The sequence below is a fragment of the Hyla sarda genome, chromosome 12, assembly GCF_029499605.1.
Source record: "Hyla sarda isolate aHylSar1 chromosome 12, aHylSar1.hap1, whole genome shotgun sequence".
Lineage (NCBI taxonomy): Eukaryota > Metazoa > Chordata > Amphibia > Anura > Hylidae > Hyla > Hyla sarda.
In genome coordinates, this window is record NC_079200.1 from 5,780,546 (window position 1) to 5,924,724 (window position 144,179).

The 144,179-nt window shown below is 43.7% G+C and overlaps 1 protein-coding gene across 2 annotated transcripts; it reads left to right on the forward strand.

The window, feature by feature from the left end:
- Positions 1-32,321: 32,321 nt before the first annotated feature.
- LOC130296727 (agouti-signaling protein-like) lies at positions 32,322-96,391 on the forward strand. 2 transcript variants are annotated; one of them, XM_056548590.1, is made up of 4 exons: positions 32,322-32,388; positions 91,247-91,393; positions 91,473-91,534; positions 95,453-96,391. In XM_056548590.1, exons 1-4 carry the CDS (start codon positions 32,346-32,348, stop codon positions 95,621-95,623), a joined length of 423 nt encoding a protein of 140 aa, XP_056404565.1. In that variant the 5' UTR covers positions 32,322-32,345; the 3' UTR covers positions 95,624-96,391. The 2 variants fall into 2 exon arrangements, with proteins under 2 accessions (XP_056404565.1, XP_056404567.1); XM_056548592.1 differs by lacking the exon at positions 32,322-32,388 and adding an exon at positions 43,768-43,807.
- The last annotated feature ends 47,788 nt before the right edge of the window (positions 96,392-144,179 follow it).

Here is a 144,179-nt window from a genome sequence, read left to right on the forward strand (position 1 = left end):
AACATTTTCATGCCATATCCAACTTTTCTGCCGATATATTGATGACCTCCCTTTTTTTGTGGAAGGGACCAAAAGAATCCATCGAAGGTTTCCTAGAAGAATTAAACAACAACCAATGGGGCATAAAATTCACCCCTGAAATGAGTGAACAGCAAATAAACTTCCTCGATCTTAACATCTCACACAATAAGGAAAATTACATTACATCCCGCTACTGCAAGCAGGTGGATGTAAGTAGCTTCCTGGACTATCACAGTGCCCACCATAAAGTGGCTTAGAAATGTCCCGTACGGGCAATACAGTGGTCCCTCAACATACGATGGTAATCCCTTCCAAATGGACCATCGTTTGTTGAAACCATCGCATGTTGAGGGATCCGTGCAATGTAAAGTATAGGACAGTGGTCTCCAACCTGTGGACCTCCAGATGTTGCAAAACTACAAAACCCAGCATGCCCGGACAGCCAACGGCTGTCCGGGCATGCTGGGTGTTGTAGTTTTGCAATATCTGGAGGTCCGCAGGTTGAAGACCACTGGTATTGGAGGTTATACTCACGTGTCCCCGCCGCTCCGGACCGTCACCGCTCGTCACCGCTTCTCTGGATGTCGCCGTCCATCGCTGGCACCATGCCCGACACTCCGAGAAGGTCTCTGCTGCCTGGGAACGTCGCTCTCCATCGCCGCCATCACGTCGCTACGCACACTGCTCCTATTGGATGACGGGACGGCGTGCGCAGCGACGTGATGACGACGATGGAGAGCGCCAACGATGCAGGGGATCCTGAAGAGGATGCGCAGGAGCCCCGAGGACAGGTAAGTGATCGTCAGCGGACCACACGGGGCACCGTAAACGGCTATCCGGGGGCAGCTGAAGCAGTCTGCGCTGCAGGATAGCCGTTTATGCGATGGCCCCGACATACAAAAGCATCGTATGTTGAAATGATCGTAGGTCGGGGGGTCACTGTACAAGGAGGAATTGTACGGACAACTAAACTTTTAAGAAACAAGCCAAGATACCGTCCGTCCGGTTCAAAGAGAAGAATTACCCTGAGCCCATTATAAGGGACATATAAAAAAGTAGAATGCAAAAGCCAGAAGGAATGTCTAAAATCGGACAGAATTGCCAGTGCGGTGACAGACACCAATGAGAGGCAAAAACTCCATTTTATTACCACCTATTGCAATTCCGCTACAGAGATTAAAAAGATTTGGGGCAAACATTGGCGCCTATTACATAATGATGATCTACAGGGCACCACAAGTTACGTTCAGACGAGCACCAACATCGAAGAATATCCTCACCCCGAGCGTCATCAAACCCAAGAACATCCTCACCCGCTCCACATCACGTCCCGGATCCTTCAGATGCAATCATACAATGTGTATGTGTTGTAAAGAGATCAGGAACGGAACCAGGGAATTCAGCTCTAACATCACCGGTGAGAAGTACAATCTAAGACATAGACTCACAGGCCAATCCTGTCATTTACCTACTAGATCGCATCTGCGGACTACAATACATGGGACGTACCATCCAGCCATTAAGGAACCATCTCAACAAACACAAACAGAATACCGTATATACTCGAGTATAAGCCGAGTTTTTCAGCACGATTTTTCGTGCTGAAAACGCCCCCCTCGGCTTATACTCGAGTGAACTCTCCGCCTGTCAATCCCTTCTCAGTGGTCTTCAACCTGCGGACTTCCAGATGTTGCATGCTGGGAGTTGTAGTTTTGAAACATCTGGAGGTCCGCAGGTTGAAGACCACTGCGGCCTTCGTTATCATCCAGACCCCCCCCTTTTAGTTTTCTACTCACCTCCCCTCGGTGGGAAGTTGGGGTGAGCTGGTCCGGGCCATCTATGCTGCAGGGACCGTCCGGTGGGGAGGGTTAGTCGTTCCGGGCTGTCTATCTTCACCAGGGCGGGGGGGGGGCCCTCTTCTCCCCTCTGGGCCAGCCCCGGACTAGTGACGTTGCCTTGACGACGACGCACAGGGACGTCCTTGCGCATGAACATCCCTGTGCGTCGTTGTCAAGGCAACGTCACTAGTCTGGGGCCGGCCCGGAACGGAGAAGATGGACAGCCCAGAACGACTAACCCTCCCCACCGGACGGTCCCTGCAGCATAGATGGCCCAGACCAGCTCACCCTTCCTTCCCACCGAGGGGAGGTGAGTAGAAAACTAAAGGGGGGTCTGGATGATGATGAAGGCCGCAGTGGTCTTCAACCTGCGGACCTCCAGATGTTTCAAAACTACAACTCCCAGCATGCCCGGACAGCCGATGGCTGTCCGGGCATGCTGGGAGTTGTAGTTTTGCAACATCTGGAGGTCCGCAGGTTGAAGACCACTGATGAAGGGATTGACAGGCGGTGATGATGAAGGGGGATGATGACAGGGTGATGATGACGGGGGTGTTAATGACGGGGATCTGGATGATGACATGGGGGATGATGACATGAGGGATGATGACATAGGAGGATGATGACAGGGGGGGATGATGACAGGGGGGATGATGTATTTCCCACCCTAGGCTTATAGTCGAGTCAATAACTTTTCCTGGGTTTTTGAGGGGAAATTAGGGGCCTCGGCTTATATTCGAGTCGGCTTATACTCGAGTATATACGGTAGTAAAAATAAATTAATGCAATAAACCATTAATTTCTGTGGATTGCTGCATTTCATCTTTCCTGGGAGCCGTCTGGGATATCCTTCTTTCTGGATCCTATCCACATCTCTAGATCACAGGAGGTATCACTCCTGACCCCCGATGCGATCGTCCTGTCTCCTACAGAGATGAAGCGACTTTCTCCTGCGCTCGCATCTCTGCACTATACTCCGGCCAGTGATATGAATAGAACATCACTGATTCATATTTCCCTCTGAGGGCTGTGATTGGCTGCAACCATCCGGCCAATCCCCACTCTGTTCTATTCACATGACTGGCCGTAGTACAGAGCAGAGATGCGAGCGCTGTATAGAGCCGCTCTGCATCTCTGCAATAGATAGGACGATGGCATCAGGAGTCAGGAGCGTCAGGTGTCTATTAGTACAGGTACTACTACTCCCATCATGGAACAGTCTGTTCCATGCTGGGAGTAGTAGTACTACCTAAAAAATTTAAAAAAATTGAGGAAAAAAAGTGGGAAAAAAAGTGAAAAACACACATACACACGCTTTATTAAATATTAATAAAAATGTCATTATAAAAAATAAAAATTTCGTTAAATACATATTTTCCCACCCCGACTGCATCCTATTTTTTTTTTTTTGGTACCCAACAAATTTTGAACAAAAACACCAAAGGGGCAAAAAATGCAATTTCCACTCAAATGCAAAAACACCAGGAAAACGCTAGAAAAAAGTCAGACGCAGGAAATTGCACTGGCGTTTTTTCTCGTGTTTTTTTTTTCTGTGAAAAAAGCGCAGGAAAAAAAAAAAACAAGTGGAATCCTAGCCTTATTGTACTTTTGATTGACTTTTTTATTTTTTCATATACAGAATTTTTTTCAGTTACTCATCGTAAATTTCAAAAAATGTTCAATAAAATGTAATGCAAAAAATGAAAACATTTATTAGATCTGTGTTAAAAAATGTATATACTCATCTTATTTTTTATTATTTTTTTTACAGGGACCACCTACAGTCCTAGGGTTCTACCGAATAAGTGTGCGTCTGGGCTGCGGCTGGGGATCCCCGCGATCTCTGGGTCAGCAGCGGCCGTGTCTGGAACACGTAAAGTTTGGAGCTTCCATGTTTGGGACGTCACGCCCCCTCCATTCATGTCTATGGGAGGGGGCGTGGCGGCTGTAGTCACCAGTCATCCTGCACGGTGTGGAGTTCCCCGGCGGCGGGACCCCTGTAATCAGACATCTCATGACATGGTCGGAGTACTCCTTTAAGTGCCGGTACAATAGTGCAGCACAGCCGGCTCCATCACTCAGGAGGATCATTCCAAGAGGGCGACACATTTTGTAAGTCTCTTTTTTTTTGCTTTCACCAACTATGTAAAACAAACAGAGCGAGTGAGAACCATCTGCTCTTCGTTACCCGGCTGAAGTTTTATTAATTGAAACTGAAAATGTTAAGGCGGCTGAGGTTAGTATAACAAGCGCGAGATCATTCTGCTGGCGAGGGGACGTATCGTGCGCATATCTACTGCTGCTACAGATCCAGCGTTGCGATACGGCGCCCGGCGTCCAGATGTTTCTTATTACACCGTATTTGTTACACTGGGCGCTTTCTGTTCTTTTAAACCCCGTTAAGAACGAGGCTAATTGTGCGCTGTTACAACAAGGCTCCTCCAGCTACAACTACAACTCCCAGCATGCTCAATTATCAGGCTTGGTAATGTCTGGATGAGCCAGAAGAAACATTGTCTGTAAAGATACCCTGGTGTTCTGCTCTGAACCCCTATATATCTATCTATCTCATATCTATCTATCTATCTATCTATCTATCTATCTATCTATCTATGTATCTCATATCTATCTATCTCATATCTATCTATGTATCTATCTATCTATCTCATATCTATCTATCTATCTCATATCTATCTATCTATCTATCTATCTATCTCATATCTATCTATCTATCTCATATCTATCTATCTATCTATCTATCTCATATCTATCTATCTATCTCATATCTATCTATCTATCTCATATCTATCTATCTCATATCTATCTATCTAGCTATCTATCTCATATCTATCTATCTATCTCATATCTATCTATCTATCTCATATCTATCTATCTCATATCTATCTATCTATCTATCTATCTATCTATCTATCTATCTCATATCTATCTATCTATCTATCTATCTCATATCTATCTATCTATCTCATATCTATCTATCTATCTCATATCTATCTATCTATCTATCTCATATCTATCTATCTCATATCTATCTATCTATCTATTTATCTATCTCATATCTATCTATCTATCTATCTCATATCTATCTATCTATCTATCTATCTATCTATCTATCTCATATCTATCTATCTATCTATCTCATATCTATCTATCTATCTCATATCTATCTATCTAGCTATCTATCCATCTATCTATCTCATATCTATCTATCTATCTCATATCTATCTATCTCATATCTATCTATCTCATATCTATCTATCTATCTCTCATATCTATCTCTCATATCTATCTCCATCTATCTCATATCTATCTATCTATCTATCCATCTATCTATCTATCTCATATCTATCTATCTATCTCATATCTATCTATCTATCTCATATCTATCTATCTATCTATCTATCTCATATCTATCTCTCTCAAATTACAGATTAGACATTCTTATAATATGTCAACAAAAGTTAAATTTTATTTCCATCATTTACTTTTTCAAAATAACAGAAAACTAAAAAATGGCGTCTGCAAAAGTTTGGGCACCCTGCAGAATTTATAGCATGCACTGCCCCCTTTGCAAAGCTGAGACCTGCCAGTGTCATGGATTGTTCTCAATCATCATCTGGGAAGACCAGGTGATGTCAATCTCAAAGGTTATAAATGCCCAGACTCATCTGACCTTGCCCCAACAATCAGCACCATGGGTTCTTCTAAGCAGTTGTCTAGAAATCTGAAACTGAAAATAGTTGACGCTCACAAAGCTGGAGAAGGCTATAAGAAGATAGCAAAACGTTTTCAGATGTCATTATCCTCTGTTCGGAATGTAATTAAGAAATGGCAGTCATCAGGAACAGTGGAAGTTAATGCAAGATCTGGAAGACCAAGAAAATATCAGACAGAACAGCTCGCAGGATTGTGAGAAAAACAATTCAAAACCCACGTTTGACTGCACAATCCCTCCAGAAAGATCTGGCAGACACTGGAGTTGTGGTACACTATTCCACTATAAAGAGATACTTGTACAAATATGGTCTTCATGGAAGAGTCATCAGAAGAAAACCTCTTCTACATCCTCACCACAAAAATCAGCGTTTGAACTTTGCAAAGGAACATATAGACAAGCCTGATGCATTTTGGAAACAAGTTCTGTGGACTGATGAGGTTAAAATTGAACTTTTTGGCCGGAATGAGCAAAGGTACGTTTGGAGAAGAAGGGGAACAGAATTTAATGAAAAGAACCTCTGTCCAACTGTTAAGCATGGGGGTGGATCAATCATGCTTTGGGGTTGTATTGCAGCCAGTGGCACAAGGAACATCTCACGTGTAGAAGGAAAAATGGATTCAATAAAATTTCAGAACATTTTGGATGCTAACTTGATGCCATCTGTGAAAAAGATGAAGTTAAAGAGAGGATGGCTTCTACAAATGGATGATGACCCTAAACACCCCCTCGAAATCCACAGGGGATTACATCAAGAGGCGTAAACTGAAGGTTTTGCCATGGCCTTCACAATCTCCTAACTTCAACATAATTGAAAATCTATGGTTAGACCTTAAAAGAGCAATGCGTGACAGACAGCCCAGAAGTCTCAAAGAACTGGAAGACTTTTGTAAGGAAGAATGGGCAAAGATACCTCAAACAAGAATTGAAAGACTCTTCGTTGGCTACAAAAAGTGTTTACAAGCTGTGATACTTGCCAAAGGGGGCAGTACAAGATATTAACTCTGCAGGGTGCACAAACTTTTGCAGACGCCATTTTTTTGTTTTCTGTTATTTTGAAAGTGTAAATGATGGAAATAAAATGTAACTTTTGTTGACATATTATAAGAATGTCTAATCTGTAATTTGATGCCTTTTGGTGATTTTTCCATCTTTCTTTATGCACATTAATAAACATTTTTACCTGGGGTGCCCAAACTTTTAATCCCCACTGTATAAGGAGAACTAAAAAAAGTTATAGGGGTCAGAATAGGACAAAATACCCCCTCCCCGCATGTGTGTATCCTGTGATGTCAAGCATATATAATTAACCCCTTAAGGACGCAGCCCTTTTTCACAATTCTGACCACCGTCACTTTACAAATTAATAACGCGAAAAAGCTTTTACCGAATATTCTGATTCTGAGATTGTTTTTTCGTGACATATTCTACTTTATTTTGGTGGTAAATTTTCGGCGTTATTTGCATCCTTTTTTGGTGAAAAATTCCAAAATTTCATGAAAATTTAGCATTTTTCTAACTTTGAAGCTCTCTACTTGTAAGGAAAATGGATATTCCAAATACATTTTATTTTTCTTCACAAATACAATATGTTTGTTTACTTTATGTTGGCATCATAAAATGGACATATTTTTGCTTTTTGAAAAAATTAGAGGGCTTCAAAGTAGTTAGCAATAATCAAAAATTTCATGAAAATTGCTAAATCTGAAGGGACAGATGTTACAGAACTACAACTCCCAGCATGCCTGGGCAGTCCAGGCATGCTGAGAGTTGTAGTTTGGCAACATCTGGAGGGCTACCGTTTGGGCACCACTGTAACAGTGGTCTCCAAACTGTGACCCTCCAGATGTTGCAAAACTACAACTCCCAGCATGCCCAGGCAGCCTTTGGCTGTCTGGGCATGCTGGGAGTTGCAGTTTGGCCTTCCTAGTGGTTGCCACAGTAAAGATCACTTTACTTTCACTTTAAATCCCCCCCCCCACCGTCGCTTCCCTACCTGAGCCAGGATCCAGCAGTCTCCAGCGAAGATCGGGGGGTCCCCAGGCATCTTCTTTGCAGGTATCCAGCCTCCATCTTCTGTCCATGTTCCCCTCGACATCCAGGGGTTGGCAGAACGGGGGGTTGCCATGGCAACCCACTGTCCTGCTCTGCCATTGGTCAGAATCAATTCTGACCACTGGCAGGGGATAGGAGGAGATCGCAGCACTGCGACCTCACTCCTAGCCCTCAGGATGATCGGGGCTGTCTCTGACTGATCCGATCATGCCTATTTTCCAGGTGATCGGGTCACCAGAGACCTGATCAGCCCGGAATAGCAGAAAATCGCATGTCTGAATTGACATGCGTTTTTTTGCGATCGCAGACATGGGGTGGGGTCCCAGGATCCCCCTGGGCGATGTGCCGGGGTGCCTGCTGAATGATTTCAGCAGGCATCCCGGTCCGGTCCCCAATCGGCTAGTGTAAGGGACCGGAATTCCCACGGGCGTATGCATACGCCGCGCGTCCTTAAGGACTCGGGATGCAGGGCGTATGCATACGCCCGGCGTCCTGAACAGGTTAATTATACAAATTAGCATGGCCGGTATTTTAATTTTTTTCACAAAAGGTGGCAACTCTACATATGAGAATAGGAGAAAGGATGAAGAACACAGAGTGTTGGAGCCATTTTAGCATAGGAAGAGGAAGTAGGGACACAGATGTGACATCAGGGTAGCCCAGAATACTTTGCGACTAGCAAGATCACATGACCTCAGCTCTCAGCCAATTAGGAGACAGTATAGGGGTGGGTCAGAGGCACCAGATAAGAATATGCCAGCAGATGCCATGCAGTTGCCATTTTAGGGAGAGGGGGAGAGAAGACCTCTGTGAGGGACAGTGTGTGTGTGATCAGAGGCCACAAAAGCAGAGCTGCACTAAAGAGCATTATGGCAGCTGCATTGTGGGGGAGCGTAGGCTATTTTCTTATCAGGTCAGACTCAGGGTAAGAAGATCTGTCAGGGTCAGTTCAGTTAGTGTGTTATCAGAGCCACATGCAGAACCGCTCCTTCACTACAGAACCGCTCCTTCACTACAGAACCGCTCCTTCATTATAGAACCGCTCCTTCACTACAGAACCGCTCCTTCACTACAGAACCGCTCCTTCATTATAGAACCGCTCCTTCACTACAGAACCGCTCCTTCACTACAGAACCGCTATTTCACTACAGAACCGCTCCTTCACTACAGAACCGCTCCTTCACTATAGAACCGCTCCTTCACTACAGAACCGCTCCTTCACTATAGAACCGCTCTTTCGCTACAGAACCGCTCCTTTGCTACAGAACCGCTCCTTCACTACAGAACCGCTCCTTCACTACAGAACCGCTCCTTCACTACAGAACCGCTCCTTCACTACAGAACCGCTCCTTCACTATAGAACCGCTCCTTCACTATAAAACCGCTCCTTCACTACAGAACCGCTATTTCACTACAGAACCGCTCCTTCACTACAGAACCGCTCCTTCACTACAGAACCGCTCCTTCACTACAGAACCGCTCCTTCACTACAGAACCGCTCCTTCACTACAGAACCGCTCCTTCACTATAGAACCGCTCCTTCACTACAGAACCGCTCCTTCACTATAGAACCGCTCCTTCACTACAGAACCGCTCCTTCACTATAAAACCGCTCCTTCACTACAGAACCGCTCCTTCACTACAGAACCGCTCCTTCACTACAGAACCGCTCCTTCACTATAAAACCGCTCCTTCACTACAGAACCGCTCCTTCACTATAGAACCGCTCCTTCACTACAGAACCGCTCCTTCACTATAAAACCGCTCCTTCACTACAGAACCGCTCCTTCACTATAGAACCGCTCCTTCACTACAGAACCGCTCCTTCACTACAGAACCGCTATTTCACTACAGAACCGCTCCTTCACTACAGAACCGCTCCTTCACTACAGAACCGCTCCTTCACTATAGAACCGCTCTTTCGCTACAGAACCGCTCCTTTGCTACAGAACCGCTCCTTCACTACAGAACCGCTCCTTCACTACAGAACCGCTCCTTCACTACAGAACCGCTCCTTCATTATAGAACCGCTCCTTCACTACAGAACCGCTCCTTCACTACAGAACCGCTCCTTCACTACAGAACCGCTCCTTCACTATAGAACCGCTCTTTCGCTACAGAACCGCTTCTTCGCTACAGAACCGCTCCTTCACTACAGAACCGCTCCTTCACTACAGAACCGCTCCTTCACTACAGAACCGCTCCTTCACTACAGAACCGCTCCTTCACTACAGAACCGCTCCTTCACTATAGAACCGCTCTTTCGCTACAGAACCGCTTCTTCGCTACAGAACCGCTCCTTCACTACAGAACCGCTCCTTCACTACAGAACCGCTCCTTCACTACAGAACCGCTCCTTCACTACAGAACCGCTCCTTCACTATAGAACCGCTCCTTCACTACAGAACCGCTCCTGCACTATAGAACCGCTCCTTCACTACAGAACTGCTCCTTCAGTATAGAACCGCTCCTTCACTACAGAACCGCTCCTTCACTATAAAACCGCTCCTTCACTACAGAACCGCTCCTTCAGTATAGAACCGCTCCTTCACTATAGAACCGCTCCTTCACTACAGAACCGCTCCTTCACTACAGAACCGCTCCTTCACTACAGAACCGCTCCTTCACTACAGAACCGCTCCTTCACTACAGAACCGCTCCTTCACTACAGAACCGCTCCTTCACTACAGAACCGCTCCTTCACTACAGAACCGCTCCTTCACTATAGAACCGCTCCTTCACTACAGAACCGCTCCTTCACTATAGAACCGCTCCTTCACTACAGAACCGCTCCTTCACTATAAAACCGCTCCTTCACTACAGAACCGCTCCTTCACTACAGAACCGCTCCTTCACTACAGAACCGCTCCTTCACTATAAAACCGCTCCTTCACTACAGAACCGCTCCTTCACTATAGAACCGCTCCTTCACTACAGAACCGCTCCTTCACTATAAAACCGCTCCTTCACTACAGAACCGCTCCTTCACTATAGAACCGCTCCTTCACTACAGAACCGCTCCTTCACTACAGAACCGCTATTTCACTACAGAACCGCTCCTTCACTACAGAACCGCTCCTTCACTACAGAACCGCTCCTTCACTATAGAACCGCTCTTTCGCTACAGAACCGCTCCTTTGCTACAGAACCGCTCCTTCACTACAGAACCGCTCCTTCACTACAGAACCGCTCCTTCACTACAGAACCGCTCCTTCATTATAGAACCGCTCCTTCACTACAGAACCGCTCCTTCACTACAGAACCGCTCCTTCACTACAGAACCGCTCCTTCACTATAGAACCGCTCTTTCGCTACAGAACCGCTTCTTCGCTACAGAACCGCTCCTTCACTACAGAACCGCTCCTTCACTACAGAACCGCTCCTTCACTACAGAACCGCTCCTTCACTACAGAACCGCTCCTTCACTACAGAACCGCTCCTTCACTATAGAACCGCTCTTTCGCTACAGAACCGCTTCTTCGCTACAGAACCGCTCCTTCACTACAGAACCGCTCCTTCACTACAGAACCGCTCCTTCACTACAGAACCGCTCCTTCACTACAGAACCGCTCCTTCACTATAGAACCGCTCCTTCACTACAGAACCGCTCCTGCACTATAGAACCGCTCCTTCACTACAGAACTGCTCCTTCAGTATAGAACCGCTCCTTCACTACAGAACCGCTCCTTCACTATAAAACCGCTCCTTCACTACAGAACCGCTCCTTCAGTATAGAACCGCTCCTTCACTATAGAACCGCTCCTTCACTACAGAACCGCTCCTTCACTACAGAACCGCTCCTTCACTACAGAACCGCTCCTTCACTACAGAACCGCTCCTTCACTATAGAACCGCTCCTTCACTACAGAACCGCTCCTTCACTACAGAACCGCTCCTTCACTATAGAACCGCTCCTTCACTATAAAACCGCTCCTTCACTACAGAACCGCTCCTTCACTATAGAACCGCTCCTTCACTACAGAACCGCTCCTTCACTACAGAACCGCTCCTTCACTACAGAACCGCTCCTTCACTACAGAACCGCTCCTTCACTACAGAACCGCTCCTTCACTATAGAACCGCTCCTTCACTACAGAACCGCTCCTTCACTACAGAACCGCTCCTTCAGTATAGAACCGCTCCTTCACTATAAAACCGCTCCTTCACTACAGAACCGCTCCTTCAGTATAGAACCGCTCCTTCACTATAGAACCGCTCCTTCACTACAGAACCGCTCCTTCACTACAGAACCGCTCCTTCACTATAGAACCGCTCCTTCACTACAGAACCGCTCCTTCACTACAGAACCGCTCCTTCACTATAGAACCGCTCCTTCACTATAAAACCGCTCCTTCACTATAGAACCGCTCCTTCACTATAAAACCGCTCCTTCACTACAGAACCGCTCCTTCACTACAGAACCGCTCCTTCACTACAGAACCGCTCCTTCACTACAGAACCGCTCCTTCACTACAGAACCGCTCCTTCACTACAGAACCGCTCCTTCACTACAGAACCGCTCCTTCACTACAGAACCGCTCCTTCAGTATAGAACCGCTCCTTCACTATAAAACCGCTCCTTCACTACAGAACCGCTCCTTCAGTATAGAACCGCTCCTTCACTATAGAACCGCTCCTTCACTACAGAACCGCTCCTTCACTATAGAACCGCTCCTTCACTATAGAACCGCTCCTTCACTACAGAACCGCTCCTTCACTACAGAACCGCTCCTTCACTACAGAACCGCTCCTTCACTACAGAACCGCTCCTGCACTACAGAACCGCTCCTTCACTACAGAACCGCTCCTTCACTACAGAACCGCTCCTTCACTACAGAAACGCTCCTTCACTATAAAACCGCTCCTTCACTATAGAACCGCTCCTTCACTACAGAACCGCTCCTTCACTACAGAACCGCTCCTTCAGTATAGAACCGCTCCTTCACTACAGAACCGCTCCTTCACTATAGAACCGCTCCTTCACTACAGAACCGCTCCTTCACTACAGAACCGCTCCTTCACTACAGAACCGCTCCTTCACTACAGAACCGCTCCTTCACTACAGAACCGCTCCTTCACTACAGAACCGCTCCTTCACTACAGTACCGCTCCTTCGCTACAGAACCGCTCCTTCACTACAGAACCGCTCCTTCACTACAGAACCGCTCCTTCACTACAGAACCGCTCCTTCACTACAGAACCGCTCCTTCACTACAGAACCGCTCCTTCACTACAGAACCGCTCCTTCACTACAGAACCGCTCCTTCACTACAGAACCGCTCCTTCACTACAGAACCGCTCCTTCACGCCCCCTCCCATAGACTTGCAGAGCGGGGGCGGGGCATGATGTCACATGGGGCGGAGTCGTGACGTCATAATACTCCGGCCCCGAGGTCAGCACCCGGCTGTTTGTGAGCTGGCAGCGCGGCGTGCAGCTCAAAGAGGTGGGTGCCGAATGCAAGATTGCTGGGGTCCCCAGCGGCGGGACCCCCGCAGTCAGACATCTTGTTACTGGGCATTCTCTGTGACCTTTACAGAGGTCAATCTACAAGAAGGGGAGGCTGATCTGCGAGCAGCAGCTATTGTGTGCACCTCTGTCATCTTTATACTGGTGGAGGAGACTGTGACACACTGTAACAAAACCTCCTCCTCATGTAATCTCCTTACTACTGGGGTGACACACTGTAACAACCCTCCTACTCATGCAATCTCCTTACTACTGGGGTGACACACTGTAACAAACGTCCTCCTCATGTAATCTTCTTACTACTGGGGTGACACACTGTAACAAACCCCCTCCTCATGTAATCTCCATACTACTGGGGTGACACACAGTAACAACCCTCCTCCTCATGTAATTTCCTTACTACTGGGGTGACACACTGTAACAAACCTCCTCCTCATGTAATCTCCTTACTACTGGGGTGACACACTGTAACAAACCCCCTCCTCATGTAATCTCCTTACTACTGGGGTGACACACTGTAACAAACCTCCTCCTCATGTAATCTCCTTACTACTGGGGTGACACACTGTAACAAACCTCCTCCTCATGTAATCTCCTTACTACTGGGGTGACACACTGTAACAAACCTCCTCCTCATGTAATCTCCTTACTACTGGGGTGACACACTGTAACAAACCTCCTCCTCATGTAATCTCCTTACTACTGGGGTGACACACTGTAACAAACCCCCTCCTCATGTAATCTCCTCACTACTGGGGTGACACACTGTAACAAACCTCCTCCTAACGTAATCTCATTACTACTGGGGTGACACACTGTAACAAACCTCCTCCTCATGTAATCTCCTTACTACTGGGGTGACACACTGTAACAAACCTCCTCCTCATGTAATTTCCTTACTACTGGGGTGACACACTGTAACAAACCTCCTCCTCATGTAATATCCTTACTGCTTGGGTGACACACTGTAACAAACCTCCTCCTCATGTTATCTCCTTACTATTGGGGTGACACACTGTAACAATCCCCCTCCTCCTCATGTAATCTCCTTACTACTGGGGTGACACACTGTAACAATCCTCCTCCTCATGTAATCACTTTACTACTGGGGTGACACACTGTAACAAACCTCCTCCTAACGTAATCTCATTACTACTGGGGTGACACACTGTAACAAACCCCCTCCTCATGTAATCTCCATACTACTGGGGTGACACACTGTAACAAACCTCCTCCTCATGTAATCTCCTTACTACTGGGGTGACACACAGTAACAACCCTCCTCCTCATGTAATTTCCTTACTACTGGGGTGACACACTGTAACAAACCTCCTCCTCATGTAATCTCCTTACTACTGGGGTGACACACTGTAACAAACCCCCTCCTCATGTAATCTCCTCACTACTGGGGTGACACACTGTAACAAACCTCCTCCTCATGTAATCTCCTTACTACTGGGGTGACACACTGTAACAAACCTCCTCCTCATGTAATCTCCTTACTACTGGGGTGACACACTGTAACAAACCTCCTCCTCATGTAATCTCCTTACTACTGGGGTGACACACTGTAACAAACCTCCTCCTCATGTAATCTCCTTACTACTGGGGTGACACACTGTAACAAACCCCCTCCTCATGTAATCTCCTCACTACTGGGGTGACACACTGTAACAAACCTCCTCCTAACGTAATCTCATTACTACTGGGGTGACACACTGTAACAAACCTCCTCCTCATGTAATCTCCTTACTACTGGGGTGACACACTATAACAAAGCTCCTCCTCATGTAATTTCCTTACTACTGGGGTGACACACTGTAACAAACCTCCTCCTCATGTAATATCCTTACTACTTGGGTGACACACTGTAACAAACCTCCTCCTCATGTTATCTCCTTACTATTGGGGTGACACACTGTAACAATCCCCCTCCTCCTCATGTAATCTCCTTACTACTGGGGTGACACACTGTAACAATCCTCCTCCTCATGTAATCACTTTACTACTGGGGTGACACACTGTAACAAACCTCCTCCTAACGTAATCTCATTACTACTGGGGTGACACACTGTAACAAACCTCCTCCTCATGTTATCTCCTTACTATTGGGGTGACACACTGTAACAATCCTCCTCCTCATGTAATCACTTTACTACTGGGGTGACACACTGTAACAAACCTCCTCCTCATGTAATCTCCTTACTACTGGGGTGACACACTGTAACAAACCTCCTCCTCATGTAATCTCCTTACCACTGGGGTGACACACTGTAACAAACCTCCTCCTCATGTAATCTCCTTACTACTGGGGTGACACACTGTAACACACCTCCTCCTCATGTAATCTCCTTACTACTGGGGTGACACACTGTAACAAACCTCCTCCTCATGTAATCTCCTTACTACTGGGGTGACACACTGTAACAAATCTCCTCCTCATGTAATCTCCTTACTACTGGGGTGACACACTGTAACACACCTCCTCCTCATGTAATCTCCTTACTACTGGGGTGACACACTGTAATAAACCTCCTCCTCATGTAATCTCTTTACTACTGGGGTGACACACTGTAACAAACCTCCTCCTCATGTAATCTCATTTCTAATGCTGCTTTCCATCTTACACAACAATTCCACAGAAAAGTCTGCTGAATCCCATTTAAATCAATAGACGACAAATAATGACAGAATTTCCAGCGATAATTCCTCGGTGTGAACATAAGTTGTTCAGTGACGGAGTCTCATCTTATCCCATGCCTGTCACATCAGCTAAAACAGGTAAGCACAAGACATTCACAAGAACCTCTTTATTATTTTCTAATAATAGCCTATGCTGCACTATACAAGCAAAATAAATACATTCCGGAGTGTTTCTTCAAGAATAGACAGGTGTCCCCGCCGCCCCAGACATTACGGTTTAAGCTGCAGTCTCTTTTACACTGAATATACAATGTGGATCTAGACACAAGGTGAGCGAGACGTCGATATATTTCCTCCAGATGTGGGGGAGATAAATCCTTTGTCTCAGCAGGAGCCGATCCCTCAGCTGTAAACACGGCGCGGCGGGCTCCGCCAGACGGGAACCTTTCCGGATGTGGCGGTAGAAATCAGCGTCTCAGCGTGCGGGATACAATGTTTGGGCTAAAAGTAACAAGTTATCACCATGAGCCGTATACTCTGCATGAGCCGTATACTCTGTATACAGCAGTGGTCTTCAACCTGCGGACCTCCAGATGTTGCAAAACTACAACTTCCAGCATGCCCGGACAGCCGTTGGCTGTCCGGTGCATGCTGGAAGTTGTAGTTTTGCAACATCTGGAGGTCCGCAGGTTGAAGACCACTGGTATACAGAGTCCGGGGCGAGGCTGGCCCCCGGCGGGCGGCATACGGATCGGGCGCACGTTATATTTTATTGGGTTCTGTGCTGCACACGGTAGAATATATACGGTATCTACTATGTAACCGTTATAAAAGAATGCGGAGTGCCTCCTTATATCTGCAAATATGGCCTCAGTGAAGGAGCTGGGGGAGGGGAGTGCGTCTGCGTATACTCGTATGCTCGCTCCAGGCTATACCAAGACTATCTGACTGACCGGTGGTTCCCAGCAGCAGGGGCCCCTGCATCAGCATAAAACCATAACTAGCTGAGCAAGACAAAAACAATTTGCCCCGAACTTACATCTACGCCCTGGAGCCTTAAGTGACTTTGAAGCGAGCATAGGAGGAGCACTCACCTTAAAGTGGTGAGTGTCGGCTTTAAAGTGGTGAGTGTCGGCTACTACTAGTAACCAGACAACTCACCGCTAATAACCTTAACCTACAGGGGACAACTACCTACAGGGGACAACTACCTACAGGGGACAGCTACCTACAGGGGACGGCTACCTACAGGGGACAACTACCTACAGGGGACAACTACCTACAGGGGACAACTACCTACAGGGGACAACTACCTACAGGGGACGGCTACCTACAGGGGACAACTACCTACAGGGGACAATTACCTACAGGGGACAACTACCTACAAGGGACAGCTACCTACAGGGGACAACTACCTACAAGGGACAACTACCTACAGGGGACAACTACCTACAGGGGACAGCTACCTACAGGGGACGGCTACCTACAGGGGACAGCTACCTACAGGGGACGGCTACCTACAGGGGACAGCTACCTACAGGGGACGGCTACCTACAGGGGACAGCTACCTACAGGGGACGGCTACCTACAGGGGACAGCTACCTACAGGGGATGGCTACCTACAGGGGACAGCTACCTACAGGGGACGGCTACCTACAGGGGACAGCTACCTACAGGGGACGGCTACCTACAGGGGACAGCTACCTACAGGGGACGGCTACCTACAGGGGACAGCTACCTACAGGGGACAGCTACCTACAGGGGACGGCTACCTACAGGGAACAGCTACCTACAGGGGACGGCTACCTACAGGGGACAGCTACCTACAGGGGACGGCTACCTACAGGGGACGGCTACCTACAGGGGACAGCTACCTACAGGGGACGGCTACCTACAGGGGACGGCTACCAGGGACAGCTACCTACAGGGGACAGCTACCTACAGGGGACGGCTACCTACAGGGGACGGCTACCTACCACAGACCTCTGCCTACAGGGAACAACTATATCCAGGAAAAAGCTACCTACAGGGGACAGCTACCTACAGGGGACAGCTACCTACAGGGGACGGCTACCTACAGGGGACAGCTACCTGCAGGGGACGGCTACCTACAGGGGACAGCTACCTACAGGGGATGGCTACCTACAGGGGACAGCTACCTACCACAGACCTCTGCCTACATGGAACAACTATATCCAGGAAACACCTACCTACAGGGGACAGCTACCTACCACAGACCTCTACCTACAGGGGACAGCTACCTACCACAGACCTCTACCTACAGGGAACAACTATATCCAGGAAACAGCTACCTACAGGGGACAGCTACCTACAGGGGACAGCTACATACAGGGGACGGCTACCTACAGGGGACAGCTACCTACAGGGGACAGCTACCTACAGGGGACGGCTACCTACAGGGGACAGCTACCTACAGGGGACAGCTACCTACAGGGGACGGCTACCTACAGGGGACAGCTACCTACCAGAGACCTCTACCTACAGGGAACAACTATATCCAGGAAACAGCTACCTACAGGGGACAGCTACCTACCACAGACCTCTACCTACAGGGGACAGCTACCTACCACAGACCTCTACCTACAGGGGACAGCTACCTACAGGGGACAGCAACCTACCACAGACCTCTACCTACAGGGGACAGCTACCTACAGGGAACAGCTACCTACCACAGACCTCTACCTACAGGGGACAGTAACCTACCACAGACCTCTACCTACAGGGGACAGCTACCTACAGGGGACAGCTACCTACCACAGATCTCTACCTACAGGGGACAGCTACCTACAGGGGACAGCTACCTACCACAGACCTCTACCTACAGGGGACAGCTACCTACAGGGGACAGCTACCTACAGGGGACAGCTACCTACCACAGACCTCTACCTACAGGGGACAGCTACCTATAGGGGACAGCTACCTACCACAGACCTCTACCTACAGGCAACAAATATATTCAGGAAATAGCTATCTACGGGAGACCTCTACATACAGGAGACCCCTACCTACAAGGGACAGCTACCTACAGGGGACAGCTACCTACAGGGGACGGCTACCTACAGGGGACGGCTACCTACAGGGGACGGCTACCTACAGGGGACAGCTACCTACAGGGGACGGCTATCTACAGGGGACGGCTACCTACAGGGGACAGCTACCTACAGGGGACAGCTACCTACAGGGGACGGCTACCTACAGGGGACAGCTACCTACCACAGACCTCTACCTACAGGGAACAACTATATCCAGGAAACAGCTACCTACAGGGGACAGCTACCTACCACAGACCTCTACCTACAGGGGACAGCTACCTACCACAGACCTCTACCTACAGGGGACAGCTACCTACCACAGACCTCTACCTACAGGGGACAGGTACCTACAGGGGACAGCTACCTACCACAGACCTCTACTTACAGGGGACAGCAACCTACCACAGACATCTACCTACAGGGGACAGCTACCTACAGGGGACAGCTACCTACAGGGCACAGCTACCTACCACAGACCTCTACCTACAGGGGACAGCTACCTACAGGGGACAGCTACCTACCACAGACCTCTACCTACAGGGGACAGCTACCTACAGGGGACAGCTACCTACCACAGACCTCTACCTACAGGGGACAGCTACCTACCACAGACCTCTACCTACAGGGGACAGCTACCTATAGGGGACAGCTACCTACCACAGACCTCTACCTACAGGGAACAAATATATCCAGGAAACAGCTATCTACGGGAGACCTCTACATACAGGAGACCCCTACCTACAAGGGACAGCTACATACAGGTGACAGCTACCTACAAGGGACAGCTACATACAGGAGACAGCTACATACAGGAGACAGCTACCTACAGGAGATAGCTATCTACAGGAGATAGCTACCTACAGGGGACGGCTACATACAGGAGACCCCTACCTACAAGGGACAGCTACATACAGGAGACAGCTACCTACAGGAGATAGCTACCTACAGGGGACAGCTACATACAGGTGACAGCTACCTACAAGGGACAGCTACATACAGGAGACAGCTACATACAGGAGACAGCTACCTACAGGAGACAGCTACCTACAGGAGATAGCTACCTACAAGGGACAGCTACATACAGGGGACGGCTACCTACAAGGGACAGCTACATACAGGAGACAGCTACCTACAGGAGACAGCTACCTACAGGAGATAGCTACCTACAAGGGACAGCTACATACAGGTGACAGCTACCTACAAGGGACAGCTACATACAGGAGACAGCTACATACAGGAGACAGCTACCTACAGGAGATAGCTACCTACAGGGGACAGCTACCTACAGGGGACAGCAGCCTACAGGAGATCTTTACCTACAAGGGACAGCTACTTACATGAAACAGCAATGTAGATAGCACAGCTTCCTACAGGAGGCAACTACCTCCAGGGGGAAATGACCTATAGGGGGACATAGCTACTTGGGGCAACTACAATTACTGGAGTGACCTAACTACCTCATGGGGGGGGGGGGGGGGGGGGCTACTGTGAATCACCAATGTAACTGCACTGTAATCACTTATATGGTCTGTCAAAGTAATAATAGCAATTATGGTGTGGTAATATTATTTAGACATTATGTAGGGGCCTCACTGGATATAACTGCACTGTAATCACTTATATGGTCTGTCATGGTAATAATAGCAATTATGGTGTGGTAATATTATTTACACATTATGTAGGGGCCTCACTGGATATAACTGCACTGTAATCACTTACATATGGTCTTTACATATGGTCTGTCATGGTAATAATAGCAATTATGGTGTGGTAATATTATTTACACATTATGTAGGGGTCTCACTGGATATAACTGCACTGTAATCACTTATATGGTCTGTCATGGTAATGGTAGCGGTTGTTGTCAGTCTGTTACCTAAGTATAGGAAGTGCTCTAAAACTCAGGTGACAGGCTGACAACATCATTGCTGTAAATAAGGCATTTGTACAGTTTAAAGGGGAATTCCAACGCCAGGCAAAAAAAAAATGCAAATACTGCAGAAGCCTATAGCATTGCTTACCTGCCCTAGTCCTGAAACCACCAAAATCCATTTGTTTTGTTGCTTTGTCATCCCATTTCAGATGATCAGTGTACTTCCTGGTGGACCAGTGGCTCAGTACAACAATTCCCAGAATGCAGTGATTTCCCCAGCTCTTCATCACAGCCCTCCCACCCTACCTACTCCCCTCTTACAGCACACCTTCCAGTTCCCTGAGCTTCTGCAGAAGATCTAATTTAACAGCAGACTATTGCACAATAGTTGCACCATCTGCTGCAGCATCTGTTGTATTCATTCCATGTCTCCTACTCTGCCTGTGGCATTGCTTAGGCATTCTTTCCTAAATGTCCCAATAAGATATATTATGGATATGACAGGGAGATGGGTGTAGGCTGGATAATCTGATCAGAGGTGATGACCTTACTCAGGGGGTGGGGCTAGTGCTCAGAGACAAGGTCCAGCCACGCCTCCTGAGACAGTAGAGAATAATGCGTTGTCTTGGGAGAGGGGGGCGTGGGATAGCCGGGAAGCTGCTAAGACAACACCAGACTACAAATGAGAGGACTACACAACTTCCTGTCAGGAGATGGGGAGGAGCTAGTTAGCTGCTGAGACAACACCAGACTACAAATGAGAGGACTACACAACTTCCTGTCAGGAGAGAGAGGGAGGAGCTGGGAGATGCTGACACAACACCAAACTAACAATTAGAGGACTACACAACTTTCAGGAGATAGAGAGGAGCCTCTCTCCTGATCTTGTTTGTGAGCTCAGCGTTCTGTCACCCTCCTCCCATTAAGATTTCAAAGGTTTCACCTTTTGCCAAGTATGTTGTGAAATCTATGTAACCGAGTGTAAGGCCAGGCTTTAATCTATGTCATCAAGTCTAAAGCCAGGATTTAATCTATGTCATCAAGTCTAAGGTCAGGCTTTAATCTAGGCCACCGAGTCTAAAGCCAGGCTTTAATCTAAGTCATCAAGTCTAAGGTCAGGCTTTAATCTATGTCATCAAGTCTAAAGCCAGGATTTAATCTATGTCATCAAGTCTAAGGTCAGGCTTTAATCTATGTCATCAAGTCTAAAGCCAGGATTTAATCTATGTCATCAAGTCTAAGGTCAGGCTTTAATCTAGGTCACCGAGTCTAAGGCCAGGCTATAATCTATGTCACCAAGTCTAAGGCCAGGCTTTAATCTATGTCACCAAGTCTAAGGCCAGGCTTTAATCTAGGTCACCGAGTCTAAGGCCAGGATTCAATCTATGTCAACAAATCTAAGGTCAGGCTGTAATCTAGGTCACCGAGTCTAAGGCCAGGCTTTAATCTATGTCACCAAGTCTAAGGCCAGGATTTAATCTAGGTCACCGAGTCTAAAGCCAGGCTTTAATCTAGGTCACCGAGTCTAAGGCCAGGCTTTAATCTATGTCACCAAGTCTAAGGCCAGGCTTTAATCTATGTCATCAAGTCTAAGGTCAGGCTTTAATCTATGTCATCAAGTCTAAGGCCAGGATTTAATCTATGTCATCAAGTCTAGGGCCAGGATTTAATCTATGTCACCAAGTCTAAGGCCAGAATTTAATCTATGTCACCGAGTCTAAGGCCAGGCTTTAATCTATGTCACCAAGTCTAAGGTCAGGCTTTAATCTAGGTCACCGAGTCTAAGGCCAGGCTTTAATCTATGTCACCAAGTCTAAGGTCAGGCTTTAATCTAGGTCACCGAGTCTAAGGCCAGGCTATAATCTATGTCACCAAGTCTAAGGCCAGGCTTTAATCTATGTCACCAAGTCTAAGGCCAGGCTTTAATCTAGGTCACCGAGTCTAAGGCCAGGATTTAATCTATGTCAACAAATCTAAGGTCAGGCTTTAATCTATGTCACCGAGTCTAAGGCCAGGCTTTAATATATGTCACCAAGTTTAAGGCCAGGATTTAATCTAGGTCACCGAGTCTAAGGCCAAGCTTTAATCTAGGTCACCGAGTCTAAGGCCAGGCTTTAATCTATGTCACCAAGTCTAAGGCCAGGCTTTAATCTATGTCATCAAGTCTAAGGTCAGGCTTTAATCTATGTCATCAAGTCTGAGGCCAGGATTTAATCTATGTCATCAAGTCTAAGGCCAGAATTTAATCTATGTCACCAAGTCTAAGGCCAGGATTTAATCCATGTCACCGAGTCTAAGGCCAGGCTTTAATCTAGGTCACCGAGTCTAAGGCCAGGCTTTAATCTATGTCACCAAGTCTAAGGCCAGGATTTAATCTGTGTCACCAAGTCTAAGGCCAGGATTTAATCTATGTCACCAAATCTAAGGTAAGGCTTTAATCTATGTCACCGATTCTAAGGCCAGGATTTAATCTATGTCATCAAGTCTAAGGCCAGGCTTTAATCTATGTCACTGAGTCTAAGGCCAGGCTTTAATCTAGGTCACCGAGTCTAAGGCCAGGATTTAATCTATGTCACTGAGTCTAAAGCCAGGATTTAATCTATGTCACCAAGTCTAAGGCCAGGATTTAATCTATGTTACCAATTCTAAGGCCAGGATTTAATCTATGTCACCAAATCTAAGGTAAGGCTTTAATCAATGTCACCGAGTCTAAGGCCAGGATTTAATCTATGTCATCAAGTCTAAGGCCAGGCTTTAATCTATGTAACTGAGTCTAAGGCCAGGCTGTAATCTAGGTCACCGAGTCTAAGGCCAGGATTTAATCTATGTCACTGAGTCTAAGGCCAGGATTTAATCTATGTCACTGAGTCTAAGGCCAGGATTTAATCTATGTCACCAAGTCTAAGGCCAGGCTTTAATCTAGGTCACCGAGTCTAAGGCCAGGATTTAATCTATGTCATAGAGTCCTTGGCATCAACGAGAATGTTCTCCATGTTGATACATATAGTGCGGTGTCTTTATGAAGCTACAGTTGGGTTTTATCTTGTTTGCCATTGATTATTTACATTTTTGGATAACACAGATGTTGTGGAGGTGAAGTCTCCCCCAATTGTCTGTGGATCAGATATAAAGTGGATTTTCCAATGATTGATAACAGTCACAATAGGTGATACCAGTATATGGATAAGATGGGGTCAGGCCATCCGCAATAGGCAACACCAGTATATAGATAAGATGGGATCAGACCATTCACGATAGGTGCAACCAGTATACAGATAAGATGGGGTCAGGCCATCCACAATAGGCAACACCAGTATATAGATAAAATGGGATCAGACCATTCACGATAGGTGTCATCAGTATATAGATACAATGGGGTAAGGCTATCCACAATATGCAACACCAGTATAAAGATAAGATGGGATCAGACCATTCACAATAGGTGACACCAGTATATAGGTAAAATGTGATCAGATTGTTCACAATATATAACATTTGTATACAAATAAGATGGGATCAGATCATTCACAATAGGTGACACCAGTATATAGGTAAAATGGGATCAGATTGTTCACAATATATAACATTAGTATACAAATAAGATGGGATCAGATTATTCACAATGTTGAGAGTGCAATCTCTTTCCATTCCATGTTACTGCACACATGACGCGTCCACAGAGGATACACCCGTGATAGGGTGTAGAGCGGCCTATGACAATATTTGACAATGTTAAGTACTGAAGGATACAGATAACCTAACAGCAATATCCAAGCAATATGGTAAAAACATGAATAAGTGAAGAAAGGGCAAAGGTTAACCTAACCAAACAGAACTCTCTCAGCAACTATAGGGTTACATGAGCACAAGACACATCTGGCTTCACTTTCTATAAAGACAATACAATAACCCCCCCCACCCGCATGAGCTGAATAAAGATTTCAGATCCAAAACGTATGGATCCCTTCATAAAGACTCCTGCATCCAACACAGGGAAAGAAAGATAGTGCCCCCCCCCCCCACCTACATAGCACAGCAACTGAAAGAAATTACAGGTAAGATGAGACCAGGCCACTCACAAAAGGAGACACCTGCATATAGATTAGATGGTATCAGGCCATTCACAATACGTGACACCCAGATATAGGTAATATGGGATCAGACCATTCATAACAGATTACACCAGTATATGGATAAGATGGGATTAGGTCATACACAATAGATGATGTCAGTATATAGATAAGATGGCATCAGGTCATTCACAATAGGTAAGACCAGCATATAGATAAGATGGCATCAGGTCATTCACAATAGGTAACACCAGTATATAGATAAAATTGTATCAGGTCATTCATACTAGTCAACACCTGTATATAAATAAGATGGGATTAGGACATTCATAACAGATGACACATGTATATAGATAAGATGGGATCAGGACATTCTCAATAGGTGACACCAGTACATACATAAGATGGGATCAGATCATTCACGATAGGTGACACCAGTATATAGATAAGATGGGATCAGACCATTCACAATAGGTGACACCAGTATATACATAAGATGGGATCAAAAACAGGTCCACTACGGTTTAGGCAGGAGGTTGGCGTTTCTCGCAGGACTGGAATGTCAACTGTGATGACTGCTAAACAAAAGGCTAAACCTGTGCAGGGGAAATGTTGCTGAGTTGCCCATAAGCGATCTGATTGGTTGTTATGGGCAACTCAGCACTTTTCCTTTCGACAGTTTTTGATAAATCTCTCCCTATTGGATTTATTCAAATAAATTACCTCCAAAGACCCACTCCACTGTGATGCTGGACCCTCTCCGCTGTGATGCTGGACCCTCTCCGCTGTGATGCTGGACCCTATACGCTGTGATGCTGGACCCTATACGCTGTGATGCTGGACCCTGTCCGCTGTGATGGTGGACCCTCTCGGCTGTGATGCTGGACCCTCTCTGCTGTGATGCTGGACCCTCTCCGCTGTGATGGTGGAGCCTCTGCTCTGTGATGCTGGACCCTATCCGCTGTGATGGTGGACCCTCTCCGCTGTGATGGTGGACCCTCTCCGCTGTGATGGTGGACCCTCTCGGCTGTGATGGTAGACCCTCTCGGCTGTGATGGTGGACCCTCTCGGCTCTGATGGTAGACCATCTCCGCTGTGATGGTGGACCCTCTCCGCTGTGATGGTGGACCCTCTCGGCTGTGATGGTGGACCCTCTCGGCTGTGATGGTGGACCCTCTCGGTGTGATGGTGGACCCTCTCCGGTGTGATGGTGGACCCTCTCCGCTGTGATGGTGGACCCTCTCTGCTGTGATGGTGGACCCTCTCGGCTGTGATGGTAGACCCTCTCGGCTGTGATGGTGGACCCTCCCCGCTTTGATGGTGGACCCTCTCCGCTGTGATGGTGGACCCTCTCCGCTGTGATGGTGGACCCTCTCTGCTGTGATGCTGGACCCTCTCCTCTGTGATGGTGGACCCTCTCTGCTGTGATGGTAGACCCTCTCTGCTGTGATGGTGGACCCTCTCCGCTGTGATGGTGGACCCTCTCTGCTGTGATGGTAGACCCTCTCTGCTGTGATGGTGGACCCTCTCCGCTATGATGGTGGACCCTCTCCGCTGTGATGGTGGACCCTCTCAGCTGTGATGGTGGACCCTCTCCGGTGTGATGGTGGACCCTCTCCGCTGTGATGGTAGGTCCTCTCCGCTGTGATGGTGGACCCTCTCCGGTGTGCTGGTGGACCCTCTCCGGTGTGATGGTGGGCCCTCTCCACTGTGATGGTGGGCCCTCTCCGGTGTGATGGTAGACCCTCTCCGCTGTGATGGTGGACCCTCTCCCGTGTGATGGTGGGTCTTCTCTGCTGTGATGGTGGGCCCTCTCCGCTGTGATGGTAGACCCTCTCTGGTGTGATGGTGGGCCCTCTCCACTGTGATGGTGAGCCCTCTCCGGTGTGATGGTAGACCCTCTCCGCTGTGATGGTGGACCATCTCCCGTGTGATGGTGGGTCTTCTCTGCTGTGATGGTGGGCCCTCTCCGCTGTGATGGTAGACCCTCTCCACTGTGATGGTGGGCCCTCTCCTCTGTGATGGTGGACCCTCTCCGGTGTGATGGTAGACCCTCTCAGTTGTGATGGTGGACCCTCTCTGGTGTGATGGTAGACCCTCTCTGCTGTGATGGTGGACCCTCTCCGGTGTGATGGTGGACCCGCTCCGCTGTGATGGTGGGCCCTCTCCGCTGTGATGGTGGGTCCTCTCTGCTGTGATGGTGGGTCCTCTCCGCTGTGATGGTGGGTCCTCTCTGCTGTGATGGTGGACCCTCTCCGGTGTGATGGTGGACCCTCTCCGGTGTGATGGTGGACCCTCTCCGGTGTGATGGTGGACCCTCTCCGGTGTGATGGTGGGTCTTCTCTGCTGTGATGGTAGACCCTCTCCGCTGTGATGGTGGGCCCTCTCCTCTGTGATGGTGGCCCCTCTCCGGTGTGATGGTGGACTCTCTCCGGTGTGATGGTGGACCCTCTCCGGTGTGATGGTGGACCCTCTCCGGTGTGATGGTGGACCCTCTCCGGTGTGATGGTGGGTCTTCTCTGCTGTGATGGTGGACCCTCTCCGGTGTGATGGTGGGCCCTCTCCTCTGTGATGGTGGCCCCTCTCCGCTTTGATGGTGGACCCTCTCCGGTGTGATGGTGGGTCCTCTCCGGTGTGATGGTGGGTCCTCTCTGCTGTGATGGTGGGCCCTCTCCTCTGTGATGGTGGCCCCTCTCCGCTGTGATGGTGGACCCTCTCCGCTGTGATGGTGGGTCCTCTCTGCTGTGATGGTGGACCCTCTCCGATGTGATGGTGGACCCTCTCCGGTGTGATGGTGGGTCTTCTCTGCTATGATGGTAGACCCTCTCCGATCTGATGGTGGGTCCTCTCCGGTGTGATGGTGGGTCCTCTCCGGTGTGATGGTGGGCCCTCTCCTCTGTGATGGTGGCCCCTCTCCGCTGTGATGGTAGACCCTCTCCTCTGGGATGGTGGCCCCTCTCCGATGTGATGGTGGACCCTCTCCGGTGTGATGGTGGACCCTCTCCGGTGTGATGGTGGGTCTTCTCTGCTATGATGGTAGACCCTCTCCGCTGTGATGGTGGGTCCTCTCCGGTGTGATGGTGGGTCCTCTCTGCTGTGATGGTGGGCCCTCTCCTCTGTGATGGTGGCCCCTCTCCGCTGTGATGGTGGACCCTCTCCGCTGTGATGGTGGGTCCTCTCTGCTGTGATGGTGGACCCTCTCCGATGTGATGGTGGACCCTCTCCGGTGTGATGGTGGACCCTCTCCGGTGTGATGGTGGGTCTTCTCTGCTATGATGGTAGACCCTCTCCGATGTGATGGTGGGTCCTGGCCGGTGTGATGGTGGGTCCTCTCCGGTGTGATGGTGGGCCCTCTCCTCTGTGATGGTGGCCCCTCTCCGCTGTGATGGTAGACCCTCTCCTCTGGGATGGTGGCCCCTCTCCGATGTGATGGTGGACCCTCTCCGGTGTGATGATGGACCCTCTCCGGTGTGATGGTGGGTCTTCTCTGCTATGATGGTAGACCCTCTCCGCTGTGATGGTGGGTCCTCTCCGGTGTGATGGTGGGCCCTCTCCTCTGTGATGGTGGCCCCTCTCCGCTGTGATGGTAGACCCTCTCCTCTGGGATGGTGGCCCCTCTCCGCTGTGATGGTGGACCCTCTCCTCTGGGATGGTGGGGTTCTCAATGTTCTAAGAATATCTATTACACATGGCAGACATGTGACCTTTCCTTTTTTATAGGACACGGAGACACATATCTGCTTATGTTTATAGATCCCAGAGGGAATGTTTCATCCTCCTGCCGGGGCCTCATTGGAGTCATGTGGGTCTATAACTCTAATCATCTAAAATCTTCTGAATTCCGCAGGGTTCCTCCATGGTTATTTACATGTAACACCAGACCGGCTTTAGTTTAGAGAAATCAGTGATAACTCCCTCCACAAGCAGACACTACATGATTAATATGTTATTTTCTATTCTTCCCCCCTCAAGTGAAGTGTTCTTAAAGAAGCACTCCGGGTTTTGTTTTTATACTTTTGCCCATATCATGCACACGCTCTATGACTAGTCGTACAGCGCCATTTGTTTTATTCCAGCACCGCTGCATCCATGTGTTTCATTATTGTAACTGGGCCATGTGACCACTAGTCTGACAAAAAAAAAAGTTAATGTGCTAAATGTGAATCACAGGATGTTCGCTCTGGGTTCTGACTTCGTGTGAACTACAGAATGACATCATCACCTACCAGATCCCTCCTACTAGCTCCCAGACTCCTCCCATCTCCATCTGCTGTCTCTATGGGATCAGTAGATATAATAGTTATACTTGTCCCCTCCAGCTCTATCTGTATACTGCTGCTATCTCTATGGGATCAGTATATATAATAGTCATACTTGTCCCCTCCAGCTCTATCTGTATACTGCTGCTATCTCTATGGGATCAGTATATATAATAGTCATACTTGTCCCCTCCAGCTCTATCTGTATACTGCTGCTATCTCTATGGGATCAGTAGATATAATAGTTATACTTGTCCCCTCCAGCTCTATCTGTATACTGCTGCTATCTCTATGGGATCAGTATATATAATAGTCATACTTGTCCCCTCCAGCTCTATCTGTATACTGCTGCTATCTCTATGGGATCAGTATATATAATAGTCATACTTGTCCCCTCCAGCTCTATCTGTATACTGCTGCTATTTCTATGGGATCAGGATATATAGTAATTATAATCCTCCCCTCCAGCTCTATGTCTATGGGATCAGGATTCATAGTATTTATACACCTTCCCTACAGCTCTATCTGTATACTGCTGTTATATCTAAGGGATCAGCATATGTAGTAGTTATACACCTCCCCTCCACCTCTATCTGTATACTGCTGCTGCTGAGGGTTAGGCTGCACTACAGAACCACATAATTGTGAATTTGCAAACCAAATGGAGCCTATCCCATACACTTCACGTCAGCAAAAAGAGGTAAGCACAAGGCATACACAAGAACCTCTCCCTAATAATAGCCATTTTTGCATTATATATAAGCAAATAAAATTTTCTCGAAGCGCTTCTTTAAGCTAAATATGTTAAACTAAGCGTCATAAAATTTATCAAAGGGGCCATTCCTGGGAACCCATTAAAGGGGTACTCCGGTGAAAACCTTTTTTATTTTAAATCAACTGGCTCCGGAAAGTTAAACAGATTTGTAAATTACTTCTATTGAAAAATCTTAATCCTTCCTGTACTTATTAGCTGCTGAATACTACAGAGGAAATTCTTTTCTTTTTGGAATGCTCTCTGATGACATCACGAGCACAGTTCTCTCTGCTGACGTTATTATAATAATAACGCTTTATTTGTTGTTGTCCTTAGTGGGATTTGAACCCAAGTCCCCAGCACTGCAAGGCAGCAGTGCTAACCACTGAGCCACCATGCTGCCCTTAGCATACATCTGCTATGCACGGTTGCTAACATGGACAGAGATGTCAGCAGAGAGCACTGTGCTCGTGATGTCATCAGTGTTCAAAAAGAAAGGAATTTCCTCTGTAGCTGGAAGTACTGGAAGGATTAAGATTTTTTAATAGAAGTAATTTACAAATATGTTTAACTTTCTGGCACCAGTTGATTTAAAAGACAAAAGGTTTTCACCGGAGTACCCCTTTAAGTTTTCATCTTGCCATGTTGCATCAAGACTTCTCAGGGCCTAAAGTAGTAAAGTAGGACCATAGTCAAGATAGGAAGTTTGGATATGAGGACGGGATATGAGGACAGGATATGAGGACGGGATCTGAGGATGGGATATGAGGACGAGATATGAGGATGGGATATGAGGACGAGATATGAGGTCAGGATATGAGGATGAGATATGAGTACAGGATATGAGGATGGGATATAAGGACGGGATATGAGGATGAGATATGAGGATGGGATATGAGGACGGGATATGAGGACGGGATATAAGGACAGGATATGAGGATGAGATATGAGGTCGGGATATGAGGTCAGAATATGAGGACGGGATATGAAATTGGAATATCAAATCGGGATATGAGGACAGGATATGAGGACAGGATATGAGGACAGGATATGAAATCGGGATATGAGAACCAGATATGAGGACGGAATATGAGGACGGGATATGAGGACAGGATATGAGGACAGGATATGAGGACAGGATATGAGGATGGGATATGAGGACAGGATATGAGGACAGGATATGAAATTGGGATATGAAATCGGGATATGAGGATGGGATATGAGGACTGGATATGAGGACGGGATATGAGGACGGGATATGAAATCGGGATATGAGGACGGGATATGAGGACGGGATATGAGGACGGGATATGAGGACGAGATATGAGTACGGGATATGAGGACGGGATATGAAATCGGGATATGAGGACGGGATATGAGGACGAGATATGAGGTCAGGATAACAGGATGGGATATGAGGATGAGATATGAGGACAGGATATGAAATCGGGATATGAGGACAGGATATGAGGTCAGGATATAAGGACGGGATATGAGGACGAGATATGAGGACAGGATATGAGGATGGGATATGAGGTCAGGATATAAGGACGGGATATGAGGACGAGATATGAGGACTGGATATGAGGACGGGATATGAGGTCGGGATATGAGGTCGGGATATGAGGACGGGATATGAGGACGGGATATGAAATCGGGATATGAGGACAGGATATGAGGATGGGATATGAGGACTGGATATGAGGACGGGATATGAAATCGGGATATGAGGACAGGATATGAGGACGGGATATGAGGACGGGATATGAGGACGAGATATGAGGACGGGATATGAGGACGGGATATGAAATTGAGATATGAGGACGGGATATAAGGGCGGGATATGAGGATGAGATATGAGGTCAGGATAACAGGATGGGATATGAGGATGAGATATGAGGACAGGATATGAAATCGGGATATGAGGACAGGATATGAGGTCAGGATATAAGGACGGGATATGAGGACGAGATATGAGGACAGGATATGAGGATCGGATATGAGGTCAGGATATAAGGACGGGATATGAGGACGAGATATGAGGACAGGATATGAGGACAGGATATGAGGTCAGGATATAAGGACGGGATATGAGGACGAGATATGAGGACTGGATATGAGGACGGGATATGAGGTCGGGATATGAGGACGGGATATGAGGACGAGATATGAGGACGGGATATGAGGACGGGATATGAGGATGTGAGCATCATTGTTGCTTTTTCTCTCCCTCACTCGGTGTATATTATTTTTTATCAGGATAATTATGGATCCATTGCCTCGCTTCGGTAATGGGATCCATGTAGACGATTCTCCGGAAGATTCCCTGACGTTCCCCACCTCCAGCCTACAGGCGCATTGTTGTAACATAATCCCTCTCCTTCAGAAAAAAAAAATCAAAGCATTTCGGTTCTAAGCAGCGAAGGGACGGGAGCCGGAGAATTCATCATTTCCCATTATTTTTACGTGCCGGATTTAGCCGCCGCCTGAACGGGAATTATTTCGTTTTTTTTTCTTCTTGTTCAAAATTGAGTTCAGATTTTTATTTTTTTTTCTCCTCTTTGATTTACTCGATTTTCATGAGCGAGAAAGCGGATCTGGTCCTTGTCTTGACGTTACCAGGTAGGTCGCTTTTTCTGGAAGTTTCTATGTCGATAGTAAATTAACCTTTTCACAACCTCACACAATGTGCTTAACCTGAACTTATCCCCTGTCATTTGGGGTAAAAATGATTATTATGTATCTGGAAAACATGAGGTAACTAGTGTGAGAAAGAGATACAGGAGCGTGGATTTGGCGCAGCTGAATGTTATTAAAGGGAATTATGGTCGGCTGGGACTTTACGCATGGACTTAGTCAGTTTCAAAGGCAGCGAAATGTCAGGACTCACTAAGCAGCTGCACATGGCGGACAAAGTGTTATAGCTAGAGGGGTAAAAATATGGGCTAAGGGCAAAGGGCCATTGGCGTATTCAAACATATGGTGCTATAATGTAACCTTATGGGTCATGTTCTCTTTGCACGTGTGCGGGGGGAGGGGGGGGTTGATTATTTATTTTTACATTTTAAAATAAACTTGCTATTCATTTAGAGTAATATAGAAATAGGCCATCAGAGCCGGACACACAAGCAAGGACAGAAGTGAAATGGGTAACACAACGAGATCCCTGATGAATCATATATGAGGAAACACGTAGGATCTGTAATCCATCATGTGAATGGGTCCCAATAAGACGACACCGTTCAAAAGCTACAGAACAACAGAGATAAGTGAATAGTAGTGCACTAATCTACTTATGTCACAAAAGCACTTTAATATTTACTGCTCCAGGAATTGCTGCAACTAGGACTGCGCAATAGACTTCATGTGCAATTTCTGCTGCTCCAAAAATAATTGTAATAAGGACTGTGCAATAGACTTTATGACCATTTAAAGGGGTACTCCGGCCCTAATACATCTTATTCCTTATCCAAAGGATAGGGGATAAAATGTCTCACCGCGGGGGGCCCGTCGCTGGGGCCCCCCGCAATCTTGCATTCAGCACCCACCTCGGGGAGCTGCACGCCGCGCTGCCAGCTCAGAATCTGCTGTGTGACGACCACATCACGCCCCACCCCCGCTATGCAAGTCTATGGGAGGGGGCGTGACGGGCATCACGCCCCCTCCCATAGACTTGCCTAGCAGGGGTGGGGGGCGAAGTCACAATACTCCGGCCCCGTGGTCATCACACCCCCTTCCATAGACTTGTATAGCGGGGGTGGAGTGGGGCGTGAAGTCATACAGGGCGGAGTCGTGATGTCACGATATTCCAGCCCCGTGGTCATCACACCCCCTCCCATAGACTTGCATAGTGGGGGCGGGGCGTGATGTCACACACGGGGGGGGGGGGGGGAGTCGTGATGTCACGGTGCTCCGGTCCCGTGGTCATGGCGCGGCCGTCATAACCCCTCCCATAGACTTGCATAGCGGGGGCGGGATGTGACGTCACACAGGGGCGGAGTCATGGTGTCGCGATACTCCGGCCCTGTGGTCGTCACACGGCATACTCTGAGCTGGCAGCGCTGCGTGCAGTTCCCTGAGGTGGGTGCTGAATGCAAGATTGCGGGGGTCCCCGAAGTCAGACATCTTATCCCCTATACTTTGGATAGGGGATAAGATGTCTTAGGGCCGGAGTACCCCTTTAAGTGATACGCTATCCGGCACTTTCTGGACTAGCGCTGACAGCCTAGAGACTTTGCACGTTACACTAATTTGGGTAATCCAGGCGCCTCTTTCACTTGAGCTGAAGTAACTCGTGCAGTGTGAATTAGGAGTGAACCGGCAGAGGAGATAAGAGACTAATTCCGACATAATACTCCACTCCATGTATCCAAACTGAGACGCTTATGTGAATCCGCAACCAGTACACACGGCGCACAATACGAGAACACAAACCAGGCAGCTATTAGTGGCCAACGATAACTGATTCTGTCCCATTGCTATAAATTTATCTTTTACGTTGTTTACTGCGCGATGGAACAACGTCCTTCGTATGACTACAGTTCAAATAGTTTTAAAAAGAAATAAAAAAAAAACAAAAACATTTTGCAGTTTCTTTTGTTCTTTTATTAAGTCTTTATTGGTTGTTTTTTGTTTTTCATTTTATTGTTTTGCTTTTTTAAAGCCAGAAAGATTTATTATAATTTTTTTTTCAGACAAAATAAAATAGTTTCTTGCGTCGTAAGGTATAAAACTATATTGTTTTCATATGGGGGTTTTAGCCTGAGCTTATTAACTTTGACTAGATGGTATTTTGTTTTTTTAAGAAGAGCCAAGAAAATAAAAAGCAAATGTTGAACGCCTGACGTATTGTCATTTCTGCAACCTTGTGTGTTAAGTTTACTGGCCGACATTTGTCATTGTCTTTAGACTCTTTTTTGGGTCTAGAAAAGGCGCAAAAAAGGCGCAAAGCCACTGAAAAGTCTCTAAAACGACACCAGCCCAGACTTAGCTTTTTGGTGTATGTGAAGAGAGAAATGTCAGAAAATGTGACCTGTACAAAATTATCAAATGCTCTGCGACCATTTAATAAATTTGGTGCTTCTACACATTACAGCGCACAAAAAAGGTGCAGAAAAATGCTTCACTTACACCTACAATGATAAATGCCGAGCATTGTCTGCATTAGTATAATAGGACATAAAAAATATTTTACAGCTTTGCTAATCATAATAAAAATTATTATAATAATGAAAATAATATATTTTTTTATAAATAATAATAATAACTAATAGTAAATAATACTAATAAAAATTATAATAATAGTAAATAATACTAATAAAAATTATAATAATAGTAAATAATTATAAAGAATATTAAATAATAATAACTAATAGTAAATAATAATAGTGATAAATAAAATAACATCAATAATAATAGTAAATAATAATAACTGATAATATTTATTAATGATAATACAATGAAAAAGAATATAATAATAAATAATAGTAAATAATAATCACAATAATAATTATGCAATCGCTTCATTGACTGCAACTGACAATTCTCAGCAGCCGTGCTCTCCCAGTCAATGACGGCGAGCGGTGATCCCACCGATGCCCATCATTAACCCCTTAAGGACTGAGCCCTTTTTCACCTTAAGGACGCAGCCCGTTTTTGCTATTTCTGACCACTATCACTTTAAACATTAATAACTCTGATGCTTTTACCGATTATTCTGATTCCGAGATTGTTTTTTCGTGACATATTCTACTTTAACACAGTGGTAAATTTTCGTCATTACTTGTATCATTTCTTGGTGAAAAATCCCCAAATTTCATGAAAATTTAGAAAATGTAGCATTGATTCACATATACAATATTTCTACTTTATGTTTCCATTATAAAGTTGAGATGATTTTACTTTTGGAGACATCAGAGGCTTCAAAGTTCAGCAGCAATTTTCAAATTTTTCACAAAATTTTCTAAATTGGAATTTTTCAGGGACCAGTTCAGTTTTGAAGTGGATTTGAGGGGTCTTCATATTAGAAATACCCCATAAATAACTCCATTATAATACTGCACCCCTTAAAGTATTCAAAATGACATTCAGAAAGCGTGTTAACCCTTTAGGTGTTTCATAGGAATAGCAGCAAAATGAAGGAGAAAATTCAAAATCTTCATTTTTTACACTCTCATGTTCTTGTAGACCCAGTTTTTGAAATTTTAAAAAGGAGAAAAAGCCCCCCAAAATTTGTAACTCAATTTCTCTCGAGTAAGGAAATAGTGGGTGCACTACAAGGCTCAGAAGGGAAGGAGCGACAACGAGATTTTGGAAAGTATTTTTTCTGAAATGGTTTTTGGGGGGCATGTCACATTTAGGAAGCCCCTATGGAGCCAGAACAGCAAACAAACACCAACATGGCATACTATTTTGGAAACTACACCCCTCAAGGAACATAACAAGGGGTCCAGTGAGCCTTTACACCCCACAGGTGTTTGACGACTTTTCGTTTAAGTCGAATGTGTAAATGCATTTTTTTTTCACTAACATGCTGGTTTTTCCCCAAATTTTACATTTTTGCAAGGGGTTATAGGAGAAAATGCCCCCCAAAATTTGTAACCCCATCTCTTCTGAGTATGGAAATACCCCATGTGTGGATGTCAAGTGCTCTGCTGGTGCACTACAATGCTCAGAAGAGAAGAGGTCACATTTGGCTTTTGGAAAGCAAATTTTGCTGAAATGGTTTTTGGGGGGCATGTGGCATTTAAGAAGCCCCTATGGTTTTGGAAACTACACTCATCAAGGAACGTAACAAGGGGTACAATGAGCCTTAAGACCTCACAGGTGTTTGACAAATTTCCGCTAAAATTGGACAGGAAAATGAAAAATTTGATTTTTTTCACTAAAATGCTGATGTTACCCCAAATTTTTCATTTTCACAAGGGGTAATTGGAAAAAAAGCCTCCCATTTACTTGCATTGAGGGGGCGTGATGTGATATCACGAGGGGCGTGGCCATGACGTCATGACCCCTAAAGCCCACACCCAGTGTTCAGGACAAAATGTTCTGAATGCTGGGGCAGGGGAGTGTCCCTTTAAGTCCTGGTATCACATGAAGGTTACTGTGACACGTACCACCTACCTAACCATTGTACAGACCATGTCCTCCCCTTCATGGCAGTGGGACCACTTAATGGCAGCCGGACACCTAATGGAAATGGCCTCTAGGAGCAGGATAAGGCCCCCCCAGTCACACTGCAGACATTGTTCAGGGATAATGAACATGACCAAGAGATCAAGATGGTGACTCGGCCTCCAGATTCCCCGGATCTCATCTGATCCAACCTCTGTGGGATGTTCTGGAGAAACAAGTCTGATCCTAGAGCAATTTTGGTGGCATCAAGAGAAGGGCGGACTGACACCACTCAGGGCCCCCGAACCAAATAAAGCAAGGGCGCCCAGCAAGACTCTGAAGTACACTGAAGACAAGCGGGGTTCTGTACACTGAGGACAAGCATGGCTCTGTACACTGAGGACAAGCGGGGCTCTGTACACTGAGGACAAGCGGGGCTCTGTACACTGAGGACAAGCATGGTTCTGTACACTGAGGACAAGCGGGGCTCTGTACACTGAGGACAAGCGGGGCTCTGTACACTGAGGACAAGCGGGGCTCTGTACACTAAGGACAAGCAGGGGCTCTGTACACTGAGGACAAGCAGGGCTCAGTACACTGAGGACAAGCGGGGCTCTGTAAACTGAGGACAAGCAGAGACTCTGTGCACTGAGGACAAGCAGGGCTCTGTACACTGAGGACAAGCATGGCTCTGTACACTGAGGACAAGCATGGCTCTGTACACTGAGGACAAGCGGGGCTCTGTACACTGAGGACAAGCATGGTTCTGTACACTGAGGACAAGCGGGGCTCTGTACACTGAGGACAAGCGGGGCTCTGTACACTGAGGACAAGCAGGGCTCAGTACACTGAGGACAAGCGGGGCTCTGTAAACTGAGGACAAGCAGAGACTCTGTGCACTGAGGACAAGCAGGGCTCTGTACACTGAGGACAAGCGGGGCTCTGTACACTGAAGACAAGCAGGGCTCTGTACACTGAGGACAAGTGGGGCTCTGTACACTGAAGACAAGCAGGGCTCTGTACACTGAGGACAAGCAGGGCTCTGTACACTGAGGACAAGCAGGGCTCTGTACACTGAGGACAAGCAGGGCTCTGTAAACTGAGGACAAGCAGGGACTCTGTGCACTGAGGAAAAGCAGGGCTCTGTACACTGAGGACAAGCCGGGCTCTGTACACTGAGGACAAGCAGGGCTCTGTACACTGAGGACAAGCAGGGCTCTGTACACTGAGGACAAGCAGAGGCTCTGTACACTGAGGATAAGCAGGGCTCTGTACACTGAGGACAAGCAGGGCTCTGTACACTGAGGACAAGCATGGCTCTGAACACTGAGGACAAGCAGGGCTCTGTGCAGTGAGGACAAGCAAGGCTGTGTACACTGAGGACAAGCAGGGCTCTGTAAACTGAGGACAAATGGGGCTCTGTACACTGAAGACAAGCGGGGCTCTGTACACTGAGGACAAGCGGGGCTCTGTACACTGAGGACAAGCGGGGCTCTGTACACTGAGGACAAGAGGGGCTCTGTAAACTGAGGACAAGTGGGGCTCTGTACACTGAGGACAAGCGGGGCTCTGTACACTGAGGACAAGTGGGGCTCTGTACACTGAGGAGAAGCAGGGTTCTGTACACTGAAGACAAGCGGGGCTCTGTATACTGACCTAAGCGCCTCTCCCAGGCAGCCACTGCGGTTCTCTTAAAGGGCCATCGCTACAGTGGCTGTCTGGGAGCGGAATAACAGTAACAGCTCCTGGCCTGGCTCTGAAAACGAAGCCACACAAACCTAGCGGCCATGGCGGGCCCTTTCCCAGCCGGGCCTTCGGACAACAATCGAATGGACCCGCCGGTAAGTCCGCCCCTGATCAAGGGAGACAACACGATAATATAGAAGATGTTTTTTGTATTATGGGTCCACTGGGTTGTATTTGCTGTATACATCTTTATGCTATAAATTGTCTAGCTCACAAAAATAATAAAAGACAATGTTCTCGGTCCAAAATACCAAAATATATTGAAAGTAAAGCAAACCATGTTTTCCATACAATAGAGAATGTAACAAGATTGTTAAGGTTGGTGGGCTCTAACATCTGATGAAGATCCCAGCGTGTTTCTCCTTCTTTCATCTCCATATTGTCTTTGGTCTTTCCTGTTTTATGTTTCTCTCCAAACTTGTTGGACATCTTTTCGTATGTACTTTTGGCTCAGTCAACAGCATCCACGGCATCCTGGTTATGTTGCCAATATGTTGTTGTCATGACGCAGGCTTTGTTCAGCTTTCAATAAAACTTTTATTGACCATAAAATTTCACTCTACTACAGCTGACTGCTGCTCGCGGCTGTACCGAAAAGATAGGAGAACGTGTGCAGAAGAGCGTGGAAATCCTTTAAAGCATTACTGTCATTACTCAAAACTTTTTGACATGTCAGGCAGAATTTTTTTTTATATGTATGTATATTATATATGTATATATATATATATATATATATTTACCTGTTAAAGGGGTACTCCGCTGCTCAGCGTTTGGAACAAACTGTTCCAAATGCTGGAGCTGGCACCTCGTTACGTCATAGCGCTACCACCTCATGACATCACGCCCCGCCCCCCTCAATGCAAGTCTATGGGAGAGGGTGTGACGGCTGTTATGCCCCCTCCCATAGACTTGCATTGAGGGGGCGGGGCTATTACATCACAGGCTCCCGGCGCCGGCTCCAGCATTCGGAACAGTTTGTTCCAAACGTTGAGCAGCCGAGTACCCCTTTAACCCCTTAACGACTCAACCCATTTGGGCCTTAAGGACTCAGACAATTTTATTTTTACATTTTCGTTTTTTCCTCCTCGCCTTAAAAATCATAACTCTTTTATATTTTGATCCACGGACTAGTATGAGGTCTTTTTATTTTTTGCGCGACCAGTTGTCCTTTGTAATGACATAACTCATTATATCATAAAATGTATGGCGCAACCAACAAAATACTATTTGTGTGGGGAAATTTATAAGAAAACCGCAATTTTGATAATTTTGGAAGCTTTCGTTTTCACGCTGTACACTTTACGGTAAAATAGGAAGGTTTTCTTTATTCTGTGGGTCAATACGATTAAAATGATCCCCATGTTACATACTTTTCTATTACTGTACCGCTTAAAAAAAATCGCTAACTTTTTAACCAAATTAGTAAGTTTAAAATCCCTCTAATTTGCTGACCTATAACTTTTTCATTTTTCCGTTTAAGCGGCGGGATGAGCGCTAATTTTTTGCGCCGTGATCTGTACATTTTTTTCTACCACATTTGCATATATAAAACTTTTTTAATGCATTTTTTATCAATTTTGGGGGGGAATAAAATGTTATAAAAAAAGCAGCAATTTTGGACTTTTTTTTTCCATTCACGCCGTTCACCGTATGCGATAATTAACATTATATTTTAATATTTCAGATATTTACGCACGCGTCGATACCGTATATGTTTATTAAAAAAATATTTTACACTTTTTGGGGGTAAAATGGGGAAAAAGGGACAATTTTAATTTTTATTGGGGGATGGGATTTTTAACAGTTTTTTTTTTACTTAAAATTTTTTACTGTTTTTTACTTTTTTATTTTATTTTACACTTTAATAGTCCCCATAGGGGACTATTTATAGCAATCATTTGATTGCTAATACTGTTCAGTGCTATGTATAGGGATACCGGGAGACGGACGGAGGCAGGTCAGGGGACCTCCGTCCGCCATTACAGATGATCGGATCGCCGCGGCAGCGCTGTGGGCGATCCGATCATGCATTTTTCTGTCTTGCAGATGCTGTGATCTGTAGTGATCACGGCATCTGAGGGGTTAATGGCAAACATCTGCGCGATTGCAGAAGTCGGCCATCACCGGTGGGTCCCTGGCTGCTATCAGCAGCGGAGATCTGATGCGCATGACCTGAGCATCGCTCCGATGCTCGCGGTCATGTAAAGGACGTAAATGTACGTCCTGGTGCGTTAAGTACCACCACACCAGGACGTACATTTACGTCCTGCGTCGTTAAGGGGTTAAGGATATCCGGCACAAATGTCCAGGCTGTATCAGTGGATAGCCAATCACACTGTATAATGCTATTCAATAGACATAGCATTATACAGTGAATGTAATCTAATGGACTTAAAAAGTGTAAAAGGAAAAATATATATTTTTTAATTATGTAAAATCTGCCCCCTCCAAATACATAAAAATAATAAACATATGTGGAATCGCCACATGTCTTATTGCATAAACTCTTAAAATATAGTGTTTATTATCTTGCAGGGTAAACAACATAAATGTAAAAAAGCTAACAAAAAAATGCCATGTATGATATGGTCACTGTGTGTGTCTGGGCGTATTCATTATGCAGCCATCTATATGGCTGTATAATGTATACAGTAAAAAAGAGAGTTATACTTACCATCTTGTTGCTGGTCTGGGCCTCTTTTTGTGTAACCCCGCCTTTAATTCCCGATGATGTCACAAGGGACAGAGCTACACAAGAGGAGGCCCAGACCAGCGACGAGATGGAAAGTATCACCCTCTTGATTATAAACATTATACAGCCTCCAAGGAATTAACTAGTGGTGCTAAGCAGTGCTAATTAACTCATTCCATACTGGGCTGAGCTGTACTTGTGGCTGTCAGCTGCGTGTACAATTGAGCCCTGACATTGTCAGGTTTGCTGGAGCCGAACCTGGCAATGTTCAAAAGTTCTGTGAGCTGCGAACTCCCTGAAGTTCATATTTAACCTGTTTTGTTTTTTTTCTCGGGGGGGGGGGGGGGGGGGGGGGGGGGGCTCCGGTCACTCAACGCTAGTCCTTAATTACACTACCTCAGAGGAAGCGTAGACTGAGCTTTTTAAACAGCCGGAGTCACTGTTAAAAATCTAGTGCAATGTTGAACTGCCTAGTCTAAGTGGAAGAAAACAAAAAACTTTTCTGAATCTGTCCCCCATTTTCTGCAAGAAGGGACCATATGGCACCTTCAAGCGGATGTCCATCCCTATTAACCTGCACAATCCCTTTCTGGTGCCATTCCGATCATGCCTGGTCACACACACACAGTTGTATTTGCCATAAGGTACCCGAAACTTTTGCCATTTTAGAAGCTGCAATCAACTTTGACTACGGCATCTAAAGGGTTAATGCAGGACATCGCCCTGATCATTAGCTTGATAGAATCCGGGATCAACCGCTATGATGCACACTCAGCTTCTGAGGACGATTCATAGGCCGAGAGCTGGAGCATTTAGGCCCTGCATCTTTTAGGATTAAAAAAAAACATCTTTAAAAATGTAGAGTACGTATCTACCCAATATACGACATCACACAAAGAAATATATTCAATCATAACCTTGGAAAATAGCAGGATTCATAGCAGCCATTATTATTACTATACCCAGAGATACAATACAAAATACGATTTTTTTCCATTATTTTATTTTTTATTTATTCTCTTATCTATTATTATTTAATCTTAATTTATTTTCTTTTAACTTTTATTATTTAATGTTAACTTAATGTTTAATCTTTTATATTTCATCTTAACTTTTTTCCTTAATTTTTTTTATTATTTAATCTTCATTTATTCTTTCATCTTTTTTTTATTATTTTCATCTTTATTTATTTATTTATTTTTATTATTTCATCTATACTTTTTATTTTTTTAATTATTTTATCTTTATTTATTCTTTGATCTTTTATTAGTTCATCTTTATTCTTTCATCTTTTTATTTTTTCATCTTTATTTATTTATGTTTATTATCACATTTATACTTTTTGATTTTTTATTACTTTATTTTTATTTATTCTTAGATCTTTTATGATTTAATCTTTGTTTATTCTTTCATTTCTACATATTCTTACATCTTTTTATTTCACCTTTATTTATTTATTTTATTATTTCACTATTTATTTATTTATTTTATTATTTAATTTATCATTTTACTTTTTCCTTTATTTTTTGGAAAAAGCAGCACTTGGAAAATAGCAGTCTTCATAGCAGCCATTATGGCTTGTACCCAGAGATACAATGAAAAATACAATTTATTATTTTATTTTTTATTTATTCTGTAATCTATTATTATTTAATCTTAATATATTTTCTTTTAACTTTTATCATTTAATTTTAATGTATTGTTTAATCTTTTATTATTTCATCTTCACTTTTTCCTTAATATTTTTTAGTATTTAATCTTTATTTATTCTTTAATCTCTTTATTATTTTCATCTTTATTTATTTTTATTATTTCATCTATACTTTTAATTTTTTGATTATTTTATCTTCATTTATTCTTTAATCTTTTATTAGTTCATCTTTATTTATTCTTTCATCTTTTTATTATTTTCATCTTTATTTTTATTATTTCATCTATACTTTTACATTTTTGATTATTTTATCTTTATTTATTCTTTAATCTTTTATTAGTTCATCTTTATTTATTCTTTCATCTTTTTATTATGTCATCTTTATTTTAAATGTTTTTCTTTTATTCTTAAATTTTTATTTATTCTTTACTCTTTCATTAATCTTGATAATATTTTTTATCAAAAAAATGAATAAAATACCAAACAAACATTCCTAGCCGCTGCCCCTTTAAAGTTCATAGTACTTTTTTTTTTTCCATCCATGCACGTTTTTTTTTTTTTTTTTTTGTTTTTTTTTTTCATTATTAGACTGATTGTTTAGGAATAAATCATAAGAATTACTACTACTACTACATCTAGACTTTTTCTTGGCACTATAACTCTGCGTGACATAATTTATTGTGAAACCCTAGGATTGGACAGGCCCCTTCCTAATTTTTCTCGCCTCCCATGGAGCAAATGTAATAAAAGCGTCCTCCCAACGTCTGGGGTAGTTAGCACTTAAGTCCTTGGAGAAAGTACAAGCCTAAAAATGACACCGACTGGGACTTTGTGCACAGGTAAAAGGGTTGTGCATGCTCTGTACTTAATAATTAAATCATTAATTAAATAATAATTAAATATTATGTAATCTGGTAATTTTTTGCTGTTTTACACACACACATATATATATCTATATATATATATTCTTTTATATGTACATCTATCTTTCTATATATATATATTAAAATTTTTATATATGTATATTATGCTAGAGGGCGTAAAAATATGTAAATCATCCCCCCCTCCCCCCCCCCCCAAAAAATGCGCAAAGTAAGAACTTTATGTGGTGTTTGCTATTGTATATGCTGTTGTACTTTATACTCTGGTTTTGTTTGTTATTACAGCTATATGCATAGAATTTTTTATGCAATCTAGGTCTCCAAACTGTGGCCCCCTGGCTGTTAGAAAACTACAACTCCCAGCATGCCCGGACAGCCAACGGCTGTCCGGGCATGCTGGGAGTTGTAGTTTTATAACAGCCTGAGGTCCGCAGTTTGGAGACCACCACAATTATACTATAATGTTTTGTCAACTTGGTTTATATGCTTATATAGCGCTGCTTAATTTTATTGCTTTTGTATACAATTTTTAATACGATATAACAATAAATATGGATGCTTTAGATTTTTTTTTGTATAAACTTCCTGCTTTGTGCAAAATTATTATAATTTTTTATTATTTTTGAGCATATATGACTTACATATTATCAACAGAATGTTTTGGGATTTTATATAATAATAATAATAATAATAATAATGATGATGATAATAATGATGATAATAATAATAATAATTGTTATTAATTATAATATTGTTATTATTTAAATCATTATAATTTATTCTTACTATTGTTATTATTAATATATTTATTATTATTATTCATTACTATAATCATTCTTAATATTATCATTATTATTTCATTATTTATGAATTATTTGTGGGGGGGGGGGGGGTTTCAGAGTGTTTCCAAAAATTCCAAAAACTCCACAAGCTTCCTTATGAATTTTGCTAAAAAAAATAATTTTTATATATATGTATATATATATATATATATATATATATATATATATATATATATATATATATATATATGAAAAAAAAAAACCTTTCTAACCTTTAGGTTGAGTGTGTATAATAAACTGTTGGGGGGGGGGGGGGGGTACTGATGCGTGTAATTTTGCGCAATTTATTTAAAAAAAAGTGTTAGTTACTAAATGTATTAAATAGTTCGAAAACATGTGCCAATGAGATAACATGCCCCCTTGAGGCAAAGAAATCTACATAAAGCAATAATTTGCATATATTTGCATATTTGTAAGGTTCTGCTTGACACATCTACCTTCTTATTTTTAATGTACATGTCCTATGGCCGCCGCTGTCAGATGGGATTCTCTGATCATTAGATTTAGTGCTCAGTAGTAAGGCTCAAATCCCCCATAATCTGAGACCCTTCACCCTCAATAGTGATATTTATCTATCTAACGACTCTTTGCATGAAATTTAACCCGAAATGTAATCCAGTCTCAAGTGCATCGTAAAAACCAAAGACCAAACTATTTCTAGATTATTATTATTATTATTTTTTTTTTTTTACAAAAAGACCAGGGTCAGATGTACCTACAGATAATAAAAAAAAAACGTGTGTGTGTATATATATATATATATATATATTTAAATACATTTATAAAAACAACTAAATAAAAAAATAAAAAAAAATATATATATATAATATTAAATATATGAAGTAAAAATAATATAATAATATAACAAAAAATGTAATCCATTTTTAAGAAAGAATATATATATATATATTATAAACGTCATCACTTTTTAACTACAAGGGCCTCATGAATTTGCTCTGTCTACACACTCTCTCCTATATTAAAAAAAAAAAAAAAAAATAACTACCGTATATATATATATATATATATATATATGAAATAAATAAATACATATTAAATATATAAAGAAAAAAATTATATAACAAAAAATGTAATACATTTATACAAAAGAATATACATACATATATATATATATATATATATATATATATATATATATACATATAATATAAACATCATCACTTTTTAACTACCTGGGCCTCATGAATTTGTACATTTTGAAAATGATAAATATATCTCAAATAAATAAATAAATAGATAATAAATATAAATGATTGTTCTTGAGTTTAGCTGGCGCCAGCTACACAGGAATCCTCACACAGGACGCCACAATATTTTTACTGTGGACCTGAGGAAGGCGTGAGAACACGCCGAAACGCGTTGTCCAGTTGTATCTTTTAAAAGGACAAAATAAAAAGAATCCTGTGTACCTATTGGCATATCGACTATAATTTTCAGTAGCGCTTGGGAGACAGAGCCCCCGTATTTTCTGCACTTCCTTTTCCTATATTCATTGTCTGCGTAAATCTATTTCACCTCCATTTTCCTGGGAGAGGTGAACGTTATTTATAAATGGCAAAGCAGCCAAGATGTAGAGGAGTTTCTGAGCGCGCTCTGTGAGATTGCGCAAAAAATTTGATAACTGACCAATGAAAAAAGTTGCTGTTGGTTCACCACCGACCACTGCGCAAAAAACGCTATCCGCACCGCACTGCATTGTTTTCTTAGAAGAGTCTAGGGCTATGTTCACACAGCGTAAACTTTGGCCGTATATTTTATTTTACACATTGCAGTTTTACGCGGCCGCAGTTTTACCACTTATGATGAAAATGTGCATAAAAAGAAGGTAAAACCAAGGATAAAGTCACCCTCCAGATTTTTAAAACTTTAACTCCTAGCATGCCTGAACAGACGTTAGTAGAAAAAAATACTATAGATCGATGGTCTCCAAACTGGGGACCTCCATATGTTTCAAAACTACAGCTCCCAGCATGCCTAGACAGTCTTTAAAAAAAAAAAAAAAAACATACCATAGATCAGTGATCTCTAAACTGTGGACCTCTAGATGTCGGAAAACTACAACTCTCAGCATGCCTATACAGTAGTTCGAAAAAAAGATCCTATAGATCAGTGGTCTCTAAACTGTGGACCTCCAGATATTGCAAAACTACTGCACCCAGCATGTTGGCTTGTCTGCCTCCTTCAGTGTAATCTACACTGTCCCTGAAAGGTAAATCAAGGCTTCACTCATCTCACCCTTAAAGCAGTGGTCTTCAAACCGCAGTCCTCCAGCTTTTGCAAAACTACAAATCCCAGCATGTCCGGACAGCCGTTGGCCTGTTGGCCTCCTCCAGAGGATCCACACTGTCCCTGAAAGGTAAATCAAGGCTTTCCTCTGATCTCATACTTTAGTGCAGAGGTCTAGAAACTGCTATCTTCCGGCTGTTGCAAAACTACAACTCCCATCAGGCCCAGACAGCCGTTGGCTGTCTGGGCATGCTGGGAGTTGTAGTTTTGCAACCTCTGGACCTCAACAGTTTGGAGGCCACTGCTATAGTTGATAGTGGAGGCCGTAGTTCTGTTCGTAAAGGGGAAGGGTGAAATAGGAATATTCACAGTATGCTGCTCACCCGCAGTAAACGCAAGGTTTATCCGGAACAGCACGGACTCATTCCCTAGATGGAAGCTCTGAAGAAAGAACAAGAACAGGTCTCAGGTGGAACACCCAGTAATTGAAGACAGATTCATCATTAGATGTAATGATCAAAACGTGAGATAAAAAAATAAAAAACAGTTGTTAAGGAACATGATCTAAGGCTACAGAACACCCGGAGAATCTGTCGGGCTGCTGGAAATATTCGCAGAGAGTTAGAGGATACGGCTCACGTGATGCTATACATCATCTAAAAGCAAAAAACATAAACTTAAAACATAAATAAATAAGAAAAAGGCAAGATACAAACTCGAAAATGGCATTCCAGAATGTAAGATAATATGACTACGATTCAGAACAGAGCTAAACAAAACTTTTAAAAAAAATGTAATTCGGGTGGGCCTGCCGAACTTTCCAAAAAAGTTTGGGCGCAACCGTATTGGTGACGGTTTCTCAAAAGATTATGAGATTTTGAAAACATATATAAAGTCATCAAAAATTCTCTCTCTTAAAGGGATACTCTGCTGAGCTCCGGAGTACCCCTTTAAGAGTTGCAACAAGATTGGTTTCCCAAAATTAGTGATGAAGAAATAGCTTTTTGTAGGAAAAGCTGAAAAAGTTATCCCTTTTTGAGGATCATGGGTTGCGTATATGTTGGCCTGGCTGGTAGTAGCAAGGGTGATGGACTACTGGAAGTTGGGGTCAGGGGACAGCAGGAGGTGGTTAACTGGTGGGAGTTTTAGTAGCCAGCTGACAGCAGGCAGTGGTTGACTTGTGGGAGTTGTAGTAGCCAGCTGACAGCAGGCAGTGGTTGACTGGTGGGAGTTGTAGTAGCCAGCTGACAGCAGGAGTGGTGGTTGTAGTGATGTCCAATCAGTAGCATCTGCCACAGGAAGCTTAAATTCCTCACTGATTCGTGCCTGATTCATATAGACGAACATGAGTTTTTCCACGCTACTGGCTAACAATCTTGTTCGCTTAGGGGTGATGCAGCCTGCCACGCTGAACACTCTCTCTTATGCTTCACTGGAGGGTGAACAAGACAGAACAATCATGGCAAACTGGGCAAGTTCTGGCCAACGGTTTAATCTGGTGACCCAGAAGTCCATAGGGTCTAGGCTTATGGTATTTGTCAGAGAATGGGCACTGCTGAGGTAGGCCTCAAACTGTCTGTACACGTGGTGGTGTACATCTATTTTTTGATGATTCCCCTTACTGTCACCAACATTCTTACTGGCAAAGAACATGGCAGGGGTGCTGGTTCATTACTTCCATCCAACAATTCCTTTACCAGACATTTTGTTTTATTGAAAAAGATTGGAAGGTTATTTTTGTGTTTTTGGGGTAGAAATACTATATGTACGATTAAACCCAGAAAATACACATAACTTGTTCTTACATGGCAAATACTGTGTCCTTAGATGCATTTTATCTCAACACTTTTAAATGCGTAGTTATGTTAAACCCAGGTAAAAATGCTTAAAGGGGTACTCCCATGGAAAACTTTTTTTTTAAATAAACTGGTGCCAGAAAGTTAAACAGATTTGTAAATTACTTCTATTAAAAAATCCTAATCCTTCCAGTACTTTTTAGTATACTGTATACTACAGAGGAAATCCTTTACTTTTTAGATTTCTCTGATGTCATGACCACAGTGCTCTCTGCTGACCTCTGCTTTCCATTTTAGGAACTGTCCAGAACAGGAGAAAATCCACATAGCAAACATATGCTGCTCTGGACAGTTCCTAAAATGGACAGCAGAGGTCAGCAGAGAGCACTGTGGTCACAACATCAGAGAAATCTAAAAAGTATAGCATTTCCTCTGTAGTATATAGCCCCTAAAAAGTACTGGAAGGATTAAGATTTTTTAAGAGAAGTAATTTACAAATCTGTTTAACTTTCTGGCACCAGTTGATTTAAAAAAAAATAAGTTTTCTAGGGGAGTACCCCTTTAATGCTCAAATTAACCCAGAAAATACATGTAACTTGACTTAAAATGCATATTACACGTTCAACATGTTTTTAATGCATATTTATGTTAAAATACTGGTCAGTATTTTAACTGCTTTGCTCAGCTTGCTAGATATTGTAATGTGAAAGCTTTTATGGGCTCCTTCACTAATGGCTGGGATTTGTTGTATGCCTTCACAGCACTGTAGGTGACAGGAGGGCACTGTCTGAGGTCAGTCCGAGGATTAATACTTTGCTCAGCTTGTTTTTGAATTCTATAGGATTTGTGAATGCTTTGGGTAACTGAAAAATCCAAAAGTGAATGGTCAAGCCCAATTATATTAGTCCAGAAGCCAAATGGAAACTGGTGCTTCAACATTGACTTTCGACAGTGAGGTTATAACCCCTTTAGGACCAAGCCCATTATGACCTTAACCTCTTCAGGACATAGGGCGTATGGATACGCCCTGCATCCCAAGTCCTTAAGGACCGCTAGCCGGTTGGGGACCGGAGCCGGATGCCTGCTGAAATCGTTCAGCAGGCATCCCGGCATATCGCCCAGGGGGGTCATTATGCCCCCCCATGTCGGCGATCGCCGCAGATCGCTGGACAATTCAGTCCAGCGATCTGTGGCGATTCCGGGTCAATCGGGTCTCCAGTGACCCGATGACCCGGAATTACTGGCTGTTCGGGGCCGTCTCTGACGGCCCCGAACAGCCAGAGCCTGCAGGGGTGAGGTGGCACTGGATTACCGGCCGACCAATCAGGGCGCCTGCTGCGGGTGTCACTCCCGCACCCGCTCCGCCCCTCTTCCGGAGGACGTGAGCGGGTGCGGGACGTGCACCCCGGTTGCTGGGGACCCCGATCCCCGGCGCCCCTGTTGGGATCGGGGCCCCAGGAGCAGCTGCAGCGGCGGGACTGACCTGCAGCGTCTGGATCGTTGGAGGTGAGTGACAGCCTCCTGCTGTTGCTTAGCAACAGCTCCCAGCATGCAAAAAGGGCATGCTGGGAGCTGTAGTTATGCAACAGCAGGAGGCAGACCACCACAACTCCCAGCATTCCCTTATGGGCATGCTGGGACTTATGGTTTTGCAACAGCTGGAGGCACATTCTTTCTATGGAAAAGTGTATCTGTGTATAAGTGTATAAGTGGTGCATCTGCTGGTTGCATAACTACAACTCCCAGCATGCCCGTTGGCTGTCGGTGACTGCTGAGAGTTGTAGTTTTGCAACAGCTGAAGGCACACTGGTTGTGAAACTCAGAGTTTTTTTTTACCTAACTCAGTGTTTCACGACCGGTGTGCCTCCAGCTGTTGCAAACTACAACTCTCAGCAGTCACCGTACACCATGTACCGTACATGCTGGGAGTTGTAGTTTTGCAACAGCTGGAGGCACACTGGTTGTGAAACACTGAGTTAGGTCACAAACTCAGTGATACATAACCAGTGTGCCTACAGTTGTTGCAAAACTGCAACTCTCAGCAGTCACCGACAGCCAACGGGCATGCTGGGAGTTGTAGTTATGCAACAGCTGGATGTTCCCCACCCCCAATGTGAATGTACAGGGCACACTCACATGGGCGGAGGATTACAGTAAGTATCTGGCTGCAAATTTGAGCTGCCGCAAACTTTCTGCTGCAGCTCAAATTGCCAGCGAGAAACTACTGTGAACCCCCGCCCGTGTGACTGTACCCTAAAAACACTCACTACACTACCACAAAAAATAAAATAAAAAGTAAAAAACACTACGTATACACACACCCCTACACAGCCCCCCTCCCCTCCCCAATAAAAATGAAAAACGTCTGGTACGCCACTGTTTCCAGAACGGAGCCTCCAGCTGTTGCAAAACAACTCCCAGTATTGTTGGACAGCCGTTGACTGTCCAGGCATGCTGGGAGTTTTGCAACAGCTGGAGGCACCCTGTTTGGGAATCACTGGCGTAGAATACCCCTATGTCCACCCCTATGCAATCCCTAATTTAGGCCTCAAATGCGCATGGCGCTCTCACTTTGGAGCCCTGTCGTATTTCAAGGCAACAGTTTAGGGTCACATATGGGGTATCGCCGTACTCGGGAGAAATTGTGTTACAAATTTTGGCTGGTATTTTCTGCTTTTACCCTTTTTAAAAATGTAACATTTTTGGGAAAACAAGCATTTTAGGTTAAAAAAAAATTAGTTTTTACATATGCAAAAGTCGTGAAACACCTGTGGGGTATAAAGGTTCACTTAACCCCTTGTTACGTTCCCCGAGGGGTCTAGTTTCCAAAATGGTATGCCATGTGTTTTTTTTTTGCTGTCCTGGCACCATAGGGGCTTCCTAAATGCGGCATGCCCCCAGAGAAAAATTTGCGTTCAAAAAGCCAAATGTGACTCCTTCTCTTCCGAGACCTGTAGTGCGCCAGCAGAGCACTTTTCACCCCCATATGGGGTGTTTTCTGAATCGGGAGAAATTGGGCTTCAAATTTTTAGGGGTGTTTTCTGCTATTACCCTTTTTAAAAATAAAAATGTTTTGGGAAAACAAGCATTTTAGGTAAAAAAATTTTTTTTTTTTTTTACATTTGCAAAAGTCGTGAAACACCTGTGGGGTATTAAGGTTCACTTTATCCCATGTTACATTCCCCGAGGGGTCTAGTTTCCAAAATGGTATGCCATGTGTTTTTTTTTTGCTGTTCTGGCACCATAAGGGCTTCCTAAAGGTAACATGCCCCCCAAAAACCATTTCAGAAAAACGTACTCTCCAAAATCCCCTTGTCGCTCCTTCCCTTCTGAGCCCTCTACTGCGCCCGCCGAACACTTTACATAGACATATGAGGTATGTCCTTACTCGAGAGAAATTGGGCTACAAATACAAGTAAAAATTTTGTCCTTTTACCCCTTGTAAAAATTCAAAAATTGGGTCTACAAGAACATGTGAGTGTAAAAAATGAAGATTGTGAATTTTCTCCTTCACTTTGCTGCTATTCGTGTGAAACACCTAAAGGGTTAAAACGCTGACTGAATGTCATTTTGAATACTTTGGGGGGTGTAGTTTTTATAATGGGGTAATTTATGGGGTATTTCTAATATGAAGACCCTTCAAATCCACTTCAAACCTGAACTGGTCCCTGAAAAATACTGAGTTTGAAAATTTTGTGAAAAATCAGAAAATTGCTGCTGAACTTTGAAGCCCTCTGGTGTCTTCAAAAAGTAAAAACTCATCAATTTTATGATGCAAACATAAAGTAGACATATTGTATATGTTAACCAAAAAAAATGTATTCGTAATATCCATTTTCCTTACAAGCAGAGAGCTTCAAAGTTAGAAAAATGCAAAATTTTCAAATTTTTCATCAAATTTACGGATTTTTCACCAAGAAAGGATGCAAGTATCGACAAAAATTTACCACTATGTTAAAGTAGAATATGTCAGGAAAAAACAATCTTGGAATCAGAATGATAACTAAAAGCATCAGAGTTATTAATGTTTAAAGTGACAGTGGTCAGATGTGCAAAAAACGCTCCGGTCCTTAAGGCCAAAATGGGCTCCGTCCTGAAGGGGTTAAGGACCAGAGCATTTTTTTGCACATGTGACCACTCTCACTTTACTTATGAATTTGATTCCGAGATTTTTTTTCGTGACATATTCTACTTTTACATAGTGGTAAATTTTTGTCGATACTTGCATCATTTCTTGGTGAAAAATTCCAAAATTTAATGAAAAATTAGAAAATTTGGCATTTTTCTAACTTTAAAACACTTTGCTTGTAAGGGAAATAGACATCCAAATAAATTATAAATTGATTCACATATACAATATGTCTGCTTTTATATTTGCATCATAAAGTTAACATGTTTTTGCTTTTTGAAGACATCAGAGGCTTCAAAGTTCAGCAGCAATTTTCCAATGTTTCACTAAATTTTCAAAATCTGAATTTTTCAGGGACCAGTTCAGTTTGAAGTGGATTTGAGGGGCCTTCATATTAGAAACACCCCATAAATGACCCCATTATAAAAACTGCACCCCCCCAAAGTATTCAAAATGACATTCAGAAAGTTTGTTAACCCTTTAGGTGTTTCACAGGAATAGCAGTAAAGTGAAGGTGAAAATTCAAAATCTTAATTTTTTGTATGTTCTTGTAGACCCATATTTTTTTTACAAGGGGTAAAAGGAGAAAACGCCCCCCAAAATGTGTAACCCAATTTCTCTCAAGTAAGGAAATACCTCATATGTGGACGTAAAGTGATCTGCGGGTGCAGTAGAGGGCTCAGAAGGGAAGGAGCTATAATGGGATTTTCGAGAGTGAATTTTGCTGAAATTGTTTTTGGGGGGCATGTCACATTTAGGAAGCCCCTATGGTGCCAGAACAGCAGAAAAAAAAAAGAAAAAAACCTCACCTGGCATACTTTTTTGGAAACTACACCCCTTAAGGCACATAACAAGGGGTACAATGAGCCCCACAGGTTTTTGACAACTTTTTGTTAAAGTTGGATGTGAAAATGATTTATTTTTTTCATTAAAATGCTGGTTTTCCCAAAATTTTACATTTTTATAAGGGGTAATAGGAGAAAATGCCCCACAAGATTTGCAACCCCATTTCTTTCTTCATGTGTGGATGTAAAGTGCTCTGCAGAAGAGAAGGAGCCACGTTTGGCTTTTGGAAAGCAAATTTTGCTGAAATGGTTTTTGGGGGGCATGTCGCATTTAGGAAGCCCCTATGGTGCCACAACAGCAAAAAAAAAACAAAAAAAAAAACACTTGGCATACTATTTGGGAAACAACACCCCTCAAACAACATAACAAGGGATACAGTGAGCCTTCGCTAAAGTTGGACATGAAAATGAAAAATTTAATTTTTTTCACTAAAATGCATTTTTTTTTCTCACAAGAGGTAATAGGAGAAAAAGCCCCCGAATATGTGTAACACATAAGGGAATACCCCATATGTGGATTTAAAGGCATGCATCACAGGCTTCTCGTCTGGAGTTTAGCTCTGGGTTTTGGGAGTGACTGAAGGTTCTGGACATAAAGTCGCTCCCATACTTCAGTTCTGGGGTGTTGCAGTCCTGAACCTGATCTCACAGAGAGGAGATGCTTAGAAGCAGATCACCTTGTCTGGGGTATTAGATACTGATACACTGCACCAAAAATGACTTTGGTCCTGTACCGGCCAAGGTTTGGGTGAGAAGCTCAGAAGTTAATTTTTTTTTTGTACAGAGAACCTGATGTAAAAGTTGTTTAACCCCTTAAGGACTCAGCCCATTTTGGCCTTAAGGACTCAGACAATTAAATTTTTACGTTTTCATTTTTTCCTCCTCGCCTTCTAAAAATCATAACTCTTTTATATTTTCATCCACAGACTAGTATGAGGGCTTGTTTTTTGCGCGACCAGTTGTCCTTTGTAATGACATAACTCATTATATCCTAAAATGTATGACGCAACCAAAAAACACTATTTTTGTGGGGAAATTAAAACAAAAAACGCAATTTTGCTAATTTTGGAAGGTTTTGTTTTCACGCCGTACAATTTATGGTAAAAGTGACATGTGTTCTTTATTCTGAGGGTCAATACGATTAAAATGATACCCATTATTATATACTTTTATATTATTGTTGTGCTTAAAAAAAATCACAAACTTTTTAACCAAATTAGTACGTTTATAATCCCTTTATTTTGATGACCTCTAACTTTTTTATTTTTCCGTATAAGTGGCGGTATGGGGGCTAATTTTTTGCGCCATGATCTGTACTTTTTTTTGATACCACATTTGCATATAAAAAACTTTTAATACATTTTTTATAATTTTTTTTAAATAAAATGTATTAAAAAAGTAGGAATTTTGGACTTTTTTAATTTTTTTTCGTTCACGCCGTTCACCGTACGGGATCATTAACATTTTATTTTAATAGTTCGGACATTTACGCACGCGGCGATACCAAATATGTCTATAAAAAATGTTTTTTACGCTTTTTGGGGGTAAAATAGGAAAAAACGGACGTTTTACTTTTTTATTGGGGGAGGGGATTTTTCACTTTTTTTTTACTTTTACTTTTACATTTTTTTACATTTTTTTTTACACTTGAATAGTCCCCATAGGGGACTATTCATAGCAATACCATGATTGCTAATACTGATCTGTTCTATGTATAGGACATAGAACAGATCAGTATTATCGGTCATCTCCTGCTCTGGTCTGCTCGATCACAGACCAGAGCAGGAGACGCCGGGAGCCGCACGGAGGAAGGAGAGGGGACCTCCGTGCGGCGTTATGAATGATCGGATCCCCGCAGCAGCGCTGCGGGCGATCCGATCGTTCATTTAAATCGCGAACCGCCGCAGATGCCGGGATCTGTATTGATCCCGGCACCTGAGGGGTTAATGGCGGACGCCCGCGAGATCGCGGGCGTCGGCCATTGCCGGCGGGTCCCTGGCTGCGATTAGCAGCCGGGATCAGCCGCGCATGACACGGGCATCGCTCCGATGCCCGCGGTTATGCTTAGGACGTAAATGTACGTCCTGGTGCGTTAAGTACCACCTCACCAGGACGTACATTTACGTCCTGCGTCCTTAAGGGTTAAAGGGATTATCCAGGAAAAAACTTTTTTTTTTTTATATTTCAACTGGTTTGTAAATAACTTCTATTAAAAAATCTTAATCCTTTCAGTACAACTGTTGAAGTTGAGTTGTTCTTTTCTGTCTAAGTCCTGGGTTCTCAACCTGGGGTACGCGTACCCCTAGGGGTACGCCAGGGGCTGTCAGGGAGTACGCGAAAACGCTGACAAATACCGGCCATGCATTGTATAAGTGAGCTGCGTGGTTGCCGGGGAGAAGTGTCGCCTCCCCTGACGTTGCGCAGAGTTGCCGAACAGCGTAGGAGGACGTCACACGTGAAGGAGCAGGCAACGGGACCGCAGGACGCCAAGTAAACAACTGTATGGGACGAAGGGGGGACTGTATGGGACGGATGGGGACTGTATGGGACGGAGGGGGACTGTATGGGACGGAGGGGGGACTGTATGGGACGGAGGGGGGACTGTATGGGACGGAGGGGGACTGTATGGGACGGATGGGGACTGTATGGGACGAAGGGGGGACTGTATGGGACGGATGGGGACTGTATGGGACGGAGGGGGGACTGTATGGGACGGAGGGGGACTGTATGGGACGGAGGGGGGACTGTATGGGATGGAGGGGGACTGTATGGGACGGAGGGGGGACTGTATGGGATGGAGGGGGACTGTATGGGACGGAGGGGGGACTGTATGGGATGGAGGGGGACTGTATGGGACGGAGGGGGGACTGTATGGGACGGAGGGGGACTGTATGGACGGAGGGGGGACTGTATGGGATGGAGGGGGACTGTATGGGACGGAGGGGGGACTGTATGGGATGGAGGGGGACTGTATGGGACGGAGGGGGGACTGTATGGGATGGAGGGGGACTATATGGGACGGAGGGGGGACTGTATGGGATGGAGGGGGACTGTATGGGACGGAGGGGGGACTGTATGGGATGGAGGGGGACTGTATGGGATGGAGGGGGGACTGTATGGGACGGAGCACAAGGCATTAAGATGGAGGGGGAGAGGGATAATGGCGGAGGGGGGATGGGGAGTAATAAAGCACAAGGCATTAAAATTTAATGCCTTGTGCTTTATTACTAACACCCTCCCACCCCCGCCATTATCCCTCTCCCCCTCCTTCTTTGCTCTGCACAGATGCGGAGAGCTCCCGCTGAGCGGTACAGCACCCAAACCAACCGTGTGACACCCAGCGAGTTCCTTGCACCTGTCCTTTTCTGATGAATGGGGCTCATGCACAGAACTTGCTGTGCGTCACGCAGTTGCCTTGACCCTTGTACACTCAGCATGTGCCACATTTCTCAGCATCGTTTTGTGCAGTATGGCGGGAGGGAAGCTCTGGACTTACTTGTTTAGCTTAGGTTCACACTATGGAATTTCTAAATGGAATTCCACTTTGAATTTCCGCTTGGAAATTCCACTGCAGCAGGTTCCCATTGCTTTCAAAGATAAACTTCGGGGAATACATTGTGATCTGTGGAGACCGGCAATGTCCGCCCTCTGAAGTCCGATTGGCCGGGACTTTTAAACATCCTGCCGGCAGGAAGGCACAGAGAATAGTTAGTGTGGGGGATGGGATATGAGGAAGGAATATGAGGTTGGTATATGGGGACAGGATTTGGAGCCAGGATATGAGGTCAGGATATGAGGATGCAATATAGGGACAGGATATGAGGACAGGATAAGAGGTCAGGATATGAGGACGGGATATGAGGACGGGATATGAGGACAGGATATGAGGTCAGGATATGAGGACGGGATATGAGGATGGGATATGAGGTTGGTATATGGGGACAGGATATGAGGACGGGATATGAGGACGGGATATGAGGATGGGATATGAGGATGGGATATGAGGTTGGTATATGGGGACAGGATTTGGAGCCAGGATATGAGGTCAGGATGTGAGGATGGGATATAGGGACAGGATATGAGGACAGGATAAGAGGTCGGGATATGAGGACGGGATATGAGGATGGGATATGAGGACGTGATATGAGGACGTGATATGAGGTCGGGATATGAGGATGGGATATGAGGACAGGATATGAGGATGGGATATGAGGACAGGATATGAGGACAGGATAAGAGGTCGGGATATGAGGACGGGATATGAGGATGGGATATGAGGATGGGATATGAGGATGGGATATGAGGACAGGATAAGAGGTCGGGATATGAGGACGGGATATGAGGATGGGATATGAGGATGAGATATGAGGACGGGATATGAGGAGGAGATATGAGGACGGGATATGAGGACAGGATATGAGGACAGGATAAGAGGTCGTGATATGAGGACGGGATATGAGGACGGGATATGAGGATGAGATATGAGGATGGGATATGAGGATGAGATATGAGGATGGGATATGAGGATGAGATATGAGGATGGGATATAAGGATGAGGTATGAGGATGGGATATGAGGATGAGATATGAGGACGGGATATGAGGTCGGGATATGAGGATGAGATATGAGGATGGGATATGAGGATGGGATATGAGGACGGGATATGAGGTCGGGATATGAGGATGAGATATGAGGATGGGATATGAGGATGGGATATAAGGTCGGGATATGAGGACAGGATATGAGGTCGGGATATGAGGATGGGATATGAGGACGGGATATGAGGATGGGATATGAGGACGGGATATGAGGATGGGATATAAGGACGGGATATGAGGACAGGATATGAGGTCGGGATATGAGGATGGGATATGAGGTCGGGAAATGAGGATGGGATATGAGGTCGGGATATGAGGACGGGATATGAGGTCGGGATATGAGGACGAGATATGAGGACAGGATATAAGAATGGGATATAAGGAAGAGAATGAGAGTGTTATTGATTATTTTCCTCTCCAACAAGGTTTAGGCTATATTCACACCGCAGAATTTTCTGCACATTATGTTCGATGGGATTCCACTGTCCCATGGCATTCTGCAAAAAGTCCAGTCTTACAATTTAGCGAAATTGCGGACAGAATCCTATTAAACTCAACGGGGCTTGAATTTTGGCAGAATTCTGTGTTTAGAGAACATAAAATTCTGCGGCAATTCTGTTAAGCAAGCTGCGCTCAAGGGAATTTGTGCGGATTCGCGGAACTTCTGCTGTGTGAACGTAGTCTTAGGTAGGAAAACCTGGCAACACCTGGTCCTCTGCTATTATCCTAAAAAACAAGAGGATGGAGCCCAATCAAATGTTCCCTTTTACTCTATAGTTCCCTTACACACTGGGCTCAGCTCCTATAGACAGTTGAAACCAGAAGTTTACATACACTACATATAAGACACATATGCATGTTTTTCTCACATGAAATCAGAATAAACCTTACCCGTTTTAGGATTACCAAAATTATTTATATTTGCCAAATGCCAGAATAATGAGAGAGAGAGAGAATATATTAAGGCATTTTTATTACTTTCTGCAAAGTCAAAAGTTTACATACACTAGGATTACTATGCCTTTAAAGGGGTACTCCGGCGCTTAGACATCTTATCCTCTATCCAAAGGATAGGGGATAAGATGCCTGATCGCGGGGGTCCCGCCGCTGGGGACCCCCCTGATCTTGCATGCCGCACCCCAATTAAAATCAGTCCCTGGAGCGTGTTCGCTCCAGGTCTCATTACTGTCATTCACGGGGCCGGATCGTTGTGACGTCAAGGCTCCGCCCCGTGTGACATCACGCTCCGCCCCCCTCAATGCAAGCCTATGGGAGGGGGCGTGACAGCCATCACGCCCCCTCCCATAGGCTTGCATTGAGGGGGCAGAGCGTGACGTCACACGGGGCAGAGCCTTGACGTCACAACGCTTTGGCCCCGTGATCAACAGTAATCAGACACGGAGCGAACAATTTGGGACAGCCTGTATGATGATGTCATGGGAAAGTCTAAAGAAATCAGCCAAGATATCAGGAAGAGAATTGTGGACTTGCACAAGTCTGGATCATCCTTGAGTGCAATTTCGAGATACCTACAGGATCCTCGTTCATCTGTACAAACAATTATACACAAATAGAAAGAAGATGGGACTGTCCGGCCATCATAACGCTCAGGAAGGAGAAGGGTTCTGTGTCTCAGAGATGATGGTGCTTTGGTCTGACATGTGCATATCAACCCAAGAACAAAAGCAAAAGACCTTGTGAAGATGCTGGCGGAAGCTGGTAAGGTTGTGTCATTATCCACAATGAAACGAGTCCTGTATCAACATGGGCTGAAAGGCCACTCTGCCAGAAAGAAGCCTTTACTCTAAAAGAAACATAGAAATGCACAAAGAAACAAAGACCTACATTATAGAGACATGTCCTGTGGTCTGACGGAACTAAAATTTAACTGTTTGGCCATAATGACCATTGTTACGTCTGGACGAAAAAGGGAGAAGCTTGGAAGCCTAAGAACACCATGTCAAGTGTGACACACGGGGGCAGCATCATGTCGTGGGGTTGTTTTGCTGCAATAGGGTCTGGTGTACTTCACAAAATAGATGGCATCATGAGAAAAGAAGAATATGCAATACTGAAGCAACATCTCAAGTCATCAGCCAAGAAGTTAAAGCTTAACGGGTCTTCCGAATGGTCAATGACCCGAAGCATATTGCCAAACTGGTTACAAAGTGGTTTAAAGGGGTACTCCGCTGCTCAGCGTTTGGAACAAACTGTTCTGAACGTTGGAGCCGGCGCAGGAAGCTCGTAATGTCATAGCCCTGCCCCCTCATGATGCCCCACCCCCTCAATGCAAGTCTATGGGAGGAGGCGTGATGGCCATCACGCCCCCTCTCATAGACTTGGATTGAGGGGGCGGGACGTGAGTTCATGAGGGGGCGGGGCTATGATGTCACAAGCTCCCGACACCGGCTCCAGCGTTCGGAACATATTGTTCCAAACGCTGAGCAGCGGAGTACCCCTTTAAGGATAACATAGTTAATGTTTTGGAGCAGCCATCACAAAGCCTTGAGCTCAATCCTATTGAAAATTAATGGGCAAAGCTGAAAAGGCAGGTGCGAGAAGGCGACCTACAAACATGGCTCAGTTACACCAGTTCTGTCAGGAGGAATGGGCCAAAATTCCTACCAACTATTGTGAGAAGCTTGTGGAAGGATATCCAAAACGATTGACCCAAGGTGAACCCCTTAACGACCACGGACGTAAATGTATGTCCTGGTGCAGCGGTACTTCGCGCACCAGTATGTACATTTACGTCTTGTGTATGACCGCGAGCATCGGAGCTCGCATCATACACGGTCATACACAAGACACTAGCAGCAGTCGGGGACCCGCCGGTAATGGCCGACATCCGCGATCGCGCGGATGTCCGCCATTAACCCCTCAGATGCCGTGGGCATGTTAAAATAGATGATCAGATCGCCCGCAGCGCTGCCGCGGGGATCCGATCATCTGTAATGGTGGACGGAGGCCCCCCTACCTGCCTCCGTCCGTCTACCAACATCTCCTGCTCTTGTCTGAGATCGAGCAGACCAGAGCAGAAGATCACCGATAACACTGATCAGTGCTGTGTCCTATACATAGCACTGAACAGTATTAGTAATCAAATGATTGCTATAAATAGTCCCCTATGGGGACATAAAAAGTGTTTAAAAAAAAGTGTGAAAAATGCCCTCCCCCAATAAAAATGAAAATTGTCAGTTTTTCCCATTTTACCCCCAAAAAGCGTAATTTTTTTAATAAACATAATTGGTATCACCGCATGCGTACATTTCTGAACTATAAAAATATATTGTTAATGATCCTGTACGGTGAACGGCGTAAACGTAGAAAATAAAAAAAAGTCCAAAAATGCAGCTTTTTAGTCACATTTTATTAAAAAAAAATTTATAAAAAATTATCTAAAAGTTTCATAAATGCAAATGGGGTATCAATAAAAAGTACAGATGACGGCGCAAAAAAATGAGCCCTCATACCGCCAAATATATACGGAAAAATGAAAAAGTTATAGGCGGTCAAAATAGGGCGATTTTAGATTACTGATTTTGTACAAAAAGTTTTAGATTTTTTTTTAGCGGTACAAAAATATAAAAGTATCTAGCCATGGGTATCATTTTAATCGTATTGACTCCCAGAATAAAGAACACGTCATTTTTACCGTAAAGTGTATAGTGTGAAAACAAAACCCTCCAAAATGTGCAAAATTGTGGCTTTCATTTAAATTTCCTCCCTAAAAAATTTTTTTTTTGTTCGCCGTACATTTTATGGTAAAATGAGAGGTTTCATTACAAAGTACAATTGGTCACGCAAAAAACAAGCCCTTATATGGGTCTGTAGATGGAAATAGAAAAGAGTTATGGATTTTAGAAGGCGAGGAGGAAAAAACGAAAACGCTAAAATAAAAATTGGCCTGGTCCTTAAAGGTTAAAATGGGCTTGGTCCTTAAGGGGTTAAGGGCAATGATACCAAATACTAATGAAATGTATGTAAACTTTTGACTGCAAATATTAATAATTATTCTGGCATTTGGCAAATTTAAATAATTTTGGTAATCTTAATTGACTTAAAACAGGTAAGGTTTATTCTGCTTTCATGTCAAACCCATATGTGTCTTTATATTTATATTTATATATATATATATATATATATATATATATATTGTATGTAAACTTCTGGTTTCCACTGGATGTTTGACTCGTTTTTAACCCTCTGTTTTAGAGACCTCTTTCTGTTTCACTGACTTCCTTACGTCTAAGAGAACGTATCCTGTTCCCAATTATTTCTGTAAGGCAAATCGGACAGAGAAGATTCAATCCACATGTCCTCCCATCCCGTACAGGGGGCGCGATCCACCCCCTCCTGTGCCTATAAATTTCACAGCGCACATGTAAGTTCTAACAAAATCCATAAAAACAAGATCTTAATGTAAAGGCAAAAATTACCTGAAGTCCAAACTGAGAAATTTGAGATATTTTAACAGGGGGATATGAAACACAGGATCAATGGGATTAGAGGGGTTCCCCTTTAAAGATGAAAAAAACAAAAACAAATCTGATTTCTTCCAAAAACAGCACCACCCCAGTCCTCAGGTTGTGTGAGGTATTGCCGCTCAGTTTCATTGACGTGAATGCAGCCAAGTTGTAATACCACACACAGCCTAAGGGCAGGGGTGGCGCTGTTCTTTGGAAGAATTCAGCTCTGTTTTTTGCTTATCCTGATAACCCTTTTAGAGTCACAGACCAAAATAAGGGGCCACTTTGTAAGGGATGCTGCTGCAGACAGTGACTGGGGACAACAGGAACCAGGAAGGAGCGGGCATTGAGAGCCATTAAAACAGCAGCTGCGAGGAATTGGGCAGGTGCCACCAGAATACCCCTTTAAAAGGCTATACACCTAACTGATAACTCCATAAGAGTCGGGGTCACTCCTGTGTTAGCCCTCCTTCTGGGAGCCTTTCCATACTAAACCCCACCTGTCCCATTCCCATTTAGTCATCTACATCTGAAGACTGGACCCACCAGTCCATGCCACAACCTCCTGCTGCATGCTGCCTACTCTCTGACACAATCCTTTCTGACCTCTAGTTTAACCCCTTTGGGACCAAGCCCATTTTGACTTTAAAGGGTACTCCGCTGCTCAGAGTTTGGAACAAACTGTTCTGGACGCTGGAGCTAGCACCGGGAGCTCATGACGTCACCCCCCGCCCCCTCAATGCAAGTCTATGGGAGGAGGCATGACAGCCGTCATGCCCCCTCCCTTAGACTTGCATTGAGGGGGCGGGGCGTGACATCATGAGGGGGGGGGGGTTAGGCTATGATGTCATGAGCTCCCGACTCCAGCATTCGGAACAGTTTGTTCCAAACGCTAAGCAGCGGAGTACCCCTTTAAGGGCCAGGCCAATTTTCATTTTTTTCTTCCTCCCCTTCTAAAAATCATAACGCTTTCAATTTTGCACCTACAGACCAATATACTGTAAGGGCTTGTTTTTTCCATCACCAATTGTACTTTGTGATGACATCACTTATTTATAACATTCTGCGGCAAAACGAAAAAAAAACCTTATATGTCGGGTGAAATAAAAAAAAAACGCCATTTTATAATTTTGATGGCTTCCGATTCTACGCAGTTCACTTTTCATTAAAATGACACCTTATCTTTATTCTGTAGGTCCATACAATTACAAGGATACCTAATTTATATAGGTTCTATTTTATTTCACTACTTGAAAAAAATAATAACTACATGCACCAAAATTAACATGTTTAAAATTGTCCTCTGACCCCTATAACTTTTTTATTTTTTCCGTATACGGAGGTATATGAGGGCTCTTTTTTGTGCCATGATCTGTAGTTTTTATTGGTTTGTTTTCAAGGGACTTTGGTAATTTTTTATGTGTACGCCATCGACCGTGCAGTTTAGCTATCCTTATATTTTAATACGCATGTGTAACCACATATGATTATTTTTTATTTTATTTTAAAAATGGGAAAAGGGAAATTGAAACTTTTATCAGGAAGGGGTTAATTCACTTTAATAAACTTTTTTTTTAACACTTTTTTTTTGTCCCCATAGGGGCTATACTATGTGATCTTTTGATTGCATATACTGTTCAATGCTATGCCATAGCATAGAATTGATAAGTGTTATCGGTGCTCTGCTGCTCCAGACTGCATGGCTGGTTGGGGGCAGTAGAAGACAGATCGGACGACGACGAGGCCCTCCCGCCGTCCACTCAGCTGATCGGAACATCGCGGTTCCACTTTTACTTTTGTTTTAGACCCTGTGATCATCTTTGATCCCGGTGTCTAAAGGGTTAATGTCGGGCATTGGCCCGATCAGGGGTGCCCGGCATTAAACCTGGGTCCTGGCTGCTGATAGCAGTCGGGACCCACTGGGTTTGAAGCGTGCTCAGCTCGTGAGCATGCTTCAAACCCCAGTAAAAGAATCAGGGCGTACTGGTATGCCCTTGGTCCTTAAGTACTGGGACGCAAGGGTGTACCTGTATGCCCTTTGTCCCCAACAGGTTAAATCTAGCACACCCGACCTGCATGGGCTCCCAGTTGGGCTCAAATTCCTCACAGGCCTTACATCCATTATGTCATGTAGCACAATGGAGTAGCCAACCTGATGTTCCCCTGTGAGCACAGCTGTCTGTTGTCAAGTGAGTTGTTCCCATAACGAAATCCCCTGGACAATAGGATTCCATGAAATAACCATGGGCAGCATGAAACTGGTGCAGGCATCGGAATGTTTCTTTTGCAGTAGATTTATTGGATGGAAAGTCCCTAGTGTGCCATTACCACGTATACATGTAGTGACTAATGTACATATAGACATCTGTTCACTGTCCTATTAGCTTGTGGTGCAATAGTTTGTGGCACGATACCCAAAGGGACATACACTTCCAATGACATGAGAGCGATCAGGTCCTAACTATGACTGTAGGTCTCTGAAGAGATTAGTGTGTTGCAGAGGGGCCCTTGTTCAGTCTTGTTATTCTCTGAAAGAAAAGAAAAATCCTTCTAGGAGCTGAAGCCTTGAAGCATTTTATTCACATTCAAATGTAATACGTGTAGTTCTTGTTATGTATTTGTGACAGATCTGCAATAAAAAATGGTGATGCTTGTGGAATCACCCTAATGGGGTGTATTTAGTCAGAGGGCCTCGGGCAGCACAAGTTGTTCATAATTCTATGAGGCAAACATGTGCTGCCAACAAACCATGATATATATTCATGATCCCAGTGATCAGACGACTATCAAGTGTTCGCTCGCTTGTTTACTGATCGCCGAGTCACAGAGAAATAATTGGCCGATATTCACCCAGGGGGACTCCACTGAATAGACTTTGTAAGTTATGGAATTTGATGGAGTCCATGAGCAGAGCCTACCCCAGTGATGAGGGGCCCATGGTCTGTTCGGTATTGTATCGTATGGTGAACATAACCTGAATCTCTACTGTTCCCCGAAGCTGTGATTTTTGTAGAGTTGCTGTTTGCACTTGTATAGTACCCTGTGTTGGCAGATGCTAAAATGAGTTCACCCACTCACACACACATACGTTGGTGCTCTCTGCTGCCACCTATGGTTAAAAATAATACAGCAATAATAATAACATAGCTGCCTAAATATACCCCTCTATTCTCTTACCCTTATCTCTCAAATTTAGAGTTTAGTTAGATGTCAAGGCTTACCAGGATCACGTGGAACCAAGTCTGACTATCACATGGACTTACTGAAGATCCTGCGGACCAGCTTTGCCCTGGCCTGAGGGACATTTTTATTCTTGTTGACCACTGCTCCTCTCTTTCTGAGTCTGTGAGGATAATGATTTCAAGGGCCCCCTAGCTGTCTGTGTCTTGTTGGACCTCCAGTTGGGTCAGACCATCTAACCACTTCCAGGAGCCAACCGGTGGTTTCTTCCTAGTCCTTTAAGGGAATCATCCATCTCAGGAACTGACTCTCTAACATGCTGATTCATTCTACAAGGGTTAAGTCCTTGTTACCACCTGCCCATTAACTCCATTGGAACTATTTAGGCTGTGTGCCTCCACTGTGTAGATAAAGTTCACGAGGTTAAGGGGATACTATGGTGAAAAACTTTTTTTTTTTTTTAAATCAACTGGTGCCAGAAAGTTAAACAGATTTGTAAATTACTTTTATTAAAAAATCTTAACCCTTCCAGTACTCATCAGCTGCTGTATGCTCCACAGGAAGTTATTTTCTTTTTAAATTTCTTTTCAGTCTGACCACAGTGCTCTCTGCTGACACCTCTGTCCATGTCAGGAACTGTCCAGAGCAGGGGGATTTGATCCTACTCAGGACAGTTCCTGACATGGACAGAGGTGTCAGTAGAGAGCCCTGTAGTCAGACAGAAAGGAAATTAAAAAAGAAAATAACTTCCTGTGGAGCATACAGCAGCTGATAAGTACTAGAAGGATTAAGATTTTTTAGTAGAAGTAATTTACAAATCTGTTTAACTTTCTGGCATTAGTTGATTTAAAAAAAATAGTTTTTCATTGGAGTACCTCTTAAGTAAAGTGAAGCAACTTCTCCAGGTGTCTTGGTTTCTGACTGCACGTGAAACACCAAAGGGATCTCATCAGCCAGGACATTGCTAACCAGGGAGTGCCCCAGGGGACTAAAGACCAACTCAATCAGTGCAGCCCCTCTGTTTGTATGAAGAGTCCAAATGTTACTCAGGCCACTATGTACAAGGGCTCCAATCGAGGGTGGGACTACCAGACGGCCTTGGCCATGTCATCTGTGCCCCCCCCCCCCCCCCCCATCCGGCCACGAGAAGAGGTCTAACCCTTATATTAAAATTATTATAATGAGCTTACACAGTTCACTCGAGTGGATTATCTGGCCTTGTGTGGACAATTATAAAAATGATGCTGGCTAAGATGGTAGTGTTTGGGTAAACTCTGTAAACCGATGTAGGAATCCTGATGAAGAGCCCTTTATTGGGTAGACCCAAGGCCCATGAGAAGAAAAAATAAGAAATTATTGTGGTTCTCCATCAATGGGGAAGATTGTGGTTATCTGTAAATGGAAAGATTGTGGTCAAACTTTGGGTCCCCGAAAGGGGACCCAAAGTTTGACCATAGTCTTTCCATTTTACAATGTTCTGAAAAAAATGGAGGACCCTGCTAACACAGGTACGGAGAACCATCCATGGAATGCATACGAGCATCGTAGTAGATTTCACAGCTGTTTCAGGCTTTGATCATGTTGAGGCCACTCAGCGCAACCCAATGTTAAGACCTCCTCAATTTCGAACAGTTCAAAATCCACTTTAAAAGGATTAGACTCTACTTATATTGCTACCAAATTCCATATGTGGGTGTTTTTTTTTCCCTTCAACGTGATGAAGTCTGGGCATGTACAATGATGGATTCCTAAGAGGAGAACATTATGGAAACTCTTACACGAAAACAGATGACAACGATGACCTGGTCATTGATGGATCTGGGATAAGAAGGGTTTTAGGAGGCTTTATGAGGATATATGCGGATATGAAGAAGCATAACGAAACGGACATGTGTTTTGGAGGACCAGTGTAGGACCGGGGTGAGTTCACATGGTATAAGAAGATGACTAGATGCAGGACCTGCGCAGATCGGTCAAAACCCTTTTCATGTAAAGTTTTATGACATATAATTGGTGCCGTACCTATGGGGGAGAATGCCTGGGGGAAGGGCACTGGCCACCAAAACGTAGGTACAGCACAGGGGCCCATCCAGCACAGGCTCGCATGGGCACTTACTATTGGGGTCCAGGACACTTGTCCCAGATCTGAGGGCGAGCGACCACTGCTTGTTACCCCTCGGTGTGAGAGGAGACTGGTGACCCCCACACAGTGCAGGTGCTGATGATAAGACAAAAAAAGAGAGGTGCGCTCCTAGTGGAATATTGCGATGGTGAGATGCTGCATGCAGAGTATTGCACCTTGTACTGTTCTGTTGAGGGCACAACCCCTTTATATGCATGTGGACTCGCTTGAAGTCCGTAGGTATAACAGGGTGGCTGCCTCGGTGTCCTTCACCGTAACCTTCAGGTAACGTTATGGTATAGAAACAAGTAAAAAGTAAAAGGCTGGACGTTTCGGATGGCGCCTACCCCAATAAGCAGTGTATGCCAAAGTTTGCTAAACAATTGGTGTTTACAGTGGTCCCTCAACATACGATGGTGATCCGTTCCAAATGGACCATCGTTTGTTGAAACCATCGTATGTTGAGGGATCCGTGCAACGTAAAGTATAGGACAGTGGTCTACAACCTGTGGACCTCCAGATGTTGCAAAACTACAACACCCAGCATGCCCGGACAGCCAACGGCTGTCCGGGCATGCTGGGAGTTGTAGTTTTGCAACATCTGGAGGTCCGCAGGTTGAAGACCACTGTTAGAGGAAGTTGTACTCACCTGTCCCCGCCGCTCCGGACCGTCACCGCTCGTCACCGCTGCCCGGGATGTCGCTGTCCAACGCTGTCGCCGCATCCCGAGGTGTCCCCGACGCTCCGGTAAGGCCTCTGCTTCCCCGGCATCCTCGCTCTCCGTTACCGCCATCACGTCGCTACGCACGCCGCTCATTTGGATGACGGGATGGCGTGCGCAGCGACGTGATGACGACGATGGAGAGCGCCGACCATGCAGGGGATCCCAAAGAGGACGCGCCGGAGCCCCGAGGACAGGTAAATGATCGTCAGCGGACCACACGGGGCACCGTAAACGGCTATCCGGGGGCAGCTGAAGCAGTCTTTGCTGGAGGATAGCCGTTTATGCGACGGCCCCGACATACAAAAGCATCGTATGTTGATGCTGCCTCTGAGACGCCATCGCATGTTGAAATTATTGTATTTCGGAGCCATCGTAGGTCGAGGGGTCACTGTATTGGGTAAAATGCAACTTAGTTGTTTCGTACCCGGGGCCAAGTTCTTCATCAGGGAGTGGGTATTCCAGACGCAGAGCGCGCCAACTTAAATATACATAGACATTCAAATGCTGCTGGGTCACAAGTAAAAAAAATATAAAATGACAGTGCATTGAGGGGCGGGGTGTGATGTCATAAGGGGCGGGGCTATGACATCACGATCTCCCGATGTTGGCTTTAATTGTTCGGGACATTTTGTTCCAAATGCTGAGCAACGGAATACCCCTTTAAGGTCCAAAAAGGGTTGAAAATCGTCCCCTTTATGAGATGGGCAAAAAGAGAGACCCGTTTCTAGCAAGGATGTCTCATCTGGGGTGGGACTGTATTTTGATAAGTTGAAGACTTTTATTGTTCCACTATTCTTGGCTCTTTCCTCATTTCTTTTTTCTCTCTTTCTTTTTCCTTTTGTTCTTCTTTTTTCTGGAACATTGTGGGGATGTTGTGTTGTTTCATTGTGCTCACCTCATATTTGTAGGGGGGTCATATTCCTTGGTACTCTTAGGACCCTTAGGACTCTTGAGACCCTTTTGGTTGTTAGTATTGTCTATTATGACAACGTTGTCATCCTTTATGGGATCACTTATAGATCCTCCCGAGGTTGAGAGGTTCGGGGGAGAGGGAGCTTCATGGATAGATATTTCAAAATCTATCAGATCTGACATCCCCTGTTCAGATCTCAAAGGTGTCTCACATTCGAAATTGAGAGGGGAACGCTGGAGAAGATTCTCTCGCTTCCTCACCATTCCATGAGCTTCTTTACTTAAAGGGGCACTCCGCTGCTCAGTGTTTGGAACAAACTGTTCTGAACGCTGTAGCCGGCTCCGGGAGCTCTTGATGTCATAGCCCCGCCCCTCATTACATCACGCCCCACCCCCTAAATGCAAGTCTATGGGAGGGGGCGTGACAGCTGGAGCCGGCCCCGGGAGCTCGTGACATCATAGCCCCGCCCCTCATGATGTCACACCCACCCCCTCAATGCAAGTCTATGGGAGGGGCCATCACACCCCCTTCCATAGACTTGCATTGAGGGGACGGGGCATATCATCATGAGGGGGTGGGGCTATGACATCACCAGCTCCCGGCGTCGGCTCCAGCGTTCTGAACAGTTTGTTCCAAACGCTGAGCAGTGGAGTACCCCTTTAAACTCTCATATTTTTTGGAGAGATTGTGACTAGCCTGTATAAAGAGAGATTTGGGGCTGTTTAGGCGCTCTTGTTGATTCATTTCAAGGGTTTTGTCCTGGGTTTGAATATTCGCTTTATTCTTTGATGTTTTTTCTCTGGAAGTTCATCTTTTTTCCCCCTGGATATCACACTGTTGGCACCATCTTTTTATGGTCACCTTCGAGTCCAAATTCATCTCAGGGAATCCCGCTTTATCACCATATATCATCACATACGGTAGGTACATTGACGATGTGTTCTTTATATGGAAGGGTCCCGAGGGATCATCTAACATTCTTCTTGCAAATTTGAACAACAACGATTGGGGCCTCCAATTCACAATAGAGGATAGCTCTGAGGAAATTCATTTTCTTAACCTGTGTATTTCCCATAATGATGAGAGCTTCATCACATCTACTTTTATTAAAACAGTCGATGTTAATAGCTATTTAGAGTTTGATAGCGGGCAAAATAAATGTTCCTTATAGTCAGAAAAGGGTCACTCTTTTTGCCCATCTCATAAAGGGGTTGATTTTCAACTCTTTTTGGACCTTAAAGGGGTACTCCGTTGCTCAGTGTTTGGAAAAAAAATGTTCCGAATGCTTAGAGCCGGCGCCGGGAGCTCGTGACATCATAACCCTGTCCCTCATGACATCACGCCCCGCCCCTCAATGCAAGTCTATGGGAGGGGGCGTGACAGCCATCACGCCCCCTACCATAAACTTGCATTGAGGGGGCTGAGCATGACATCATGAGGGGGCAGGGCTATGACATCACGAGCTCCTAGCGCCGGCTTGAGTGTTCTGAACAGTTTGTTCCAAACGCTGAGCAGCGGAGTACCCCTTTAACAGCTATTTAAAGTTTGATAGCAGGCATTACAAACAGTGGCTAAAAAATGTGCCTTATAGTCCGAATGCTGGAGCCGACATCGGGAGCTCGTGGTGTCATAGCCCCGCCCCTCATGACATCACACCCCGCCCCCCTCAATGCAAGTCTATGGGAGGGGGCCTTCCATAGACTTGCATTGAGGGGGCAGGGCGTGATGTCATGATGGGGCGGGGCTATGACGTCACAAGCTCCTGGCGCCGGCTCCAGCGTTTGGAACAGTTTGTTCCAAACGCTGAGCAGCGGAGTGCCCCTTTAATTTATATCCTCCTGGAGAGACTCTGTGTCCGCTCGCTTTTGCTGCAGCGTCGGCTCCTTTATGGGGGTCTCCAGCGCTGCAGAATATGCTTAATAAGATGCAATAACACTGAAGAATATATTTACCGGAAGGAAACAAGTGTTGTTTATACCTTTCTGAGGTAATATGCGCCCTCTCACCTCTGCCGTGACGTTGGCTCCGCCCTCTCACCATCGCTGCAGAATATGCGGAATAAGATGCAGCGACGCCGAAGAAACCTTATAGTCTGACAACCATGTATTTACTGGAAGGTCGTGATCCTATATCATTTTTTGCTATTCCATACTGTCCCTGCGAACTATGCGCATTCTTCTTCTTCGTCTGTTACAGCGTGGGCTCCGTTACGGAGGTCTCCAGCGCTGCAGAATATGCCGAATGAAATAACATAAGTGTCCCTAAGTGTCATTACTGTAATTTTATATCATGTAAAATTTGTATTGCATTTAATTTATATATTGTTTTACTTGTGACCCGGTGACCCGGCAGCATTTGAACGTCTATGTATATTTAAGTTGCCGCGCTCTGCGTCTGTAATACCCACTGCCTGATGAAGAACCCGGCCCAGGTTTGAAACAATTAAGTTGCATTTTATCCAATAAACGCCAATTGTTCAGTAAACGTTGGCATACACTGCTTATTGGGGTAGGTGCCATCCGAAACGTCCAGCCTTTTACTTTTTAGCAGGTGCTGATGATGGCTTGTTACCTACCTACTCAGCTACCTACCTACATAGCTACTTGCCTGGCTACCAATCTACCTACATAGCTACTTACCTGGCTACCAACCTACCTACGTAGCTACCTAGCTGGCTAACTACATAGCTACCTACTTATTTATCTACCTGTCTGGCTACCTAATTATTTACCTAACTGCCTGGCTACCTACTTATTTACCTACCTGCCTGGCTAACTACTTATTTACCTACCTAACTGGCTACCTACTTATTTACCTACCTAGCTGGCTACCTACTTATTTACCTACCTAGCTGGCTACCTACTTATTTACCTACCTAGCTGGCTACCTACTTATTTGCCTACCTGTCTGGCTACCTACTTATTTACTTACCTAGCTGGCTACCTACTTATTTACCTACCTAGCTGGCTAACTACTTATTTATCTACCTAGCTGGCTACCTACTTATTTACCCACCTGTCTGGCTACCTACTTATTTACTTACCTAGCTGGCTACCTACTTATTTACCTACCTAGCTGGCTACCTACTTAACCCATTCCATTCCCAACATTTGAAAAATGTCGAGCAGGGAGTATGAAGTGATCTCAGGATCGGACCTTCATACAAGATGGCTGATGATTGTGTATTACAGCTGGCACCCACTGGCAGGAATTGAGACATAACTCCCATCCCTGCCTTTAAACCTCTTAGATGCTGAGGTCAGTCAATCACTTTCATGGCTTCAGAGCAGAGACAGAGGCAGCCAGGGACCTAATGAAGGAGGAAAAAACTAAAATGCAAAAATGAAAATTTCCTGTGTTACACAGTTTGCACCAGGACCATTGTGGGGCTTTCACATACACTGACTATTTAGGAACTCATTGCACACATGGTGGCATTTATGATTGTTTTCATGCAATTTTATTTTCAGTGTGTTCCATGTTTTTCTGGCTTAGAAAGCAGCGAGCCTTATTTATGACTGTTTTTTCTTTATCATTATGGCACACAAGTAAGATGAGCCCTATAGCATAGATCAAAGTGGGCACGGCATCAGAATTGTACAAGACAGCTCAGCTGATGCTTACAAGCTGCTCATCATTTCCTTGGCTTATCAGCCAGCCCCTTCCCTGCTGGGCCCTAGCTATTTAAGCTGCACCAGTTCAGTCTTCCCCTGCCTTTGCATGGTCTCTGATCTCGAGGAGGATTTATGTTGTTCCTGTTTATTAGTCTATAAATGACCCTGGCCTGGCTGATATCCATTCTGGTTCCCAAACCTGGTTCTACTATGCTGCCTTCAGCTATTCCTTAGTACCTGCTACAGCTCCTGAACTCTGGCTGTGCGTTCCCAAGTTTTTGAATTCCACTTTTGTTTGTTATTTTTAATTTATTTTTAGTATTTTAATAAAGGTGTGATTTACACTGCATTACTATCTCTATTTGGTTTTGTGGTCCCTGACATTCTCCAAGGGCCATGAATCCGGACTGTGCAGGCAATCCACCAGTACCAAACATTTTCACCACGATGGACCTGCAGAACCAGAGGACTGAGCAATTTGTCTTAAAAGGCAGTGCCTTTGCTTCTGCTCCAGGACCCATCTCTGTTGCCAAAGACCCCTTGACACCGATGGGTTTTCTGGTTCTGTCTTGCTTCCTCAGCATTATGGGGGCAATCCTAGCCTATGCAGGGACTTCCTGAACCAAGGGGCCATTTATATTGCAATGTTTCTTCAGGCCTTTCCTAACAATAGAACTAAGATGGAATTCCATATCTCTCTCCCTACTGATAAAGCTCTAGTCTGGGCAAATCCACTTTGGGAGATGAATAAATGTACAGTGTCTCCCATAAATGAGTCCATCCCTCATATATATATATATATATATATATATCTTCATTACACTCCCTGTCTCTTCATTACACTAATCCCTGTCTCTTCATTACACCCCCCCCCCCCCCCCCGTCTCTTCATTACACTCCCTGTCTCTTCATTACACTCACTGGGGGAGATTTATCAAAGTTGTCTATGTCCCGCATCAATATAGACCAAACTACAGAGGGTTAGTCTGGTCTATTGTGCACCTAATTTATCAAATGGCGCACAGCTCTTGATAAATTCTGTGCACAGACTGCATGATCTATGCTTTAGTCTATATTTAAACCTGCTCCAACATGGTCTGACATTTCGGCGTACTTTCAGCCTATGCGACTTGTCGCTGAAAAGTCGCACTTGATAAATTCAGCACCAATGCATTTTTCAATGCATTTCAGTCTAAAATAGACCAACATGCATCATGTTCTAAAAATCCTCTAGCGCAAAAGTCGCAGAAAAGTCGCACAGATTTAGACTGCGACTTTCTGTGCGACAAATTTAGACAAGAAAAAACAGTCTAAATCCTTTGATAAATCTCCCCCACTGTCTCTTCATTACACCCCCTGTCTCTTCATTATACCCCGTCTCTTAATTGCACCCCCTGTCTCTTTATTACCCCCCTACCCCTTTATTGTACCCCCTGCCTCTTCATTGCACCCCCTGTCTCTTCATTAAACCCCCTGTCTCTTTATTACCCCCCTATCCCTTCATTACCCCCTCCTTTAACCTCATTACACCCCCCCCCCCCCCACCTCCATTGTCGCTGCCTGAACCAGGTGATAAGCAGCAGGTAATTTGTTGTCATAGTGCCCAATACATGTCCCGGCATTGGCAGCGGCCGTCACCTTCATTTACATTGATGTTGTGAACTAGAAACCTTGTCTGCTACATACTGGATCCAAATCATCTTTGGCAGTAAATCCGGGTTCTGTTTGGGATTCAACGTCAGTCTCGTTGGAGTGTAAAGACCTTGGGGTTAGTGCTTTAATTCTGCCCTTAGGGGGTCGGTGATAATGGTCGCCCACAAGCTGAGCAAGAGTTTCCCAGAAATGTAGCCAGATTGTAACCGGAGTCTCGTCAGGCACCAAATGCATAAGATTCTGGATATATCAGATGTTATTATGGGCTAATTGTCCAATCGAGAGAAATGCCATCGAAAGGTTCATTTTTCTGCTGTACGGAAATCCTTGCACCCAATATTCTGTCCATACAAGGTATTCTAGAGAACAACGCATGTCTGTACATCCTACAGGCTTTATAAAGGAGGTCTATAGGGCATGGCCTTATGCCGAGGGGGGGTACTCCGGTGCTCCAGCGTTCCTCGTGACATCACGATCACGCCCCATCCATTCATGTCTATGGGAGGGGGCAAATTAACCGACACGCCCCCTCCCATGGACATGAATGGAGGGGACGGCGGTATGATGTCACGAGTGTCACGTCACGACCACTGCAGCAAGAACCCTGTGTTTGTTTAGGGGATAAGATGTCAAGCAGCGGAGTACCCCTTTAATAAAAATTGGTTCCCAGCAGCCGTAGAAGAAGAGCATGTCAAAACTTCTGCAGACACAAAGGAATCTCTCCTGGTATAAACTCAGTTCACTGCTCAGGATCTTCTCCCAGCCACACACTTGACTTACCGAAACCTGCAACAGCTAACATATATACTGCAACTAAACTAACATATAGCTAGAACCAGAACCAGCGGGTGTATTATTCAGCTCTATACATAAGAACTTGGAGGAGCATTCAGCCCAATACCTTAGAACCAGAGGGTGCATTCAACTCAATACCCTAATAAAAGAGGGTGCTGTTACGCCGAGCGCTCCAGGTCCCCCTCCTCCTCCGGAGCGCTCGCGGCGTCTTCTGCCCTGCAGCGCTCTGGTCAGCAGCGCTGACCGGAGATGCTGTTCTGTTGTGCCCGGCGGGGATGCGATACGCCTAGGGGGACGTGCCCGTCCGCGGATCGCATCCCGTCCCACTCACCTGTCCCGATCTCCTGCTAGATTCCAGTGCGCGCGGCCCCGCTCTCTAGGGTGCGTGCGTGCTGGGGCTCTCAGATTTAAAGGGCCAGCGCACCGCTAATTGGTGCCTGGCCCAATCAGTCTAATCAGCTTCCATCTGTTCCATGTGCATAAAAGTTGCTTCCCCTTCTGTTCCCTGCCGGATCTTGTTGCCTTGTGCCCTGTGAAAGCGTTATAGTGTGTTCCCAAGCCTGTGTACCCAGACCGCCCGCTGTTGCCCCTGACTCCGAACCTTGCTGCCTGCCCTGACCTTCTGCTACGTCTGACCTCGCCTCTGTCTAGTCCTTGTGTACCGCGCCTATCTCAGCAGTCATTGAGGTTGAGTCGCTATCGGGTGGAACGACCTGGAGGTTATCTGCCTCTGCAAGTCCATCCCGCTTTGCGGCGGGCTCTGGTGAAAACCAGTAACCCCTTAGACTCCATTCCCCTGGTACGGCCCACGCCATCACCTCACTGACACAGAGGATCCACCACGAGTATCCTCTCCGCATACCAGTCCTGATCCTGACAGGTGCATTCAGGTCAATACCCTAGTACCAGAGGGTGGATTCAGCTGAGTACTCCAGAACCAGTGGGTACATTCAACTCATTACCCTAATAGCAAAGAGTGCATTTAGCTCAATACACCAAAACCAGGGGGTGCATTCAGTTCAATACCCCAGTACCAGAACGTGCATTCAGATAAATATCCAAGAACTAGAGGGTGCATTCAGGCCAATACCCTAGTACCAGAGGGTGCATTCAACTTAATAACCCAGAATCAGAGGTTGCATTCCCTCAATACCCCAGAACCAGAGGGTGTATACCCCTCAATACCCTAGAACAAGAGGGTGTATTCCCCTCAATCCCCCAGAACCAGAGGGTGTATTCCCCTCAATACCCTAGAACAAGAGGGTGCTTTCAGCAGGAAGGATAGTTCATTTAGGAAGGAAAAAAATGGAAGACTTCACTATAACACGTGACGACATGAAAACTGTTAAACCAAATTAACAGAAGGAACGATATAGAATATTCTGCGGCACACCACAATCCGTATTTCTTGCACATGAATGAAAGAATTTCTTACTGATAACTTTGCAGCTTCAGATCAAAGAGCCGTGCTGGTCCCTAGAGAGTATAGGGTCCCTAAACCGAAACAGCTGCCTGGATGTGACCCTTAAGACATAAGTGCCAGACTACATTTCTCCCACTTCAAAGAAGATCTATTAAAGCTGCAACTACCTCTGAACCCCGCACCACAACACTCTGCCTGCCTCACAAGGCTCCACAACCTATCTGCAGAGGAGAATGTCCCCCCTAGACCACCGAGCCCTGTCCAAGTGGGGGGTACCCAAGTCAAGATTCGGAAGCACCCCGTATTCTATATCCGAGCAGAAAAGTGACTCAACAAATGGGCCCCAACATCTACACGGGGAATGCAAGCTTCACCTCCTGACCGGCCGGGTCACCTAGCCAGCTCTGGAGTGGACTAAGGTAATGTACAGTAATACCGCGGGGGTGGGGGGGGGGGGGGGGTCGGGCAGCATTATTATTGTATTGTTTAAACTTTATTGTTGAATTGTTTAAACTTTATTGTTGAATTGTTTAAACTTTGCCTCCTGGTTACTGTAGTTCAGCCTTTGGCCTAAAGGGCCTATTCCATTTACCCCCTGAACATATATATATATATATATATATATATATTTATATATATGTATATACAGTGGTCCCTCAAGTTACAATATTAATTGGTTCCAGGACGACCATTGTATGTTGAAACCATTGTATGTTGAGACCAGAACTCTATGGAAACCTGGTAATTGGTTCTAAAGCCTCCAAAATGTCACCCAAAAATAGGAAAAGGTGAGGATTAAATAAAAATAAGCAGATAACTAATATAGATAAAGCAAATCCTTACATATAAAAGTAAGAAAGCTGCTGGGAGCTGTAAATCAATGTCTGTTTCAGTGTTTTCCAACCAGGGTGCCTCCAGCTGTTGCAAAACTGCAACTCCCCGCATGCCCGGACAGCCAAAGGCTGTCCGGGCATGCTGGGAGTTGTAGTTTTGTAACAGCTGGGGGCACCCTGCTTGGGAAGCACTGGTCTATGTAGAAGACAGGAGCTTCTTCGGGGTCCTGAACAGTATGCACAGTGTCCTAAAAAAGAAACATGGAGCCGCCCTCACCTGGTGTCCAAAGGAGCAGATAACCCTGGGACATGTAAAGAGTACAGAACATGTAATACCTCCCTGACTGTAGGGGGCGCTACCAGACACCAGTCACTGCATACACTTCAGTAATACAGGTAAAGAGTACAGAACATGTAATACCTCCCTGTACTGTAGGGGGCGCTACCAGACACCAGTCACTGCATACACTTCAGTAATACAGGTAAAGAGTACAGAACATGTAATACCTCCCTGTACTGTAGGGGGCGCTACCAGACACCAGTCACTGCATACACTTCAGTAATACAGGTAAAGAGTAGTACAGAACATGTAATACCTCCCTGTGCTGTAGGGGGCGCTACCAGACACCAGTCACTGCATACACTTCAGTAATACAGGTAAAGAGTACAGAACATGTAATACCTCTATGTACTGTAGGGGGCGCTACCAGACACCAGTCAGTGCATACACTTCAGTAATACAGGTAAAGAGTACAGAACATGTAATACCTCCCTGTACTGTAGGGGGCGCTACCAGACACCAGTCAGTGCATATACTTCAGTAATACAGGAGTTTTACCAGTGAATGCCCATTCTGATTGATCAGTTCATTGACACGTGTCACAGATCTGGACTGTCTGTACATTGTATGTTGAGTCTGGTTTCAAGTTACAATGGTCCAGAAAAGACCATTGTATGTTGAAACTATTGTATGTTGAGGCCATTGTAAGTTGAGGGATCACTGTATATATATATTCTGAAAGCGGAATTACACGGTCGTGTGTCATTATGCAGTTACAAAGTGATTTGGTTTATTATTTTTAGTTTTTCAAGCACTTGTAAATCTGGAAGAATGTGATACGTATGATGCATTTCGATGGCCATCAAAATATAATCAATATATATATATAAACTTTGGAACTCCTCTTTAATACCAAAGTAAATTCAAAGTTGAAAAGGTTCTTCTTAACTCCTTTACATTGAAATAAAAAGACATTTTAAATAAATAAATAATTAATTAATCAATAATTCATCTTATTCATTTTGCTGACTATTAAAATCAAAGAACTCGTCTTAAATACCAAAGTAGAATTTTACATTTCAATTCGTAATGAAAATGTTTGCCTTATCTCCTTAACATAATATATTTACATAATGCATTTTGTTATGCTTTTTTGGTGGCATTCAAGAATAAAAATAAAAAAAAGTGGAACTCCTCTTAAATACCAAAGTAGAACTAAAAATGTAATTGAAAATGTTCATTCTTAAAGGGGTATTCCAGGATTTTTTTTTATTTGACTATGCTACAGGGGCTGTAAAGTTAGTGTCGTCCATAATATAGTGTCTGTACCTGTGTGTGACGATTTTCTCACAATTCTGTGATTATCGCCCCAATATTTATTTTTACCAGCATACAATATGACTGTTATCTCGGGTATTTTATATGCCTTTAGGTAGATATTCGGTTTCCAAAAATTTAAAAATTTTTAAAATGAGACTTGAGTTCACTAAAATTCCAATTCGACGTGACGTTGTGACCAGGAGGTGGTGTTTTTTTTGTTTTGTTATTTTATTTTTTTTACACCTTTTGCTCTGTGCGCCAACTGTTTGAATGTTGTGTTGTTTTTTAACAGTTTATGGTCTTTTTATGGGATGACCCCAAAGTCTCAGGAGAGAAGAGGTTCCATAAGGACCCCGACTCTTACTTCACAGAATATTTCTGAAAACAATTTGACCATTTCCATCTTTTTCCTTTTTTTTCTTGCTGTGCGGAGGAATCGCATTTCGAGTCGCTTGATAAACCTTTTATGTATTTTTTTTGTTTTTATTATTTTGCTTCTGGATAGCTTGTGTATAATAATAATCTTTGTTTTAGTTTTTTAATTTTTTGTTTTTTTAACCCTTTTCTGACACATGAGGAAGATGTCAGTTCACACTCCAGCATGAATCAGACACTTTGTTGCCTTTCTTGAGATGCTACAATGTTTCCCTTTCTTATTTTGCTTTTCTTTGTGTCTGTAAAGACAACTTTGTTACATCTTGGTAGCTCTGTATTCTTCTGTGTTGTGTTTTGTAGTATATACTATATACTGTAGTATACAGTGTGGCCATCAAAATTGCAAACAAAGCTTCATCCGAGCTTGTTTCGTTGTGCGCGTATTGTTACATAAAACAGATGGAGACTTTTCTTACTTCGCTTCATTCTTTTGCCTGACAATGTAGAGTTTCCAAGACAATCGTCTCGTACAAAGCACCAGACCAGAGGCGTAACTTGTAGCTTCTGGGACCCCATGCAAAATCTGCAACAGGGGCCCATATGCCAACTATAATAGTGGTATCTTATGGGGAAAATGTGCTTTGGGGGCCCCGATGCAACTGCTACCTCTGTACCCTCAATAGCTGTCCCCCCCCCCCACCCCCCACCCCCCGCACCAGACTTACCGGAATGTCTCGCTCACGTATAATGCTTTTTGGAAAGTTAAGGTCATATTTTACAATGTTTTGGGCTGAGGGGACTGATTTCCCACAAAATGCATGCACAAAAATAAATTTTGTAAAAACAACCGAAAAAAAATTAAAATTTAGGATGTGCTAAGCCATAAAACTATTTTGTTTTTTAAAATAGATTTTGTATTATTGTATTATTACTCCCGGCATGTTGTACTCTAAGCTATAGTGTAACATGCTGGAATTTGTAGTTTTGGCTGTGTCGGGGCACTCTGGGGGCTTTTACTAGTTGTCAGCTGCTGCTGCACTATAGGGCAGTGATCTGCAACCTGTGGCTCTGCAGCTGGTGCAGAACTGACAAAGTAGCTATTCTGAAAGGTGAAAGTTCAATAGATATATTGGCAGATCCTCCTCAGAGCCCTGTAGTAATGGAGCGCAGATAACACTGATCAATGCTGTTCTATGGCAGGCTGTAGTAATGGAGCGCTGATAACACTGATCAATGCTGTTCTATGGCAGGCTGTAGTAATGGAGCGCTGATAACACTGATCAATGCTGTTCTATGGCAGGCTATAGTAATGGAGCACTGATAACACTGATCAATGCTGTTGTATGGTAGACTGTAGTAATGGAGCGCCAATAACACTGATCAATGCTGTTCTATGGCAGGCTGTAGTAATGGAGCGCTGATAACACTGATCAATGCTGTTCTATGGCAGGCTATAGTAATGGAGCACTGATAACACTGATCAATGCTGTTGTATGGTAGACTGTAGTAATGGAGCGCCAATAACACTGATCAATGCTGTTCTATGGCAGGCTGTAGTAATGGAGCGCTGATAACACTGATCAATGCTGTTCTATGGCAGGCTATAGTAATGGAGCACTGATAACACTGATCAATGCTGTTCTATGGTAGACTGTAGTAATGGAGCACTGATAACACTGATCAATGCTGTTCTATGGTAGACTGTAGTAATGGAGCGCCAATAACACTGATCAATGACGTTCTATGGCAGGCTGTAGTAATGGAGCGCAGATAACACTGATCAATGCTGTTCTATGGCAGGCTGTAGTAATGGAGTGCAGATAACACTGATCAATGCTGTTCTATGGCAGGCTGTAGTAATGGAGCACTGATAACACTGATCAATGCTGTTCTATGGTAGACTGTAGTAATGGAGTGCCAATAACACTGATCAATGACGTTCTATGGCAGGCTGTAGTAATGGAGCACTGATGACACTGATCAATGCTGTTCTGTGGTAGGCTGTAGTAATGGAGCGCCAATAACACTGATCAGTGCTGTTCTATGGCAATCTGTAGTAATGGAGTGCCGATAACACTGATCAATGCTGTTTTATGGCAGGCTGTAGTAATGGAGCACCGGTAAGACTGATCAATGCTGTTCTATGGCAGTTTGTAGTAATGGAGCGCTGATAACACTGATCAATGCTTTTCTATGTCAGGTTGTAGTAATGGAGCGCTGATAACACTGATCAATGCTATTCTATGTCAGGCTGTAGTAATGGAGCACTGATAACACTGATCAATGCTGTTCTATGGCAGGCTGTAGTAATTGAGCGCTGATAACACTGATCAATGCTGTTCTATGGCTGGCTGTAGTAATTGAGCGCTGATAACACTGATCAATGCTGTTCTATAGCAACCTGTAGTACTGGAGCATTGATAAAACTGACCAATACTGTTCTATGGCAGGCTGTAGTAATGGAGCGTTGATAAAACTGACCAATACTGTTCTATGGCAGGCTGTAGTAATGGAGCACTGATAACACTGATCAATGCTTTTCTATGGCAGCCTGTAGTAATGGAGCGCTGATAACACTGATCAATGCTGTTCTATGGCAGGCTGTTTTAATGGAGTGCCGATAACACTGATCAATGCTGGTCTATGGCAGGCTGTAGTAAAGGAGCACTGATAACACTGATCAATGCTGTTCTATGGCAGGCTGTAGTAAAGGAGCACTTATAACACTGATCAATGCTGTTCTATGGCAGGCTGTAGTAAAGGAGCACTTATAACACTGATCAATGCTGTTCTATGGCAGGCTGTAGTAAAGGAGCGCCGATAACACTGATCAATGCTGTTCTATGGCAGGCTGTAGCAAAGGAGCACTTATAACACTGATCAATGCTGTTCTATGGCAGGCTGTAGTAAAGGAGCACTTATAACACTGATCAATGCTGTTCTATGGCAGGCTGTAGTAAAGGAGCGCCGATAACACTGATCAATGCTGTTCTATGGCAGGCTGTAGTAAAGGAGCACTTATAACACTGATCAGTGCTGTTCTATGGCAGGCTGTAGTAATGGAGCACAGATAACACTGATCAATGCTGTTCTATGGCAGGCTGTAGTAATGGAGCGCCGATAACACTGATCAATGCTGTTCTATGGCAGGCTGTAGTAAAGGAGCACTTATAACACTGATCAGTGCTGTTCTATGGCAGGCTGTAGTAATGGAGCACAGATAACACTGATCAGTGCTGTTCTATGACAGGCTGTAGTAATGGAGCACTGATAACACTGATCAATGCTTTTCTATGGCAGGCTGTAGTAATGGAGCTCCGATAACACTGATCATTGTTGTTCTATTGCAGGCTGTAGTAATGGAGCAAAGAAAACACTGATCAATGCTATTCTATGGAAGGGCCATATGGCACAGCATTGTTCAGTGTTTGCAATATAAAGATTTCATGTAATAGTCTCCAATAGGGAAATATTAAATAAAATGTCCAAACAAATTTTTCTTACAAGCCCCTCCTCTAATAAAAGTTTGATTGACCCCCTTTTTCCCAAATTTTTTTTTGCAAAATAATGTAAACAAAAATAAACATAAACATATTTGGTATAGTAGCGTGCGAAAATGTGCAAACTATTGAAATATAATGTTAATTAAACTGCACGGTCAATTATGTAAATGTAGCCGTTGGCTGTCCGGGCATGCTGGGAGTTTTGCAGCATTTTGATGGGTTTACCTTATGCATCCGTGTGGCTTTTCCTCAATATTATTATGTGGTTATTATATATTATTATGTGGTTATTATATATTATTATGTGGTTATTATATATTGTTGTGTGGTTATTATATATTATTATGTGGTTATTATATATTATTATGTGGTTATTATATATTATGTAGTTATTATATTATTATGTAGTTATATATTATTGTGTGGTTATTATATATTATTATGTGGTTATTATATATTATTATGTGGTTATTATATATTATTATGTGGTTATTATATATTATTATGTGGTTATTATATATTATGTAGTTATTATATTATTATGTAGTTATATATTATTGTGTGGTTATTATATATTATTATGTGGTTATTATATATTATGTAGTTATAGATTATTATGTGGTTATTATATATTATTTTGTGGTTATTATATATTATTATGTTGTTATCATATATTACTGTGTGGTTAGTATCCATGAGGTCAACAATGGGGAAATAGATTGGGGGAGGGGGGGGGGGGGAGTGTTGGGATTTATATGTAAACACCCAAATTTCTGCAAGCCAGAAAATCATTGATAAATAAGGGAATTGTACTCAGGAGCTTTGTGAACTCCAGGAAAGACACAAGAAGTGAGCCACATGGGACCCAGAAAACATTGTGTTATTGGAGGGCGTACACTAAGGGGAACAGAAGAGGGAGCAGGGAGAGGTGAGGGGGCACCGAGGGTTCTGTCAATGAAGAGAGAGGAAAGACAGGAGTGAGGGGGCTGAGGGTATGCATTTCATTTGTATTATTTTATTATTATTTTTATTATGCATATTATGATGATTTTGTATGTTAATATTATTATGCATTTTTTTATATGCCTATTATTATGTATTAATTGTTATGCATTTTATAATTATGCATTTATTATTAATATGCATATTATTATATTATAATTATTATGTATATATTTATTATTTTATTCATGTTAATTTTAATACGCATATTATTATTCTACATGATGTCATTAATACGCATATTATTATACATGATGTAATTATTATGCATATTATTATTATATTATTATTATGAATATATTTATTATTTTCTTCATGTTCATATTAATATGCATATTATTATTATACATGATGTAATTATTATTATGCATACTATTATGTATAGATTATTGTTATTTTATTTTTTATTAATATGACTATTGTTATTATCATTCTTATGCATTTATTATGTATAGATTATAATTGTTATGTATTTTATTATCAATATTAATATTATTATTATTACTTTGTATAGATTATTATTATATTATTATTATTATTATTATTATTATTATTGTATTATTATTATTAGTAGTAGTAGTAGCAGTAGTAGTAGTATGTTTTTATTATTATTATTCATAGAAAAAAATACAGGACACAGAGAGGAGTTAAAGGGGTACTCCGGTGGAAAACATAATTATTTTTTTTAAATCAACTGGTGCCATAAAGTTAAACAGATTTGTAAATGATATATACAAGGAGAAGGTGAAAAAGTCGGCAGACTCACCAAGGCTTCATTTTTCAGGGTTGCTTCTTTATTAAATACTCACATACAAAACTTTGTGCAAAGGGGGGAGAGAGGATCACCTGGGGGGGGGGGGGGGGGGGGGTATTCACTGTCTGGCGACAGAATCTGTTTCACTCTGTAATCGAGCTTCCTCTGGCCAGAGGAAGCTCGATTACAGAGTGAAACAGATTCTGTCGCCAGACAGTGAATACCCCCCCCCCAGGTGATCCTCTCTCCCCCCTTTGCACAAAGTTTTGTATGTGAGTATTTAATAAAGAAGCAACCCTGAAAAATGAAGCCTTGGTGAGTCTGCCGACTTTTTCACCTTCTCCTTGTATATTGTATTTGACTCGTCTCACAAGTCAGAGCACTACCTTAGCTTCGGGGATTACTCCTACTCATCCTAGATCCAGGTCCTTTTCGGTGGTCAGCAGCAGTGCCGGACATTGATATCTCTGTTTTTTGCCAGATTTGTAAATTACTTCTATTAAAAAATTTTTAATCCTTCCAGTACTTTTTAGCAGCTGTATGCTACAGAGGAAATTCTTTTCTTTTTGAATTTCTTTTTTGTCTTGTCCACAGTGCTCTCTGCTGACACCTCTGTCCGTGTCAGGAACTGTCCAGAGCAGCATAGGTTTGCTATGCGGATTTTCTCCTGCTCTGGACAGTTCCTGAAATAGACATCAGGTGTCAGCAGAGAGCACTGTGGACAAGACAAAGAAGAAATTCAAAAAGAAAATAATTTCCTCTGTAGCATACAACTGCTAAAAAGTACTGGAAGGATTAAGATTTTGTAATAGAAGTCATTTACAAATCTGTTTAACTTTCTGGCACCAGTTGATTTAAAAAAAAAAATGTTTTCCACCGGAGTACCCCTTTAAGTACACTTTTAGTATGAAAGGCGAGACGGTGGAAAAAAGGTGTCACATGGTACCTGCATATATTTTATTATTAAATGCCACACATAGGGGGCGCTCTACTGCTGGACTATTATCTGTGGTTAGTCTGAGCTGAAGTTGTGTAGAGACACATCTGCTCCTGATCGTCTCTTGTTTCCTACAGTAAAAGTCCAAGTTATTGGGAGAAGTGGAGACACACGGCGTCTTCTATTGAGTAGGGACACCTATTGGATGTTCATTCTAAACATGTGACAACCACAGGGAATGAATTCTAGACAACATTTAAAGGGGTATTCCACTTAAAGGTGTACTCTGGTGGAAAACAAATGTCCATCAGGTACCAGAAAGTTATACAGTTTTGTAAATGACTTCTATATAAAAATGTTAATCCTTCCAGAACTTATCAGCTGCTATATGCTCCACAGGAAGTTGTGTAGTTCTTTCCAGTCTGACCACAGTGCTCTCTGCTGACACCTCTGTCTGTCTCAGGAACAGTCCAGAGCAGGAGCAAATCCCCATAGTAAACATCTCCTGCTCTGGACAGTTCCTGACATGGACAGAGGTGTCAGCAGAGAGCACTGTGGTCAGACTGGAAAGAACTACACAACTTCCTCTGGAGCATAAAGCAGCTGATAAGTACTAGAAGGGTTAAACAAATTTTATACAGAAGTCATTTACAAATCTGTAGAACTTTCTGCCACCAGTTGATTTGAACACATTGTTTTCTTTCTTCCGGAGTACCCCTTTAATACACTGGGGGATCAAGATGATGCTGGCTACATCTGCAAGACTAGAAAAGAAAGATGGATCTGTATCTCACCTTTGAGACTTGTAGCGGAAAATGTAGCATAAGCATAAAAAAAAACACGGTGGCACTCACCCATATGTTGGTTTTTCATTCTTCTGTTCAGAAAGACATCATGGAAACTTTTCCGTTCAGGATATGTGCGTCTAGCTGCATAGTGTGTTCTGGGAGTGGTTACAGCCGTTTCATGCAATCAGCACTTTAATGGTCCGGTGAAGAGCTGATTGCATGAAACAGCTGTAACCACTCCCAGAACACACTATGCAGCTAGACGCACATATCCTGCACGGAAAAGTTTCCATGATGTCTTTCTGAATAAAAGAATGAAAACCAGCATATGGGTGAGTGCCGCTATGTTTTCTTTACACTTTTCTGGATGAATTGTCACCTTGCAAAATCTCACATGATAGAGTACCACCATATTATGTAATGTATATACCTTTGTTAAAGATGGGTGGAATGTGCGGCCTTCGTCTGTCACTACCGCTGTACTAATTTCCGAGCGTCTACATAAGAAAATTCACACCAGGCCAGGTTGATGAGTTCCCTCCTCGGTACCCCAGGGAGTAAATTTGTTTTTTACATTGTACAAAGAAGGAGGGTGAATTATGACATCAAAATGAGCATATTACATTCTGATTGGTTGTTTAAATATTGTGTCCGTATATATTAGCATATCTAGCCCTCTCGCTCTTTGCCCTTCTTATACAATCTGCCTCTTCCTGTTGTTTTGACTTGACGTCTCATCTTGGGTCTTCTAGCGTTGTTCCAAGGTTATTTAGTCACGAGTAGATTGCAAGCTCAGGAAAGTGGTGCATAGTTCAACAGATATATTTATCCTTCAGCATTAGAAATGACATATAAATATATCAGTATTAATATATATATATAGATCGGCAGTCAGAATCATTTTGATCAACTTGACACCTTCAGTGTAAAAGCTGCGCAAGGATAGTGAAGTGGATAGCAGTGCCGGCTGGATACTTTATGAAATATTGTATGTACTGTATATATATATATATATATATATATATATATATATACACACAGTGGTCCCTCAACATACGATGGTAATCCGTTCCAAATGGACCATCGTTTGTTGAAACCATCGTATGTTGAGGGATCCGTGCAATGTAAAGTATAGGACAGTGGTCTACAACCTGCGGACCTCCAGATGTTGCAAAACTACAACACCCAGCATGCCCGGACAGCCAACGGCTGTCCGGGCATGCTGGGAGTTGTAGTTTTGCAACATCTGGAGGTATGCAGGTTGAAGACCACTGGTATTGGAGGTTATACTCACCTGTCCTCGCTGCTTCGGACCGTCACCGCTGCCCTGGATGTCGCCGTCCATCGCTTTCGCCGCGTCCCCGCCGCTCCGGTAAGGCCTCTGCTTCCCCGGCATCCTCGCTCTCCATCGCCGCCATCACGTCGCTACGCACGCCGCTCCTATTGGATGACGGGACGGCGTGCGCAGCGACGTGATGACGACGATGGAGAGCGCCGATGATGCAGGGGATCCCGAAGAGGACGCGCCGGAGCCCGAGGACAGGTAAGTGATCGTCAGCGGAGCACACGGGGCACCGTAAACGGCTATCCGGTGGCAGCTGAAGCAGTCTGCGCTGTCGGATAGCCGTTTATGCGATGGCCCCGACATAAAAAGCATCGTATGTTGAAATGATCGTATGTCGGGGCCATCGTAGGTCGGGGGGGTCACTCTATATATATATATATATATATATATATATATATATATATATATATATATTATTTATACATTTTGTTTAAACAGCAAGTTATAGGAAGAATAGTAATGTGAAGTCTGGCCCATTGGGCGCACACAATAAACCCCCCACAGCCGTTCTTATAATACGGGAATCGCGGGTTCCTGTTCTTCAGGACAGAGTTAGAAGGAATATTTATGATCTGTTAGACCAGAGCTCATATTTCCCCCGCTGAGACGCTTCCCTATAATGTTATATCAAAGCCCCGAGATCGAGAGATTTACCGACATATAGAAGAAGAATTCCTCCGGTTACACAACGTTACGGAATGACCCCTCATCCTACCAAACCAGGATTTTCTTTATCTGGGCACCGAGGAACAACAGGGAAACAAGGAGCCATAAAGGGCGGATTACTTAGTCGCCTGCGGCATACCATTTATTAGATTAAGAGGATTTTACGCACATCACAGCCGCTAATTTTCTGGCAACGTGGGGCAATTTTGCATTCTCTTAAGCAGTGTTTCCCAACCAGTGTGCCTCCAGCTGTGGCAAAACTACAACTCTCAGCAGGCCCGGATGGCCAAAGGATGCTGATATGAGAGGGAAACCTTGATTTACCTTTCAGGGAAACTGTGAATCCTCTGGAGGAGGTAGACAGGGCTTTAGCTGTCTAGAAATGCTGGGAGTTGTAGCTTTGCTACAGCAGGAGGCATGCTGGTTGGGAAACACTGATCTTAAAGGAGTACTCCTCCCTTAGACATCTTAATCCCCTATCTTATCTCCGCTGCGGTAACCCAGACATCCGGTGCACAGAGCGAACTTTGCTCCATGCCGGATGACTGGTGATGCGGGGCAGAGGCTCGTGATGTCACAGCCACGCCACACTCATTACATCACTGCCACGCCCCCTCAATGCAAGTCTATAGGAGGGGGCGTGACCATGACATCACGAGCCTCCAGCGCTGCACCCGACGCTCTATACGAACCCTGGGAGCAGCAGGGAGATCACGGGGGTCCCCAGCAGCGGCACAACCACAATAAGGCATCTCATCTCCTTTAGGTAGGGAATAAGATGTCTAGGGGTGGAGTACCCCTTTAAGGGACATGGTTCAACGCATTTACTTGTCTGTATTTTTTTTTTTTTTTTTATGTTAGGGAATATGGTACCTATTAACCTGTTAACCCCCTGAAGACGATTTGTAATTTTTTTTGTCTGCCTTTTTTTTCTCCTCCCATTTTAATAGCCATAACTTCAATTTTCCACCTATGAGGGCTTGTTTTATTTAGAACCAATCGTTCTTTGTAAGGACATCTCTCATTTTATCACAAAATCGACTGTGAAACACCCCAAAAAATGTAATTGAAAAATGTAAATAAATAATATTCAGTGAATGTAATCTAATGATCACATATAATAGTCCCCTATGGGAACTTAAAAAGTGTAGAATAAAATATAAAAATAAAAATAAATTATTACATAAAAAAGCCCCTTAATAAAAATAAACCCTGTGAAGGAGAAATGTATTGTTAATGGGGAGCTCCTATCCTATACCAGTGGCCCTGGGTTCGAATCCAACTTAGGGCAAAAACTGCATAGAGTTTGTATGTTCTCCCCTTAATAACGTGGATTTCCTCCTTCTATTCTGGATTCCTCCCATTCTTCAAAAAACATATTTCTGGGTTAAAGGGGCTTACTCCCCTCATATATTCTGCTCCAGGCAGCGCTGGTCCCATTTTCACTGCCTGGTTTCAGGAGGGAGGGACATTCTATCTTGATTGACAGTTCAGGCCAGCAGCATTCTGGGGACATCACTGCTGCTGGCCTCATAGAAGTATCGCATTAGCTTTATAGGGGATAGTGACATAGGGTTCCCTTTCCCCTCCCGTGATCCAAGCCTCCCGGCCCACTCCTGCGGTGTGCGGACACATCACCAGCCTAGTCACCATTTCTATTTTTGGTTATCCGACTAACATAAATATTTATAAAAAAAAATGCGTTTTGAAGCCTTGATTTACCTTTCAGGGACAGTGTGGATCCTCTGGAGGAGGCAGACAAGTCTTTGGCTCTCCGGTCATGCTGATTGCATTATAGTTACCCTTTAAATCTGTTGCCTGGTAATGTTTTTCAAGTCTTCATTTGCATAGTTTAGGTGAACCTGTGTCGGTCATAGCCTCTGCATTCTGTTGCACCTCTTTAATTTTGATTAGTGCACCTATTGATTACCCAATGAGTGGCCTCTGCTTCATCCTACAGGGGTGCTCTACATACACAGACAAAGTCTCAAATAATCCAAAGGTTTCAGTATAGAAGAAAATGTTGCATGTATTGTATTGTATTGCAGGTATTGCATGAAACGGCTGTAGCTGTAAGGTATTGCGTGAAACGGCTGTAGCCAGAAGGTTATAGATAAGATAGATAGATAGATATATATCTCTTATATGTTCAAGATATGATTATTATTTAAAACCTCACATTCTGTTGTCTTTTAGGCCATATTAGCGCTTCATTATTATGTTGCATCGTTTGTTTTTCTGCAGACATGAAAGGAATAACCATGTTTCTTCTTGTTGCCTGGTGGATGGTTCTTGTTCAGTCTCACATTCTTATCGAGGAGAAGCCGGATAGAAACAATGGTGGGCACGTCGCCCGTCTGTCAGAGCTTCTCCCACCCATCTCCATCGTAGGTCAGTACATTGTTAACTCATTCAGTACAATAATAAACCATCATGACATTCATCACTGTGTTTTATTGATGCCCCACAGATCTGACCAAGGCGTCAAGAAGGGTGAGCAGACTCGATGCAGAGAAGAATAAATTGGCTAAGGTACCACTTTATGTAAATAACATTTTTTTGCTCCATATTCGTCTTTCTGAAGATTTTAATGAAACACTAAAGACAACACTTTGAAGGGAATAATCAAAATAATAGTGGTGTGCCACCACTTGAGGTGATCGGCCCCACCCTGTGGGCACTTGAGGTGATCGGCCCCACCCTGTGGGCACTTGAGGTGATCGGCCCCACCCTGTGGGCACTTGAGGTGATCGGCCCCACCCTGTGGGCACTTGATGTAATCAAACCACCCTGTGGGCACTTGAGGTTATCGACTCCACCCTGTGGGCACTTAATATGATCAGACCATTTTGTAGCCAGTTGATGTGATTGGACAGCTATGGGAACTTGAGTTAATTGGACCACTTTGTAACAAAATTAGGTGACTGACCCCACTCTGTAACCACTTGAGGTGATCAGACAACCCTGTGGTAACTTGAGGTGGTTGGGCCGCACTGTGGTAACTTGAGGTGGTTGGGCCGCACTGTGGTAACTTGAGGTGGTTGGGCCGCACTGTGGTAACTTGAGGTGGTTGAGCCGCACTGTGGTAACTTGAGGTGGTTAAACCACCTGTGTGCACTTGATGTCATTGGACCACCTGTGGTAACTTGTGGGGATTGGACCACCCTGTGGGCACTTGAGTTGATTGGACCACCTGTGGTAACTTGTGGGAATTGGACCACCCTGTGGGCACTTGAGTTGATGGGACCACCTGTGGGAACTTGAGGTGATTGGACCTCCCTGTTGGTACTTGAGATGATTGGACCACCCTGTGGGATTGTAAGATTCTGCTTTGTGTTTCTTCATATTGCAAATTAGCAGAAAGTGTCCACAGGGCTGACTTATCACAAGGTGGTCTGATTACTTAAAGTGTCCACAGGGTGGGGCCTATCCCTTCCAAAGTGCCACAGGGTGGGGCTGATCCCCTCCAAGTGTCCACAAGGTGAGGTCGATCACCTCAAGTGTCTACAGGGAAGGACTGATCCCCTTAAAGAGGTAGTCCAGTGCTGAAAAACTTATCCCCTATCCTAAGGATAGGGGATAAGTTTTAGATTGCGGGGGGTCCGACTGCTGGGGCCCCCCGCGATCTCCTGTACAGGGCCCCTGCTCGCTGGCCAGATAGCGGGTGTCTACCACCGCATGAAGCGGCGGCCGACACGCCCCCCCCCCAATACATCGCTATGGCAGAGCCGGAGATTGCGGAAGGCAGCGCTCCGCCTCTGCCATAGAGTTTTATTGAGGGCGTGTGTCAGCCTCCGCTTTGTGCGGTGCTCAACACGCCCCCTTCCAGCGGGCTGCCGGGCCCCGTCCAGCTCTGTCTGTATACTGCTGCTCCTATCTGTATGGGATCAGGATAAATATAGTAGTTATATTCCTCCCCTCCAGCTCTGTCTATATACTACACAAATGGAGAAACAGCCGCACATCCACCATTTGTATTTTGATCTATTTGCTTCTCAGCACAATTTTATAAACTAACAGGTTGTTATTATACATTTTGAACAAAAAGTACAAGCCCACTCGCCACGTCAAGGCCATCTAGTCAGAGTGGGTCCCTAACCTGACACTGGCGTAGTACCCAATGGCAACCACTGCCTCCGAGACCCCAAGCCCACAGGGGGGGGGGGGGGGGGCAACCCAGTGGCCAGGCAGCCCCACTGCTACCCAACCAAGCCCCTGGCTCTGGGCCGCACCACCCCACAGACAGAGTATCACAGAAACAATGGCCGCCACAGAGCACCGCACCAGTGTGACCACCTACCTACCATGTGCTCCCTGCCAGAGGGCTGGAGAATGTAAGGAGGAATCCCATATGTGTCTCCTGCTAATTAAAAACGCCCGGGCTGAATGAATGGAGCGCTGGCCATGGAAGGAGGAAGAGACTACAAATGTACAACACAAAGGGAGAAACAGCCGCACATCCACCATTTGTATTTTGATCTATTTGCTTCTCAGCCTAATTTAATAAACGAACAGGTTGTTATTATACATTTAGATCAATTATACATTGAATTAGCAGGAGACACATCTGGGATTCCTCCTTACATTCTCCAGCCCTCTGGCAGGGAGCACATGGTAGGTAGGTGTTCACATTGGTGTGGTGCTCTGTGGCGGCCATTGTTTCTGTGATCCTTTGCCTGTGGGGTGGTGCCCAGAGTCAGGGGCTTGGTCGGGCAGTAATGGGGCTACCTGGCCACTGGGTCGTCCCCCCTGTGAGATTGATGTCGCTGAGGCAGTGGCTGCCATCGGGCGCTACGCCAATGTTTGGTTAAGGACCCACTCTGACTAGGTGGCCTTGACGTGGCGAGTGGGCTTGTACTTTTTGATCAAAATGTAAAATAACAACCTGTTAGTTTTTTAATTTATGCTGAGAAGCAAGAAGATCAAACTACAAATTGTGGATGTGCGGCTGTGTTTCTGTTTCTCTGTTTTTGTTTTCTCTCTGTATACTGCTGCTGCTATCTCTATGGGATCAGGATATATAGTAGTTATACACCCCCCTCCAGCTCTATCTGTATACTGCTGTTATCTCTATGGGATCAGGATATATAGTAATTATACACCTCCCCTCCAGCTCTATCTGTATACTGCTGCTGTTATCTCTATGAGATCAGGATATATAGTAGTTATTCACCTCCCCTCCAGCTCTATCTGTATACTGCTGCTATCTCTATGGGATCAGGATATGTAGTAGTTATACACCCCCCTCCAGCTCTATCTGTATACTGCTGCTATCTCTATGGGATCAGGATATATAGAAGTTATACACCTCCCCTCCAGCTCTATCTGTATACTGCTGCTGCTATCTCTATGGGATCAGGATATATAGTAGTTATACACCTCTCCTCCAGCTCTATCTGTATACTGCTGCTATCTCTATGGGATCAGGATAAATAGTAGTTATACACCTCCCCCCAGCTCTATCTGTATACTGCTGTTATCTCTATGGGATCAGGATATATAGTAATTATACACCTCCCCTCCAGCTCTATCTGTATACTGCTGCTGTTATCTCTACGAGATCAGGATATATAGTAGTTATACACCTCCCCTCCAGCTCTATCTGTATACTGCTGCTGCTATCTCTATGGGATCAGGATATATAGTAGTTATACACCTCCCCTCCAGCTCTATCTGTATACTTCTGCTGCTTTCTCTATGAGATCAAGATATATAGTAGTTATACACCTCTCCTCCAGCTCTATCTGTATACTGCTGCTATCTCTATGGGATCAGGATATATAGTAGTTATACACCTCCCCCCAGCTCTATCTGTATACTGCTGCTATCTCTATGGGATCAGGATATATAGTAGTTATACACCTCCCCCAGCTCTATCTGTATACTGCTGCTATCTCTATGGGATCAGGATATATAGTAGTTAAACACCTCCCCCAGCTCTCTCTGTATACTGCTGCTGCTATATCTATGGGATCAGGATATATAGTAGTTATACACCTCCCCCAGCTCTATCTGTATACTGCTGCTATATCTATGGGATCAGGATATATAGTAGTTATTCACCTCCCCTCCAACTCTATCTGTATACTGCTTCTGCTATCTCTATGGGATCAGGATATATAGTAGGTGTACATGTCCCCTCCAGCTCTATCTGTATACTACTGCTATCTCATGGTATATAATTGGTTAAACCCCTTCCCTGAGGCTGTATTTAAAAGTTAAATTTTTGCTGCATTTTTCCAGCTTCCCCTGAATCTCCCAAAATGGTGGCAAAAGTTGCAGTGCGTCATTTCTACAAAAATTCTGGAAAATCGTGGTAAAAACATGAAAGATGCAGCAGCAATTCAACGTGCGAGCGCAGCCTGGGGGCATCAAATCTTCATAAGACACGTTTATACATGTTCATAAATATAATATAATTAAAAAAAAAAATTATTCTTTATATTACAGAGAAAACTCCTACCCAAAAAGAAGACGCATCCCCCTCCGCCGGCGAACTGCGTGCCCCTTCAGTCTAGCTGTAAGCCTCCTGTGCCGCCATGCTGTGAACCTTGTGCCATATGTCACTGCCACCTCTTCCAGACTGTCTGCTACTACAAAATGGTCAACCCAAACTGCTGAGATACAATGTATCTACAAGGACAAAGCATAAAAAAACGTATCTACAAGGACAAAGCATAAAAAAAACGTATCTACAAGGACAAAGCATAAAAAAAACGTATCTACAAGGACAAAGCATGAAAAAAATAAAGACGCTTGTATTTGCTCGTCCAGGGTTTCCTGTGTGATAACCAATATTTTATTCTGAAAACTGTAAGTCCACTAATGTATCTCTCTTAGGGGTGTATTCACATTATCATACATATATTTATTTACGACATTTAAATCTTAAGGATTTATAATGACTTCAAGCAGTGTTTCCCAACCAGTGTGCCTCCAGCTGTTGCAAAACTACTACTCCCAGCATGCCCGGGCAGCCAAAGGCTGCTGAGATGAAGGGAAGTCTTGATTTACCTTTCAGGGACAATGTGGATCCTCTGGAGGATGCAGAAAGGCCTTTGGATTTCCAGGCATGCTGGGAGTTGTTCTGCAATTGCTGTAGGCCCCCTGGTTGGGAAACACCGACCTACAGGAAAACCTGTATGGGGAGAAAAAAAGAGAGACCAGAGAGGGCGCCTCGTGTGATACCGTTGGGTGGTTGAGGGAAAAGGAAGGGAAGTAGGTGCGGGGCTTGCAGGCCCCTTAGGTAGTAACTGCTCACCTTAGAGCAAGTATTAAACTTGCATATCAACCCAATGCACGGGTTACAAAATAGCCGGAGCCACTGCTGAGCCTGAGGTTACAGGTGAGGTAAAAACCGTCTCCTGGAGAGAGTAGGTGATCATAAAAGAGCAAAAAAGACCTCGCAAATGGCGCTGCTGGTTCCGTGGAGATGTAGGAATAAACCAAAATCCAAGTTGGAATATTGTAAAAGCTTGTGGATTTTATTGCAAATGAATAAAACCAATAAAAGCAATAGCAATAAAAGAGTGATACAAGTTAAGATTACGCGTTTCGGGGGAGCCACCCCCTTCTTCAGATCAGTATCTGAAGAAGGGGGTGGCTCCCCCGAAACGCGTAATCTTAACTTGTATCACTCTTTTATTGCTATTGCTTTTATTGGTTTTATTCATTTGCAATAAAATCCACAAGCTTTTACAATATTCCAACTTGGATTTTGGTTTATTCCTACATCTCCACGGAACCAGCAGCGCCATTTGCGAGGTCTTTTTTGCTCTTTTATGATCACCGACCTACAGGAAAAGCTTTGACAATGTTCTTCAGTAAAGCTGGCCTGATGCTATCTTTGCTGGCCTGATGCTATCTTTGCTGGCCTGATGCTATCTTTGCTGGCCTGATGCTATCTTTGCTGGCCTGATGCTATCTTTGCTGGCCTGATGCTATCTTTGCTGGCCTGATGCTATCTTTGCTGGCCTGATGCTATCTTTGCTGGCCTGATGCTATCTTTAGTGTCAGTTTGCCCCATTCTGCCTGCCTGGCCGGCTGCCACTTGTGACACAGTGTCCACACCCATGGGGCGTTCCACTTTGACACCCACCACCTGTACAAGTTGCTTTTTTTTAGTTAAAGGGGTATTCCGGTGGACAAAAATGAACTGGTGCCAGAAAGTTGAACAGATTTGTAAATTACTTCTATTAAAAAATCTCAATCCTTTCAGTACTTATTAGCAGCTGTATGCTACAGAGGAAATTCTTTACTTTTTGAATTTCTTTTTTGTCTTGACCACAGTGCTCTCTGCTGACACCTCTGTCCGTGTCAGGAACTGTCCAGAGCAGCATAAATTTGTAATGGGGATTTTCTCCTGCTCTGGATAGTTCCTGATAAGGGCATCAGGTGTCAGCAGAGAGCACGGTGGACAAGACAAAAAAGAAATTCAAAAAAGAAAAGAATTTCCTCTGTAGCATACAGCTGCTAATAAGTATTGAAAGGATTAAGATTTTTTTTTAATAGAAGTAATTGGCAAATCTGTTCAACTTTCTGGCACCAGTTCATTTAAAAAAAAGAGTTTTCCACCAGAGTACCCCTTTAAAGAAGACCTATGGCCAACCCCAAAAATGAGCTATAAGTAACCCCTTTATGACTGTTTTTTTTTTTTTGCTCCTCACATTCTAAGACCATAACGCCATCGGCCGGAGGATAGGGGATAAGATGCCTGATCGCGGTAGTCCCGCCGCTGGGGACCCCCGTGATCTTGCGCGCGGCACCCCGTTTGTAATCAGTCCCCGGAGCGTGTTCGCTCCGGGTCTGATTACCGGCGACCAAAGGGCCGACGGCGTGTGACGTCACGCCTCCGCCCCCGTGTGACGTCACGCTCCGCCCCTCAATGCAAGCCATAGGCTTGCATTGAGGGGCGGAGCGTGACGTCACACGGGGGCGGAGGCGTGATGTCCTACGCCGTCGGCCCTGTGGTCGTCGGTAATCAGACCCGGAGCGAACACGCAGCGGGACCCCCGCGATCAGGCAACTTATCCCCTATCCTTTGGATAGGGGATAAGATTTCTAAGCACCAGAGTTCCCCTTTAAATCAATTAACTCCTCCTCTTGCTGTGGGCACTATTATTTTTGGCTAAAAGATGTAAACCCAGCAAAAAAAAAAAAAAAAAAAAGGATAAAAACTTTGCTATACAATGATAGAAATGAAATATACATTACACATGGCGAATGGTCACATTATATAGAACTAATAAAGCACTTAAACTCTAACTGCACTTTCAAAAGATTTTTAAAAACTTCCCGGGGTTTATTAGATTAACCCTTGATGTGATTATTTATGTGCTCTCTCTATTATTGAGTCCCTAGAAGCCCTCTCTGGTCCACAGCTATTTCTCATTGGACCTAAAGATGGCTTATTTGTTAGCAGTACTCACAGAGGACTTTCTTTCCCTTGCTTGTCTGGCCAATCACAGGACAGCACTTACTCCTCTCTGCTATGCCATGACATAGTGTTGGAAAAAAAATGCAGTGGACTGAACAGGCTGGCACTGATCTGCAGTACATCATTAAAGGGGTACTCCGGTGCTTAGACATCTTATCCCCTATCCAAAGGATAGGGGATAAGATGCCTGATCGCGGGAGTCCTGCTGCTGGGGACCCCCGTGATCTTGCACGCGGCACCCCGTTTGTAATCAGTCCACGGAGCATGTTCACTCCGGGACTGATTACCGGCGACTACAGGGCTGGCGGCGTGTGACGCCCCCTCCCGTAGGCTTGCATTGAGGGGCGGAGCGTGACATCACACTGGGTCGGGGGCGTGATGTCACACGCTGCCAGCCCTGTAGTCGCCAGTAATCAGTCCCGGAGCGAACACGCTTGCCGTGTACAAGATCACGGGGGTCCCCAGCGGCGGGACACCCGCGATCAGGCATCTTATCCCCTTTGGATAGGGGATAAGATGTCTAAGCACCGGAGTACCCCTTTAAAGATTATATTTGTTAGGGGGGGGAGGGGGTTATTGATGTACAGACTTTGCAAGGTGCTATGTAAGCAGAAAGGATCACAGTAACAGAACAGCGAGGCAGTGATTGAATCACAAAAGTAACACTGGCCTAAGCAGTGAACTGCTGTTGCTGCTTCTGCCGCTGATGATAATGACAAACTTCACAAGGAAAAGCATTCCAGTAATGTATGAATGGTACGAGATAAGAGGAATGCCTTGATTTACCTTTTAGGCATGGTGTGGACCTTCTGTAGGAGGAGGACTGGATAAGAACGCATGTACCTAGTCCATGCTTTCTCCTGCACCTAGCACTAGCTAAGCCCCTTCCAGTGTCCCTTTTTCTAATCCCCCCCTTCTGTGTTCCATCTTGGTCTCTTTGCTACCAGAGACAGAATTCCCCTAACAACAGGCAGTGGCCAACAGTATGCAGGGGAGGGAGACACCTAGTGGCCAAGACTCCAGAGCTTTTCTCCTGGATAAGGAGTAATTTTTTTGTGTAAATGAATGTATTTCTAAATATGTTTGAGGTTAGGAGCATACGGCCTACAGAGCTGTTATAGAGTTCCATGTACCTCAGTATATGGTAAGCTCTAGCGTGCAGTAGCTGCACACCTATGTCTATGCCAGTGTTTCCCAACCAGGGTGCCTCCAGATGTTTGCAAAACTACAACTGCCAGCATGCTTGGGCCACAGTTCAGAGAAAACTGCATGAGATGAGAGAGAAGCCTTGATTTACCTTTCAGGGACAGTGTGGATCCTCTGGAGGAGGCATACAGGATTTTGGCTGTCCGAGCATACTGGGAGTGGTAATTTTGCAACAGCTGTAGGATGTTTGCTATAGTTGCTTCATGTATAGACTGCAGCTTGTGAATACAATGACATATGATTAATACTCGTTGGGATTTACTTATTTACTTCCATAGGCAGCATATTTATTGTGGCGTTTTCATGTGTTACAAAATAACATTTGTTCAGTACTTGTTTTTATACTATGTTTTATGTTATCTAAATAATCAATATTTTTATATAATATAAGATCTTTAATAAATATTTTCATAAATAAGATGGACGTTTGTGTTTTTTATTTGCTTTTATGTTTTTTTTATTTCTGCACAAATACATGGGAAAAATGTCTTCAGTGGGAGGATATATTGAAGTTCCGAACTATGAAACCCCCCCCCCCCCCCATTTAAAATCAGAAACAGGCCCCCTTTACTGTAGAGTCTCATCTAATCGGACTGTATCTTAAAGGGGTACTCCTCTGCTAGACATCTTATCCACTATCCTAAAGGATAAGATGTCTGATTGCGGGGGTCCCGCTGCTGGGGGTTCCCACAATCTCCCGTGGCACCCGGAATTTTAAATAAACGCCGGGTTCTTGTGGCAGTGGTTGTCACGTCACGGCCACGCCCCCTCCATTCATGTCTATGGGAGGGGGTGTGTTGGCCAACACACCCCCTCCCATAGACATGAATGGAGGGGGCGTGATGTGACATCACGAGGGGGCGAGGCCGTGACGCCATCATCACGTCCTCCAGCTACTGAGCATTCTGAACAAAATGTTAAGAACACTGGAGCGTCGGAGTACCCCTTTAATCTGCAGCAGCCTTTGTACAACAACCTCACTAGCAACATAACTAAAAAGTGCGAGAAGACTTTCAGTAGGTATATTTATAGGGAACACTTAAAACACAATGTAAGGCCGGGTTCACATCACGGATTTGGAATACAGTTCCTGTATCAGGTTTTTGGATAAAAAACGGATTCCTCAAAACCGGACTAAACTGTGTCAAAACGTGTGAACAAATTTTAACCCATAGACAGTCAAAAAACGTATACAGTTTGAAAAATGATGTCCGGTTGCATAATTTTTTAAGGAAAAAAAGGATACGTTTTTTAACTTTTCACTCCATTATGAATAAAGTTTCACTTGTTTGATTGAAATCCCAAGAAAAAAACTGTGCAAAGTAAAAAACCGTATGGTGCAAACCTGATGGAACCGTACGCACATACAGTTCTCTAAGGTTTCCATTGACTCCCATGTTCAAAAAAATGATAACGGTTTCCATATGGTTTTTCCACCGGACCAAAAACCGTGGTAGGCTGCGATTTTGAATACGGGAAAAAAATGGACACAACCGGAGGCATCGTTTGGGATACGGTTTTCAATGGAGAGTCAATGAATATGGTTTTCAATACGGTTCCGTACGGTTTTCACATTGAAAGTGTATACGGGAACTGTATTGCAAAAACGTGGTGTGAATGCCGCCTAACTCCAAGTCACTGACACTTGTGTGAAATCCCACTGTCCACTCAGGAAGAACACTGATTGACAATCAATTTCACATGGAACAGACAACACGTGGAAATTATAGGCAATTAGCAAGACACCCCCAATAAAGGAGTGGTTCTGCAGGTAGTGACCACAGACCACTTCTCCGTTCCTATGCTTCCTGGCTGATGTTTTGGTCACTTTTGAATGCTGGCGGTGCTTTCACTCTAGTGGTAGCATGAGACGGAGTCTACAACCCACACAAGTGGCTCAGGTAGTGCAGCTCATCCAGGATGGCACATCAATGCGAGCTGTGCCAAGAAGGTTTGCTGCGTCTGTCAGCGTAGTGTCCAGAGCATGGAGGCGCTACCAGGAGACAGGCCAGTACATCAGGAGACGTGGAGGAGGCCGTAGGAGGGCAACAACCCAGCAGCAGGACCGCTACCTCCGCCTTTGTGCAAGGAGGAGCAGGAGGAGCACTGCCAGAGCCCTGCAAAATGACCTCCAGCAGACCACAAATGTGCATGTGTCCACTCAAACGGTCAGAAACAGACTCCATGAGGGTGGTATGAGGGTCCAACATACACAGGTGGGGGTTGTGCTTACAGCCCAACACCGTGCAGGACGTTTGGCATTTGCCAGAGAACACCAAAATGCTCTTCACAGATGAAAGCAGGTCCACACTGAGCACATGTGACAGACGTGACAGAGTCGGGAGACGCTGTGGGGAATATTCTGCTGCCTACAACATCCTCCAGCATGACCGGTTTGGGGGTGGGTCAGTAATGGTGTGGAGTGGCATTTCTTTGGGGGCCGCACAGAGGTAGCCTGACTGCCATTAGGTACCGAGATGAGATCCTCAGAACCCTTGTGAGACCACATGCTGGTGCGGTTGGCCCTGGGTTCCTCCTAATACAAGACAATGCTAGACCTCATGTGGCTGGAGTGTGCCAGCAGTTCCTACAAGAGGAAGGCATTGATGCTATGGACCGGCCCGCCCGTTCCCCTGAATCCGATTGAGCACATCTGGGACGTCTCGCTCCATCCACCACAGACTGTCCAGGAGTTGGCGGATGCTTTAGTCCAGGTCTGGGAGGACATCCCTCAGGAGACCATCCTCCACCTCATCAGGATCATGCCCAGGCGTTGTAGGGAGGTCATACGGGCACGTGGAGGCCACACACACTACTGAGCCTCATTGGGACTTGCATTAAGGACATTACATAAAGTTGGATCGGCCTGTAGTGGGGTTTTCCACTGTGATTTTGAGTGTGACTCCATATCCAGACCTCCAGGGGTTCATACATTTCATTTCCATTGATAATTTTTGTGTGATTTTGTTGTCACATTCAACTATGTAAAGAGGAAAGGATTTCATACGATTAGTTCATTCATATCTAGGATGTGTTATCTGAGTTATTGTTTTGAGCAGTGTATCTGTTAATAAAGCTTTCTTTAAGGGACATTGACCAACTTTCCATTCATCAAGCTTGTAACTTTGTAGCACTGAGCTTGAATTTGGAAGTTACACAAGTGTCCAGATTTTTTATGCCAACACTTAACGCCATTGAATACAATGGGAGAGAATAAACATCTGCAGTATTTTGGTATGACGCCCGTATGCAAGGCTCCGACCATTTTCAGTTTGCAGGCACAGGAATGTGCGACATTTAAAGGGGTACTCCGCCCCTAGACATCTTATCCTCTATCTAAGGGACAGAGGATAACATGTCTGATCACAGGGGTCCTGCCGCTGGGGACCCCCGCAATCTCCCTGCTGCACCCGACTTTCGTTTAGAGCGTCGGGTGCAGCATCGGAGGCTCGTGATGTCACGGTCACTTCCAAGCCCCCTCAATGCAAGTCTATGGGAGGGGGCATGATGTACGTCATGCCCCCCCCCCCATAGACTTGGATTGAGGGGGCGTGGCTGTGATGTCCCGAGCCTCTGCCCCCCATCGCCAGTCATTCGGCACGGAGCAAAGTTGGCTTCATGCACCGGATGTCTGGGGTGCCACAGACGAGATTGTGGGGGTCCCCAGCAGTAGGACCCCTGTGATCAGACATCTTATCCTCTATCCTTTGGATAGGGGAGTAGATGTCTAGGGACGGAGTACCCCTTTAAGAATTTGCACTGCTCATACCATGGGGGAGGGAACAAGGGAGTAAGGGGAAGAAAGGGGACTAAAATGGGGCTCAGCATAAAGGGGCGTGCAGGGGGTGTGCCCTTAATAAATATCTGTCACTGTCCTTTTAGTGTATGGGTACCCAGTAGGGAAGAAAGAGGGGAATACCTTGCTGGTGGCAAATCATAAATCAGTGGCACGAGAGCTGCTCCTCACTATACCAACCTATGCAAGTACAGCCTGGCAGACGCAGAACTCACATAAGCATCATTCTCCATCGATTCCTAAAGGGGTACTCCGGTCCTACACATCTCATCAACTATCCAAAGGATAGGTGATAAGATGTCTGATCGCGGGTGATTTGACAGATGGGCCCCCGTGTTCTCTTGCCCGGCAGCCGGCTGTGCTAGGCTTCGGAGTGGCCATGGTCATCACATTACCTCCATTCATGTCTATGGGAGAGATGGAAAGTATCTTAGGGCCGTGGCTGCCAGTGATCCGGCACAGAGATGATTACCGGGGTGCTGGGCAGGAGATTGTGGGGGTCCCATTGGCCGGCCCCCCCTGCCGGCGATCAGTTACTTATCCCCTTACCTGTGGATAGGAGATAGGATATCTAGGGGCAGAGTCCTCCTTTAAGGATCCCTATTGATGTTTTACAATTGAAAACTTTCATAAAATATAACAGATACAATAAGGGCCGTTCTGTACATTTTCCCAACAATGTATAAATAATACCGCTCTAAAGTGAACTGTAAACAGGAATTGTTCTGCTAAGTCAATGAAAAGTACATAAGGAAAAGATTGGGGCTGTAATAGAAATAGATGACAGGTAATTGCCATATTGGGTTCTAAACAACAGAAGAATGCGCTAATGGTGAACAACAAAGGTAAACGCAAAATGACAACCAAATGTGTTCTAAATCCAAGTCACATAATACTTTACTTCTCACAGGAGCCGAGCGTTTCCTGAAATGTTTTTGTGGCTCTGGTAACAACTGTTTGTAATCATCTAAATAGAAGTGAATAAAGAGCAACATCCATTGTATATGTGTTAGTGTTCCATTGGTTAGAGACGAGAATAATGATACTAATTCATAGAACAATGCAAATCACACACATATATATATATACACACACAGTGTTCCCTCAAGATACAATATTAACCCCTTAAGGACCGGGGTTTTTTCCGTTTTTGCATTTTCGTTTTTTGCTCCTTGCCTTTAAAAAATCATAACTCTTTCAATTTTGCACCTAAAAATCCATATTATGGCTTATTTTTTGCGCCACCAATTCTACTTTGTAATGACATCAGTCATTTTGCCCAAAAATCTACGGTGAAACGGAAAAAAAAATAATTGTGAGCCGAAATTGAAAAAAAATACGCTGTTTTGTAAATTTTGGGTGCTTCCGTTTCTACTTAGTTCATTTTTCGGTAAAAATGACACCTGATATTTATTCTGTAGGTCCATACGGTTAAAATGATACCCTACTTATATAGGTTTGATTTTGTCGGACTTCTGGAAAAAAATCATAACTTCATGCAGGAAAATTAATACGTTTGAAATTGTCATTTCTGACCCCTATAACTTTTTTTATTTTTCCGTGTATGGGGCGGTATGAGGGCTCATTTTTTGCGCCGTGATCTGAAGTTTTTAACGGTACCATTTTTGCATTGATAGGACTTATTGATCGCTTTTTATTCATTTTTTCATGATATAAAAAGTGACCAAAAATGCACTATTTTGGACTTTGGAATTTTTTTGCGCGCACGCCATTGACCGTGTGGTTTAATTAAGGATATATTTTTATAGTTTGGACATTTCTGCACGCAGCGATACCACATATGTTTATTTTTATTTTTATTTACACTGTGTTTATTCACTTTATTTTTGCAATGTTATAGCTCCCATAGGGACCTATAACACTGCACACACTGATCTCTTATACTGATCATTGTTATCCCATAGGGACCTATAACACTGCACACACTGATCTCTTATACTGATCATTGTTACCCCATAGGAGACTATAACACTGCACACACTGATCTCTTATACTGATCATTGTTACCCCATAGGAGACTATAACACTGCACACACTGATCTCTTATACTGATCATTGTTATCCCATAGGAGACTATAACACTGCACACACTGATCTCTTATACTGATCATTGTTATCCCATAGGGACCTATAACACTGCACACACTGATCTCTTATACTGATCATTGTTATCCCATAGGGACCTATAACACTGCACACACTGATCTCTTATACTGATCATTGTTATTCCATAGGGACCTATAACACTGCACACACTGATCTCTTATACTGATCATTGTTATCCCATAGGAGACTATAACACTGCACACACTGATCTCTTATACTGATCATTGTTATCCCATAGGAGACTATAACACTGCACACACTGATCTCTTATACTGATCATTGTTATCCCATAGGGACCTATAATGCTGCACACACTGATCTCTTATATTGATCATTGTTATCCCATAGGAGACTATAACACTGCACACACTGATCTCTTATACTGATCATTGTTATCCCATAGGGACCTATAACACTGCACACACTGATCTCTTATACTGATCATTGTTATCCCATAGGAGACTATAACACTGCACACACTGATCTCTTATACTGATCATTGCTATCCCATAGGGACCTATAACACTGCACACACTGATCTCTTATACTGATCATTGTTATCCCATAGGGACCTATAACACTGCACACACTGATCTTTATCATTGATCACTGGTTTCTCATAAGAAACCAGTGATCGATGATTCTGCCGCTTGACTGCTCATGCCTGGATCTCAGGCACCAAGCAGTCATTCGGCGATCGGACAGCGAGGAGGCAGGTAGGGGCCCTCCCGCTGTCCTGTAAGCTGTTCGGGATGCCGCGATTTCGCCGCGGCTATCCCGAACAGCCCACTGAGCTAGCCGGCATGCTTTCAGTTTCACTTTAGACGCAGCGTTCAACTTTGAACGCCGCGTCTAAAAGGTTAATAGCGCGCGGCACAGCGATCAATGCCGCGCGCTATTAGCCATGGGTCCCGGCTGTTGTTAGAGGCCGGGCCCGACCCGCTATGACGTGGCCCCGTGTTATAGATCGGGAGTGGACACATGACGTTCCAGTACGTCATGTGTCCTTAAGGGGTTAATCAGTTCCAGGGCGACCATTGTTGAAACCATTGTATGTTGAGCCCAGAACTCTACGGAAACCTGATAATTGGTTCTGAAGCCCCCAAAATGTCATCCAAAAATAGGAAAAAGTGAGGATTGAAGGAAAATAAGTAGATAACTAATATAGATAAAGCAAATCCTTATATATAAAAGTAAGAAAGATCTTCTGGGAGCTGTAAATCACTGTCTATGTAGAGGACAGGAGCTTCTTCAGGGTCCTGTACAGTACACAGTGTCCTAAAAAAGTAACATGGAGCCGCCCTCACCTGGTGTCCAAAGGAGCAGATAACCCTGGGACAGGTAAAGAGTAGTACAGAACATATAATACCTCCCTGTACTGTAGGGGGCGCTACCAGACACCAGTCAGTGCATACACTTCAGTAATACAGGTAAAGAGTAGTACAGAACATGTAATACCTCCCTGTACTGTAGGGGGAGCTACCAGACACCAGTCAGTGCATACACTTCAGTAATACAGGTAAAGAGTACAGAACATGTAATACCTCCCTGTACTGTAGGGGGTGCTACCAGACACCAGTCAGTGCATTCACTTCAGTAATACAGGTAAAGAGTGCAGAACATGTAATACCTCCCTGTACTGTAGGGGGCGCTACCAGACACCAGTCAGTGTCTGCACTTCAGTAGTACAGGTAAAGAGTACAGAACATGTAATACCTCCCTGTACTGTAGGGGGCGCTACCAGACACCAGTCAGTGCATACACTTCAGTAATACAGGTAAAGAGGACAGAACATGTAATACCTCCCTGTACTGTAGGGGGCGCTACCAGAAACCATTCAGTGCATACACTTCAGTAATACAGGTAAAGAGTACAGAACATGTAATATCTCCCTGTACTGTAGGGGGCCCTACCAGACACCAGTCAGTGCATACACTTCAGTAATACAGGCAAAGAATACAGAACATGTAATATCTCCCTGTACTGTAGGGGGCGCTACCAGACACCAGCCAGTGCATACACTTCAGTAATACAGGTAAAGAGTACAAAACATGTAATACCTCCCTGTACTGTAGGGGGCGCTACCAGACACCTGTCAGAGCATACACTTCAGTAATACAGATAAAGAGTACAAAACATGTAATACCTCCCTGTACTGTAGGGGGCGCTACCAGACACCAGTCAGTGCATACACTTCAGTAATACAGGTAAAGAATACAGAACATGTAATACCTCCCTGTACTGCAGGGGCGCTACCAGACACCTGTCAGAGCATACACTTCAGTAATACAGGTAAAGAGTACAAAACATGTAATACCTCCCTGGACTGTATGGGGCGCTACCAGACACCTGTCAGAGCATACACTTCAGTAATACAGGTAAAAAGTAGTACAGAACATGTAATACCTCCCTGTACTGTAGGAGGCGCTACCAGACACCAGTCAGTGCATACACTTCAGTAATACAGGTAAAGAATACAGAACATGTAATACCTCCCTGTACTGTAGGGGGCGCTACCAGACACCAGTCAGTGCATACACTTCAGTAATACAGGTAAAGAATACAGAACATGTAATACCTCCCTGTACTGTAGGGGGCGCTACCAGACACCAGCCAGTGCATACACTTCAGTAATACAGGTAAAGAGTACAAAACATGTAATACCTCCCTGTACTGTAGGGGGTGCTACCAGACACCAGTCAGTGCATACACTTCAGTAATACAGGTAAAGAGTACAGAACATGTAATACCTCCCTGTACTGTAGGGGGCGCTACCAGACACCAGTCAGTGCAAACACTTCAGTAATACAGGTAAAGAGTACAGAACATGTAATACCTCCCTGTACTGTAGGGGGCGCTACCAGACACCAGTCAGTGCATACACTTCAGTAATACAGGTAAAGAATACAGAACATGTAATACCTCCCTGTACTGTAGGGGGCACTACCAGACATCAGTCAGTGCATACACTTCAGTAATACAGGTAAAGAGTACAAAACATGTAATACCTCCCTGTACTGTATGGGGCGCTACCAGACACCTGTCAGAGCATACACTTCAGTAATACAGGTAAAAAGTAGTACAGAACATGTAATACCTCCCTGTACTGTAGGGGGCGCTACCAGACACCTGTCAGAGCATACAGAGGAAACAGCTGCTTGTAAAGGGTTAATCTACTAGACTAGGACACAGCTGCTTGTAAGGGTTTAAGCTTCTAGACTAGGAAGTAATTGCCAAATTATAATGATAAGCCAAAATTATATACATAAAAAACTTAAATGTTCATGATGTTTGTTTAAAATGTAGTCTGTACTTCCAGATACAAACAAAGAAATCTATCGAAACAATAGACCAGCTAAAATCATATCGAAGGAGATTTATCCTAAATAGTGCAGAGGGACAGTGGAGTAGTTGCCCATAGCAACCAATAAAATGTCATTCTTCATTGTTCAGGGGCCTTTTTCAAAAATAAAAAATGAAAGCGAGAATCTGGTTACTATGGGCAGCTGCTCCTCTGCACAAGTTTTGATAAGTCTCCCCCAGAATGTTATATCTCTGTTCAGAAGTCAGGAAGTCCCAAGTAGACGATCAAACAATCCTTTTCTGTGAGAAATACTTCATGTTCTTGAAAAATTTCAGGGGGGACAACATTTACGGCCATGACTGTAGGTAGTAGTAGCAGCCCCTTCAGATAATAGTAGTAGAAGTTACAATCCCTTTTAGGTAAAAGTAGTAGTGTCAGCCCTCTTTAGGTGGTAGCAGCAGCAGTGGCATCGCCTTTTGATAGAAGTAGAAGTATTAGCAGCCACTTCAGGTAGTAGTAGTTTCACCCCCCCCCCTTTTAGATAGTAGTAGTGGTGGTGGTGCCCCCTCTTTAGATAGTAGTAGTGGTGGTGGCGCCCCCCTCTTTAGATAGTAGTAGTGGTGGTGGCGCCCCCTCTTTAGATAGTAGTAGTGGTGGTGGCGCCCCCCTCTTTAGATAGTAGTAGTGGTGGTGGCGCCCCCTCTTTAGATAGTAGTAGTGGTGGTGGCGCCCCCCTCTTTAGATAGTAGTAGTGGTGGTGGCGCCCCCCTCTTTAGATAGTAGTAGTGGTGGTGGCGCCCCCCTCTTTAGATAGTAGTAGTGGTGGTGGCGCCCCCCTCTTTAGATAGTAGTAGTGGTGGTGGCGCCCCCCTCTTTAGATAGTAGTAGTGGTGGTGGCGCCCCCCTCTTTAGATAGTAGTAGTGGTGGTGGTGCCCCCCTCTTTAGATAGTAGTAGTGGTGGTGGCGCCCCCCTCTTTAGATAGTAGTAGTGGTGGTGGCGCCCCCCTCTTTAGATAGTAGTAGTGGTGGTGGCGCCCCCCTCTTTAGATAGTAGTAGTGGTGGTGGCGCCCCCCTCTTTAGATAGTAGTAGTGGTGGTGGCGCCCCCCTCTTTAGATAGTAGTAGTGGTGGTGGCGCCCCCCTCTTTAGATAGTAGTAGTGGTGGTGGCGCCCCCCTCTTTAGATAGTAGTGGTGGTGGTGGCGCCCCCCTCTTTAGATAGTAGTAGTGGTGGTGGCGCCCCCCTCTTTAGATAGTAGTAGTGGTGGTGGCGCCCCCCTCTTTAGATAGTAGTAGTGGTGGTGGCGCCCCCCTCTTTAGATAGTAGTGGTATAGTAGCAGTAGTGTCAGTCCCCTTTAGGTAGTATTAACTCCTTAAGGAGTTTTGTTTTTTCTTCCTTACCTTCAAAAATCATGATTCTTTCAATTTTGCAGATAAAAATCCATATGATGCTTATTTTTTGCGCCATCAATTCTACTTTGTAATGACATCAGTCATTTTACCCAAAAATCTACAGCAAAACGGAAAAAAAAAATCATTGTGAGACAAAATTGAAGAAAAAACGCCATTTTGTAAATTTTGGGGGCTTCTGTTTCTACGCAGTACATATTTCGTTAAAAATGACGCCTTCTCTTTATTCTGTAGGTCCATACGGTTAAAATGATCCCCTAATTATATAGGTTTGATTTTGTCGCACTTCTGAAAAAAATCATAACTACATGCAGGAAAATGTATACGTTTAAAAATGTCATCTTCTGACCCCTATAACTTTTTTATTTTTCCGCGTATGGGGTAGTATGAGGGCTCATTTTTTGCGCCGTGATCTGACGTTTTTAGTTGTACCATTTTTGTATTGTTCGGACTTATTGATCAGACTTTTTATTTGTATTGATCGGACTTTTTATTCATTTTTTTCATGATATAAAAAGTTACCAAAAATACGCTATTTTGGACTTTGGAATTTTTTTGCGCGTACGCCATTGACCGTGTGGTTTAATTAATGATATATTTTTTATAATTCGGACATTTCCACACACATATATATAAATATATATACCACATATGTTTATTTTTATTTACACTGTTTTTTTTATGGGAAAAGGGGGGGGGGGGATTCAAACTTTTATTAGGGAAGGAGTTAAATGATCTTTATTCACTTTTTTTAATCACTTTTGTTTTGCAATGTTATAGCTCCCATAGGAGACTATAACACTGCACACACTGATCATTGTTATCCCATAGGGGACTATAACACTGCACACACTGATCATTGTTATCCCATAGGAGACTATAACACTGCACACACTAATCATTGTTATTCCATAGGAGACTATAACACTGCACACACTGATCATTGTTACCCCATAGGAGACTATAACACTGCACACACTGATCATTGTTATCCCATAGGGGACTATAACACTGCACACACTGATCATTGTTATCCCATAGGAGACTATAACACTGCACACACTGATCATTGTTATTCCATAGGAGACTATAACACTGCACACACTGATCATTGTTACCCCATAGGGGACTATAACACTGCACACACTGATCATTGTTATCCCATAGGAGACTATAACACTGCACACACTGATCATTGTTATCTCATAGGAAACTATAACACTGCACACACTGATCATTGTTATCCCATAGGAGACTATAACACTGCACACACTGATCATTGTTATCCCATAGGAGACTATGAAACTGCACACACTGATCATTGTTACCCCATAGGAGACTATAACACTGCACACACTGATCATTGTTATCCCATAGGAGACTATAACACTGCACACACTGATCATTGTTATCCCATAGGGGACTATAACACTGCACACACTGATCTCTTACACTGATCATTGTTACCCCATAGGAGACTATAACACTGCACACACTGATCATTGTTATCCCATATGAGGCTATAACACTGCACACACTGATCATTGTTATCCCATAGGAGGCAATAACACTGCACACACTGATCATTTTTATCCCATAGGAGACTATAACACTGCACACACTGATCTCTTACACTGTTCATTGTTATCCCATAGGAGACTATTACACTGCACACACTGATCATTGTTATCCCATAGGAGACTATAACACTGCACACACTGATCATTGTTATCCCATAGGAGACTATAACACTGCACACAATCATCATTGTTATCCCATAAGAGACTATTACACTGCACACACTGATCATTGTTATCCCATAGGAGACTATAACACTGCACACACTGATCATTGTTATCCCATAAGAGACTATAACACTGCACACACTGGTCATTGTTATCCCATAGGGGACTATAACACTGCACACACTGATCATTGTTATCCCATAGGAGACTATAGCACTGCACACACTGATCATTGTTATCCCATAAGAGACTATAACACTGCACACACTGATCTCTTACACTGATCATTGTTATCCCATAGGAGACTATAACACTGCACATACTGATCATTGTTATCCCATAAGAGACTATAACACTGCACACACTGATCATTGTTATCCCATAGGAGACTATAACACTGCACACTCTGATCATTGTTATCCCATAGGAGACTATAACACTGCACACACTGATCATTGTTATCCCATAGGAGACTATAACACTGCACACACTGATCATTGTTATCCCATAGGAGACTATAACACTGCACACACTGATCTCTTATACTGATCATTATTATCCCATAGGAGGCTATAACACTGCACACACTGATCTTTTACACGGATCATTGTTATCCCATAGGAGACTATAACACTGCACACACTGATCATTATTATCCCATAGGAGAATATAACACTGCACACACTGATCTCTTACACTTATCATTGTTATCCCATAGGAGGCTATAACACTGCACGCACTGATCTTTTACATTGATCAATGGTTTCTCATAGGAAACCATTGATCAATGATTCTGCTGCTTGATTTCTCATGCCTGGATCTCAGGCACTGAGCAGTCATTCGGCGATCAGACACCAGGAGTTAGGTAAGGGGACCCTCCTCGTGTCCTACAGGTGTTCGGGACGCAGCGATTTCACCGCAGCGGTCCCAAACAGCCCCCTGAGCTAACCGGCAGCACTTTAGTTTCACTTTAGACGCGCGATAAACTTTGAACACCGCGTCTAAAGGGTTAATAGAGTGCGGCACCGCGATCAGTGCCACACGATATTAGCCACGGGTCCCGGCCGTTGTTAGAGGCAGGGCCCGACCCGCTATGTTGCTGTGGCCCTGCGTTATAGAACAGGAGCGGTTCCAAAACAATTTTGGATATAGTCCTAAAATTAAAAAAATTAAAAAAAAAAAAAATTATACCAAGGTTCCAGGGGTTGTACCAGGATAAAAGATTAATAAAAATAATAATTATTTTTACAGGTTTACATCACTTTTTTCTTTCTTTTATACCAGACTGTATGTAAAATGCTTTTCAACAGTCACATTGTACAGGCTGAGAGAGTCCACAAGGTTTTCATTACGAAGCGCGTATGATAAGGTGAGGACGTCGTCCATCAGTTGTCGTTATATTACACCTCGATTTTAGCAAACAATATTGAGGTTTATGTAGCAGCATAGCCAAGTATTACGTGATGTAAAAAATATCACATTGGATTGGAGTCGGCGCTTCGAACCAGATGTGTCTTAGACGCATCGATACATTTAGGCAGCACAACTAGAAAGAAATGTTTATGTCTAATATGTCCCCTAGAAGACCCCTCCCCCCCCCCCACACGACTGTGTCCATCGTGACAATGGTTGTGGCGACGCCAAAGTTGTATACGAGCTGAGGTTGAATGATGAACGGTCACTTGGCTTGGAGCGTCAGCAAGAGGAAGTGCATCATCACACATGAAATCGAATCCCCGCCACCCATACCATCCCCCACCATGTCTTGTCATTATGCACCTCTTATAAAGAATAAAGACGAATTTTGCTATCCCTTGGAAAGTGCCATTTTATTTGGCATACTGGTGCTAGTCAAGTTTGGGCTCCACCATCGGACACAGTGTGAATTAGGTCACCGGTAGAAGTTGTAGATGGTCACTGGTAGAAGTTGTAGACGGTCACCAGTAGAAGTTGTAGATGGTCACTGGTAAAAATTGTAGATGGTTTCTGGTAGAGGTTGTAGATGGTCACTGGTAGAAGGTGTAGATGGTCACTGGTAGAAGGTGTAGATGGTCACTGGTAGAAGGTGTAGATGGTCACTGGTAGAAGTTGTAGATGGTCACTGGTAGAAGGTGTAGATGGTCACTGATGGATGTTGTAGATGGTCACTTGTAGAAGGTGTAGATGGTCACTGGTAGAAGTTGTAGATGGTCAATGGTAGAAGTTGTAGATGGTCACTGGTAGAAGGTGTAGATGGTCACTGGTAGAAGTTGTAGATGGTCACTGGTAAAAGTTGTAGATGGTCACTGGTAAAAGTTGTAGATGGTCACTGGTAAAAGTTATAGATGGTCACTGGCAGAAGTTGTAGATGGTCTCTGGTGGAAGTTGTAGATGGTCACTGGTAGAAATTGTAGATGGTCAATGGTAGAAGTTGTAGATGTTACACTAGTAGAAGTTGTAGATGGTCACTGGTAGAAGTTGTAGATGGTCACTGGTAGAAGTTATAGATGGTCTCTGGTTGAAGGTGAAGATGGTCTCTGGTAGAAGGTGTAGATGGTCACTGGTAGAAGTTATAGATGGTCTCTGGTTGAAGGTGAAGATGGTCTCTGGTAGAAGGTGTAGATGGTCACTGGTAGAAGTTATAGATGGTCTCTGGTTGAAGGTGAAGATGGTCTCTGGTAGAAGGTGTAGATGGTCACTGGCAGTTGTATATGGTCACTGGTAAAAGTTGTAGACGGTCACTGGGAAAAGTTGTAGATGGTCACTGGTAGAAGTTGTAGATGGTACACTAGTAGAAGTTGTAGATGGTCACTGGTAGAAGTTGCAGATGGTCTATGGTAGAGGTTGTGGATGGTCTCTGGTAGAAGGTGTATATGGTCCCTGGTAGAAGGTGTAGATGGTCACTGGTAGAAGGTATATATGGTCACTGGTAGAGGTCGTAGATGGTTAATGGTAGAAGTTGTAGATGGTCTCTGGTAGAAGTTGTAGATGGTTACTGGTAGAAGCTGTAGATGGTCACTGGTAGAAGTTTTAAATGGTCACTGGTAGAAGTTGTAGATGGCCACAGGTAGAAGGTGTAGATGGTCACTGGTTGAAGGTGTAGATGATCACAGGTAGAAGGTGTAGATGGTCACTGGTAGAAGGTGTAGATGGTCACTGGTAGAAGGTGTAGATGGTCACTGGTAGAAGTTTTAAATGGTCACTGGTAGAAGGTGTAGATGGCCAGTGGTAGTTGGTCAGCTGATCGGCTGGTCAGCTGATCGGACCAGACGCGCTTCCAGGAAGCGGTAGTGAGGTGGTGACGACGACACGACTCATGTGCAGAGAGAGGCTTCAGGGAAATCCAGGGGATCATACTCCTGAGATCATTAGGTGTTTCTGCACGTTGATAGGTTTATGTTGTGTATATATACTACATCCTGCTACTAGGACACCACCCCTTGAGAAAGGCTTGGATCCCGAAACGCAGCATTGGGGTGGTGTCCCCCCAGGTTCCACTGGAGCATTTCTGATTAAGTATGCTTTCACTTTGTTTGGTTTCTGTATTTTGTAGTCCATTCTTGGACACTTTAAAGGGTACCTCTCATCAAAAAAACTTTTGATATATTACAGATTAATGTATGCAGAATAACTTTCCAATAGCATGTTAATGAAAAATATGCTTCTTTCTATTTAATTTTCCACTTTGAAGAAATGACCACTAGGGGTCTCTCTACCAGTCCTGGCAGCAAGCATTTCAGACTCATGCTGGAGTCCTAAACACTACGAGCTGCCAGTCTGCTTTGTTCACAAAGGAGAACACTCAGAGCTGCCAGCCTGCTTTGTTCACAGTCTGTTTGGCTGTGAACAAAGCAGGCTGGCAGCTCTGAGTGTTTAGGACTCCAGCATGAGTCAGAAATGCTTGCTGACAGGACTGATCGGGGAAAATACAATAGAAAGAAGCATATTTTTCATTAACATGCTATTGGAAAGTTATTCAACATTCATTAATCTAAAATATATCAAAAGTTTATTTGATGAGAGGTACCCTTTAACTTTTTAGTGTACTTGCACTGCTTATTCCTGCTTATGTACTTTCCAATTAGCTCCTTGTGTAATCTGAGGGGTCACCCTTGCTGTTTTTTGCCCTCCATCTGTGTGGGAGTCCTCAGCTTTTATGTATTTTTTCTGAATAAAGTATATTTTGTATTTTTCTCTATAAATGGCTCCACTTGTTTCTGTGTTATATCATTTGTCTATGGGAGCTTACTAGCATTTCTTATTTATAGGTGTTACTGGTTGTGAGGATTTTCTATCCCACTATACTATATATATATTATTAGTGCACACCTATTTTTGTTTAGCGTCTGTGAATATTCTGGTCAATGGTAGTTGTAGATGGTCCCTGGTAGAAGGTGTAGACGGTCACTGGGAGAAGTTGTAAATGGTCCCTGGTAGAAGGTGTAGACGGTCATTGGGAGAAGTTGTAAATGGTCACTGGTAGAAGTTTTAGATGGTTACTGGTAGAATGTGTCGATGGCCACTGGTAGAAATTTTAGATGGTCACTGGTAGAAGGTGTAGCTGGTCACTGGTAGAAGTTGTAGATGGTCACTGGTAGAAGGTGTAGATGGTCACTGGTAGAAGTTGTAGATGGTCACTGGTAGAAGGTGTAGACGGTCACTGGGAGAAGTTGTAGATGGTCACTGGTAGAAGTTGTAGATGGTCACTGGTAGAAGTTGTAGATGGTCACTGGTAGATGTTGTAGATGGTCACTGGTAGAAGGTGTAGATGGTCACTGGTAGAGGTTGTAGATGGTCACTGGTAGAAGTTGTAGATGGTCACTGGTAGAAGGTGTAGATGATCACTGGTAGATGTTGTAGATGGTCACTGGTAGAAGGTGTAGATGGTCACTGGTAGAGGTTGTAGATGGTCACTGGTAGATGTTGTAGATGTTCACTGGTAGAAGGTGTAGATGGTCACTGGTAGATGTTGTAGATGGTCACTGGTAGAGGTTGTAGATGGTCAGTGGTAGAAGTTGTAGATGGTCACTGGTAGAAGTCGTAGATGGTCACTGGTGGAAGTTGTAGATGTATCAAATTCTCAATATAATCAGACCACAGGTGTGCACATAATGGGTGGCTTCCCTATGTCTATCTCAGGGCTCCGTCTCCTGAGTGCAGTAAACCATATATATGTAGAAACAGACATAGACTGGGAATTGCACTTAAAAAGTTCTTTATCTCCAAATGTATCCATGTACAAAATAGCAAAGAGATATACAGAACATAATCACCCGGTGCTCAATAGACTGCTCAGAGGTTATTCCACTCGGTGTCTTCAGAACCTTCCATCCCAGACTTGCTGCTTGCTGGACGGTGTGTTCCGGGTAGAAGTTGTAGATGTTACACTAGTAGAAGTTGTAGATGGTCACTGGTAGAAGTTGTAGATGGTCACTGGTAGAAGTTATAGATGGTCTCTGGTTGAAGGTGAAGATAGTCTCTGGTAGAAGGTGTAGATGGTCACTGGTAGAAGTTTTAGATGGTCGCTGGTAGAAGTTATAGATGGTCTCTGGTTGAAGGTGAAGATGGTCTCTGGTAGAAGGTGTAGATGGTCACTGGCAGTTGTATATGGTCACTGGTAAAAGTTGTAGACGGTCACTGGGAAAAGTTGTAGATGGTCACTGGTAGAAGTTGTAGATGGTACACTAGTAGAAGTTGTAGATGGTCACTGGTAGAAGTTGCAGATGGTCTATGGTAGAGGTTGTGGATGGTCTCTGGTAGAAGGTGTATATGGTCCCTGGTAGAAGGTGTAGATGGTCACTGGTAGAAGGTATATATGGTCACTGGTAGAGGTCGTAGATGGTTAATGGTAGAAGTTGTAGATGGTCTCTGGTAGAAGTTGTAGATGGTTACTGGTAGAAGCTGTAGATGGTCACTGGTAGAAGTTTTAAATGGTCACTGGTAGAAGTTGTAGATGGCCACAGGTAGAAGGTGTAGATGGTCACTGGTTGAAGGTGTAGATGGTCACAGGTAGAAGGTGTAGATGGTCACTGGTAGAAGGTGTAGATGGTCACTGGTAGAAGGTGTAGATGGTCACTGGTAGAAGTTTTAAATGGTCACTGGTAGAAGGTGTAGATGGCCAGTGGTAGTTGGTCAGCTGATCGGCTGGTCAGCTGATCGGACCAGACGCGCTTCCAGGAAGCGGTAGTGAGGTGGTGACGACGACACGACTCATGTGCAGAGAGAGGCTTCAGGGAAATCCAGGGGATCATACTCCTGAGATCATTAGGTGTTTCTGCACGTTGATAGGTTAATGTTGTGTATATATACTACATCCTGCTACTAGGACACCACCCCTTGAGAAAGGCTTGGATCCCGAAACGCAGCATTGGGGTGGTGTCCCCCCAGGTTCCACTGGAGCATTTCTGATTAAGTATGCTTTCACTTTGTTTGGTTTCTGTATTTTGTAGTCCATTCTTGGACACTTTAAAGGGTACCTCTCATCAAAAAAACTTTTGATATATTACAGATTAATGTATGCAGAATAACTTTCCAATAGCATGTTAATGAAAAATATGCTTCTTTCTATTTAATTTTCCACTTTGAAGAAATGACCACTAGGGGTCTCTCTACCAGTCCTGGCAGCAAGCATTTCAGACTCATGCCGGAGTCCTAAACACTACGAGCTGCCAGTCTGCTTTGTTCACAAAGGAGAACACTCAGAGCTGCCAGCCTGCTTTGTTCACAGCCTGTTTGGCTGTGAACAAAGCAGGCTGGCAGCTCTGAGTGTTTAGGACTCCAGCATGAGTCAGAAATGCTTGCTGACAGGACTGATCGGGAAAAATACAATAGAAAGAAGTATATTTTTCATTAACATGCTATTGGAAGGTTATTCAACATTCATTAATCTAAAATATATCAAAAGTTTATTTGATGAGAGGTACCCTTTAACTTTTTAGTGTACTTGCACTGTTTATTCCTGCTTATGTACTTTCCAATTAGCTCCTTGTGTAATCTGAGGGGTCACCCTTGCTGTTTTTTGCCCTCCATCTGTGTGGGAGTCCTCAGCTTTTATGTATTTTTTCTGAATAAAGTATATTTTGTATTTTTCTCTATAAATGGCTCCACTTGTTTCTGTGTTATATCATTTGTCTATGGGAGCTTACTAGCATTTCTTATTTATAGGTGTTACTGGTTGTGAGGATTTTCTATCCCACTATACTATATATATATTATTAGTGCACACCTATTTTTGTTTAGCGTCTGTGAATATTCTGGTCAATGGTAGTTGTAGATGGTCCCTGGTAGAAGGTGTAGACGGTCACTGGGAGAAGTTGTAAATGGTCCCTGGTAGAAGGTGTAGACGGTCACTGGGAGAAGTTGTAAATGGTCACTGGTAGAAGTTTTAGATGGTTACTGGTAGAATGTGTCGATGGCCACTGGTAGAAATTTTAGATGGTCACTGGTAGAAGGTGTAGCTGGTCACTGGTAGAAGTTGTAGATGGTCACTGGTAGAAGTTGTAGATGGTCACTGGTAGAAGGTGTAGACGGTCACTGGGAGAAGTTGTAGATGGTCACTGGTAGAAGTTGTAGATGGTCACTGGTAGAAGTTGTAGATGGTCACTGGTAGAGGTTGTAGATGGTCACTGGTAGAAGTTGTAGATGGTCACTGGTAGAAGTTGTAGATGGTCACTGGTAGAAGGTGTAGATGATCACTGGTAGATGTTGTAGATGGTCACTGGTAGAAGGTGTAGATGGTCACTGGTAGAGGTTGTAGATGGTCACTGGTAGAAGTTGTAGATGGTCACTGGTAGATGTTGTAGATGTTCACTGGTAGAAGGTGTAGATGGTCACTGGTAGATGTTGTAGATGGTCACTGGTAGAGGTTGTAGATGGTCAGTGGTAGAAGTTGTAGATGGTCACTGGTAGAAGTCGTAGATGGTCACTGGTGGAAGTTGTAGATGTATCAAATTCTCAATATAATCAGACCGCAGGTGTGCATATAATGGGTGGCTTCCCTATGTCTATCTCAGGGCTCCGTCTCCTGAGTGCAGTAAACCATATATATGTAGAAACAGACATAGACTGGGAATTGCACTTAAAAAGTTCTTTATCTCCAAATGTATCCATGTACAAAATAGCAAAGAGATATACAGAACATAATCACTCGGTGCTCAATAGACTGTTCAGAGGTTATTCCACTCGGTGTCTTCAGAACCTTCCATCCCAGACTTGCTGCTTGCTGGACGGTGTGTTCCGGGCCATGTGGACGCTAATTCTGAGGGGGTGGGGAAACGCTCGCTGGCATGCGAGCTGCTGGACGTTTCAGGAGTCTCCTCCCTTTCTCAAGAGGTTGTAGATGGTCACTGGTAGAAGTTGTAGATGGTCACTGGTAGAAGTTGTAGATTGTCACTGGTAGAGGTTTTAGATGGTCACTGGTAGAAGGTGTAGATGGTCACTGGTAGAGGTTGTAGATGGTCACTGGTAGAAGTTGTAGATGGTCACTGGTAGAAGGTGTAGATGATCACTGGTAGATGTTGTAGATGGTCACTGGTAGAAGGTGTAGATTGTCACTGGTAGAAGGTGTAGATAGTCACTGGTAGAAGGTGTAGATGATCACTGGTAGATGTTGTAGATGGTCACTGGTAGAAGGTGTAGATTGTCACTGGTAGAAGGTGTAGATGGTCACTGGTAGAAGGTGTAGATGATCACTGGTAGATGTTGTAGATGGTCACTGGTAGAAGGTGTAGATTGTCACTGGTAGAGGTTGTAGATGGTCACTGGTAGAAGTTGTAGATGGTCACTGGTAGAAGGTGTAGATGGTCACTGGTAGATGTTGTAGATGGTCACTGGTAGAAGTTGTAGATGGTCACTGGTAGATGTTGTAGATGTTCACTGGTAGAAGGTGTAGATGGTCACTGGTAGATGTTGTAGATGGTCACTGGTAGAGGTTGTAGATGGTCACTGGTAGAAGTTGTAGATGGTCACTGGTAGAAGTCGTAGATGGTCACTGGTGGAAGTTGTAGATGTATCAAATTCTCAATATAATCAGACCACAGGTGTGCACATAATGGGTGGCTTCACTATGTCTATCTCAGGGCTCCGTCTCCTGAGTGCAGTAAACCATATATATGTAGAAACAGACATAGACTGGGAATTGCACTTAAAAAGTTCTTTATCTCCAAATGTATCCATGTACAAAATAGCAAAGAGATATACAGAACATAATCACCCGGTGCTCAATAGACTGTTCAGAGGTTATTCCACTCGGTGTCTTCAGAACCTTCCATCCCAGACTTGCTGCTTGCTGGACGGTGTGTTCCGGGCCATGTGGACGCTAATTCTGAGGGGGTGGGGAAACGCTCGCTGGCATGCGAGCTGCTGGACGTTTCAGGAGTCTCCTCCCTTTCTCAAGAGGTTGTAGATGGTCACTGGTAGAAGTTGTAGATGGTCACTGGTAGAAGTTGAAGACATTTTTTGGCACAAAATGAAAAAAAAAGTGGCACGAAACCTCACAAAGGCATGATTAATATTATCGAAACATAAATTACACCGATTTTTTAATATGTCCGCCTTGTATGAATCTAGTTTCACTTTAGCAGGGTGCCAGGTTGACCATAAAAGTGTTAAATCTTCAGGACACACTTTATAAACCAAGGGCATTAGGCTGAGCAGCTAAACATTTGCGGCACCAGGATCTATAAAACACGTTCCGTGTCTGGCATTTACCTTCGGGTCTCACTAATGAACGTCCGTCTCACCTCGTAAGCCGACTCCTTCCCTTAAATTTAATGCGATTTTCACTTGAGCTCCGTGTTATGTCATAAACGCCATCTTTAATCCTTTCCTACACTAAAGAGTTTTCCGTATTTATAGCCATCTCTTTGTTATTGATAAATTACTATAAAAACAAAACAATAAGAAAACACATTGTTAATAGTCACATAAAGGACAAAACAAAAAGGAACATAATACCACAGGGAACAGGAAGGCAAAAATAACTGGGATGTTGGTTCATAATGGGTCAAACTGCAATTGTAACACAAAAAGTATGAAGCTGCCAGGACTCAGCACTAGAGTTGGGCAATGGCGATCGAGCCGATGCCCAACATTTAACCCTTATATCCCATCAAAGTGCATCCTGAGATCAAAAGTGAAAAATTGCTGGTGCTGGTTGGCTTTGAGTGGTTGCTCAGGACCATAGGGAGGTAATGGTGAGGTCCTGGTCAGCTGAATGATGGTCAGAGGGTCCCTACCTGCCTCTGTGCCGCCTGATTGGTAATCCGGTTATACAGACAGCCTCAGCAGGGCGTTTAAGTGGCGCGCCAATAACACTGATCAATGCTATGCCTATGGCCAGGGCTGCCATCAGAAATTTTTGGGCCCTTTACACAGCACAAGGCCTGGGCCACCTGGACAACCCTCGCCATACCGTCAATTGCATCACGTTGCGCATTCATCACCCCCTGTGCCATTTACTCTCCCTCTTATCACCCCTGTACGATTTCATCCCCCGTGCCATTTCATTCCCCCTCTATTACCCTCTGCGCAATATAATCCCCCCCTTTATTACCCTCTGTGTTACATTGCCTTCCCTTGCTCTTCCCCTGTGCCATTTCATCTCCCCTCATTACCATCCCCTGTGCCACATCATCCACCCTGTGTCATTTCATTCACCATTTACCCCTCCTGTGCCACATCATCCACCCTGTGTCATTTCATTCACCATTTACCCCTCCTGTGCCACATCATTCACCCCCTCTGATCCCCTGTGTCACTTTATTCTCCCTCAATACCCCCTGTCACTTTATTACTCCAGCCACTTTATCCCCCCCACCCCCTCTGACCCCCACCCCCCCCCTGCAACTTTATCACTTTATTTTTACCACAAAAAAAAACATGTACAAGTTCGAAACACCACAAACTATGGGCCATACGTCCCAATAGTTAGTACGACACATGGAACATCTGATGGCTCAGAATTCACTTCAGACAAACATTATTAACAATGAGCAAATCTGAGCAACATCCAATAGTCATTATTGGTACAAACGAGACCAGAAATTCATGTGCAAGGAAATGGCACCAAAAAACACAATGAACTCCTTGTTAGATCGAGGTGGAGGAGGGGGGAGGGGGTCTGTGCGTTGTTTATGATTAGAAAAACAGAGGGAGAATATAATGAATAGAATGTACAAAAATTAGGAGAAAAGAGTATAATAGTACGGGACACATGACAAACATTAAGATCTAAAGAAACAATGGCGGCCGAGAGAATTGTGCATAGAGAAAAACATATTGTCAAAAAATAGTACAAAAAAAAAAAAGTTGTACTTAGGGGGGATTGGTATAATGAATATAAGATGTTACAGTAAGAGTATACGGTGTCATAGAAGGATACGGGAAACCATTATATTTGTAATAAAAGCTCTATAGCGATGGGGGTACGACAGCTCACCATACACCTGATGAGGGGCACAAAAAGGTTGAGCCGGACCACCCTGAATATTATCAGGAGACTCCTCTGAGGAGCCGCAGGAGCCGCAGTCATTCCCCTTCTAAAGTCACTATCTGAGTGTTCCACCTCTTGTCTCATGTTCTTTGGGAATTCTCTTTCACTGGTTCATTATAATGTAACATTTACTCACCGGGGATTTATTTCAGATGAAAGACTATTTATTAGTTTACACTATTAATACTTCTTATACTATTTAAACTATTTATACTTTTTACATTATATTTACATTATTTATACTATTTACACCTCTTACATTAGTTATACTATTAACACTATTTTTATTAATTACAGTATTTATACTATTTACACTTTTCATAGTTATTATACTGTTTCTTCTTTTTACAATATTTATTCTTTTTATACCATTAGCACAATTCATACTACATTTTACTATTTATACTAATTATACTAATTTCACTATTTACACTAATTACACTAGTTACACTATTTATACTTATTACACTATGCTATTTACACTATTTATACTTTTTACATTATATTTACATAATTTACACTATTTATACTAATTACACTATGTATACTATTTACACCAATTACATTAGTTATACTATTAACACAAGTTTTATTAATTACATTATTTATACTATTTAGACTTTTTATAATTATTATACTATTTCTTCTTTTTACATTATTTATGCTTTATATACTATTCATACTAATTACACTATTCACACCATTTATACTAATTATACAAATTTCATAATTTGTACTATTTACACTATTTATACTATTAACTCTATTTATACTATTAACACTATTTATACTATTTACACGCTTTATACTTTTTATACTTTTACCACTATTTATACTATTTAAACAATTTATATCATTTACACTATTAATACAATTTATATTATTTACACTATTTATACTATTTACACTAGTTATAACTATCTCATATCTATCTATCTATCTCATATCTATTTATCTATCTCATATCTATCTATCTATCTGACATCTATCTATCTCATATATATATATATATATATATATATATATATATATTTTTTTTTTATATCTATCCTCACACAAAATGTATTATTAATTGCTTCCTTTATTTTTTATGTTTTTTAGCCTTATTTTCAGAAGTTTGTGAAGTTTTTTTTATATAGTTCTCTTCTTTCCCAGCCATTAACGGCTCAAAATTAGGTTAGGAAAACAGTGTGTGAACATAACCTAGGGAATTGGTAGGCACAGTAAATTAACAATACAAATGTATCACACCTAATAAATGTAACATACAAACACAAATAACCTAATAAATGTAACATACAAACACAAATAACCTAATAAATGTAACATACAAACACAAATAACCTAATAAATGTAACATAGAAATAGCCAAATAAATGTAACATACAAACACTAGTAAACTAATAAATGTAACATACAAATAGCCAAATAAAAGTAACATACAAACACAAGTAATCTAATACATATAACATATAAACACAAGTAACCTAATAAATGTAACATACAACCACAAGAAACCTAATAAATGTAACATACAAATAACCAAATAAATGTAACATACAAACACAAGTAACCTAATAAATGTAACATACAAATAACCAAATAAATGTAACATACAAACACTAGTAAACTAAATAATGTAACATACAAATATCCAAATAAAAGTAACATACAAACACAAGTAATCTAATACATATAACATATAAACACAAATAACCTAATAAATGTAACATACAACCACAAGAAACCTAATAAATGTAACATACAAATAACCAAATAAAAGTAACATAGAAACACAAGTAATCTAATACATATAACATATAAACACAAGTAACCGAATAAATCTAACATACAAATGCAAGAAACCTAATAAATGTAACATACAAATGCAAGAAACCTAATAAATGTAACATAGAAATACAAGAAACCTAATAAATGTAACATACAAACACAAATAACCTAATAAATGTTACATACAAACACAAATAACCTAATAAATGTAACATACAAACACAAATAACCTAATAAATGTAACATACAAACACAAATAACCTAATAAATGTAACATAAAAACACAAATAACCTAATAAATGTAACATAAAAACACAAATAACCTAATAAATGTAACATAAAAACACAAGTAACCTAAAAATAAAATAGGGCACCAGAGCACGGCACCTTTTTTTTAAATTTTTCAAATAAATGTATTTATTTATTTTACTCACTTGTTTACACCTTACTTGTTACAATTGTTGTAATCTAAAAATAATCCATATGTTCCTGATTTTACGCCCATGACCCCTGAACCGCTTCACATCTGCCGCGGCTGGCCCATTAGGTTCACAAACACTCGCAGTGAAGAACTTTCATCCCACATTCCTGATTAATCATTATACGTCCCGATCCTGCAGCAGGAAACCATAGATGTAACCTCACTGCGGACAGAAGTATTGGCCATAAGGGAATAGAATAGACAGTGAGTTAGGAAAGTAGATAGCATATGGCATATGACTTTCCCTATAGCAGTGTTTGACACCAGCTCCTCCAGAGGATCCACACTGTCCCTGAAAGGTAAATCAAAGCTTCCCTCTCATCTCAGCAGCTTTTGGCTCTCCGGGCATGCTGGGTGTTGTAGTTTTGCAACAGCTGGAGGCCCACACACTGCTCTTTAGACTTCACAGACTTCTAAGGAAGTGTTTATCCAGAAGTGGATTTCTTTCCAGAAATTTCTTTCTTTTGTATTTTTGCAGTTTTTTCCTCCTCGCCTTTTCAGAGACATAACTTTTTTATTTTGTCACGTTTCTTGCGCGACCAATTGTGCTTTGCCATGACAACTTTTATGTTCCCATAAAATATCCTGTGCAACAAAAAATATTATTTGTGGAGTGAAATTGAAAACAAAACAGCAAATTTTGCAACTTTTGGGTGGTTTTGATTTTACGCAGAGCACTTTATGGTAAAACTGACAGGTTCTCTTTTGTCTGTGGGTCAATATGACCTAAATGATCCCTATGGTTACATACTTTATTATTATTATTATTATTATTATAGTACTGCTTTAAAAAAAAAAAATTAACCTCTTAACCCCTTAAGGACTCAGGGTTTTTCCGTTTTTGCACTTTCGTTTTTTTCCTTACCTTTTAAAAATCATAACCCTTTCAATTTTCCACCTAAAAATCCATATTATGGCTTATTTTTTGCATCGCCAATTCTACTGTCACGATGCCGGCTGGCAGGTAGTGGATCCTCTGTGCCAGAGAGGGATGGCGAGGACCGCGCTAGTGGACCGGTTCTAAGCCACTACAGGTTTTCACCAGAGCCCGCCGCAAAGCGGGATGGTCTTGCTGCGGCGGTAGTGACCAGGTCGTATCCACTAGCAACGGCTCACCTCTCTGACTGCTGAAGATAGGCGAGGTACAAGGGAGTAGGCAGAAGCAAGGTCGGACGTAGCAGAAGGTCGGGGGCAGGCGGCAAGGTTCGTAGTCAGGGGAGATAGCTGAAGTTCTGGTACACAGGCTTTAAACACACAAAACGCTTTCACTAGGCACAAGGGCAACAAGATCCGGCAAGGAAGTGCAAGGGAGGAGACCAGATATAGCCAGGGAGCAGGTGGGAGCCAATTAAGCTAATTGGGCCAGGCACCAATCATTGGTGCACTGGCCCTTTAAGTCTCAGGGAGCTGGCGCGCGCGCGCCCTAGAGAGCGGAGCCGCGCGCGCCAGCACATGACAGCAGGGGACGGGAACGGGTAAGTGACCTGGGATGCGATTCGCGAGCGGGCGCGTCCCGCTGTGCGAATCGCATCCCCAACGGCCATGACAGAGCAGCGCTCCCGGTCAGCGGGACTGACCGGGGAGCTGCAGGGAGAAAGACGCCGTGAGCGCTCCGGGGAGGAGCGGGGGCCCGGAGCGCTAGGCGTAACAGTACCCCCCCCCTTAGGTCTCCCCTTCTCTTTGTCCGGTAACTGCCTCCCCTGGGATGAGGACACCGGGAAAGGATGGAGGGATTCCTCAACGGCAGGCAGAACAGCAGGAGTAGGAATGGGGAGAGAGGGCAGAGGGCGAGACCTGGCACGGGGCAGTGTGACACCAGGACGAGGGCCATGAGGGGACACAGAGGCTTGCCTGATGGGACTGGGAGGGGGGGAGAGGCATTTCCTGTGGCAGGCAGAGTCCTTAATGACCTTAGGGGGACCGGATACAGGAGGAACCACAGGGTCACGGCAGGGAGTACTGGAAACCGGTTGAAGGCAGTCCTTGGAACAAGAGGGACCCCAACTCTTGATCTCCCCAGTGGACCAATCCAGGGTAGGGGAATGGTGTTGAAGCCAGGGTAGTCCAAGGAGAATTTCGGAAGTGCAATTAGGAAGGACAAAAAATACAATTTCCTCGTGATGAGGTCTGATGCACATTAGGAGGGGCTCCGTGCGGTAACGCACGGTGCAATCCAACCTGGCTCCGTTGACCGCGGAAATGTGGAGTGGCTTGACAAGACGGGTCACCGGAATGCGGAATTTATTCACTAAGGACTCCCGAATAAAATTCCCAGAAGCTCCAGAGTCCAGGCAGGCCACGGCTGAGAGGGGAGAGCTGGCTGAAGTAGAAATCCGAACAGGCACCGTGAGACGTGGAGAAGCCGACTTAGCATCAAGAGACGCCACACCCACGAGAGCTGGGTGCGAGCGTGCGTTTCCCAGACGTGGAGGACGGATTGGGCAATCCACCAAAAAATGTTCAGTACTGGCACAGTACAGACAAAGATTCTCTTCCTTACGGCGATTCCTCTCTTCCAGGGTCAGGCGAGACCGATCCACTTGCATGGCCTCCTCGGCGGGAGGCCTAGGCGCAGATTGCAGTGGAGACTGTGGGAGAGGTGTCCAGAGATCTAAGTCTTTTTCCTGGCGGAGCTCTTGATGCCTCTCAGAAAAACGCATGTCAATGCGAGTGGCTAGATGAATGAGTTCATGCAGGTTAGCAGGAGTCTCTCGTGCGGCCAGAACATCTTTAATGTTGCTGGATAGGCCTTTTTTAAAGGTCGCGCAGAGAGCCTCATTATTCCAGGATAGTTCAGAAGCAAGAGTACGGAATTGTATGGCGTACTCGCCAACGGAGGAATTACCCTGGACCAGGTTCAGCAGGGCAGTCTCAGCAGAAGAGGCTCGGGCAGGTTCCTCAAAGACACTTCGAATTTCCGAGAAGAAGGAGTGTACAGAGGCAGTGACGGGGTCATTGCGGTCCCAGAGCGGTGTGGCCCATGACAGGGCTTTTCCAGACAGAAGGCTGACTACGAAAGCCACCTTAGACCTTTCAGTAGGAAACTGGTCCGACATCATCTCCAAGTGCAGGGAACATTGCGAAAGAAAGCCACGGCAAAACTTAGAGTCCCCATTAAATTTGTCCGGCAAGGACAGGCGGAGGCTAGGAGTGGCCACTCGCTGCGGAAGGGGTGCAGGAGCTGGCGGAGGAGATGATTGTTGCTGCTGTAGCTGTGACTGTACTTGCTGTAGTTGTGACTGGAGTTGCTGTGTCATGGTGGTCAAGTACGACAGCTGGTGATCTTGTTGGGCGATCTGACGAGCTTGCTGGGCGACCAGCGTAGGGAGGTCAGAGACAACTGGCAGGGGAACCTCAGCGGGATCCATGGCCGGATCTACTGTCACGATGCCGGCTGGCAGGTAGTGGATCCTCTGTGCCAGAGAGGGATGGCGAGGACCGCGCTAGTGGACCGGTTCTAAGCCACTACAGGTTTTCACCAGAGCCCGCCGCAAAGCGGGATGGTCTTGCTGCGGCGGTAGTGACCAGGTCGTATCCACTAGCAACGGCTCACCTCTCTGACTGCTGAAGATAGGCGAGGTACAAGGGAGTAGGCAGAAGCAAGGTCGGACGTAGCAGAAGGTCGGGGGCAGGCGGCAAGGTTCGTAGTCAGGGGAGATAGCTGAAGTTCTGGTACACAGGCTTTAAACACACAAAACGCTTTCACTAGGCACATGGGCAACAAGATCCGGCAAGGGAGTGCATGGGAGGAGGTTAGATATAGCCAGGGAGCAGGTGGGAGCCAATTAAGCTAATTGGGCCAGGCACCAATCATTGGTGCACTGGCCCTTTAAGTCTCAGGGAGCTGGCGCGCGCGCGCCCTAGAGAGCGGAGCCGCGCGCGCCAGCACATGACAGCAGGGGACGGGAACGGGTAAGTGACCTGGGATGCGATTCGCGAGCGGGCGCGTCCCGCTGTGCGAATCGCATCCCCAACGGCCATGACAGAGCAGCGCTCCCGGTCAGCGGGACTGACCGGGGAGCTGCAGGGAGAAAGACGCCGTGAGCGCTCCGGGGAGAAGCGGGGGCCCGGAGCGCTAGGCGTAACATCTACTTTGCAGTGACATTAGTCATTTTACCCAAAAATGCACGGCGAAACGGAAAAAAAAATCATTGTGCGACAAAATCGAAAAAAAAACGCCATTTTGTAACTTTTGGGGGCTTTCGTTTCTACGCAGTGCATATTTCGGTAAAAATTACACCTTATCTTTATTCTGTAGGTCCATACGGTTAAAATGTTACCCTACTTATATAGGTTTGATTTTGTCGCACTTCTGGAAAAAATCATAACTACATGCAGGAAAATTTATACGTTTAAAAATGTCATCTTCCGACCCCTATAACTTTTTTATTTTTCCACGTATGGGGTGGTATGAGGACTCATTTTTTGCGCCGTGATCTGAAATTTTTATCGGTATGATTTTTCTTTTGATCGGACTTTTTGATCACTTTTTATTCATTTTTAAATTATATAAAAAGTGACCAAAATACGCTTTTTTGGACTTTGGAATTTTTTTGCGCGTACGCCATTGACCGTACGGCTTAATTAATGATATATTTTTATAGTTCGGACATTTACGCACGCGGCGATACCACATATGTTTATTTTTTATTTTTTTTACACTGTTTTATTTTTTTTATGGGAAAAGGGGGGTGATTTAAACTTTTATTAGGGAAGGGGTTAAATGACCTTTATTAACACTTTTTTTTTACATTTTTTTTGCAATGTTATAGGTCCCATAGGGACCTATAACACTGCACACACTGATCTCTTATACTGATCATTGTTATCCCATAGGGACCTATAACACTGCACACACTGATCTCTTATACTGATCATTGTTATCCCATAGGGACCTATAACACTGCACACGCTGATCTCTTATACTGATCATTATTATCCCATAGGGACCTATAACACTGCACACACTGATCTCTAATGCTGATCACTGGCGTGCATTAACACGCCTGTGATCAGCATTATCGGCGCTTGACTGCTCCTGCCTGGATCTCAGGCACGGAGCAGTCATTCGTCGATCGGACACCGGGGAGGCAGGTAAGAGCCCTCCCGGTGTCCGATCAGCTGTTCGGGACGCCGCGATTTCACCGCGGCGGTCCCGAACAGCCCGACTGAGCAGCCGGGTCACTTTCACTTTCACTTTAGAAGCGGCGGTCAGCTTTGACCGCCGCTTCTAAAGGGTTAATACCGCACATCGCCGCGATCGGCGATGTGTGGTATTAGCCGCGGGTCCCGGCCGTTGATTAGCGCCGGGACCGACGCGATATGATGCGGGATCGCGGCGCGATCCCGCTTCATATCGCGGGAGCCGGCGCAGGACGTAAATATACGTCCTGCGTCGTTAAGGGGTTAAGGACCCATGACATACCAGTACGTCCTGAGTCCTTTCCCATTCTATAACGCGAAGCCACGACATGGCCCTGCATCATAGCGGGTCGGGCCCGGCCTCTAACAACGGCCAGGACCCGTGGCGCAGCACTGATCTAAAGTGAAAGTAAAACATTGCCGGTTAGCTCAGGGAGCTGTTCGGGATAGCCGCGGCGAAATCATGGCATCCCGAACAGCTTACAAGACAGCCGGAGGATCCCTACCTGCCTCCTTGCTGTCCGATCGCCGAATGACTGCTCAGTGCCTGAGATCCAAGCATGAGCAGTCAAGCAGCAGAATCATCAATCAATGGTTTCCTATGAGAAACCAGTGATCAATGTAAAAGATCAGTGTGTGCAGTATTATAGCCCCCTATGGGATAACAATGATCAGTATAAGAGATCAGTGTGTTCATTGTCATAGTCCCCTATGGGAGCTATAACATTGCAAAAAAAAAAGTACAAAAAAAGTGAATAAGGATCATTTAACCCCTTCCCTAATAAAGGTTTGAATCACCCCCCTTTTCCCATAAAAAAAAAAAAAAAACAGTGTAAATAAAAATAAATATATGTGGTATCGCCGCGTGCGGAAATGTCCGAATTATAAAAATATATCATTAATTAAACCACACGGTCAATGGCGTACGTGCAAAAAAAATCCAAAGTCCAAAATAGTGCATTTTTGGTCACTTTTTATATCATGAAAAAATGAATAAAAAGCGATCAATAAGTCCGATCAATACAAAAATGGTACCGCTAAAAACTTCAGATCACGCCGCAAAAATGAGCCCTCATACCGGCCCATACACGGAAAAATGAAAAAGTTATATGGGTCAGAAGATGATAATTTTAAACATATACCTTTTCCTGCATGTAGTTATGATTTTTCTCAGAAGTACGACAAAATCAAACCTATATAAGTAGGGTATCATTTTAACCGTATGGACCTACAGAATAAAGATAAGGTGTCATTTTTACCATAAAATGTACTACGTAGAAACAGAAGCCCCCAAAAGTTACAAAATTTCGTGTTTTTTTTTCAATTTTCTCTCACAATGAATTTTTTTCCCATTTCGCCATAGATTTTTGGGTAAAATGACTGATGTCATTACAAATTAGAATTGGTGGCGCAAAAAATAAGCCTCATATGGATTTTTAGGTGCAAAATTCAAAGAGTTATGATTTTTTAAAGGTAAGGAGGAAAACATGAAAGTGCAAAAATGGAAAAAAAAAAAACCTGGTCCTTAAGGGGTTAAACAATATAATTATGTGTAAAATTGCCCTATTCTAACCCCCTATAACAACTTTTTTTTTCCATATAAGGGGCTGTGTGAGGGTAGTTTCTTCTGTAGTTTTTATCGGTATTACATTTGAGGTATCACTTTTTTTTCTCCTTTTTTGGGAGAGTCAGGCTGTATTAGTCGAGTGCCGATCTCACCGTCTAATGCTTTGCAATAGCATAATAGAGTGAATGCAATCAAATAATTACACATAAAAGTCTCCTATGGGGACTTAAAAAGTGTAAAATAAAAATATAAAAAATGTTTTTAAAATTATATAAATTTTCCTCCCCTAATAAATAAAATCACCCTTATTTTCCCACTTTACAAAATAAATAAATAAGGAAAACAAATAAAATAAACATATGTGATGTCACCGCAAGTGTAATTCTCCAAACTATTAAAGGGGTACTCCAGTGGAAAACAACTTTATTGTTTTCCAAATCAATTGGTGCCAGAAAGTTAAACAGATTTGTAAATTACTTCTATTAAAAAATCTTAACCCTTCCAGTACTTATCAGCTGCTGTATGCTCCACAGGAAGTTGTGTAGTTCTTTCCAGTCTGACCACAGTGCTCTCTGCTGACAACTCTGTCCATGTCAGGAACTGTCCAGAGTAGGAGCAAATCCCCATAGAAAACCTATCCTGCTCTGGACAGTTTCTGACATGGACAGAGGTGTCAGCAGAGAGCACTGTGGTCAGGTGGAAAGAAATTCAAAAAGAAAATAACTTCCTCTGTAGCATACAGCAGCTGATAAGTACTGGAAGGGTTCAGATTTTTTTTTTTATAGAAGTAGTTTACAAATCTGTTCAACTTTCTGGCAACAGTTGATTTAAAAAAAATAGTTTTCCACCGGAGTACCCCTATAAAATATAATGTTCATGATTCTGCACGGTGAACGGTGTAAATGTAAAGAAAAATACTAAACACCAAAAATGCAGATTTTTGGTTACATCATATGTGAATAAATTAATAAATAAGTAAAAAGCCATCAAAAAGTCCAATCACAACAAAAATGGTCCCGATAAAAACTCCAGATCATGGTGCAAAAATGTTACCCTCATACAGCACTGTATACATAAAAATAGAAGTGTTATAGGGGTAAGAAAAACTCCTACCAGTCTGCTACCTCCTGCTATATGCTGGTACTACAACTCCTACCAGTCTGCTACCTCCTGCTATATGCTGGTACTACAACTCCTACCAATCCGCCACCTCCTGCTGTAAGATGGTAGATGTAGCATATAACATGTGTGAGATATGAGAGGTACTCTTTAAAGGGGTATTCCAGAAAAAACTTTTTTCTTCATATCAACTGGCTCCAGAAAGTTAAACCAATTTGTAAATTACTTCTATTAAAAAATCTTAATCCTTCCAGTAGTTATCAGCTGCTTAAGTTGAGTTGTTCTTTTCAGTCTGACCACAGTGCTCTCTGCTGACATCTCTGTTTGTCTCAGGAACTGTCCAGAGTAGGATCAAATCTCCATAGCAAACCTCTAATGCTCCAGACTGTTCCTGAGACAAGCAGAGGTGTCAGCAGAGAGCACTGTTTTCAGAAAGAAAAGAACAACTCAACTACAGCAGCTGATAACTACTAGAAAGATTAAAGTAGTAGTTCAGTGGTGAACCCAGTGGTGAACAACTTATCCCCTATCCTATGTATAGGGGATAAGTTTGAGATCGCGGGGGGGGGGGGGGCCCTGCTGGGGCCCCCTGCGATCTCCTGTACGGAGCCCCGACAGCCCGCGGGAAGGGGGCGTGTCGACCTCCGCACGAAGCGGCGGCCGACACGCCCCCTAAATACAACTCTATGGCAGATCCGGAGCGCTGCCTTCGGCAATCTCCGGCTCTGCCATAGAGATGTATTGAGGGGGCGTGTCGGCCGCCGCTTCGTGCGGTGGTCGACACCCGCTATCTGGCCGGAGAGCCTGGCCCCCGTACAGAGATATCGCAGGGGGCCCCAGCGGGCGGACCCCCCATGATCTCAAACTTATCCCCTATCCTTAGGATAGGGGATAAGTTTTTCACCACTGGACTACCCCTTTAAGATTTTTAATAGAAGTAATTTACAAGTCTGTTTTCTGGAACCAGTTGATATATAAACCAGTTGATATATATATATATATATATATATATATATATATATATAAAATATTTTTTCCTGGAATACCCCTTTAAGGTATGAGAATATGATGTTATATTATTTGCTGTATGGTATTTTGGTCCTATAAGGAAACATTGTGTGAGTATTGCATTTGAGCATTATAATTTTATCTAATTTTATAAAAAGTAGGAGATACCACGTATGCTTGGCCACAGCTCAGGTCAGACTCTTCCCCACGGTCATCCACTGTTCCAGGAATCGTAGGGTCCAAGCAGTGCCCCCCCCCCCCATCATGAGACTTTTATCATCTTTCTTGCAGTGCCAAATGCTCCAACATGTTTTTAACCTCCCTATTGAAATAGAAATATCCCAGCCTTAAATTCATCAAAATGGGGATAAACAATTAAATCCCTTGGATTGTGAAAAATTCAAACCTTGTCCAATTTTCTGAAAAAAAATCCAGAAAATAGCGAAATGATCAGAAAGATTTTGAACTTTATCTGCCCTTGTGTTTCTGATCTGGCTTGTCTGACTTTCCTAATGCCCCCAGTGTAGGGACCGTCGCCAAGTTGAGGGTGGATTGAGATTGACCAAGTAGGTAGAGAAAGAGGTTTGAGGTGAGTACTAGTCTGCACTGACAGAGTTTTCGTGTATATTGCAGCTTAACACTCTAAGCGAGATGAGGATGTGTTTGATTGATTTTTTCTTGGTTTAGCGAGGCCAAGACGTTTTTCAGATTATTGTAGCATCTACAGATAATTTAGTAATAAAATGGCAATTAACAGGGATTGCACAATAAACAAAGATGCCTTGTGGTTTATTAAAAACTAAAGCATTTACCAGAGTTTTTCTTCCGATAATAGAAATATTTTATAGTGTCACATCGTATTGTGCTTATTGTAAATGATCTGAAAGGGTTTGAGTTCGTGTAAAGCCGCGCAAATCATTAACCCAGGGGAGACCTTCAAATAAACCTCGATCCAACACTGGAGGAAATTACAAACATTCAGCGGTGTCCATTGTGAATTCAGTGAAAGAGTCTTTACACGTCTGTTATTAGAGCAACTTCAATAAAGCTCTGTAATTCAAACCCGCAAAAGGTCGATAAACGTTCATCCAATCCAAAGGGCTGGTGAGAATTATTTTCCCTACTTTAGATTTTCTCCATTTCTACATTGGTATTTATTATACTTATATTTGTATTACATTAGCAATATTGTATTTTGCTTCCTTAGTTACATAGTTTATATGGTTAAAAAAAAAGACAAAAGTCCATCAAGTTCAACCAATGAATTTAAAGGGGTACTCCGGTGGAAAACTTTTTTTTTTTTTAATGAACTGGTGCCAGAAAGTTAAACAGATTTGTAAATGACTTCTATTATAAAAATCTTTATTCTTCCAGTACTTATTAGCAGCTGTATGCTACAGAGGAAATTCTTTTCTTTTTGAATTTCGTTTTTGTCTCGTCTACAGTGCTCTCTGCATTCTGCTGAAACGTGAGCCGGCTCCGGGAGCTTGTGACGTCACAGCCCCACCCCTCATGACGTCACACCCGGCCCTCTCAATGCAGGACTCGCCCCGGAGGTCTGTAGTGGGGCCAGGGCGAGTCCTGTACACGTGTGACTATATTTATGCTGCTACCTGTTGTCTCACCTGTTTGTCACATTTTACACTTTAAGGGGAAGATTTATCAAAACCTGTGGAGAGGCAAAATTGACCAGTTGCCCATAGCAACCAATCAGATCGCTTCTTTCATTTTTCACAGGCCTTAAGAATGAAAGAAGCGAGCTGATTGGTTGCTATGGGCAACTGCCTCTGCACAGGTTTTGATAATTCTCTCCCACTGTCTTCTGTGTTTTAGCACTTGTTTGATTGTATGTATTATTACCAGTGCTATATTATAATTTTACTGGCACCTTTCACTTTTTTGCACAATTGTGTGTCATTGGTCACTGCTTTTTACTTATTATTTTGTCTTGAGCACTTGCACTTTGTTATCACCCAGCAGCTTTTTATCTATTTATGTCACACATACTCCCCCATCTTTTGTGTATTTATTGTGTTTCACACTTGGAATATATCAGGATCTCTGTTTTCCCCTTGCATCCTGCTACATTATAATTACTGTGTCTTAAAACATCTTTTATTTTGAGATTAATTTTTTTTAACATACAGTGATATATATTTATTGTATTCCATCTATCATGTTAATTTTTTAGCTTTATTTCTTTTCATAAATAAAAAATATGCATTTTTATACACTGTTTCGTATTTTATTTTTGTGTTGGGGTTACATTGTGTTACGTCTTTGGCGTTTGTAGGTATATATATTAGTTCTTTTGATGCTAACCTCTTCCTGCTACCACTTTTACTCTTATCTGGAGCCATATATCTAGTACTTTATAGGTGTATATATATCGTCTTTAGAATATCAACATCATGACACTTAAGCAGTTGCATACCTGTTATACTTGCCATGTCTGCAGGGGATGTTCTGTGTAATTATTGCTTCTGACACGCCTTCATAGCAACAACATCACAACACATAGGTGGTTGTATACCCGTTATAAGTGCCACGTCTGCAGGGGGATGCACTGCACAGTTGTTGTTACTGACATGTCTTCAGAGCAACTATGTCCCGACACATAGGCGGTTGTATACATTTAATACCTGCCATGTCTGCAGGGGGATGCACTGCACAGTTGTTGTTACTGACATGTCTTCAGAGCAACTATGTCCCGACACATAGGCGGTTGTATACATTTCATACCTGCCATGTCTGCAGGGGGATGCACTGCACAGTTGTTGTTACTGACATGTCTTCAGAGCAACCATGTCCCGACACATAGGCTGTTGTATACATTTCATACCTGCCATGTCTGCAGGGGGATGCACTGCACAGTTGTTGTTACTGACATGTCTTCAGAGCAACTATGTCCCGACACATAGGCGGTTGTATACATTTAATACCTGCCATGTCTGCAGGGGGATGCACTGCACAGTTGTTGTTACTGACATGTCTTCAGAGCAACTATGTCCCGACACATAGGCGGTTGTATACATTTCATACCTGCCATGTCTGCAGGGGGATGCACTGCACAGTTGTTGTTACTGACATGTCTTCAGAGCAACCATGTCCCGACACATAGGCTGTTGTATACATTTCATACCTGCCATGTCTGCAGGGGGATGCACTGCACAGTTGTTGTTACTGACATGTCTTCAGAGCAACTATGTCCCGACACATAGGCGGTTGTATACATTTAATACCTGCCATGTCTGCAGGGGGATGCACTGCACAGTTGTTGTTACTGACATGTCTTCAGAGCAACCATGTCCCGACACATAGGCTGTTGTATACATTTCATACCTGCCATGTCTGCAGGGGGATGCACTGCACAGTTGTTGTTACTGACATGTCTTCAGAGCAACTATGTCCCGACACATAGGCGGTTGTATACATTTCATACCTGCCATGTCTGCAGGGGGATGCACTGCACAGTTGTTGTTACTGACACGTTTTCAGCGCATACAACATCACGACACATAGGCGGTTGTATACCTGTTATACCTGCCATGTCTGCAGGGGGATACACTGAGCAGTTGTTGTTACTGACACGTTTTCAGCGCCTACAACATCACGACACATAGGCGGTTGTATACCTGTTATACCTGCCATGTCTGGAGGGGATACACTGAGCAGTTGTTGTTATTGACATGTATTCAGAGCAACAACATCACGACACATAGGTGATGGTATAACCTTCATACCTGCCCCATCTGCAGGAGGATACACTGCGTAGTTATTGTTCCAGACACGTTTTTCAGAGCAATAATTTCATGACACACAGGTCGTTGCAAAGAACGATGGTTGTGCAGATAAATAAAAAAAAGCCTCTCACGTCTATAGCCACGATGGTTATGCAAAGACCTGGCACATCTATATACACAATGGTACGCAAGATCTGTCTAGTCTACGGGCACAATGGTTCAGGTGTAGAACTGTCACGCCTACAGGTTGGTTGGCTAACCAAAGACCTGTCATGTCTACAGGCATGATGGTGATGAAGGGATCGGTCACTTGCAGCAGGACGTCACTCCTGAAATCAGTTTGAGTAGGTAGCCGGTCAGTTTAAGGTATAGTTTAGTCTTCAGGCAAGGTGCTTATTCGAGGGTAGTTTGATTTACAGGCGATATGGCGCCACAAGGTTATTATCACCAAGATCTGTCAGTTAGCTCTTGTTGTGTGTCATTTTTCTAACAGTTTATTTTTGCCTCCTAATAGCAGGGACTGGATAGTTTCATTTTATGTCTGAGGTTTATTATAGCCACATACAGGAGACACAAAGGTCACAGTAGAATAATAGGTGCAAGGTTAATCTCCTATGCTGATCCGAGTTTTTTTTAAAGTTTTTTTATTACATTCGTTGGATAACCAATTTGATCTCTTGTTAACTCAAATTGTATGAAGAGATATTTACCACAAGAGATGTCAGTCCTTGGGTGCCTTGTTGGCCTTCCTGCGGGTCTGTACTTTTGTGGACTCGCTTCCTGCCGCCCCTTTGGGATTTTTTCCGCCCCCTGTGGGTGTCTTCTCACCCTGGTCTAAACTTCATCTTGGACATTAACTTAAAGGGGTACTCCACTGGCCAGCGTTCTGAAGTAAATGCTGTTTTCACACTGCGGGAGTCGGCCACGCCCCTCTTGATATCATGACCGCGCCCCCTGAATGCAAGTCTATTCACAGAAGGACGAATATGTGTTTTTCGTCACGTTGTATCATATGATGGACACTTTATTGAAATAAGACACAGAGAACCATGTGGATTTTGTATTTTATATTTAATGATGTACATAAATGATGTCACCTTGTAGCCGCCCCTCACTTTGTTGTATCCACCCCTCATTATGATGTCATTGATTGATATGCTTATATTTATGTTTGTTGTTTTCATTGACACTATGCTTGAGAAAGACCTTAGTAGAGGTTGAAACGTTGCATCATTTGTATTGCATGGGTGAATAAACCTATTACCTGTTTTGAAAACTATTTTGGAGTGCTCTCTTCCACCTTTTTCACACACATATATATATACATATATATATATATATATATATATATATATACACACACAGTATCTCCCATATGTAAGTCCTCCCCATGTATATATGTATATATATATATATATATATATATATATATATATATATATATATATATATAGTATATCTCATAAGTGAATCTACCCCTTGCCGCCCACTTGCCCAATCTTATAGCCTTGGTCTTCTTATTGTAGAGCGAGAGTTCTTTTTTTAGATCCTCAGAGAGTCCTTTGCCAAAAGGTGCCATGTTGAACTTCCAGTGATCAGTTTTAGAGAGTGTGAGAGCAATAACACAAAATTTAAGACACCTGCTCCATATTAACACCTGACACCTTGTAACACTAACAAGTCACCTGACACTAGGAAGGGAAAATAATAGATTTCAGTTCACACTTATGTCTTATATCCTCTGTCCATGGTACTGACCCTCTGAGCATTAACCACAACCCACCTCTGGTCCTATCAGCAACGACAGACAGTTCAATTACAGACAAAGAGCCCAGATATTCCATAACCCAGAATACATTCTCTTCTGCCAATACCGATTGTCATCTTAAGCTCATTAACTTGATTAAGACTAAAATGCATTAACATAAATGGGCATCCAGACTATGTTGGTTACTACAGTAAAGTGAACTCTTATATCAGTCTGTTAATGGGAGATGTAAAGATTCTCGGCTACAAAGTCTGTAATAAGATCGGCTACAAGGTCTGTAATAAGATCGGATACAAGGTCTGTAAAAAGGTCGACTACAAGGACTGTAATAAGATCGGCTACAAGGTCTGTAATAAGATCGGCTACAAGGTCTGTAATAAGATCGGCTACAAGGTCTGTAATAAGATCGGCTACAAGGACTGTAATAAGATCGGCTACAAGGTCTGTAATAAGATCGGCTACAAGGTCTGTAATAAGATCGGCTACAAGGTCTGTAAGAAGATCGGCTACAAAGTCTGTAATAAGATCGGCTACAAGGTCTGTAATAAGATCGGCTACAAGGTCTGTAATAAGATCGGCTACAAGGTCTGTAATAAGATCGGCTACAAGGACTGTAATAAGATCGGCTACAAGGTCTGTAATAAGATCGGCTACAAGGTCTGTAATAAGATCGGCTACAAGGTCTGTAAGAAGATCGGCTACAAAGTCTGTAATAAGATCGGCTACAAGGTCTGTAATAAGATCGGCTACAAGGTCTGTAATAAGATCGGCTACAAGGTCTGTAATAAGATCGGCTACAAGGTCTGTAATAAGATCGGCTACAAAGTCTGTAATAAGATCGGCTACAAGGTCTGTAATAAGATCGGCTACAAGGTCTGTAATAAGATCGGCTACAAGGTCTGTAATAAGATCGGCTACAAGGACTGTAATAAGATCGGCTACAAGGTCTGTAATAAGATCGGCTACAAGGTCTGTAATAAGATCGGCTACAAGGTCTGTAATAAGATCGGCTACAAGGTCTGTAATAAGATCGGCTACAAGGTCTGTAATAAGATGGGCTACAAGGTCTGCAATAAGATCGGCTACAAGGTCTGTAATAAGATCGGCTACAAGGACTGTAATAAGATCGGCTACAAGGTCTGTAATAAGATCGGCTACAAGGTCTGTAATAAGATCGGCTACAAGGTCTGTAATAAGATCGGCTACAAAGTCTGTAATAAGATCGGCTACAAGGTCTGTAATAAGATCGGATACAAGGTCTGTAATAAGATCGGCTACAAGGTCTGTAATAAGATCGGCTACAAGGTCTGTAATAAGATCGGCTACAAAGTCTGTAATAAGATCGGCTACAAAGTCTGTAATAAGATCGACTACAAAGTCTGTAATAAGATCGACTACAAGGTCTGTAATAAGATCGGCTACAAAGTCTGTAATAAGATCGGCTACAAGGTCTGTAATAAGATCGGATACAAGGTCTGTAATAAGATCGGCTACAAGGTCTGTAATAAGATCGGCTACAAGGTCTGTAATAAGATCGGCTACAATGTCTGTAATAAGATCGGCTACAAGGTCTGTAGTAAGATCGGCTACAAAGTGTGTAATAAGATCGGCTACAAAGTCTGTAATAAGATCGACTACCAGGTCTGTAATAAGATCGGCTACAAAGTCTGTAATAAGATCGGCTACAAAGTCTGTAAGAAGATCGGCTACAAGGTCTGTAATAAGATCGACTACCAGGTCTGTAATAAGATCGGCTACAAAGTCTGTAATAAGATCGACTACAAGGTCTGTAATAAGATCGGCTACAAGGTCTGTAATAAGATCGACTACAAGGTCTGTAATAAGATCGGCTACAAGGTCTGTAAGAAGATCGGCTACAAAGTCTGTAATAGGATCGGATACAAGGTCTGTAATAAGATTGACTACAAGGTCTGTAATAAGATCAGCTACAAGGTCTGTAATAAGATCGGCTACAAGGTCTGTAATAAGATCGGCTACAAGGTCTGTAATAAGATCAGCTACAAGGTCTGTAATAAGATCGGCTACAAGGTCTGTAAGAAGATTGGCTACAAAGTCTGTAATAAGATCGGATACAAGGTCTGTAATAAGATCGGCTACAAGGTCTGTAATAAGATCGGCTACAAGGTCTGTAATAAGATCGGCTACAAGGTCTGTAATAAGATCGGCTACAAGGTCTGTAATAAGATCGGCTACAAGGTCTGTAATAAGATCGGCTACAAGGTCTGTAATAAGATCGGCTACAAGGTCTGTAATAAGATCGGCTACAAGGTCTGTAATAAGATCGTCTACAAGGTCTGTAATAAGATCGTCTACAAGGTCTGTAATAAGATCGGCTACAAGGTCTGTAATAAGATCGGCTACAAGGTCTGTAATAAGATCGGCTACAAGGTCTGTAATAAGATCGGCTACAAGGTCTGTAATAAGATCGGCTACAAGGTCTGTAATAAGATCGGCTACAAGGTCTGTAATAAGATCGGCTACAAGGTCTGTAATAAGATCGGCTACAAGGTCTGTAATAAGATCGGCTACAAGGTCTGTAATAAGATCGGCTACAAGGTCTGTAATAAGATCGGCTACAAGGTCTGTAATAAGATCGGCTACAAGGTCTGTAATAAGATCGGCTACAAGGTCTGTAATAAGATCGGCTACAAGGTCTGTAATAAGATCGGCTACAAGGTCTGTAATAAGATCGGCTACAAGGTCTGTAATAAGATCGGCTACAAGGTCTGTAATAAGATCGGCTACAAGGTCTGTAATAAGATCGGCTACAAGGTCTGTAATAAGATCGGCTACAAGGTCTGTAATAAGATCGGCTACAAGGTCTGTAATAAGATCGGCTACAAGGTCTGTAATAAGATCGGCTACAAGGTCTGTAATAAGATCGGCTACAAGGACTGTAATAAGATCGGCTACAAGGTCTGTAATAAGATCGGCTACAAGGTCTGTAATAAGATCGGCTACAAGGTCTGTAAGAAGATCGGCTACAAAGTCTGTAATAAGATCGGCTACAAGGTCTGTAATAAGATCGGCTACAAGGTCTGTAATAAGATTGGCTACAAGGTCTGTAATAAGATCGGCTACAAGGTCTGTAATAAGATCGGCTACAAAGTCTGTAATAAGATCGGCTACAAGGTCTGTAATAAGATCGGCCACAAGGTCTGTAATAAGATCGGCTACAAGGTCTGTAATAAGATCGGCTACAAGGACTGTAATAAGATCGGCTACAAGGTCTGTAATAAGATCGGCTACAAGGTCTGTAATAAGATCGGCTACAAGGTCTGTAAGAAGATCGGCTACAAAGTCTGTAATAAGATCGGCTACAAGGTCTGTAATAAGATCGGCTACAAGGTCTGTAATAAGATCGGCTACAAGGTCTGTAATAAGATCGGCTACAAGGACTGTAATAAGATCGGCTACAAGGTCTGTAATAAGATCGGCTACAAGGTCTGTAATAAGATCGGCTACAAGGTCTGTAATAAGATCGGCTACAAAGTCTGTAATAAGATCGGCTACAAGGTCTGTAATAAGATCGGATACAAGGTCTGTAATAAGATCGGCTACAAGGTCTGTAATAAGATCGGCTACAAGGTCTGTAATAAGATCGGCTACAAAGTCTGTAATAAGATCGGCTACAAAGTCTGTAATAAGATCGACTACAAAGTCTGTAATAAGATCGACTACAAGGTCTGTAATAAGATCGGCTACAAAGTCTGTAATAAGATCGGCTACAAGGTCTGTAATAAGATCGGATACAAGGTCTGTAATAAGATCGGCTACAAGGTCTGTAATAAGATCGGCTACAAGGTCTGTAATAAGATCGGCTACAATGTCTGTAATAAGATCGGCTACAAGGTCTGTAATAAGATCGGCTACAAGGTCTGTAATAAGATCGGCTACAAAGTCTGTAATAAGATCGGCTACAAGGTCTGTAATAAGATCGGCTACAAGGTCTGTAATAAGATCGGCTACAAGGTCTGTAATAAGATCGGCTACAAGGACTGTAATAAGATCGGCTACAAGGTCTGTAATAAGATCGGCTACA

Excerpts from the sequence above, each read along its gene's own strand:
- LOC130296727 (XM_056548590.1), top strand. The coding sequence starts at position 32,346 with ATGAGCGAGAAAGCGGATCTGGTCCTTGTCTTGACGTTACCAG. Across the intron at positions 91,394-91,472 it reads CCCACCCATCTCCATCGTAG|ATCTGACCAAGGCGTCAAGA; the intron begins GTCAGTACATTG and ends GATGCCCCACAG. Across the intron at positions 91,535-95,452 it reads AGAAGAATAAATTGGCTAAG|AGAAAACTCCTACCCAAAAA; the intron begins GTACCACTTTAT and ends TTTATATTACAG.